Here is a 118,732-nt window from a genome sequence, read left to right as displayed (position 1 = left end):
TAACTTATATGTCGTAGATTCGATCGGTAGAAACAGTTTCTAATATTTGTATTAGTGTAAAATGTCTACATCAATTCCCTTAGGATGAGATCCATTCTCATACCCTGCTTGAATGTGAAAAGCTTTGTGAATCAAATTACCCTTTAAATTGACTTAAGCCTTTCATTTGTCTATTAGAGATTAAACTAATTATAAAAATTAACTTTCATGAAAAAGTATAACATATTTAAATTGTTTATACGAGTCAATATTATATGTATATATAAGAGGTACATGGATTGGATTTTAACTCATTATTTATCCAATTTTAATCCAGTTAATCTCAATTCAAATAATTTTTGGACAGATTATTTGTCAATTTCAAACCTCTATACGATAATATCAAGTAAAATCAAACCTCCTTAATAACATCATTGTTTATCCTGATATTTTTTCATGTTACAATGGAATATTGTTATATAGAGAGTATATAATATAAGATTATATGAAAAACCAATTCCACAAAAAATATAAATTTCATAATGAGATATAATAAAAGATAATTGTTATAAAAAAATCTGACTATATACTACTAAAATGGTCATACTAATCAACTTTAATTTTAATCAAAAACCAAGAAACATAATCTCAACTTGAAAAACAATTTAGCACCAAAATTCTCAAATAACTAACAAAGTGGACAACAAAAAGAAGGGGACAATGTCAACGGATTCTAGAAAGAAAATAAACGCAGGCCCCTCGCAATTGAGCTCTTATTAATGAAAAGAAGAAGAATAGGAGGATTTCCATCTCTCTTACATTTAAAAAAGAAATGGGAGAAGGAGATTATAAGGTGTAGAGTTGAACTTTTATAAACAAATTAAAAATTCAGATGGTCAAACAAGAGCTTCTACAATTTCCCGTCATATTTCCTACATAATTTCAAGCAAAATACAATTGCTTTTTCATTTATTTTTTTTTGGTAACTATCCACATTTTATTACCAAAAGTGTTATGTACAGCTCAAAGAATATAAAAAAACATGCATTCCCAACTGGACATGCCCAACCTGGGAGTTACTACTCTCTTCATTTGTTTATATTTGACTCATTTTTAAAGTTAATATTCTGGGTTTTGAGTTGTTGGCATTAGTTGATGCCATATTCGTGGTTAATAAATGCAAGAAAGAGCAATTGAAAGAAACTGATTTTGATTCTCTCTATGGGTAGAAGTAAAAAACACTGATTTCGGATTTTTCAGTTTTCGTATTAAAATATAGCTTTTTCCTAATATTTTTAAAAAGTTCACATAAAATAATATTTTTAATAGTAAATTAATAGGAATAAATGTGTAATGTAATTTATTATTTTAATACATGTATAACTAATACCCACATAACTTATTCCACCTTCTATCCCACATAAATTATACATAGATTCCCTCATAAGTTATGTAAGTATTAATAAGGCGGAACTTATCGACAATTTCCTAAAGTTAGTACCATTTTTCAGTTAGGCACCTCAAGTAAGCCCTGTATATTTTGAACACCTAAGGTAAGGTTGGACTGTGTCATTTTGACACTTTTTGTTGACTTGACAACTTGTATGATTTTCACTCCAAATAAGTGCGCGAAGAGCCTAAGAAATCATTTTTTTTTTAATTTCCTCCTCCTTCTTCATCTTTCTTTTCTTTATTTTTTCTCTATTTAATATTCTAGTATTAATGAATCTTTCACAATTATTATCTTGTTCTCTTCAAGATTTTATCCCAATATATTACTATATCAATGTAATTATAGATCTAACATATTAATCAAAATTGACAGAAAGAAGAAGAAGAAGTTCATCAAGAGAAGAAATAAGATTTGAGTTTTAAAATTTTTTGACTAACACTCCATTTTCTTCGTCAACGATTATACAAATTTGTTAATCTAATACTCCGTTCATTTCATTTGCAAAAATAAAATTAAAAGCTACCATTTTAGTCCATTAATTTTAAATTTTACCTATTCATTTTGTATTTCTTTTCATTGCAATTCTTTTGGTTAACAACTATTAGCATTTTGATATATAATGTGATGTGTAACTTCTTGTTCTTGAATTCTATCCATGAACCTTATATGAATTAAAAAAAAGAAGAGTGGAGTTGAGTTCTAATGCTTATGGGGAAATTCTTGGGGAAGGAGGGGTAAGGCAGGTTAGTAGGGTGGGGGTTTAGATAATAGCTTTTTTTTTTTTATGAAAAATAGTTTTTCTTTTAACATTTTTATAATTTATCTTTTAATTATTATTTTATATCCAAATGTCACATGTCATCTTTTAATTAGTCATCATGCCAGGTCATCAGCGAGTGTAATACATACATTTTCTAATTTTAGTTGATTGTCAAAAAAGTGTCAAAATGACACAACAGAGCCTAACATGAAGTGTCTAAAATGAACAAAGCCTAGTTGAGGTGTGTGTAAGTGAAAATTAGTGTCAACTTTAAGGGGCCACCAATGTATTCCTATTAATAATATAGGATTACAAAAAGCACAACTAAACACAATATAAAATTAATACATGAATAACTTTATCCTATTTGCAAACCAAATCACTTAAATATAAAGACCTACCAAAGACTTGCTTCTATAAATGAGATACGCTGGAGGAACAAAGTAGATATGTGAGTAATATCATTGATACATGTACAGATCTGTATTCAGGACTAAGTGAGTCTATATCCTTTTGCGATTAACAGTAGTACATTTTTATTAATAAAAAGAAATGTGATTGCAATATAAACTCCATAAAAGCACTAATGTATGGAATCTCTACACCAAGTTACTAAAATAGCTACAGATGGGCAATAAATCAGAAAGTATTCCAGCACCAGACCTAGAGCAGTTTTCGCTCCTTTTATTCAATGTTAGAGAATGCTGAGGATTTCTTCATACATGTACAAAGCATCCATATTACATTCAACCCAAAGAGGACATGCTATGTCAACCAACTTAAACAATAACATAATAAATGAATTCAAGTGAGGGAAGGTACATTCATTTCAACACAGAAGAATATAATGGTCATGAATTCAATATAGTGATTAAAATTAAAACAGAGAAGGAACAATATTATTTCTTGAACCTCAACATTCATCACTACAAAACACTAATATTTATCAATAAAACTAAGAAAGGTAAAGACCATCATCAATGTTTCTTTTTCTAGAAAGAAACTAAATCCTTTTAAACTTCTAATGAAAAGCATAGTTACTGCTAGCTTTTAATAAAGCAAATTGCATCTAAGCTCGCAAACTTCCAAAAACTCTTGAATTTAAACCAAACAGACACATATCTATCAACTTTCAACATCATAAATCACCTTGTTCGTCCGTTTTATCTTTATACATACATTTTTGTAAAGATTACTTCAATTTGAACAATGAAGTTATCTTTTTGGTCAGAAACAATTGTAGGAACTTCCTATTACGTTATAAGAATTAGAAAATAGAAAAGTAATGTAAACAATTCACCTTTTTGGATTACGCGAACAACACCAGTCCATCTCGTGCAACACCAGATCCTTCAAGAGAAAGTACAACTTCAGATGATGAAGTAAAATAATAAATTGAGCAGAACTTACTTTCTGCACATCAAAATGCATTAAGATCAATGTCAGAGAAACTAATACTTACCATTGAGCATAACTTACTTTCTTCACCATGAGAATGCATGTGCCAAATCATCTCCGTCATAATAGAATTCAGAAGGACCTGAACTATAAACATCACACGGATCAAGTGCCCCTATACTAAGATATTATGGCAGGGACCAAGATATTATGTTCCAAGTTTCCAAAATTGTATGCGACAACAACTTCATGTCTAACAGAAGTTTCAATCCCATTTTCAGCGATGTAAGGATTAAAATCTTGAACCCTGGTCCTGAGCAAAGGATCTGGTGGCCGAGGAGACAGATCTGGACTAAAAGGTAGCAGGCCAGAACCATGATTTTCAGTCTGTTTATTGAAATCCATAAGATGATCATCGTCATCCACAATGTCCTTGGATAATGAAGATTTTTCTGAATCTCCTGACAAATTTTGACTCTGCAATACCTTGCTCTGAGTTTTGCACCTGGAAAAGTTCTCATAATATATTTCCTTGGCCTTGCCTCAAGGAGACCTTTGATTTAAGACCTGGTTAACATAATCAGCTACTTCAAATTCAAAACTACAATCATCGTCAAGGAGATTTTGTTTACTTCTGTGGTTACTTTTTTCAAACTTAACATTCATCACTAGCAAAAGATGATCCATCATGTATCAGGCTACTGTGCAATGAACAGCTCCACATAAATGATTTCCTTCTCTCATGCATTACATTTGAACTGTCATCAAGTTCAAGAGACTCCCTAGATGAGGAATCCTCCATTGATCTGCCAGCTACAATAGAGCTAGCTGAAGCACTGAATTTGTTATCCAGGAAATCATCCTCTATAGGAAAAACATTAGATGAAAGGGGTTGAGCAGAGTTTCTGGATTTCCAGTTAACACTGACTGTGCAATGAGCAAGAGAGCCATCAATTTACCGACTTGAACTTTTGATCTGACAGAGGAATCTGGACTCGGCATCATGCTTTTCAGAAGCACTTCTCCACAGAATATTCTGTGAAATTGAGTCTCTCTCTTGACAGTGCTCTCCACTTAGTTTTCTTGGCTGCGGGGAAGGAAGTTCCAGTGTCGCTTTGCAACTCTGGGCCCCATACCTTTTTTTCCGGACCTCATAATTCACAGGTATAGCTGAAAAGAGGAGCAAGGAATGGGATAGCAATAGATGAGGAGGATACTTCTACAACTACTAGATAAGTGGCGCCCGTGCAACAACCACCGAAAAGTACAATGCAGCAAAATGAAGGTATCATTGACATCTTTGTAGGAGTTGGCGTGTTCATTTGAATAGCTTCATCACGGCCTGGAGAAGACAGAGTGAAATGAGTTTAGATTACATATAGGTGATAAGTAGAGCTGAAGGAAATGTTTGTATAGAAAACAGAGGAATTCAAAGCCAAAACTTATGCACTCTAATGGAATGGACGTAATGATTTGTATATGTAAATATGCAGTGAACTTAGTTGATATTGCATAACTAAGGCAGAGAGATAGAATAGTTTCTATTCTAAGCATTTCCTTCCGCTCTTTCATTTAGCAATTTAAATGGTGCCAGATGTTGCTGCTACAGCAAATATATGTGGAAGAGAGATGTTTTGAACAGAATTCAGGTGTGAAGATCTGAGGGGAGAACTTACGAAATTCAACATCTGGATGTTGGTGTTCCACATCCAAAAAAAGGAAGTGCCTTGCCTCCTCGTGATCGGCTTTTGGAACAGACCCAACAATTGTGAACCTATCGTCAACGCATTCAAACCTGTTGGCTTGTATTGAGGGTCACTACTCTTGCCACTGTGAAAACATGTTATTCCGGCAATTAAGTAAAACAGAAAATATCTTAAATATTTATGGATATATCTTAGGTGTAGTAAGACCGGGAGTGGTAGCAAACTTCGATTTTTGTCATGCATATTTGTTTTTTGGAAATTTTGAAGTTTGGATGTTGATTTTGTAATTAGCGGTGTGAGTGCATCAATAATAAGACTCCGTTAAGTTAATAGAATTATAAGAACAAAGCATGTAGTATTAATAAAGTAAGTTGTAGCCAAAGAGCTGTAAGGGAAAGAATGGTACATAAGAAGGTTGATGAGCTCTAAAAAGAGCAAACTTTGATCTGCAACTTGAAGTAATGAAACTTGATAACCCAGAGTGTCATTTGTATCGAGCTATAGAGTACTAACTATGGTACACATCAGTCATGTTCACATATCACAGGAAGCCTCTCTTTCATCACACTTGAATTGGACCTCTATTATAGGAAAATTAGTCAACAAACAATTTTTTTTTTACCTGCAATCAAGGTGTTGATGATAGTTTTGCCAAAAGCGGGTCTATTTCATAAATCTTCTGACCAAGTCCAGATGGAGGAATGCCCCTCTCTGATTCGACCAGATTCATCTTCAGAAGTATTTAATGTTTTTCACTCCTCCATTTTACCACTCTCCTGTGATTGTAGTGATGAAGAAAAATCTTGCTCTTCAACACTTGCTGTAAGATCACTTGCTGGCTCATCATTCTCAGTTTTAGTCTGGCTAGCATCATTGGGAAGTTGTTTAATATCGCAAAAACATATACTTCTTAACCTATTACCTGTATAAATATAATAAGCTTGAGGAAGAGCTAATGAATGAGTATGATTGCAAGTTTACACGAGCTGAACCTTTATTTTTGCCAGCCATTGCCTTCGGATGATGCTGTTGAGGGGACAGTGACGATGAACCTAGTGTAAACATGATTTCTATTAATATAAAGAAGATTTCACAGAAGAGTAGAATTCTGTACAAATGGGGAAAAATAGTTGTCAAACATTTGAGAGCTATAGTTCTTGCGTTTGGGTTATGTTGTATAGCAGGTGTAGCTAACGTTGAGCCTGATATAGAGACAGTTTTAATTAATACACTCTACCCTCCCCAGACCCCACGTTGTGGGATTTCACTGGGTTGTTGTTGTTATAGTAATTTGTTTTTTGGAAAGAGTAAATATCAACAATACATGCATGTGACGTACCTGGTTCAAAAATGTAGAAACATAACTATATTCTTTCCTTTGCCTTGCACAGCTGTAGAAGTATCATCGCCGGAGGTGCTGACTATAGTAAGAGTTACGGTGTATTTAACATCAACAGATCATAACTATGGCTAGTCCAAAACAAAACGTCGTGTAGTCATGCATTATATTTAGCAAACCTGTTTGAGCCTGACATGGTAACTCTCTAATAGTAATACCCCTCTATCCAATTAGTCAAAATTGAGTATTAGGCAGCAGTGTAAGACATCCGATCAGAAGGTTTTGGTTGTTCGATTCCTGTCGTCTCGTCCGACGTTGTAGACGAAGCGCTTCTTTTTTATCTGTTGACTGTTGTTTATAACTATCACGTCGCCTACTTTAACAGCGCTGGCTTTATCTGCTGAGTATTGGGGTGCTTTTCCCTGCAAGGGGGAAGCTGGATCGATGACCTTTTTATGCAGAAGCATATGTATTGGCAAGAGTATATACAATTAGTATTGCGAATTTGCACAGAAAAATGAGAGGAAGTTTGGATTAGATAATCAAACAATACCTAGCAAGCATTTTAAGCAGACAAGAAGTCAAGAAAGTCGTGTAAGCAACATAACGGAAGGATAGTAAAAATATATATTTGCAAGATCAAATATCCAACTACAATATTTTTTCGATAATGTAACAGCCTTTGAAATTTTTAACCACATGAAGGTATATACTTCATACTAAGTTGGTTGAAGTGTATTATTGAACTGATGATGGATGACTGATGTGGAGAGAAAAAGTTGTCATAAGTTGGAATTAAGTGAAGACACAAAGCAAATAGAGAGTTTGGAGGTTGAATCCAAGAACAGAAATTTAAGTAGCCGCTGGAACCTTTTTCCTCAGATAATAGCTAAGTAAAAATGTGTATATCTGAGAAAGCTATCCATTGGTTTAAAATTTCAGTCGGCATGTTCAAATTCTGGTTTTTGACATCCTATACAGAGGGTTTTTGCCTCAATTCTGAAGTTTTTTGCTGTCCCGTTTCAGTGGTTTCATTGGCCCGTTTTTTCATATAAGTTGCTCTTTTTATTGCAGCCTAAGTACATGTTTTTCCTGCTATTTCTTCAGTATATAATTAAGATGAAGTGGCTACTTGAACAAGTATCATAAGATTGAGGAATAAGAATTAGAAGGATTATGGAAAGCAAAGCACAGGGTACAAATCGTTGGAGCAGCTAAACAAACAAACAGGAAGAATACAAAACATTGTTCATGGTTATTCTATAAACAAAAATATGAGTGCAGATCCAAAAAGATATCCTTTTAGGAATTGTGGATGAAAAGAAGCAATGTCAGACCAAAAAATAGAAACAGAACAGGTTCCAATAAATTCAATGAAGAACTGAAGCCACAACTAATTCCGAGAAAAGGAAATACAAGCCATGAAGCTTTGGCTCCTATAAAAGCTTGAATTATTTTTTTTGAAATATTTAGAGTTAAATCCTAATTATGTATACAAGCTTGGACATGACGCAGATGTTCAAGTCAGAAATTCTACTTCAAATATAGGACATATTTAGAATTGTTTCCCCATAATGCTATGACGACATTAAATATACAACATTGATTTCGAAAGTGACCTCATAGATTCCTTATTTAAGCCAGGGATTCACACGGAAGAAGTATGTCATAAAAATATTTCAGCACAACAGACTAAGCAACTCACATAATAAACCTCACTATTATGACAAGACGCCAACTCGCACAAAGGAGAGATCATTAATAACCCAATTCGAGCAACAACCAACATAAGAAGGTTGATGGGGTCTAAAAAAAGCAAACCTTGATCTGCAACTTGAAGCAATGAAACTTGAAGGAATAAAGAAAGTAGCTTAGTCAGGACTTTCATAAAACACTTGATCTGCAAGTTGAAGTCCTTCCTCTCCTTCACCTTATAATCCCCAAAATCGTAAGGAGCTAATCAAGGCGAACTATCATCATTGAATTCATAGGAGAATACCAATATAAATTCTAATTTCAAATAGATAACTGAAGATGTAAAATAAAAGCAAGAGTGAAGGCACCACAAATCTATAGATAACTGAAAATGTAAAATAAAAGCAAGAGTGAAGGCACCACAAATCAAAAACTCACCAGTTCATGGGTATGGCTACGTTTTTTTGGGTTAAATTTTGGTATTTTATTGATGAAGTAATGAGTATAAACACCACCTTACACCTCCTCGGGCAATGTCCATTCCCTACATGGCCCAATCGACTAGAAAAGAAAGAAACAAACAACCAAAAATAAAACACCCAACACTTTGAACCTCCCTGTCTCCTCTATTCTTTAGCTGGAGTACTCTCAAATAGAGACATTTTAGTTTATCACTGTTAATGATCTTTCTTTCTGCTACTTCCAAACTGCTGAAATCTTGGTAGTTGCACCCTTCTTTATCGATTGCAATATTTGCCAAGTAGTCTACTAGTTGATTTCCTTCCCTGAGAATGTGCTGGAATGTATGTTGTTTGTCCTGTAAGGATGTTTTGATTTCTGTCACCATCTGTGTGATTATCCAGGGGCCTGATCATTTCCTTCTAGAATCTTGTACAATAGCATAGAGTTTGTTGGAATGATTATACTATTGTGTTGTTCCTGCCTGCTATGTTTACATGCTTCTAGAATCTTCTTCGCCTCTGCTACAGTGTTAGTAGTGTTTTCAACAGTAGCTCCCTCTGCATACAGTAAATCCCCTCTTTCATTCCTCAAACAAAAGGCATAGGAGCTTATACCTGGATTTTCCCTCGAAGCTCCATCTGTATTGTATTTTAGCTAGTCTACTGGTGGGAAATCCCATAATACTCTTGTTACCTTCATCTTGGGACTATAAACTTCCAATTCTTTAATCATATCTGGCTAATTCCTAGGACATTTCATATTAGAATTCCTCATTTGTATCATCATGAAAATGTTCCTAGTAATATTATGAAAACTCTCTGAATTGATGTCTTCTTTCCCTCATGCTTCATTCTATTCCTCCTTCTCCAAAGTTTCCATATTATAAAGCTAGGGATAACTCTATAGTATGGTCTCATTCCTTTTTTAACATCTATCTCCCACCATAGCATTATCACTTCCATCAAGTGCAGTTCTTCAATGTTAAAACCTGCAAATGAACAAAAATAGGACCAAGTCCTGTTAGCGAAAAAAGATCTCAGGAACACATGTCATTTACAGGTAGTTTGAATTTTCATAATATCCACATTGCAAATGCCACTTTAAAAGGGATGCCTTTTGTCCAGATCCACTTGTAAATTCTGTTTTCTCCTTCTTTATGCCTTATATATTGCCAAGCTGATTTCACAGAAAAGGTTCCTTTATTGTCCATCATCCATACTGGCTTATCTGACTCAATCATTTGTCCAGGAGGTTGAATATTATGACTGATATACTCTACTATCTCCTGTGGCAGTATATCATTCAAAATTTGTATGTCCCATTTTCCCATCTTTACTAATTCATCAACTCTTTTGTAGTTGTCTTCCCATTCATAGTCTTCTCCTGTAATGGTGTACAAGTTCCCCATTCCCGTCCAGTTAACTAATGTTGATCCCTTTCTTAGTAGCCAAATCTGTGGCCTGTAGCATTTTCTTTCACACTTGTGATCCTCCATTTCCTATTCTCCACACCACTTCATTTGCATGTTCCTTTCGACAATACTTTTTCCTCATATAGTCACTCCATGTTAATGGCTTTGTTCGAAAATTCCACCAAAGTTTGCAAAATACAGTCATTGATACATCTTTCATTAGTCTGAATCCTAGTCCTTCTTCCTTCTCTGGCAAGCATAAATTGCTCCACTTTGTCCAATGTCTTCCTCTCCCTCTAACATAACTGCTCAAAAAAAATTGTGCCATCATTTTTTGAGCTTGATTCAGTACATTCATGGGAGGGCTCATGACTGACAGGCAATGGATGGGAGTGCTTTGGAGCACATGTTTTATTAGAATAATTCTTCCTTCATAGAATAGTAATTTTCCTATCCATGCTTGAATTTTTGAACCAATCCTTTGTAAAATCTGCTGATAATATGCTTTCTGTTTCTTTTTATAGAACATAAGGCATCCCAAGTAAGTGAAAGGGAATTCCTTTCTTAGGATTCCTGTTGCTACCTCAGCTATCACTGTTTCTCCTCCTGCTACAGAATGATGCATATAAATGGCACTCTTCTCCTTCTGTCCAGACGTATCTTCATATCTCTTCATAGTATCTGTAATCATCTACATTGTTCTCACTTCTTCCTTGCACATTATAATCATATAATCTGCAAATGCTAAATTATTCACTTTGAGATTACCTCTTGGCATTCCGAACCTCTTAAAGTCCTTCTTCTCCATAAGAGCATTTAGGGATCTAGACATAACTTCTGCTGTCAATATAAACAGGGTAGGTGAGAGAGGATCACCCTGTTTAAGTCCTCTAGATGATTTAAAGAATCCCTTTGGTTTTCCATTTAGTAGAATCGAGTACCGGTTGTTACTGATTAGTCTGAACACATATCAATAACCCTTTCCCCAAAACCTATTCTTCTTAATACCTTAGTCATGAATATCCATTCTACCCTGTCATAAGCTTTCATCATATCCAGTTTTATAACTAGATTTAGTGGCTTTCCTCTCTTTCTGATTTTCAGCAATGATTTCTTGCACTAATAGCACATTCTCTACTATACTCCTTCCTTGCACAAATCCTGCTTGTTCCGAAGAAATAATCTTAGGTAACACTACCTTAAGTCGTTCATGAATAATTCTTGAAAAGATTTTAGTCACGAAATTACTTAAAGAGATATGTCTAAGATTTGAGAAAGTATTCACATTAACTTTCTTAGGAATAAGCACTAAATTCGTGTGGGTTATAAACCTCGGTAGCTCTGTCCCTCCAAAGAAAGCCCTGACCATACTGTAAATGTCCGTGATGTCCCATGTTTGCTGACAGAAAACTCCTGTCATTCCATCAGGCCCTCCTGCACTATCTTTATTTAGTCTCATGACTTCATCTTTGACTTCGTCTACTTAAGGCATTCCCTGAAGTTGCTCTTTTTCTTTCTTACTAATCACTACTGGTAGTTCATGGGTACGGCTACGAAGAAGCCAAAGATAGAAAGTTTCTAATTTCAGATTTCAGAAATACAGGATGGAGAATTTAGAGGCGGCAAAGAAGCTGCAGAAGACAGAACAATCCAAGAGGTAAGAGGGCGATGGTCTTTTGCAAACCACCACTTTGAGCCACAGCTCAAATCATAACACGAAAAATTGCACAAAAAAGGGAAAACACAGACACAAAATTCCAGATCTAACCATCAACTCCAAAGTAGAGCAAGACACATAAACAACAAAAGGAAGAAGATACTTACAGGTGAAGAGATAAGAGAAAAAGAATCGCAGCTGAGCAATTCCATGGAATTAATGAAAAGAGTTTACATCGTTTGTATGCGAGAAGAAGGGGTGTATCAAACACTGAGAAGAAGCGGTGTATCACCAACGAAGGGCACGTATAGTTGCACGGAGGAAGACAAAAATACCCCTGGCTAAAGCAGGCATGTTGACCAAGAGCAGCCTGCTTCTAGCCTCTTCTATATATTAGTAAAATATTCTAATCAATGCTTTCCAAAAGTAGCTTAAGAGAAAAAAAGGTGATAAAACTACACTATGGCATAACAGTGAAATGCTTTGCACCATCTGATGCATAAGTAACTCTCTCTTCCACTAACCAACCTTCCACAATTTGTTTCCCTGCCCCCCCAACCTTCTTTTAGGGAGGCGGGTGGGTGGCTACAACCTACAGGGAAAGGAATGTGAAGTGGACAAAGTCACATGTACAAATAACATCAAATACAATGAATCCTAAGTGATGTTGCATAAAAATGTCGAGTACATGCTCTCACCAATAAAATCACTTCCAGTCCAGAGATTTGCGACAGTATACTCAATAAAGAGAAGGATAGGGTGCCAATCCTAAAAGTACAATTAAGAAACAACTAGTCACCACAAGAGATTCTTGAAAAACACATCAAATAGCTTTACCAGATTAACACAATCAGTATCAATGGTGCCAACAAGTGGAGTTAAATGCTGCACATCATTTCTGGCAAGTTGATTGCACGCAAGTTGATTGCACATCTAACATGGATAGAGATTACAAATGCTCTCACTTACAGAGTTACTTCCTGCCCTGAGATTCACGACAATATCCTCAATAAAGAGAAGGACGGAGTGACAATCGTACAAGGACATTAAGAACCAACCAGTCACCATAAGAGATTCTTGAAAAACACAACAAAGTAACTTTATCAGATTAAGACAATCAGTATCAATTGAGCCAACAAAGGGATATGATGCTGCACATCATTTCTGGCAATTTGATTGCACATTAAACATGGAAAAAAAATGAACAAGTGACATGTTCTTAACTTTTTGAATGTATACTATGTGTGGGTGGGTGGAGGTAGCTCCAGATTCATAAATTAAACATTAACTTACTCCTGCAAGCCTTGTTTATTCAGGACCCAATTCACTGATGGGGTATCAGCAAGCAGTGGGTTGTAAATACATTATTCAGAGAACATGTCACGGCATTTACTCAAGAACCTAAGCAAGATTCCATGAGAAAGATTAGAGTTAAATAAAGGCAGTCCGGTGTACTAAAGCTCCCGCTATGGGTAGGGTCCGAGGAAGGAGTAAAATATGAGAGCTAGTTAGTGTTTATGGAATAACCTGATGAATAAATTCTAACAGATCCACATCAGTTAGATTAACGCACAAAATACACGGAACCTGTATTATAAAGAAAACAATTATTTTCTTATGAAACAAGTGCAAGAGAATCTTCTTAGCTAGTTGAGTATTTCCTAAAACATTTATGTCATGAATAGTTTCCAAATTAAGTTGGAAGCTATTCAAACTTCAAGGCCTTATAATTCAAAAAGAGAGAACCTCTAGCATTGTCTTGTTACTGATAGAATTAGAACAAAAAAGCTCTTCCCTTACAAGTTATAAGTTACAAATCATAACTCACTTGCTATAATCAAACCAATTAAAACATAAAATGGAACTTAAGAGACAATGCGCACAAATGACACTTGAAAACCTTAAACCCTTAAAATCATTCTTACTTTTAACAAAATGGAACACAGAACTGATATGAACTGTTATTGATACCTCAAAATGGAATAACTAGCCTGAGAAGAAGTTCTTGGCATGCTTTGTTTTCCATCTCTAGACAGGCATATATCCTCCAGAGGGAGAAATATAAATGTTGAAGAGAATAAGCTATAAAGTGTTGTAAAAGGTTTGAGAATGTAGGTTAGCAACTAATCCTATATTAACAACTACAATCAGTACTCCAATACCTTTCCCTTCTAAGACTGATTTGAAAATGGTTATGTAGTGGTCCATTGGAAACAAACCTTGAATTGATATCAACACGAAGGTCAAGGAAAAGAAAAACACCGTAAAAAAAAGCATCCGATGTAGTAAATATTAACCAAAGATTAGTTTTATGTTTCTTTTGTCAGGACAACATACTGAAATAAGGGGTCGTTTGGTAGTGTATTAAAATAATGCTAGACAGAGTGTATTAGTAATGTTTGTATTAGTTATGTTTGCATTAATTATACATAGCATATTTCTTATGCATTGTTTGGTTTAGTGTATTAAAAGATAACATGTATTGCATAAAAATATTTATTTACAAAAATATCCACAACGTTTATGATGGGAAACATGTAAAAGGGGTTGAGGGGTAATTGAGTCTTTAACCATAATAATGAAAGTATTAAATTCCCTTTCATTACTAATACCTAGAAATCCATGGTATTAGTAATGCAAGTCTTAATAAACAATAGAGTGTATAACTAATGCAAGCATTACTTATACATGCCACGAAAAAGTGTACTAAACAAGGTACTACTAATACACCTAATTAATGCATGCATTATTTTTGCTAACACACTCTACTAAACGACCCCTAAGTGGATACAGAAATACTGAAGGACTTGCAAATAAAACAGTGGTTGTTAGGGAAACAAATAGAAGAAAACATGACTTATCACATCTCTTTATCCATCAATTTGGGCCAGTATGCCTTCACTGTGAAAATATCAGGACCTGAGATGTATCCTTAAAGTTTGAATGCACCAACGCTTGCATTCAATTTGTTAAGGGAACTCAGATGAATCCCAAACCCACTGGACAACAGAGGCAAGGAAAAGTAGGTCATCCTCACTGCATGCAAATGAACAAAATCTAAGAAACCAGACAGAAAATATCCTTAAGTTAGCTAGTGCATCAAAGACGGACCTTTCAATATAAACAGTTTTGAAGGAGACACTGGGATGCACTGGGATGCGCAAGGGTGATTCTTACCAGAGACTTTCGGAGAATGCCAAAACCTCTTTGGACTTCAAGATTATCTATGAAAACCAAAAGAACAATCAGATCAGAGTACAGCTTTAGAAGTAAAGAATGTAATTCAATATTTTTTACTTGTTTGATTTTGAGAAAACTAGAAGTGCTTGGAATGCATTTGCTTCCTTCGAAAAAGGTTGGTTGCAAAATACATCACGAAAAAATGATGGCAAAAAGAAAAATCCCAACAAATTTCCTTATTAGCAAACAGCAGTCAACTCATGTATCAGGTAAGCTTATACAGAACTACTTGCTGTACCAACATCTTCTCTAAAGTCATCAATTCCAAGGTACAAACACTTGCCATCCTGTAAACAGTGGCAAGAACAAAGACAAGGTTAGTAGTTTTATACCTATCCTAATGGATACTACCAACTAAAACTCAAAAGAACTTTACCTTCAAAACCTTATGATATCCATTTGGCCTCCCATGAGTTTTGGAATTTCCAAAAATAAACGTCAGAAATAGAGCTCAGACCCTCTCCATTAAAGCCAAAGCTTGGAAAAAAATTATGATGCTAGAATGGAGCATCATACTGAGAATAGAAAAGTTAGTATCAATTTTCAAATAAAGATATGCCCACATCATCAGAAGTAGCAAACAAAGGAACATAAGAATTTATGGAAGAGCCTCACCGGTCTCTGACTTAGGTGCAAGCAACACAAAAGTTTGCAGGTGCAATTAGTCCAAACGATTAAAACTGCATGAAAGCGCAACTTGCCATCGTTAGTCACTTAACTATGATGTTTTCAGCAGCCTATCTTTACTGATCCTCAAAACATTAACAAAATCAGAAAGGATGAACCATAGTTCCCCATTCTCTTACATGGAAAAAATTTCCATTTTTAAGATACAATCAAAGTCAAAAAGTCTAGACCATGTAAAGGAAAATGGCCAATGAGAGCATTTACGAAAGTCTGTCCAATTGAGTGTCTTCATTCAAAATACTACAAATCACACCTTCATATAATTAAACTACTTAAATTTTTTTTAGAGTTGTGCGAAGTGGGCCCTTCAAGAACGGCTCCAGATCTTTCCATTCAACACCTAGTAAAGTCATAAAAAGTATTAAAACTTTGAAAGGGTAAATTAGTACACCTTGGTGGCACCAGCTTCGAGGTTGTTGAAAACCAACTCCTCAATAACAAGATAACCCCTGATCGAATTGAACTCAAAATAGCCCCAGGTATTCGCTTAATGCTCCCCATTTCCCTAAAAAGTAAAAACAAATTCTTGAACATAGGCTGCGAGACTGACAACATAATTTGTTTATTTTTAAAGACTTCTTGAATTTCTTTGATATGTTCCATGACAATAAATTCTTAAAACTACAATTTCTTCAAAAAGCAAACAAGTTCTTGAATTTTTCTTAAAGAGAATGCATGCCAACAACTTCTTGGTTTTTTTCTTTTTAGTATGCAAGAATTCCAAGATAATCGAATTTTCCTTCTTTCTTTTTAAACGAATGGAAGAAAACCAAGATAATGGGAAGAGCAGTAATATTTACTTGATCAGATAGAACGGCGAGAAAATTGATTTTGGGTTTTGATCGGACATAATCTAAGATACGCCGGTTGCGGTTGAAGTTGGAGGAAACAAATTCTTGAACATCCTTAACATACATTGCGAGGATGACAACATAACTTACATTTTTTATGAGAATACTAATGTAACTTCAAAAAGCCAACAAGTTCTTGAATTGAAGAATGTCAAGATAATGGCAAGCAGTAGAGTACCAATAAATAGATCGACGGGAAAATTGATTTAGGGATTAGGGTTTTGATCAGACATCGTCGCCAGAACAGTTAACAGCAGCAATCCGGTGGAAATAGGCGGTCGGTGCATATGATGGTGTTGAGTTCTAAAGTGCGCAGGTGGTGCCTCTTTTATAGTTTGTGAACTAAATACACGCGGAAAAAGATTAAAAAACTAGTTAATACACGCAGAAAAAAGAAGGCACTAGTTAATAAGAATAGTCATAATGTGAAATTTGTTATCATCATATATAATTTATTTAATTTGTGTAATTTTTATAGGTCGATACAAAATATGAAATTTATGGTTAAAAATTTTAATTTTAAGTTACGAGATTATAAATTAAATTATATATATATTAAATAGATTTTTTAAAAATTAAATAGCTAATTTAGGACAAAATAAGTGTATTTCAAATTCGTAGTTGAACTGTGTATCTACTTTTAACGATCATAATCTCATTTTAAACTTTTAAAATATTTAAAATTATTTTATTTAACTTAAATATTTATAATCTTATAATTTATTGCAAGACGTATCTTTTAACTAACGCTCAATCACAGAAGCAGACACTTCCTAATTGTCATTGTCGATTACTTTCTTTTTTATTAAGTGATTGCTAAAAAACAAACAAATGATTTAGATTGTTTTTCCATTGACTTTTGAACTTAACACCTAGAAATTAGGTATACAAATGATCTAGACCTCTATTCAGAGTTTTCATATAGATGATAAGGTAAAATGAGATCACCCTAACTTATTGAGAGCATGGACCATCTACATTAGGGGTGTCAATGATACGGTTCGGACGGTTATTCTATAATATCATATCGTTTTTTGTTTATTTTATTTTTTATAATAAAAAATAGACTTTTCAATATCGCCCCTTTATCTCGATTTCTCTTCGGTGTCTGTACGGTTCACTTAATCTTTTGAATTTTTTGAAAAAAATATGAAAGTTAGAACTCGCTATCATGTATACTTGAATACGACTTTGACAAAAAATCTCTAGACATTTTTTTGTTTTAAACTCTAGACATTTTGTTGTTTAAAAAGTGATGAATCAAGAAAACAAGAATAGAGATTCATCTCATTGTATTATAATAGTGTAAAATAATATTAAGCAAAGACATCAAATATCACGAGAGGAAAAAAATCAATCAACATGAAACTCAACAATTGAGTTTACTTAATTTATAAATCCAATAAGAGAAATTTAAATCATAAGAGAGGAAAAATATCTAAGAACTTATAGCTTGTTATCCAAAATTATTGAAATACCTTGTATTTTACTAGTTATTACTCGAGAGTTGAGATGTTAGAATTAATTTAGTTTCTATCGGAGTAGTATAAGAAGTTTTATTGTTATGACTTTGAGTGTTAATTATGTTGTCGCTTGTAGTCACTTTCATTATCTCGGGTTTAAAGCAAAAAAAAATATTATTTTATTATTTTTTAGTTTAAATTTGATATATAAAATATATTTTATACATATTATTGAGCACAATTTGATATTTTTTTGGTTAAGTTTTACAAAATAAGAAACATACCCAATTATTAAGTACAGTTACAAATTTATATAAAAAAACCATCAATTTTATTTTTAAAAAATCTAAAAATTAATTTGGTACGATTCGGATAACACAGTTAAGTCAATTTTTGCTGGAAATCATTGACACCTATAATCAACGTCATACAATATCCTAAAATAAATTTCACAAAAAATTATGTATTCTATTTAATCCAAAAAATTATGTATTATTTATTCGTCGATCTGTCTTTCTCCCTGTTAGTTATATTAGTTAATTATGAAATATATTACCATGCGACAATCTTTTATTTCCTTTTTAGTTTCATGAATGTTAATTGTTACACTCTCCTCTCAATTCATGTGACAATCTTTTATTTCTAATTAATCATAGAAAATAATATCTTTTTATATTCTAAAAAATGTCAAAAATGCTATTATTTACACAAAATTGAACCAAAATATCCTCAATTAATAATTTGATCAAAAAATGCTCCTGCCGTCAAATATTTGATCCAAAAATGCTCCTTCTATTATTTAATGAATAAAAAATGAAGAGAGTTAGAGAGTGAGACATACAGATTTAATCATCTCAGCCGTTGAATGATGTTACAATCAAATTACCTATGTCATTATTGTAGCATTTCTTTACATTCTGTACACGAGTTACTCTGGCTTTACATCAATACAAATGTGTGTGTTGAGAGGGAAAGAGAGAGAGAGTTGATGCCACCAAAAGCTAGTGTTACATTTAGTACATACATATATTTGTTGAATCTGTATAGATGTACCGTGCTACAGAAATATTAAAGGACTTTTCAATATCAATAATTTGAAGGAACATGATCGTTATGGAAAGGAAAAGATAACTTATCACATCTCTTATCCATCAAATTGGGCTTCTGTATACCTTCACAGTGTACACATCATGACCTGAAATGTATCCTAAGAGCTTGAATGAACCATCACATGCATTCAATTTATCAAGGGAACTCAGATGAATCCCAAACTCACTGGACAATAGCGGCAATGGAGAAGGAGAAGCACGTGTGCAATGCAGGTCATCCTCACTGCATGCAAATGAAGAAATTCTAAGAAACCAGACAGAAAATAACCTTACGTTAGTTGATGTAACAAAGACAGACCTTTCAATATTAATAATTTGAAGGAAAACGGTTGTTAGGGAAAGGAAAAGATAACTTATCACATCTCTTATCCATCAATTTGGGCTTGTATACCTTCACATACAGTGTACACATCAGAACCTGAAATGTATCGTGAGAGCTTGAATGAACCATCACTTGCATTCAAACTGGTTGGTTATAAAACACATCACTTGCATTCAAAATAGTTGGTTATAAAATACATCACTTGCATTCAAACTGAAAGTACTTGGAGTGCATTTGCTCATTTGCTTCCTTCGAACCGGTTGGTTCTAAAATACATCACGAACAATGACTGCAAAAGGAAAAATCCCAACAAATCTCCTTATTAGCAAACAACAGTCAATTCATGTATCAGGTAGACTTATACAGAATTACCTACTTATACAGAATTACCTATTGTACCAACATCTTGACTATAATCATCAACTCCAAGGTACAAACACTTGCCGTCTTGTAAACAATGGCAAGAACCAAGACCAAATTAGTAGTTTTATACCTATCATAATAGATACTATCAACTAAATCTCAAAAGAACCCTACTTTCAAAACCTTACAATTCCATGTGGCCTTCCGTGAGCTTTAGTAACAATTTCCAACAAAGAAACGTCAGAAATAGAGCTCAGGGCCTCTCCTGTAAAGCCAACTCTTGCTGCAAAAGCATGTATATCGTCTAAATGGCAGTATTTTGAGGTCGCTGGTGTAAAGGAAACATTAGAAACCATCGTTAAAATGACAGACAAAAAGGAAGCATAACTGAAGATGAAAGCAACAGGCACATATAAATAACAATTACAATAAAGAAAGTAATTGCAAATGAAGCACCAGGAAATCGATGTACATGAACATCTTACAATAAAAGCAAAACCAATATATAAGCATCAATATTTTGTGTTGTGTGCAGCCATACAAATACGCACAATTAAAATTAAAACCACAAAACCATAAATAAAAGAATATTTGTAAAAAGATACCAATGAACACAAACCATCAAACAGCGTATCAGTTGAGTAATGCATGCAATCCTTTAGACTACAACAATCATTCCAAGTTATGAACATCACAGTTGTCAGGCAAAAGAAATTATGTACATCATCATCAATACAATAGAAAAGATGATGTCGGTACAACATTTTGCAAAAAGATTACCATATATTTCTCCCATCAGCTCCAGTCCATCTCGTGAAACACCAGATCCTTCAAAAGAAAGTACAACTTCAGATGATTAAGTAAAATAATAAATTGAGCAGAACTTTCTGCACATCAAAATGCATTAGATCAATGTCAAAGAAACTAATAGTTACCATTGTCATCCACCTTAACATAGCAGGTCCCCCTGCCTATAGCAACATATACCCGGTGCAAACTGGTTTAAGTTCAAACTAGGACTACTCATAAGAATAACAAACATGAAAAGAATAGTCCTATGGTAGGTCAGAATCATAATTTGCAGCAGTCTGTTTAAAGAAGTCCATAAGATGATCGTATTAATCTAGAATGTCCTTGGTTAATAAAGACTTTTCTGAATCTCCCGACAGAAATTTTGACCTCTGCAGTGCCTTGCTCTGAGTTTTGCACATGGAGAACTTCTCCAAATATATTTCCTTGCCTCTAGGAGACCTATGATTTAAGACCTGATTAACATCATCAGCTACTTCAAATTCAACACTATAATCATGTTCAAGGCGATTTTGTTTAGTTCTGTATTTACTTTTTTCAAACTTAAATATCTTCATTACTATCAAAAGATGATCCATCATGTATCAGGCTTCTATGCAAAGAACAAACAACACAACAACAACAACATACCCAGTGAAATCCCACTAAGTGGGCTCTGGGGAGGGTAGAGTGTACACAAAACTTACCACTACCTCGAGGAGGTAGAAAGGCTGTTTCCGAAAGACCCCCGGCAAAGAACAGCTCCGCATAAATGGTTTCCTTCCCTCATGCATCACATTTGAACTGTTATCAAGTTCAAGAGACTCCCTAAATGAGGCCTCCTCTGTTGATCTGCCAGCTACAATTGTTTAAGACTTCTCCCATCCGGAACCTAACAGGCAGTCTGATTTATAACTGGAGCTAGCTGAAGCACTGAATTTGTTGTCCAGAAAATCATCCTCTGTAGGTAAAAACATTAGATGAAAGGGGGTGCGCGAGTTTCTGGATTTCTAGTTCACACCGACTGTGCAATGAGCAAGAAAGCAATCAATTGACTGACTTGAACTTTCGATCTGACAGAGGAATCTGGATTCAGGATCATGCTTTTCGAAAGCACTTCCCGGCAGAAATTCTGTGCATAGCAAATCTCTCTCCTGACAGTGCACTCTCCAGTCAGTTTCTTTGGCTACGGGGAAGGAAGTTCAAGTGTTGCTTTGCAACTCAGGGCCCTGTACTCTTTTTCCTGATCTCATAATTCACAGGTGTATCTGAAAAGAGGAGTAGGGAATGGGATAGCAATAGATGAGTTCTTAGCTAGGTTTTCCAAAAGTAGCTTAAGAGAAAAGAAAGTGATAGAACTACACGATGGCATAACACTGAAATGCTTTGCACCATCTGATGTATTAACTCTCTCTTCCACTAACCAACTTTCTATAATTTGTCCCCCCCCTCTTTTAGATAGTCAGGGAAGTGAAACACTGTAGAAAATCAAAATCCGATATAGTATATGTTAACCAAAGATTAATTTTCCGTTTTCTTTCATCAGAAAATATACAGAAATATAGAAGGACCTGCAAACTAACCAGTGATTGTAAAGGAATCGAAGTGTAGAAAAAATAACTTATCACATCTCTTATCCATCGATTTGGTCCTGCATACCTTCCACTGTGTAACATCAGGACCTGAAATATATCCTGAGAGCTTGAATGAACCATCACTTGCATTCAAGTTGTTAAGGGAACTCAGATGAATCCCAAACTCACTGGACAATAATGGCAATGGAGAAGGAGAAGCATGTGTGCAACACAGGTTATCCTCACTGCATGCAGACGAACAAATTTTAAGAAACCAGACAGAAAATATCCTTAAGTTAGCTGGTGTAACAAAGACGGACCTATCAATAATTTGAAGTAGAGGATGTACAAGAGCAGAGACTCTTTCAGAGAATGCAAGACATTCTCTGGGCTTCCAGATCATATATGCAAACCAAAAGATCAATAAGGTCAGAGTACTGCTTTAGAGGTTAAGTATGTAAATTAATACTTTTCATTTGTTTGAATTGTGAGAAAACGATAAATACTTGGGGTGCATTTGCTTCCTTCGAACTGCTTGATCGTAAAATACATCACGAACAATGACTGCAAAAATAAAAATCCCAAGAAATTTCCTTATTAGCAAACAGCAGTCAATTCATGTACCAGGTAGGCTTATACAAAATCACCTGTTGTACCAACATCTTGTCTACAATCATCAACTCCAAGGTACAAACACTTGCCGTCCTATAAATAATGGCAAGAACAAAGGCCAAGTTAGTAGTTTTACACCAATCCTAATGGATACTATCAACTAAATCTCAAAAGAACTTTACCTTCAAAACCTTACGATATCCATTTGGCCTCCCATGAGCTTTAGTAACATTTTTTCCAACACAGAAGCGTCAGAAATAGAGCTCAGAGCCTCTCCTTTAAAGCCAAAGCTTGCTGCGAAAGCATGCATATCGTTTGAATGGCTGTGTTTTGATATCATTGGTGTAAAAGAAGCATAAGAAACCATAGTTAAAATCGTGTCTAATGCATTTTGATGTGCACATATACTCTCTCTTTCTCTCTCTCTCTCTCTCTCTCTCTTCTTTTTTTTGGGACACGGTACAGATAAAGAAAGTATTTTACTGCAAATTGAGCACCAGGAATGCGATATAAATGAACATCTTACAATAAAAGCAAAAAAATATTTTGTGTTGTGTACAACCATACAAAGTTTTCCCAATTACAAGTAAAACCACAAAATTATAAATAAAAGAACATCTGTAAAAAATATAATGAACACAAACAGTCAAACAACCTACCATTTGATCAATATCTTAGACTAAAACAACCATTCCAAGTTATGAACATCATAGTTGTCAGGCAAAAGAAATTAGGTACAACAGCATCAATACAATAAAAAGACGATGCCAGTCTAAGATTTTACAAAGAATTACCATATCTTTCTCCAATCAACACCAGTCCATCTCGTGAGGCACCAGATCCTTTAAAAAAAGTACAACTTCAGATGATGAAGTAAAATAATAAATTGAGCATAACTTTCTGCACATCAAAATGCATCAGATCAATATAAAAAAAACTAAACTTACCACTGTCATCCACCTTAACTTAGCAAGTTCCAGTGCCTATAGCAACAAATAGCTGGTGGAAATTGGGTTAAGTTAAAACTAGGAGTACACTAATTATAAGAATAACAAACATAAAAAGGAGAGTCCTATAAGGAAATAAACCTCACGTAAAAAAGTGATAGCGATGTGATATAAGAATATTCATTTGGAAAAGAGAAAATACATAGAGTCCCCCCTAAACTTGTACTTGTTTTTTAAGTAGACACCTAAAGTTTGCAAGGGTCCTATTACCCCATGGAACCATTATAAATACACCATTTTGACAACAATGCTAATCTCAAAGCCAGCGCATGTGTTCACTCTCAAATAAAATAATATAATTTTATTTTTTGTTACCTTTTGATAAAGGATCAAGTAAAACCCCAATTTGTTCACATTTTGACCCTCAAACCAACCGGATAACTCATTTCACTCTCCCCTCTCTCCTTTCCTCTCAAACTACTGTGGAACTCTTTTCTCTCTCTTTTTTTTAACTAATGCCACTATAAACAAGAAAAGATCAATTGCAAATTATAACAAAACAAAGAATAAATCTGATGTTTGGATTATCAATTGGTCCTTCGGTGTTGATTCAAAATGCCTACTCGGCACATTTTGTATCTTTATCATATACTGCGAAAATTGGTCACTCTTTAATGGCTTCAATTTAATTTATTTTTTAGAAATTTTGAAGTCGTAAATCGATCAAATTTCACTATTTAAATTATGGGTATTTGTTTCAGATTGAATTTTGACGAAGAAATTCAATTATAACTGGTTGCACAGTGTTCGCTGCTGGTGAAGAATTTCATTGACGGCTAGCTGTATCCCCTTTGATTGTTTTAGCATCTGATTTTACTGTTTTAGCCTTTGATTTCTTCTCCTCCTGCTTGGTCAGCGGGGGTGGCGGTGGAGCAGTAAGAGCATCTTCAACAACTACTTCAACTTCGCTAAAGTCTTTTGCTCAGGATTTGGGAGTTCTTCACATTTGTCGCTCTCTTCCTTAGACGAAGAAGATGTAGTAATTGGGGGTTCAAATTGGCAATACTACGTGGCATTTATGCATTGGTCTGGAGCTGAATTTTATTCATTCACGCGCTTCTCAAATGTGATATAACAGTTGCTGTGAAAATGGGTTAAAATGGTGTCTTTATAATGGTTGGAAATGGTTCTGTGGGGTAATAGGACCCCCGCGAACTTTAAGTGTCTACTTAAAAAACATGTATAAGTTTAGGGGGACTTTATGTATTTTCTCTTTGGAAAAAAAAATAATGATGCTAGAATGGAGCATCATACTAAGAGGAGAAAAAATAGTATCAATTTTCATATAAAGCATATGCCCTCGTCATCAGAAGTAGCAAACAAAGGAACATAAGAATTCATTGAAGAGCCTCACCGGTCACTGCCTTTTGTGCAAGCAACACACAAATTCGCAGGAGCAATCAGTCTAAAACATTAAAACTGCACGAAAGCACAACTTGCCATCATTAGTCACTTGACTATGATGTTTTCAGCAGCCCACCTCTACTGATCCCCTCAAATGAAAACATTGACAAAATAAGAAAAGATGAACCTCTTACATGGCACAATTTTCCATTTTTAAGAAACAATAAAGTCTAGACCATGTAAAGGAAAATAGCCAGTGAAGGCGTTTACGAAAGTCTGTCCATTTGAGTGTCTTCATTCAAAATACTACAAAAGAAAGTACAACTTCATATGATGAAGTAAAATAATAAACTGAGCAGAACTTTCTGCACATCAAAATGTATTAGATCAATGTCAGAGAAACTAATACTTACCATTGTCATCCACCTTAACATAGCAGGTCCCACTGCCTATAGCAACATATACCTGATGGAAACTGAGATAATTTCAAACTAGGAATACACTACTTATAAGATAACAAACATAAAAAGAAGAGTCCTATAAGGAAGTAAATCTCATGGAAAAAAGAAATAGAGTTGCGACATAAGAATATTCATTTGGAAAAAATTACTTATGATTCTAGAATGGAGCATCATACTAAGAGGAGAAAAGGTATAACAATTTTTATATAAAGTATATGCCCTCATCATCAGATGTAGCAAACAAAGGAACATAAGAATTCATTGAAGAGCCTCACCGATCACTGCCTTTTGTGCAACTAGTCTAAGAGATTAAAATTGCATAAAAGCATGACTTGCCATATTCTCAGCAGCCCACCTCTATTGATCCTCAAAACATAAACAAAATTAGAAATAAAAATATAATTCCCCATTCTCTTACATGGCACAATTTTCAACTTTTAAGAAACAATAAAGGGCAGCCCGGTGCACTAAAGCTCCCGCTATGCGCAGGGTCCGGGGAAAGGCCCGACCACAAGGGTCTATTGTACGCTGCCTTACCTTGCATTTCTGTCGAAGGCTGTTTCCAAGGCTTGAACCCGTGACCTCCTGGTCACATGACAACAACTTTACCAGTTACTCCAAGACTCCCCTTTAACTTTTAAGAAACAATAAAAATCAAAAAGTTTAGACCATGTAAAAGAAACTAACCAGTGAGGGTGTTTACGAAAGTCGTTCAAATCGAGTGTCTTTATTCATATACTACAAATCACAACTTCTTTTAATCAACTACTTATTTTTTTTAGAGTTGTACGAGTGGGGGACTTTAAGAATAACTCCACATCTTTCCATTCAATACCTAGTAAAGTCATAAAGAATATTGATACTTTGAAAGGGTAAATTGGTACACCTTGGTGGCACCAGCATCGAGGTTGTTGAAACCAACACCTCAACGCGAAATCGTACAAGATAACCCCTGACTGAATTGAACTCCAAATAGCCTCAGGCATTCGCTTAATGCTCCCCAAACTCCAAATAGCCTTGGGCATTCGCTTATTGCTCCCCATCTCCCTAAAAAGTAAAAACAAATTCTTGAACATCCTTAACATACAACATGTTTTTTTAAAAGACTCCGTGAATTTCCTTGATATGTTATTGAACTTTTCTTTTAAAAGCTTGCATGAAAGAATTCCAAGAAAATTTAACAATAACTTCAAAAAGCCAACAAGTTCTCGAATTTTCCTTTATTCTTTTTTAATGCATGGAAGAATACCAAGATATTGGGAATAGCAGTAGTATTACTTGAGCAGATAGAACGGTGGGAAAATTGATTTAAGAAAATTGATCGGACAACATAATTCTTGAACATCTTTAAGATATGCTTTTAAGAATACCAATGTAGTAATATTCTTAATGCATTTAAGAATACCAATAGCTTAATGTTTTTGATTTTTTCTAAAAAAGAATGCATGCAAGCATTCCAAGATTTCTTAAATTTCCTTTATATTAGCATTACTTGAGCAGATTGATCACAGGGAAAATATGTGCAATGCCAATATATTCTTGAAAACTACAATTTCTTTGATTTCCTTAAAATATGCATGCAAGAATTCCAAGATAATGAGTTTTCGAATTTTCCTTCTTTCTTTTTTAATGGATGGAAGAATGTCGAGATAATAGGAAGAGCAGTAGTATTACTTGAGAAGATCACTGTTCCTTTATAAACTGTAGGGTATATTTTTGGTCATCAACTGCTGGCCCTTTTCTTATACAAATCCGATCTGCGTACTTTGCTCTGTTTTCAGCATCAAGTCCTTTTGCCTGTAAATCAATGTAACTTCAAAAAGCCAACAAGTTCTTGTTTTTTTTTTTCTTAACAAAGAATGCATGCAAGAATTCCAAGAAAATCTGACAATATCAAGTTCTCGAATTTTCCTTCTACCGATAGATAGATCGGCCGGAATATTGATTCACGGTTTTCATCGGACATCGTCCCCGGGACAGAGTTGTACCTTGGTGGCACCAGCATCGAGGCTGTTGAAAACCAACTCCTCAACAACCCTTGTGGAATCATACAATATACCCCCCGACAGAATTGATCCCCAAATCTCCCTAACAATATAATTTTTCTTTAAAAGATTTCTTGACATCATCCAATATATTCTTGAAAACTAAAATTTCTTTGACTTCTTTAAAATATGCATGCAAGGATTCCAAGATAATCTGATTTAGGGTTCCAAGATAATGATTCTCGAATTTTAATGGACGGAAGAATACCAAGATAATAGGAAGAGCAGTAGCATTACTTGAGCAGATTGATTGCCGGGTAAATTGATTTAGGCTTTTGATCGGACATCGTCAAAAGAACAATATGATGGGCATACTCTAAGATGCCGGTAGCGTACCGTTTGCATTGGCTTTAAGTTGGTCAAAATCAACTTAAAGTCTCTTTTTAGATTTTGAACGTGTTTGACTAATGCTAACTTTTTAAACCATAAAGTTCTTAAACTCAGTTAAAAATGAAAAGTTAGGATTCCTAATTTTTTTTAAGTGCTTAAAATCATTTTTTTGACCATGGAAATTACTTTTATATCCTTTATATTTTAATTAAATTTCCAAACTACCCTTTTTATTCTTTTAACCCTAAAATTCACATAATTTTCCTCATTTAAGCACTTTTATCCAAACACTCAACTGCTTATTTATAAAAATAACTTTCAACACTTCAAAGTTCTAAAAACACTTCATACATAAAAGTTATTTTTTTTTAAGCCCATCCAAACGGGCTCTTTATAGCTTTCGAACTAGTTAATACACGCGGATTACTCTAACATGAGCCGGTAGCGTATATGATAAACGGAGTAGTTTTCTAGTTAATACACGCGGAAAAGAAGGAAAAAATTAGTTGATTAGAAAAATATTATTTCTTGTAAATTTTATTCTAGTACTTATTTATTAAAAATAAAAAGAGGTTATTGTATTAATAATGTGAATTTTTTTATTATCATATATAACTTAAAATTATTTAACTTTGTGCAATTATTTTAGTTTGATTCAGAATATAAAATTGATTCGAAATTTTAATAATTTTAATCCTAAGTATTAAGTTTATAAGTTAATTTTTTATACATATTAAATGAATTTCTTAATTAAATATTTTTTTTATACATATTAAATAAATTCCTTATGATGAAATGTTTTGTAGTATGTCATTAATGTCTACCCTACCTAGATTTTATACTACTCTAATAGAATGTCATTTACTTAACCTATTAAGAACGTACTTTTGAAGGCAATCAAGAAAATCAAACCCACAACCTGTGAAGTTATAAATCTTTACTACTGGGAAGGGAGATAACTAACGTTACCAAATAAATAGAGGAACCTGTTCATTTTATTTGGATTTTCAAGCAACTATTTCCACAGAGAAAGAGAAACTAATCCAAGCGATGTGTTCACAAAATACCAACCAAAGACTTGCTTCTATAAAGAGAGATGCTGAAGGAACAAGGTAGAAACGTGAGTAATCTAAATGATACATGTACAAATCTGTATTCACGATTAAGTGAGTCTATATCCTTTTGCAATTATCAATAGTAAATTATTAATTAATCAAAAGAAATGTGATTGCAATATAAACTCCATAAAGCACTAATGTATGGAGTCTCGACACTAAGCTACTAAAATAGCTACCGATTGGCAGTAAATTAGAAAGTATTCCACCACCTAATCCAGAGCGGTTTTCGCTCCTTTCTTTCAAGCTATAGAGTCGATTACTAATAGTACTAGTTTGAAAGGCTCGTTGAATTGATCCACTACGGTGTTAACATTATACGCACCATAAGCACCTGAAATACTAAATGGAATAGGTATTAGTTTGATATAGTTTGAAAGGATCGTTGAATTGATCCACTACGGTGTTAACATTATACACACCATAAGCACCTGAAATACTAAATGGAATAGATATTAGTTTGATAATAGTTGGAGCAACAAACTCGAATTGGCAAGAATCTCATTCGTACGAAGTCGGGTGCCGGCGGCAGACTCAAGTGGCCCCCGAACCAATCGCCTATTACATAATTCACTAACTCTGCAGACAATTGAAAGGAGTCTCCCTTTCTCCTTTTTCGAGGAGTTGGAGAATGCTGAGGATTTCTCCATACAGTACAAATCATCCATATTACATTCAACACAGATAGGACATGCTATGTCAAACAATAACATAATAAATGAATTCAGTGAAGGGAGGTAGATTCATTTCAACACAGAAGAATATAATGATCAAAACTGCAATACAATGATTTAAATACGGTATAAACAGAGAAGGAACAACATTATTTCTTGAACCTCAAGATTCATCACTACAAAACACTAATATTTTTCAATAAACAATTGTAGGAACCAGTGGCGGAACCAATATCTATGTGAAGGAGGTTCAAAGTATAAAGAAGTAAGAACGAGTTGTAAGGTTCATTTTAAGCTTGGAAGTTGACATCCATTCCTACAAACAAAATACTGTCTCATTTGCAGTTGACCTACCTCCATTCATGAAAATTTAGTTCCACAAAGGAATGAATATAAACAAATGGCTAAGCACCGAGGAAACAATCTGATTAAATCAGCGGCTACACAATACCATTTCACCCCTTTTTCTTCCGTCAAAATAGATGCAGACTCAACTGTTTGGCCATAGACTTACGCTCAATGATTTGAAATAATATTGGAGAATATTTCAAGTGTGTGTGTGTTTATCAAACTGGCCCATTATTTCAACTTCAGACTCCATGTCAAAACTGACTCCTAAAAGAAGTTGTTGGCTTTTCATCAATTGTTGCGCACTAGCCTTTTCCCAGCAAACTAACGGGGCTGCCAGCGCACAATGCACTAGTGAATAGAAAAAGCGAATTGAGATTGCTAATGACGGATGGAGGTTAGGGTAGAACATGTTTGGTTCCTCACCGTTATCTACATCACCGTATAATGAAAATGATGAGAATTACATCAATAAAGAAGAGACATAAGCATTGCCTCTCAATCAAACTTGAAATAAAGAATTTGAAAAACAGGTTTTAGGAGTTTTTTCACGTTCTTTCAAATTTTCACTCATAGTACTTATTAGACTGTTTTCTTATATCCAAACACAACTTCAACTTTCACATACCCTTTTATAGTTTCAACATTAAATACCACTACTCTTTTTCTTCAATCTCAACTAACTCATCTCAAAACTCCTAATTAACTATATACTTCTTGAAATTTTCAACCATGTGAGTACGTATACATCGTTCAAACTTCAAACTAAAAGCAGTGCACGTGCTTGCATTCGTTGTTAACAAGCTATATCCGCTCCTTCAAGATTGGATAGACAAAACATTGGACATGTTATCCTTCCAGCTTCAATTATACCCACAATGTATTAAGCAATTTACGATATGTTTCTTTGACCACTTACCCTTTTCACCAAGTTACTCTTACTCTTAACCCGTGGGGTTCATTTTAATAGATATACTCATATAATTAGAATTTAACCTTACATATACAGTATAATTTTTCGACGAAGGGGGTTCACCTCCACATAGCTCTGCTCCTGGTAGGAACTTCCTATTACATTATCAGAATTAGAAAATAGAGAAATAACGTAAACCATCGAACTCTAAGTTAGAAAAGTCATTTTTTAGAATGGTAAACAAATGTCACCTAAGTAGTTTACCTTAACTTGGCGCTGAATGGATTCCACATAGTAATGATCTCATAGAGTGGCTTGAAGTATAAACAACTATACATTTGTCTTCATCTTTGAGTAAGCTGTTGATGTAAGAGGAAGTTGAAATGGAAAACTAATAGAAGTGAAAACAACTATACATTTGTCTTCATCTTTGAGTAAGCTGTTGATGTAAGGGGAAGTTGAAATGGAAAACTAATAGAAGTGAATAACAAAATTTGTCTAAAAATGACGTATAAAGGAAAAAAACATATAAAAGCACTATCATTCAGAATTTCATTGGTAGCCTTCGGCTTCATCTCCTCCGGTTCTTGTTGATGTATAATCAAAAGAAAATAAGAGAGGTGGAATAAATTAAAGGGAGATGTTAATTGGAGGAAGGGAGTAACGTTAAAACAGGGGACTTTGTTAAGTGGGTTGCAAATACATTATTCAGAGGACATGACACTGCATTTAAGCAAAAACATAATCAAGATTCCATATGAGAAAGATTAGGGTTGATTAAATGAAGGAGTGAAATACAAGAGCTAGTTAGTGTCAATGGACTAACCTGTTGAAGAAATTCTAACAGATCCACATCAGTTAAACTAACGCCCAAAATACATGGAACCTGTATTATCACGAAAACAACCATTTTCTTATGAAACACATGCAAAAGAATCTTGTTAGCTAGTGGAGTGTTTCCTAAACATGAATGATGTCATGAATAGTTTTCTAAAATAAGTTGGAAGCTATTCAATTTTCAAGGCAACATAATTCAAAAGGAGAGAACCTCTAGAATTGTCTTGTTATTGATGGTATTAGAACAAAAAAATTCTCTTAAAAGTAACAATTCATAATTCACTTCCTATAATCAACCCAATTAAAACATAAAATGGACCTTAAGGGACAATGTGCACAAATGACACTTGAAAGCCTTAAACCCTCAAAAAAACTATGGTATTGATACCTCAGAATCGAATAAGTAGACTAAAAAGAAGTGCTTGTCATGCTTTGTTTTCACACTTAAACAGGCACATATCCTTCAGAGGGAGGAACAGGATCAGGATCGCTAGAGAGAATAATATCTAAAGTGTAGTAAAAGGTTCGAGAATGTAGGTGAGCAATCTCTCCCAGCCCTTGTGTATTTACTATACAGTGTAGCTTTGTTCCCAATAATTCCTACTCCCAGTTCTTATTACCTATTAGTTGATGTCACTTTCTAATCCTGTATTAACAACTACAACCAGTACTATATTACCTTTCCCTTATAAAACTGATTTGCAAATGGTTTACATGAACTTAACTTTTTGAATGTATAATATGACAGAGACAAGTATTAGAGAATGTTACCGCAAGAAGTGTGACTGATGTTGGTTGCTTGTGAATCAGATTTAAGTTCCTGCTTTAACGAAAACATATAACTTCATGCTAGAGTTAGGTTCAACTTCAATGAATGTTGCAAAATTTATCGGAATGGAATTTCAGGTAAATGGCAATTTTATCAAGTTCCATAGACTGGTTGTGTAATGAAACTCTAAACAAAGATCATAATTTACCTGGTAAATGATCTTGAAGCTTGAGAATGAATGTTCCAGATCCAACCCCAGTTTTGAATTTGGTCAGCATAGTATGGTCCAAAGACTCAAAAATCAATGTTACCTATTATAAGGAGTTTCCAAGTCTTCCCCGCAAGCCAAGCGGCACAAGGCAAATCTATTTCAGATTAGATGACCATAAACGTACCAATTCTTACTCAGAAACAAGATAGGTTGTTGTCCTCTTTTGTCCGGATAGGACCTAATAATTCACTAAGCTACAAACTCCACGTTGAAATGACACATCAAATTGTTTTTAGGCAATCATTACCTTCTCACACAGTTCTTCCAAACGAATTCACTCATCTGCAGCATGCTGTAGAACATGACAAGGAGTGTAATGCTCAACGAAGATAAATGCTAGAATCAAACAAAAGATCATAATCCTTGACTATGTAAAAAGGGGTGCACATTTATTTTGACACGGGCCTCAGTTTCTACATAAGAATATACTCCACCAGACGGCCACAAAGTGATGGAACAAAAGATAAAGCACCCTATATCACTCTCCTTCTGTTCAGTAATATCACAAAATTGAACTACAAAAGAGTAAGACATTATTTGGTTAAAGTATTAGTCATACAAGGAATGCTTATGCAGTGATAATAATGTAAACACTATTATGCAGTAAATAATAATGTAGGGATCCTAACGCAGTAAATAATAAATGAGTTACGCTATGCAGGGACTATCTACATTAAATGGAATTTTTGCCTGTAAATACTCATATCCATGCATTGTTGACAAATACTTTTTTATTCCATAATCTATCCTGCAAAAAGTAATACACAGATTCTTGCATAAGTCAAAGGATATTACTAATGAACAATTACATACCGCCAACCAAATGCTGCATTAGTTATGTTGAGCTTATTTTTTCTTATGCAGATAACTGAGTGCTACATAGTTATGCGGATATTACTTTTTCTTACGCGGTCAACAATGTTATACTATTTATGCGGAAGTTTATGCTGAGATTTCTATTTGCTAATGAGTCCAACCAATGATCCATAAGAGAAATAATAGTTTAAAGTAAATGCATTATAAGGAAATTCATGAAAAACCAAGAATGGCCATAATGGACTATGCAAAGGCCAGAACAGACCTGATCAATTATAGCAAGTGTTGTGTTCGCCACAATCAGAATAAACTTCATATTAACCTGTTGGAGAACTTTGGCACTCTCCAGCCAGTTTTAATCTATGGTATCAGGAACCAATGAATCACCAACAAAATGCAGGCGCCATAAGTGACATTGAGTATAGCATCCCAATTCTTAAGATTCTCTATTCCAGTACCGCTCCTGCATCTCATATCGGAAAAGGTAAAAGTTCATCATCTTAACAAAATAGAGATCATCGGAGATATAGCTAAGGTACTCAAGTGTAATCTCTGGATGGAAGTCCCTCCATTTTGTCCCAAAATATAAGAAACTTTGAGTTTGTGTGTGCAAATTCTGAAAATTTGATTAAAAAATGTCAGGAGGCACGATAATTTTGTTACAAGATCAAAACATAAGCAAAATGGAATTTGAAAGAGACTATGTGGCTTAGGAGACTTGGAAAGAGACATTGTAATCTCTAATGCTTTCATGATTTACAAGAATGCAGTCTAAGATAATCTTGAAAAGTGGATGAAAGAAATGAAGCTAATTAACTGAACCATGCACTGGGAAAATTTAGCTCTTATTCATGTCATGAACAAATGGAAGGAATGTTTTACCTTCTTTTGACTCTCCATCGCGTGTATTTCTTTTGACTCCCCATCTCGTGTACATCTTTGGACTCCCCATGCTCTTATTCAGGTCAGGAATGATTGGGTAAGCAAAAATTAGGAGACTAAATCAGGAGTATAAGTTCAAACTGGAAAAATTGTCAGCCTTAGAAGAAACAAACACATTGTAATAAAGAAATACAACACTCCAATCAGTATAACAAATATGTATTACATTTCCTTGTTAACATCCTTAAGAGAAACATTTGTTTAAAGTAAATCCATAATACGGAAATTCATGAGAAACCAAAAATGGCCATAATGGACTACGCAAAGGCCAGAATAGACCTGCTCAATAGCAAGTGCTGTGTTCGCCACAATCGGAATAAACTTCTTATCAACCTTGGAGACCTTTGGCACCCTCCAGGCAGTTTTTATCAATGGTATCAGGAACTAATGAATCACCAACAAAATGCAAGACGCCAGAAGTAACATTGAGTATTCCTGATTCTAAAGATTCTTTGTTCCAGTACCGCTCTACATCTCATATTGGAAAAGGTAAAAGTCCATTATCTTAACATAATAGAGAAGAAGTCACAAAAACATCCGACACATAGCTAAGGTACTCAACTGTAATCTCTGGACGGAAGTCCCTCCATTTTGTCCCAGAATCTAAGAAACTTGTTTTTGTTGGTGCAAATTCTGAAAATTTGAATAAAAAATGTCAGGCGTGCCAATTCTATTACAAGATCAAAACATAAGCAAGATGGAATTTGAAAGATACTATGTGGCCTTGGAGACTAAGAAAGAGACATTGTAATCTCTAATGCTTTCAGGATTAATAAGAATGCAGTCTAAGATAATCTTGAAAAGTGGGTGAAAGAAATGAACCTAATTAACTAAAACATGCAGTAGAAAAATGCAGATCTTATTCATGTCAGGAACAAATGGCAGGAATGGTGTACCTTCTTTTGACTCCCCATCGTGATTACTTGTGCACTCCCCAGAGCTTGTAACTTGCTATTCCAGATGTTAACGAGTTTCATTTTCACACTTTACCTGAAGAGAGAAACATCAGGTCGTGTGAGTTACTAACATATTTGATTGAGATAACATCGGAAAGTGACCTAATCCTCCTAAGAAATTTGATAACTTTACCTTTCATCAGAGAATACACCGTCACCAAAACTTGAGGTGGAAGATTGATCAAACTGATGGGACGACTGCTGTGGAAGCTCTGAGCAGATAGCTTTTGCAGAATGCTGCAGTCTCCTTACAGCTCTAGTATCCGCACGGTGGAAAAGAACATTAATTAGTTGCACACATTTTCTGACATTGTTGATTATTAATACAAACAAGCAGCCAGGACAAATTACCTGGCATTGGATGAAAGGGGTGCGCAGAGCTTCTGGATTTCCAGTTTACACCAACTGTGCAATGAGCAAGAGATCGATCAATTGACCGACTTGAACTTTCAATCTGACAGAGGAATCCGGAATCAAGATCACGTTATTCGGAAGCACTTCCCCACAGAATATTCTTTGAAGATCAAATCTCTCTCCTGAGAGTGCACTCTCCAGTCAGTTTCTTTGGCTGCAGGGAAGGAAGCTGAAGTGTAGCTTTGCAACACCGGGCGCTGCACCTCTTTTTCTTGACCTCATAATTCACAGGTATATCTGAAAAGAGGAGCAGGGAATGGGATAACAATAGATGAGGAGGATACTTCAACAACTATATTCTTAAGAGAAAAGAAAGCGATAAAACTACACGATGTCATAACACTGAAATGCTTTACACCATCTGATGCATAAGTAACTTTCTTCTACTAACGAAACCTTTCACAGTTTGTTCCCCCCCCCCCCCCTTCTTCTTTTAGGGAGGTAGTGGGGAACTACAGCATACAGGGAAGGGAATGTGGAGAGGACAAAGCCACATGTATAAATAACATCAAACAAAATGTATCCTAAGTGATGTTGCATAAAATAGTTGAGTACAATTGCTCTCACCGAGAGTTACTTCCAGTCCAGAGATTCGCAACAGTATCCTCAATAAAGAAAAGGGTGGGACCCCAATCATACAAATAACATTAAGAACAAACTAGTCACCATAAGCTTATACATCCCATGACAAATATTCTTCTCGTGGTGCAGTGACAAAAATATCACAAACTTATTAACAAGCATTAAAAATGTATGCAATAAATTCTGCAAGGAATTTCAAGAAATCAGAGAGAAACAATAAAACAACCATATCATTTCAAAAACTACTGTCAGAAATAAACAAGTCAATATACAGCAGGGTGTCACCATCTCCTAAAGATAGCAAGACTCCAAGAAGATTGATGCAGCAAATTTCTGGATCTATGAAAATTGACGTAAATTTAGAGAAAAACTGCAAAATCACATATATAGGGAAGCAGAAATGATTAGGTAAGCAAAAATTAGGAGACTAAGTTCAAAATGGTAGATTTGTCAGTCTTAGAAAGCAGCAAATACATTGTAATGAGAAATACAACACTACAATCAGTAAAACATATATGTATGACATGTCCTTGTTAACATTAACCTCTTTGATTTTGCAACCAAAAGAAGCTAGAAACGTGGTTTTGTATTGTTCTCCCATAAAAAAACAGAGATTATTTTGTTCTACGGGAACAGCGTGATGCAAGGGCCTTGCCTGTTAAGGGCTCCTTTTTAATATATTGAAATACTATACGATTAGTAATCAATAGTCATGTTTAGCCAGTTTTAACCTATTAATTTCACCCACATTAAAGTTTCAAACAATAATTAGGTGTTTTAGCCTATTACTTCTAAAATTCATAGCTATGTTATTAAGTAATTTATGTATTGGTCCTTTGGAAACAAATCTTGAATTTATATCTGCATTATGAAGGTCAAGGAAAACAAAAACACTATAAAAAACAAGCATTCGATATAAGCAAATGTTAACCAATGATTACTTTCTTGTTCCTTTTGTCAAGACAACATACTGAAATAAGTGGATACAGAAATACTGAAGGACCTGCAAGTTAAACAGTGGTTGTTAGAGATACAAATTGTAGAAAAGATGACTTATCGCATCTCTTTATCCATCAATTTGGACCTTATACCTTCACCGTGTAAACATCAGGACCTGAGATAGGACCTGAGATGTATCCTGAAAGCTTGAATGCGCCAACGCTTGCATTCAATTTGTTAAGGGAATTCAGATGAATTCCAAACCCACTGGACAACAGCGGCAAGGAGAAGGAGAAGCCCGTGTGCAAAGCAGGTCATCCTCACTGCATGTAAATGAACAAAATCTAAGAAACTAGCCAGGAAATATCCTTAAGTTAGCTAGTGTATCAAAGACGACCTTTCAATATAAACAGTTTGAAGGAAGGAGACACTGGGATGTGCAAGGGCGATTCTTAGCAGAGACTCTTCGGAGAATGAAAAACCCTCTTTGAACTTCAAGATTATATATACAAACCAAAAGAACAATGAGATCAGAGTACATCTTTACAAGTAAAGTATGTAAATCAATATTTTTTACTTGTTTGATTTTGAGAAAACTAGAAGTACTTGGAGTGCAATTGCTTCCTTCAAATTGGTTGGTGGTAAAATACATCACAAACAATGACTGCAAAAAGAAAAATCCCAACAAATATCCTTATTAGCAAACAACAGTCAACTTATGTATCAGGTAGGTTAATACAGAATTACCTATTGTACCAACATTTTGTCTACAGTCATCAATTCCAAGGTACAACCACTTTTCGTCCTGTAAACAGCGGCAAGAACAAAGACCAGGTGAGTATTTTGGTACTTATCCTAATGGATACTACCAACTAAAACTCAAAAGAACTTTACCTTCAAAACCCTACGATATCCATTTGGCCTCCCATGAGTTTTGGTAACAATTTCAAAAAAGAAACGTTAGAAATAGAGCTCAGAGCCTCTCCTTTAAAGCCAAAGCTTTCTGAGAAAGCATGCATATCATCTGAATGGCTGTATTTTGATGTCGCTGGTGTAAAGCAATCATACAAAACCATAGTCAAAATGGCTAGACAAAAAGGAAGCACAACAGAAGAAGCACCAAAAAAAAAAAGGGGGGGGGGGGTGTTTGTGGAGGGAGATACATATAAATATATTGCAAATGAAGCACCAGGATTGAGATGTACATGAACATCATACAATAAAAGCAAAAACAAAATGTAAGCATCAATATTTTGTATTGATAGAGCCATACCAGTTTTCCCAGTTACAAGTAAAACCACATAATAATAAATAAAAGAACATCTGTAAAAAGATACTAATGAACACAAACAGTCAAACAGCCTATCAGTTGAGTAATGCATGCAATCCCATTCCAAATTATGAACATCATAGTTGTCAGGCAAAATAAATTATGTACAGCAGCATCAATACAATAAAAAGATGATGTCAGTCCAACATTTTGCAAAAAGATTACCACATTTTTTTTCCATCAACACCAGTCCATCTAGTGAGACACCAGATCCTTCCAAAGAAAGTACAACTTCAGGTGATGGAAGTAAAATAATAAAATTGAGCAGAACTTTCTGCACATCAAAATGCATTAGATCAATGTCAGAGAAACTAATACTTACCATTGTCATCCACCTTAACATAGCAGGTCCAAATGCCTATAGCAACAGATACCTGGTGGAAGGTGGAAAGTGGAAACTGGATTAAAGTTCAAACTAGGAGCACACAACTTATAAGAATAACAAACATATAAGGAAGTAAATCTCATTGAAAAAAGAAATAAGAGTTGTGTCATAAGAATATTCCTTTGGAGAAAAATTTTTAAGATACTGGAATGGAGCATCATACTAAGAGGAGAAAAAATAACATCAAATTTCATATAAAGCATATACCCTCGTCATCAGAAGTAGCAAATAAAGGAACATAAGAATTCATTGAAGAGCCTCACCGGTCACTACCGTTTGTGAGGAGGGGGGTAATATCTTGGAGGAAAAGTATGGGAGGAATATGTAGCTAAGCACAAGTTGTTAATTCTTGACATCATCTGTATTGACAAGGTAACCGTGAACGATGATAAGCTAAACTCAAGTGCAGAATGTATGTGGATAAAGGTCACTGATATAAAAGCCAAATTAGATCTTCAGCTTATCAATAACTCCTATTACTATGAAATCATTTATGAGAATAGAACCACTAAACCACAAAAGAGACCAGTACTGTTATACAAGGCAACGGAGGATAGTTCAGCACCTGCTGAGAAGAATGGTTCAACATCTGATTCTACTACCCATACTGGCAAAAGTAACAACAAAGGTAAAGGTGTAGCCATTCAAGAATATGATAGTGATGACGACAACCGGCTCTCATACTAAGATTGATTGTAATACATTCTCACTCATCAAACAAAGCAGCAGCTTCATACTCATGCTCATGTATTTTACATCTTAATCAGCTGTAGTCTCATTTTTTTCATGTTCTTGTACCATATCCTCTAAATCGTTTCTGCATTATCGGGGAACACACAATTAACATGTATTATATTTTCTCCATTCTTTTTGATAGATCACCAGAGTTTGGCTAGGGAGAAAGTTCCATATGTAGCTAAAACCCTTTGCTCTCTTGAACTGTTTATTGTTAGTGTTTAATGAGGCAAATTCAACAAAATTGTATGAGACATTGGGATGCACAAGGGCGATTCTTAGCAGAGACTCTTTCACAGAATGCAAGACCCTCTTTGGGCTTCCAGATTATATATGTAAACCAAAAGATCAATCAGCACAGAGTACAACTTTAGAAGTATATTTGTTTGAACTGTTTATTGTTAGCGTTTAATGAGGCGAATTAAACAAAATTGTATGAGACATTGGGATGTACAAGGACGATTCGTAGCAGAGACTCTTTCACAGAATGTAAGACCCTCTTTGGGCTTCCAGATTATATATGCAAACCAAAAGATCAATCAGCACAGAGTACAACTTTAGAAACATATTTGTTTGAATTGTGAGAAAATTAAAAGTACTTGGAGTGCATTTGCTTCCTTCGAACTGGTTGGTTGTAAAATAAATCACTAACAGTGACTGCAAAAAGAAAAATCCCAACAAATTTCCTTATTAGCAAACAGCAGTCAACTCTTGTATCAGTTAGGCTTATACAGAATTACCTATTTACCAAGATCTTGTCTACAATAATCAATTCCAAGGTCCAAACACTTACCCCGTAAACAATGGCAAGAACAAAGACCAAGTTAGTAGTTTTATACCTATCCTAATGGATACTACCAACTAAACCTCAAAAGAACTTTACCTTCAAAACCTTACGATATTCATTTGGCCTCCCGTAAGTTTGTAACAATTTCCAACAAAGAAACATCAGAAGTAGAGATCAGAGTCTCACATTTAAGGCCAAAGCTTGCTGGGAAAGCATGCATACCATCTGAATGGCAGTATTTTGATGTCGCTGGTGTAAAGCAAGCATTCGAAACCATAGTTAAAATGGCCAGATGAAAAGAAAGCATAACAGAGGATGAAAGAAACAGACACATATACTGTCTCCTAAGCACCTATATATATGTTCCAACTCAACTTCAGCTAGAATAGATAATCAAAATAACTCAACATACAGTAGTTTTTTTGATAAAGGTAAAGTAACAACATACAGTAGCGATCAACAAAAAATATATATTTGGGACGCGGTACAGGAAAAAAAAGTATCTTATTACAAATGAAGCACCAGGAATACGATGTACATGAACATTTTACAATAAAAGCAAAACAGATATAAGCATCAATATTTTGTATTGTGTACAGTCATACCAATTTACCTAATAACAAGTAAAACCACAAAATAATAAATAAAAGAACATCTGTAAAAAGATAGTAATGAACACAAATGGTCAAACAACCTATTAGTTGAGTAATGCATGCAATCTTATAGAAGACAACAACCATTCCAAGTTATGAACATCCTATTTGTCAGGCAAAATAAATTATGTACAGCAGCATCAAGACAATAGAAAAGATTATGTCAGTCCAACATTTTGCAAAAAAGATTACCATATCTTTCTCCCATCAGCACCAGTCCATCTCGTGAGACACCAGATCCTTCAAAAGAAAGTACAACTTCAGGTGATGAAGTAAAATAATAAATTGAGCACGTTGCAAAGCAGTTCATCCTCACTGCATGCAAATGAAAAAAATCCAAGAAACCAGAAAGGAAATATCCTAAGTCAGTTGGTATAACAGAGATGGACCTTTCAATATCAACAATTTTGAAGGAGACACTAGGATGCACAAGGGCGATTCTTACTGTCAGAGATTATGAGACCCTCTTTGGGCTTCCAGATTATATATGCAAACCAAAAGATCAAACAGGACAGAGCACAAATTTAGAAGTAAAGTATGTCAATCAATATTTTTCATTTGTTTGAATTGTGGGAAAACTAGAAGTACTTGGAATGCATTTGCTTCCTTCGAGCTGGTTGGTTGTAAAATACATCACGAACAATGAATGCAAAAAGAAAAATCCCAACAAATTTCCTTATTAGCAAACAACAGTCAACTCATGCGTCATGCGTCAGGTAGGCTTGTACAGAATTACCTGTTATACCAACATCTTGTCTACAATCATCAATTCCAAGGTACAAACACTTGTCGTCCTGTATACAATGGCAAGAACAAAGACCAAGTCAGTAGTTTTATACCTATTCTAATGGATACTACCAACTGAATCTCAAAAGAACTTTACCTTCAAAACCTTAAGATATTCATTTGGCCTCCAGTGAGCTTTAGTAACAACTTCCAACAAAGAAACGTCAGAAATGTAGATCCGAGCCTCTCCTTTGAAGCCCAAGGTTTCTGGGAAAGCATGCATATCATCTGATGGTTGTATTTTGATCTCACTGGTGTAAAGGAAGCATGCCACACCAAAGTTAGAGTGGCCAGACAAAAAGGAAACATAACAGAAGATGAAAGAAACAGGCGCATATACCGTCTCCATAAACTGGGCTAGAAGTCCTATGAGGCAATGTGTATGTTGCATCTCAACTTCAGCAACAAAAAATATATATTTCATCTCTATCCTCCCCCCCCCCCTTCTCTTTTGGGGAGGCGGTACAAGTAAAGAAAGTATTTTATTGCAAATGAAGCACCTGGAAATCGATATACATGAACATCTTACAATAAAAGCAAAATGTAAGCATCAATATTGTGTTGTGTACAGCCATACAAGTTTGCCCAATTACAAGTAAAACCACAAAACCGTAAATAAAAGAACATTCGTAAAAAGATACTAAAAGATACTGATGAACACAAACCGTCAAACAGCCTATCAGTTGAGTAATGCATGCAATAATCCTATAGACTGCAACAATCATTCCAAGTTATGAACATCATAGTGTCAGGCAAAAAAAATTATGTACAGCAGCATCAATACAATAGAAAAGATGATGTCAGTACAACACTTTGCAAAAAGATTACCATATATTTCTCCCATCAGCACCAGTCCATCTCGTGAAACACAAGATCCTTCAAAAGAAAGTACAACTTCAGATGATGAAGTAAAATAATAAATTGAGCAGGACTTTCTGCACATCAAAATGCATAGATTAATGTCAAAGAAACTAATACTCAGCGTTGTCATCCACCTTAACATAGCAGGTCCCACTGCCTATAGCAACATATACCTGGTGAGAACTGGGTTAAGTTCAAACTAGGAGTACATTACTTATAAGATAACAAACATAAGAAGTAAATCTCATGGAAAAAAGAAATAGAGTTGCGACATAAGAATATTCATTTGGAAAAAAAATTACTTATGATACTAGAATGGAGCATCATACTAAGAGAAGAAAAGGTATATCAATTTTCATATAAAGTATATGCCCTCATCATCAAAAGTAGCAAACAAAGGAACATAAGAATTCATTGAAGAGCCTCACCGATCCACTGCCTTTTGTGCAACTAGTCTAAGAGATTAAAATTGCATAAAAGCACGACTTGCCATATTCTCAGCAGCCCACCTCTATGGATCCTCAAAACATTAACAAAATCAGAAATAAAAATATAATTCCCCATTTTCTTACATGGCACAATTTTCAACTTTTAAGAAACAATAAAAATCAAAAAGTCTAGACCATGTAAAAGAAACTAACCAGTGAGGGTGTTTACGAAAGTCTGTCCAATTGAGTGTCTTCATTCATATACTACAAATCATAATTTCTTTTAATTAAACTACTTAATTTTTTTAGAGTTGTGCGAGTGGGGCCTTCAAGAACAACTCCACATCTTACCATTCAATACCTAGTAGGCTAGTAAAGTCATAAAGAACATTGAAACTTTGAAAGGGTAAATTAGTACACCTTGGTGGCACCAGCATTGAGACTGTTGAAACCAACTCCTCAACAATCCTTGGGAAATGGTACAAGATAACCCCTGACTGAATTGAACTCCAAATAGCCTCAGGCATTCGCTTAATGCTCCCCGAACTCCAATTAGCCTTAGGCATTCACTTAATGCTGTCCATCTCCCTAAAAAAGTAAAAAACAAATTACTGAACATCATTAACATACAACGTAATTTTTTTTAAAAAAGACTTCTTGAATTTCCTGGACATGTTCCATGACAACAAATATGTAACTTCAAAAAGCCATAAGTTCTTGAACTTTTCTTTTAAAAGCTTGCATGCAAGAATTCCAAGACAATCTGACAAATATCGAGTTCTCGAATTTTCCTTCTTTCTTTTTAATGGATGGAAGAAAATCAAGATAATGGGAAGAGCAGTAGTATTACTTGAGCAGATAGAACGGCTCGGAAAATTCATTTAGGGTTTAGGGTATTGACTGGACACCGTCAATGGGACACTGCGAGGATGACAACATAACTTACTTTTTTAAAAAAGACTTCTTGATTTTTTGTTTATAAGAATGTATGCAAGAATTCCAAGATAATCTGACAATATCGAGTTCTTGAATTTCGTCCTTTCTTTTCTAATGGATGGAAGAAAACCAAGAGAATGGGAAGAGCAGTAAGAATACCAATAGATAGATCGGCGGGAAAATTGATTTAGACTTTAGGGTTTTGATCGGACGTCGTCACCGGAACAGATAAGAGCAGCAATCCAAGGTTATGAAGCTCCGGTTCTTCTGTAATTTGAAATCAGGGGAAGATAGGCGGTCGGTGTATACACCCGGCCCTCGGGCTCTTAATGCTCTAAGAAGCGCCGGTAGCGTATGAAGTTGCGGTTTGCAGTTGAGTTCTAAAATGCGCAGGTGGTGTCGCTTTTATAGTTTTTCGAAACTATGTAGTTAATACACGCGGAAAAACAAAAAACACTATACTTGTTTATTTTTTTAATTTAATAAAAAGAATCTATTTTTTTTGATAATGTGAAATTTATTATCACCGTATATAACTTAAATTATTAATTTGTACAATTTTCGGGGGCAATTCAAAATATGAAATTTATGATTTGAAATCTCATCCTAAATTATGAGATTATAAATTAATATTTTATACATATAAAATAGATTTCTAGAAAATTAAATATCTATTTTAGCCTAAATTAATTGTCAAATTCGTAGTTGAACTGTATATCTATCTCTGACGACCATAAACTCATTTTAAACTTTTAAAATATTTAATATTGCTATTTAACTTAAATTTTATAATTTTACAACTTTTACAAGATATATTTTTTTAACTAACGTTCAACCATGAAAGCATACACTTCCTAATTGTCATATTTCAATCACCTTCTTTTTTTATTAAGTGATTGCTTAGACACTTATACTCAAAAAATTTCTATAGACTTTTGATCTTAGCACCTACAAAAAATTATGTCTAATACAAATGATCTAGACCTCTATTCAAAGTTTTCCACCCCAACCTATTTAGTACTTAGGCCATCAACACCATACAATCTCCTGAAATAAATTTCACAAAGGAAATATGTATTATATTTAATCATAAATGGGTCTTTCACTCACGTTAGTTAATTATAAAATCTATCGCCACGTGACAACTTTTTATTTCCTTTTTCGCTTCATTAAAGTTAACTGCTACACTCTCCTCTTAATTCATGTGACAATCTTTTATTTCTAATCAGTCAAATAAAATAATATCTTTTCATTTCAGAAAAATGTCAAAAATGCTCTTAACTGTGCAACAATTAAACAAAAATATTTTCAATCAATAATTTGGTCTAAAAATGCCTCTGTTATCAATAATTTGATTCAAAAATACCCCTCCTATTATTTTTATGGATAAAAATAAAGAGGGTTAAAAAATGGAGCATACAAATTTAATCATCTCAACAGTTAAATGATGTTACAATCTAGTTACCCATTTCACTATCTACACAGCGAGTTACTGGAAACTGTACCAGCCATTCCCTATTCCTATTTTTGTGTGTATGTATGTGCATGTGTAGTGTTGAGAGATTTTGAGGGGGGGGGGGGGTACATGCACCAACTCTGTGTGTGTGAGATTGAGAGAGAGATAGGGAGATGATGCCACCAAAAGCTAGTGTAATATTTAGCACATACCTTACATGCGCCAACTTTGTGCCTTTCAATGTTCTTTTTCATTTATATCCAACAGATTGAAACATGTATATGTTGCACTTTATTGAGAGATTGATAAATGAAAGACAATACTATTGTATATAACATTAATACCATCAGTCGTACAATGTTCGCAAATATCAAGTTCAAATAATTGCATTGTGCACTTCCTTGACAGAAGATGTAGTTGATGTATGCTAGCATAAGATTGACTATTGTATTTGTTTATACCACTGCAACAATGAAACAAAGAGACAGAAATAAATATGTTAATCCAAATGATGCATTCTAACATACTCAAAGAAATACAGAGTAGATAAGATCGTGAGGGCATGTACAATAACAAAATAACGAAACAGAAGAGATGTAATGTTCAAGAGAATGTATACATGAAGTTCAAAACTTAACTTTTCATTTGCATATTCATACTATGCAAGTGATACATTTAAACACCATTAGAGAATCAACATACCTTTTATCATAAAATCTATTTTTTTGCAAAAATAGATGAATGCATGAAGGTTATTCAAGAAAATACATCAAAATAATCTTCAGTTGCAATGAGAAATCACATACTTGAAAGTAAACATAGAAATGGTGCAGCTTGATGGCATCACAAACACACCAGAGGTATGAAATACTGATTCCTCTGATTTTATTGAAGTCGTCAACATCAAAAATAAAATAAAAATGTCAAAAGCCTAAGATGTTATTTGTTCGTGTTCACAAATTTCGAGAGGCAGTGGATGAAAGTTTAGGCATTCAAATTCCCTTTTCAATTTCCATCACCCTCCATTGAAGTCATGTTATCAAAGAGTTAAAGTCGGAGTGATACTCTGTTGCTCGCAACAATTATAACCATGACCAAAAAAATCATTCAAAGACTTTAGATGATAAAAATATCTTTCTGACATTTTATCATGCTTATGAATAGTTTGGGACTAACAAAGGAAATACAAAAGTTCAATTGGCAAACAAAATATAGGGCAGCAAATAAAAGATTTAATGGACACTATATTTTTGGATAGCCACCATGCTGATGACTCATAAGTTACTTGGAAGTGGAACTAATTGTATTTCTTAACTACGACTACTAACAATTAGATTGCAAAGAAGATTCCCTTGAACCTAAAACATTTTAGTTTTTACTTGAAAAAATAATGTACACCCAAACTATCTAGTGACGAATAAGAGGAAGCAAAAGACGGCAGCTAATATCCTAGAAACCTCGGAATATGTTGCTTCTGTAATAGAAGACACACAAGTTTGCATGTGCAGTTACATATCCTCTTTTTGAGAATTAACCACCACTGATCTAAATTAATCCTGCAGTATTGACTCAAAGATATTATTGGCTAATAAACAGAGCCGCATCCAAATATAAAAAGGTTTATACTATTTCATGATATCAAGTACCAAAATATGGTTCATTCCTACCAAAAAAGGTATTAAGTCGCACACTTCTATGAGCATAAATCATATCATATGAGTGTGACATGTCATGTCAATTTTTTAAAGACTTAATTACACATACTAAATGACCTTCATTAAAATGTTGAGACATCCATCTGGTGTATCAAACATGTCCAGTCAACCTGCATATTTACATTTAACAGTGCAAAATTTAATGCTTGTTCATGTAGTGGTGATATATCAAGCATTGGTATCTAACATCTGTATGTAGAGCGATAATTTTTGATGTCAAACCACACTTAGCATTACTAAACATTCAAAAAATAATTAAACACTCAAACAATTTACACTCTTATTATAATTATTGACGATAATTTTCTCAATGATTATATTAGAATTCTGTAGCTCTTCACAGTTTATAGTATCTACCAAAAGTGCTTGTTCTCTGAAATTATAACCACCAACAAATTTATTGTCAACATAGCTTTTTTTCTTTTACAAATTTAAGCATGTAATTTCTTTTGTAAATCACACATACCCAATTTACTTGTTCCTCGCCTATCAATTCACTTTTTACCACTACTCATGATGTAATCGTTAATTGAAAGTCTCCCATTGTTGAACAATGGTGAAATTGGCTGGACAATATATTTGAAAACACATGTGATATTCGAAGTAAAAGTCAATTTGAACAACAAGAGAAAGTTGACAGTAAATATGAGATCACTATCAACATATGAGAATAAAAATGTTAAAGAAGAATCGTCAAATGTTACCTTGCCTAAAATTGAAACTTCAGCCTAGGATGCGCATTTCTATGCCCAACAAATCAAGCTTCTATAAGCATGAGTAATTTGTACCTGCAAATCAACTAAAATGGAAGATAACTCAATTTTTACTTCTTAGCCACGGAGGGAATTGAAAAAAATCACAAACATGCAACTATAAGTAAATTGAAAGCAACGACCATCTACAAAAAAAATCAGAAACAGCAAAATCAGAAATAGTAGAAAAAGAAAACAGAACGAAAACAATACCTAATAAAAATTAACACAAAACACTGGAGAAAGCACTATATCAAACTGATGATTGAGTCTAATATGATAAGACCTGATGAAAATTGATTTAGAAGGCAACTGAACATCGATATTTAGAACTCCATCAAGTGAAAAGTTAGTTTAGCATACTACTCTGCAAAGAAAATGAAAAATCTGAAGGAAACTAGAAAAGAAATGAAGAAAACCAACACGAAAGGAAAAAAGAAACGAAAAATTCAGGCAAGAACTTAAAAAACATACATGAACTTGTAAGTACTTTGTGGTAGTTGGCAGGAAACAGGAAGAGATGGGTTAGGGTTTGTTCAAGTAACAGAGAAAGAGAAGAGTTTCCATAGAAAACTGTTGCGGTGGCAGTCTCCTTTTAGGACTAATAGACACGTTTCATTATTTAATAGAAGACTAAAATATACTTGGACAAATATAAAAAGACACTTAACAGACATGTTGATACCACTCTTTTAACTCACACTTCTATATAGTAGAATTTATTTGTTGAATCTTTATAGGTGTACTGTGCTCCAGATCCAGATTATCCTTCAATGTGGAGATCACAGATGGGATATCTTCAGCGCGAAATTATTGCTTGGTAGGTAGCAAGCAGAGCCAAATTAGGTATACTCACGAGTCACGAGAGCTTCTTAACACTAGGATACGACTGATCTTAGTCGCTTTGCTGCACAATGAAGTCTGCTTCAACTCCTCAACAATGTTAGAACATTCTGAAGGCAACAATGCATCTCCAAACATAATTGCACCTAGGAAACTACATAAATAGAATAGAACCACCAGGAAACAATCCATCAATTATGCTTCACCTCCAAAATTAGTTGGCCTGCTATATTGATCCTCATTCCTCTGTATCTGTTCCACTCTATCCATATCAGAGTAATTGTTCCAACATAAATGAACACAAAGGCAACAGGAATAAAGAACCTAACCCTTCCAAGAGAGTTGATAACATGACCTTTCATCAGAGAATACACCGTCACAACAACCTGGGGTGGAAGCCTGATCACATTGATGGGATGACTGCTGTGGAAGCTCCAAGCCGATAGCTTCTGCAGAATGCTGCAGTCTGCTTACAGCTCTAGTTTCAACACGATGGAAAAGAACATTAATTAGTTACACACGCTTTCTGTCATCATTGATTATTAATACAAACAAGAACTCGAGGACAAATTACCTGGCATGAGTGGCACATCATGAACAGTCTTAATATTGATATTTTCTGCTGCCGTTCTTAGAAGACTCCGCCGTGGCAAAGAACTTCTTGTTGTCTTGGTAAAATGGAGGAGCTGAATGACTTCTTTCACTCTTCTTCCGTATAAGCTCATCTGTTTTACCTCGATTCCGTATAAGCTCATCTGCTTCTTCTGTATACCCTAGAGGAGAGCATAGCTCGTGGTTTCATATAATTATTAAGATTTTCTTCACCATGAGAATGTAAATGTGAAAAATTATCTCCGTCATAATAGAATTCAGAAGGACCTGAACTATAAATGTCCCACGCATCAAGTGCCCCTATACTGCCTATATCCTCTTTAGAACAAGCATAAAAATCGAGATCAAACTTCGCAGGATTTGGGAACAAGCAGTCCTCTTTTCCCATAATATTAATGGAAGGAACCAAGAGATTGTAAAAAGATACTAATGAACACAAACCATCAAACAACGTATCAATTGAGTAATGCATGCAATCCTTTAGACTACAACAATCATTCCAAGTTATGAACATCACAGTTGTCAGGCAAAAGAAATTATGTACATCATCATCAATACAATAGAAAAGATGATGTCGGTACAACATTTTGCAAAAAGATTACCATATATTTCTCCCATCAGCTCCAGTCCATCTCGTGAAACACCAGATCCTTCAAAAGAAAGTACAACTTCAGATGATGAAGTAAAATAATAAACTGAGCAGAACTTTCTGCACATCAAAATGCATTAGATCAATCTCAAAGAAACTAATACTTACCATTGTCATCCACCTTAACATAGCAGGTCCCCCTGCCTATAGCAACATATACTTGGTGGAAACTGGTTTAAGTTCAAACTAGGACTACACTACTCATAAGAATAACAAACATGAAAAGAATAGTCCTATAAGGAAGTAAATCTCAAGGGAAAAAAATAGAGTTGTGATATAAGAATATTCATTTGGAAAAAAAATACTTATGATACTAGAATGGAGCATCATACTAATAGGAGAAAAGGTATATCAATTTTCATATAAAACATATGACCTCGTCATCAGAAGTTAGGAACATAAGAATTCATTGAAGAGATTTATTCCCAATAATTCCTAATCCCAATTCTTATTTACTAATACTTAACGTGACTTCCTAAATCCTATATTAACAACTACAATCAATACTATAATACTAAGACTGATTTGCAAAGGGTTTACATGTACTTAACCATTTGAATGAAAAATATGACAGAGACAAGTATTAGAGAATGTTACCGCAAGAAGTGTGACAGATGTTGGTTGCTTGTGAATCAGATTTACGTTCCTGCTTTAACCAAAACATATAACTTCATGCTCAGAGTTGGGTTCAACTTTAATGAACATTGCAAAGTTTAGTTCAAGGATTCTGGTAAATGGCAATTTTATTATGTTCCACGGACTGGTTGTGTAATGAAAACCTAAACAAAGATAGTAACGTACCCGGTAAATGATCTTGAAGCTTGTGAATGAATGTTGCAGATCCAACCCCAGTTCCGAATTTGATCAGCATAGTTGTGTAGTAATTAGTAACCAATTTCAGGCATGGCCTTCACAAACATAGTCAAAGACTCAAAATCAATGTTACCTATTATAAGAGCCCCACAAGACTCAAATTCAATGTTACCTATTACCAAAATCAACGTACCAATTCTTTGCTCGGAATCAATATAGGTTGTTGTCATCATTTGTCCAGATAGGACCTGATAGTTCAATAAGTTCCAGACTCCAAGTACTTGTGGGATTTCATTGGTATGTTGTTGTTGATGTTGTTACTGACTCCAAGTTGAAATAACACGTCAATGAGTTTTTAGACAATCATTACCTTCTCAAGCAGTTCTTCCGAACAAATTCACTCATCTGCAGCACGCTGTAGAACATTACAATTAGCATAATGTCCAATGAAGATAAATGCTAGAATCAAACAAAAGATCATAATCCTTGACTATATAATGCAGATAAGTGAGTGCTACATAGTTACACGGAAATTACTTTTTCTAACGCGGCCAATAAATATTATACTATTTATGCGGAAGTTTATGCTGACTTATATTTGCTAATGAGTCCAACCATACCATCCCTAAGAGAAACAATTGTTTAAAATAAATGCATTATAAGGAATTCATGAGAAACCAAGAATGGCCATAATGGACTATGAAGAGGCCAGAATAGTCCTGATCAATTATAGCAAGTGTTGTGCCCGCCAAAATCGGAATAAACTTCTTATCAACCTGTTGGAGAACTTTGGCACCCACCAGACAGTTTTTGTCAATGGTGTCAGCAATCAGTGAATCACCAATAAAATGCAAGACCCAAGAAGTGACATTGAGTATAGTATCCTGATTCTTAAGATTCTCTGTTCCAATTCTGCTCTGCATCTCATACTGGAAGGGGTAAAAGTTCATCCTCTTAACAAGATAGAGAAGTCGTAAAAACATCCGAGGTATAGCTAAGGTACTCAACTGTGATCTCTGGACGGAAGTCCTTACATTCTGTCCCAGAATTGAGGAACTTTGAGTTTTTGTTGGAGCAAATTCTGAAATTTTGAATAAAAAATGTCAGGCATGACAATTCTATTACAAGATGGAATTTGAAAGAGATTGGCCTTGGAAACTTAGGAAGAGACATGGTAATCTCTAATACTTTCATGATTAATTACAATGCAGTCTAAGATAATCTTGAAAAGTGGGTGAAAGAAATGAAGCTAATTAATTGAAACATGCACTAGAAAAATTCAGCTTTCAGGTTTAGGAACAAATGGCAGGAATGGTTTACCTTCTTTGGACTCCCCATCGCGTGTACTTGTGCACTCCCTTTTAGCTTGTAATCTGTTATTCCAGATGTTAACTAGTTTCATTTTCACAGTTGGCCTGAAGAGAGAAACATCAGGTTGTGAGTTACTAACATATTTGATTGAGATAATATCAGAAAGAGACCTAACCCTTCCAAGAAAGTTGATAACATGACCTTTAATCAGAGAATAAACCGTCACCACAACTTAGGGTGGAGCCTGATCACATTGATGGGATGACTGCCGTGGAAGCTCCGAGCAGATAGCTTCTGCAGAATGCTTCAGTCTCCTTACAGCTCTAGTTTCTGCGCGATGGAAAAGAACATTAATTTGTTGCACACATTTTCTGTCATCATTGATTATTAATACAAACAAGCACTTGTGGAAAGATTACATGGTAGAGTGGCACATTGTGAACAGTCTTAATATGGTTATTTCCTGCTGCCGTTCTTGAAGACCCCCCGTGGCAAAGAGCTTCTTATTGCCTTGGTAAAATGGAGGAGGTGAATGACTTCTTCTACTCTTCTTCCTTATAATCTCACCTGTTTTACCTCGATTTCCAGCATCAATCCATTTACCCGAGTTCCCATCCACCCTAGAGGAGAGCATAGCTCGTGGTGTCATATAATTATTAAGATTTTCTTCACCATGAGAATGTAAATGTGACAAATCATATCCTTCATAATAGAATTCAGAAGGACCTGAACTATAAATGTCCCACGCATCAAGTGTCCCTATACTGCCCATATCCTCTTTAGAACAAGCATAAAAATCGAGATCAAACTTTGCAGGATTTGTGAACCAGCAGTCCTCTTTTCCCATATTATTTATGGCAGGAACCAAGAGATTGTGTTCCATGTTTCCAAAATTATACATGACACCAACTTCATGTTTAACAGAAGTTTCAATCCCACTTTCAGCAATGTAAGGATTAACATCTTGAAACCTGGTCCCGAGCAAAGGATCTGGTGGCAGAGGAGACGGTTCTGGACTAAAAGATGGTAGGCCAGAAACATATTTTTTAGCAGTCTGTTTAAAGAAGTCCATAAGATGATCGCATTCATCTAGAATGTCCTTGGTTAATGAAGACTTTTCTGAATCTCCTGACAGAAATTTTGACCTCTGCAATGCCTTGCTCTGAGTTTTGCACCTGGAGAACTTCTCAAAATATATTTCCTGGCCTCTAGGAGACATATGATAAGACCTGATTAACATCATCAGCTACGACAAATTCAACGCTATAATGATCTTCATGGCGATTTTGTTTAGTTCTGCATTTACTCTTTTTATACTTTTTATTTTTTTTTTTTTATTTTTTTTATTTTATCGCCAAATATAATGTGAATACTTTTGAAACATATTATTCAACGATTCTATTCAAACCACTAATATAGGTTTGTTATACACTGTTCCAATTACTTAAATGAGAAGAAAAATAAAACTAGAAACCAAGTGTAGGCTGTAGCACAACTGCGATTGGGCTTCTTACTAGTCCATTTCAAGAATCCTTGAGCAATGCCACTGTTTGTGCTATTATCTATTCTCATAAACGTCACTTGGTGTTTCAACTTCTGGTTCAACTTGAAGAATTTCAGCGTAGAGGGCTTAACAATCACAGTGACTCCGGGTGGGGAATCTATTTCTACACTGTAAGACAATTTAGCTTCCCCGACGTTAGTCACTGTTCTTGTATATGTCTGAGAAATCTCCCCCAGTTTGATGGAGAATGAAGGATAGTTTAATTGAGCTTCAGGAATGTGTTTCACTTCCTTACAATCCACTTTGTTTGCAGGATGCTTCCCACCTGTCGTACTCTTTTTATACTTAATATCTTCATCACTATCAAAAGATGATCCATCATGTATCAGGCTTCTATGCAAAGAACAGCTCCGCATAAATGGTTTCCTTCTCTCATGCATCACATTTGAATGGAGACTTCCCTAAATGAGGCATCCTCTGTTGATCTGCCAGCGACAAATGTTTAAGACTCCTCCCATCCAGAACCTAACAAGCAGTCTGATTTATAACTGGAGCTAGATGAAGCACTGAATTTGTTATCCAGGAAATCATCCTCTGTAGGTAAAACATTACATGAAAGGAGGTGCCCAGAGTTTCTGGATTTTCAGTTCACGCCGACTGCAATGAGCAAGAGAACAATCAATTTACCGACTTGAACTTTCGATCTGACAGAGGAATCTGGACTCAGGATCATGCTTTTCAGAAGAACTTCCCCACAGAATATTCTGTGCAGAATGCAGATCGAATCTCTCTCCTGACAGTTTCTTTGGCTGCGGGGAAGGAAGTTCAAGTGGCCCTTTGCAACTCAAGGCCCTGCAGCTCATTTTCCTGATCTCATAATTCACAGGTATATCTGAAAAGAGCAGCAGGGAATGGGATAGCAATAGATGAGGAGGATACTTCAACAACTATATTCTTATCTAGGTTTTCCAAAAGTAGCTTAAGAGAAAAAAAAACGTGATAGAACTATACGATGGCATAACACTGAAATGCTTTGCACCATCTGATATATTAACTCTCTCTTGCACTAACCAACTTTCCACAATTTGTCCCCCCCCCCCCCCTCTTTTAGAGAGTCAGTTGGGAGGCTACAGCCTACAGGGAAGGGAAGGGAATGTGGAGTGGACAAAGACACATGTACAAATAACATCAAATACAATGAACCCTAAGTGATGTTGCATAAAAATGTTGAGTACAATTGCTCTCACCGATAGAGTTACTTCCGGTCCTGAGATTCGCGACAGTATCCTCAATAAAGAGAAGGTCGGGGCGCCAATCCTAAAAGTAACATTAAGAACCAACCAGTCACCATAAGAGATTCTTGAAAAACACAACAAAATAACTTTATCAGATTAAGACAATCAGTATCAATGGAGCCAACAAAGGGATATAATGCTGCACATCATTTCTAGCAATTTGATTGCACATTAAACATGGGAAAAAATAATCAGGTAACATGTTCTAATAGACAAACAAGAACCACACCTATCCCGCACCCACCCCACCCACCCTTCTTTTATTTTCTTTGTGGTGATATAAGTCAAACAAAGTGGAAATTGAGAGCTGGTGATGAGCAGCATTTCTAACAAATAGCATGGCATTGAAGTCAATAGGTTCCTTTCCAGTTCATAGCAAAATGTCTACATAATCAGACAATGTAATCAGTTGAAAGAAAATTCTGTAATCCTAAAAAGTGCAATAGTTCTCAAGTTTGATCTAGTACATGGTCTGCAGTCAAAAACTAAGAGGAACCAAACGCAGTCCTCTGATTACATGTGCTCCCACTACCTAAACTTATCAAAGAAAAATAAGAAAATTTTGTCACTTCCTCAGAGCCTATTCTAGCTTTTCCTTAATCCCCTCATTCTAATTAATAAATTTTTAGTATTTATAAAAACTGTTAGAATGTTAGAGTAGTGTTAAAGTGTTCAAATGAAGCTTGTTCCTCTAAGATGTGGATTGTATCTCATATAGGTTAGACCTGCTGGTAGACAGCCTTAGCCAAAGGCCGGCACCATTTACAATCAGTCCTTCTCTCTACAGTATCTTATCTCTCTCCGGTGGTCGTTCCGGAGTGAACATGCCTCTTTTAAGCAACTGGTCAAGAAGACCTCTTTCCTATAACTTTCTGATAGAGTCATGACTACTTTTAGATGATTGTCTTGTCATGTCGTGCCTCTTTCTGAGGAGAGTTCCCACTACATTGAGCCTCTTATCGGTGATTATTCCTTTACTTGCACCTCTATCTGATCATTTTTCTGACAGCAACATTTACTTTCCTGGTAAGCTCACTTCTCTAGCCAGATCTTCCAGTGATATTCAGTTTCTTATGTTTTCACTATAAGCAAATTAAGGTGGCTTCCCCACTTTGTGCTTGACTGGTTTCCAATATTAGATTATGCTAGATGTTAGTAAAAAGTTAGTCCCTCACCCATTAATAAGAGATGTGAATTATTTTTTCAGAAAACAACCCAAACCAATTCTGACGAGACAAGCCCTAACATAAACTCAATTCTACAAAAGTAAATCCAAAGACCCACACACAACCCAACCCAAAAACAATTAAAAAATAAATGCCAACAAAAAATCTCACCTTAAATTCCACAGAGGTCTTTGAAGGATCCAAACTCAAATCATATAAAGATCTTAGGCAGTCTAGGTTCAACAAAAACAATGGATATATCTGAGATCTACTTCGCTGGTCAATCTCAGAAGCACTGTCAAAACTAGTCGCTATGTTATTAGGTAATTTATGTATTATGTATTGGTCCTTTGGAAGCAAATCTTGAATTGATATCTGCATTATGAAGGTCAAGAAAAACAAAACACCATAAAAAACAAGCATTCGATATAGAAAATGTTAACTTAAGTTTAGTTTTCCATTTTTCTTTGTTCAGGATATACTGAAATAAGTAGATATAGAAATATTGAAGGACCTGCAAATTAAACATTGGTTGTTAGGGAAACAGAGGGTAGAAAAGATAATTAATCACATCTCTTATCCATCAATTTTGGCCACTGTGTAAATATCAGGACCTGAAACGTATACTGAGAGCTTGAATGAACCATCACTTGCACTCAATTTGTTAAGGGAACTCAGATGAATCCCAAACTCACTGGACTAGTAGACAATAGAGGCAACAGAGAAGGAGAAGCACATGTACAAAGCAAGTCATCCTAACTGCATGCATTGAACAAAATCTAAGAAACCAGACAGAAAATATGTGTAACAAAGACGCACCGGACCTTTCAATATCAACAATTTTGAAGGAGACAGTGATGCACAAGGGCGATTCTTAGCAGAGACTCTTTCAGAGAATGCAAGACCTTCTTTGGGCTTCCAGTTTATACGCAAACCAAATGATCAATCAGGTCAGAGTACAGCATTAGAAGTAAAGTACGTAAATCAGTATTTTTCATTTGTTTGAATTGTGAGAAAACTAGAAGTACTTGGAGTGCATTTGCTTCCTTCAAACTGGTTGTTGTAAAATACATCACGAACAATGACTGTAAAAAGAAAAATCCTAACAAATTTCCTTGTATCAGGCAGGCTTATACAGAATCACCTGTTGTACCAACATCTTGTCTACAATCATCAATTCAAAGGTACAAACATTTGCCCTCCTGCAAAAAACGGCAAGAACAAAGACCAAGTTAGTAGTTTTATACCTCTCCTAATGGATGCTACCAAGTAAATAAAGTACCTTACCTTCAAAACATTACGATGTCCATTTGGCTAGCCGTGAGTTTTAGTAACAATTTCTAATAAAGAAATGTCAGAAATAGAGCTCAGAGCCTCTCCTTTGAAACAAAGCTTGCTGGGAAAGCATGCATATCATCTGAATGGTTGTATTTTGATGTCGCTAGTGTAAATGAAGCATGCGAAACCATAGTTAAAATGGCCAGACAAAAAGGGAAGCATAACAGAAGATGAAAGAAACAGGCACATATACTGTCTCCATAACCTGGGCTAAAAGTACCTAAGAACCAATATGTATGTTCCAGCTCAACTTCAGCTAGAATAAATAATCAAAACATCTCTACATACAGTAGTGATAAATAAAAAATATATTTCATCTCCCCCCCCAAAGCTGCCCCTTTTCTTTTGGGTAGGCGGTACAGGTAAATAAAGTATTTTATTGAAAATGAAGCACCAGGAAAGAGATGTACATGAACATCTTACAATAAAAGCAAAACAAAAATGTAAGCATCAATATTTTGTGTTGTGTACAGCCATACAAGTTTTGCCCAATTACAAGTAAAACCACAAAACTATACATAAAAGAACATCTGTAAAAAAAAAATTAATGAACACAAACCATCAAGCAGCTTATCAGTTGAGTAATGCATGCAATCCTATAGACTACAAGAATCAGTCCAAGTTATGAACATCATAGTTGTCAGCAAAAGAAATTATGTACAACAGCATCAATACAATAGAAAAGTTGATGGAAGTCCAACATTTTGCAGAAAGATTACTACATTTTTCTCCCATCAGCACCAGTCTATCTCGTGAAACATCAGATCCTTCAAAAGAAAGTACAACTTCAGATGATTAATTAATTAATAAATTGAGCAGAACTTTCTGCACATAAAATGTATGAGATCAATGTCAAAGAAACTAAAACTTACCATTGTCATCCACCTTCACATAGCAGGTCCCCAATGCCTATAGCAACAGATACCTAATGGAAAGTGGGTTAAGTTCAAACTAGGAGTACACTACTTATAAGAATAACAAACATAAAAAGAACAGTCCTATAAATCTCATGGAAAAAAGAAATAGAGTTGTGATATACGAATGGAACAGCATACTACGAGGAGAAAAGGTATATCAATTTTTATATAAAGGATATGACCTCGTCATCAGAAGTAGCAAACAAAGGAACATAAGAATTCATTGAAGAGCCTCACCGTTCACTGCCTTTTGTGCGACTAGTCTAAGCGATTAAATCTGCATATAAGCCCGACTTGCCATATTCTCAGCCGCCCACCTCTATCGATCCTCAAAACATTAACAAAATCAGAAAACATATAATTCCCCATTCTCTTACATGGCACAATTTTCAACTTTTAAGAAACAATCATCAAAAAGTCTAGATCATGTTAAAAAATAAAGAAGTCTAGACCATATAAAGGAAAGTGGCCACTGAGGGCATTTATGAAAGCCTGTCCAGTGGAGTGTCTTCATTCAAAATACAATAAATCACAACTTTTTATAATTGAACTACCAAAAAAATTTAAATTATTCGAGTGGGACCTTCAAGAACAACTCCACAACTTTCCATTCATTACCTAGTAATATCAAAAAGAGTATTGAAAGGGTAAATTAGTACACCTTGGTGGCAGCAGCATCGAGGCTGTTGAAAACCAACTCCTCAACAACCCTTGTGATACCCTCACCAAATTGACCCCCATCTCCCTAAAAAAGTAAAAACAACTTCTTGAACATCCTTGACACACACTGCGAGAATAACAACATAATTTTCTTCAAAAGATTTCTTGATATGTGCAATGCCAACATATTCTTGAAAATTACAATTTCTTTGATTTCCTTAAAATATGCATTTAAGAATAACTACAAGTTCTTGATTTTTTTTCTTAAAAAGAATGCATGCAAGAATTCCAAGTTGATCTGACAATATCAAGGTCTCGAATTCCAAGATAAGCTGATTTAGGGCTCAACGAGTTCCAAGAATACCTATGTAACTTCAAGGCGTTCTTGAATTTTCCTTCTTTCTTTTTAATAGATTGGAAGAACAGTAGCATTACTTGATCGCCGGGAAAAATGATTTAGGGAAGAATACCAATGTATGTGACTTCAAAAAGCCAACAAGTTCTTTCTGGAAAACTGCAGACTTTAGCAGGGTTTTGGGTTTTCATTGGACATCGTCACCGAGGCCGTTAAGATTAGCATTCCGGTGGCGTACTCTGAAGATGTGTCGGTAGCGTATATGATAAGCGGGCTTCCGTCATATGATTCTAAAATACGCAGGTGGTTCTCTTTTATAGTTGTCGAACTAGTTAATACACGCGGAAAAGAAACTCGTTAACACAAAATATATTTTTTTTAATATTTTTTTTATTGTAGTACTTATTTATTTATTTTTAAAATGAGAGGAATTTATTCTATTGAAAATGTGAAATTTGATATCATTGTATATAACTCAAATTATTTAATTTATTCGATTTTTGTAGGCCGATTTAGATTATGATTTAAAATGTCAATTCTAAGTTATGATTTTATAAATTAATTTATACATATAAAATAGATTTTTTTAAAATTATACATTTATCTCTAACAATCAAAATCTTATTTTAAACTTCCAAAATATTTAATACTATTTTATTTAACTTAAATATTAATAATTTTACAATTTTTGTATGACATCTATTTTAACTAACGTTCAATCACGAAAGCACACACTTCCTAATTGTCATTGTTCGGTCAGTTTTTTTTTATTAAGTGATTGCTTAAAAATCTTAACGTAAATTATTTTCCAATTGACTTTTGATCTTAACACCTACAAATGAAGTTATCCAACCTATTGAGTGCTTAGGCCATCAAATATCATACAATCTATTTGAAATAAATTTCACAAAAAAAAAATATTATATTTGAATAGATGATTTTTTTCATCCCATGAGTTAATTATGAAACTTATTACCAAGATAACAAGGTAATGTAGGTATTTGGCACATGAAATGAAAAACAAATCTTTTCCTTTTTAGTTAATTGTCTTCTCTCAATTCATGTGACAATTTTTTTTCCACTCCTCTCAATTGACAATCTTATATTTCTAATTAGTCAAATAAAATAATGTCTTTTACATTCAAAAATTGAACAAAAATACTCTTAAATAATAATGTGATTTAAAAATGTCGCGTTCGTAAAAAATTTGGTCCCAAAAATGATGCTATTGTTACTTAATGGATAAAAAAAGAGAGGGTTAAAAGGTGGGACCTACAAAGTTTAAAAGGTAGTACTTTTTTACATTTTATATATAGTTACTATAACTTCACATGAAAATTGTACAATCCGTTTCCTTTTCTTATTTTTCGCGTGTATGTATGTGTGTGTGTGTATGTATTAAGAGTATTGCTGCCACTAAGATCCAGTGTTACATTTAGTACATACATTTATTTGTCGAATCTATATAAATGTACGAGGTCCATATCCAGATTATTCTTTAATGTGATGATTGCAGACCGGATATCTTCAGAGTGAAATTAGTAGGTAGCAAGCAGACCCAAATTAGGTATACTCACGAGAACTTTTAGACACTAAGATATGGCTAATCTTAGTCGCTTTGCTACACGTGCTAGGTTGATTTCATGCTGATGTAATCCATGTCATGCTGTTACGCCCCGAGAGGGTACCCTAGACGTGATCGGCACTCGAAAACCATTTCTGGTCTTCAAGCGAACCACTTGGTCCAATCACACTTTCATTCAGTTACATTCTATCAGCGGAAGACTCAAATCATAAGAATACTATTCATAATAAGGTCAAAGGCCAACCACATCTCCATTCAACAACTAGAAAAAAATAAAACTAGTCACAACGAAACAATTCAGCATCATCCACACTCTAATCTATGAAGCCTCTATCAACAATATAAGAGGTGCTCATGATAGGTTCATGGCTACCACAAATCAAAATAAAGGAAAATTAACTCGAAGCTGAAAAGATGACTACGGTATCCTCCGGAAATAAGGAGGACTCACCAACTAGATGGAAGTGAATGGATCTTCAACGGTGCGCCTGTTGATGACCTCTAGTACCTGTCCCTGCATCATGAAACGATGCAGGCCAAATAGCGTCAGTACATGGAATGTACGAGTATGTAAAATGGCCGAATGAAACATGCATCAAGGTGGGATCAAATCAACTCAGAATCTCAACTCAGAAGAAGGTACAACTCAATCAAGATGTTCTGAGTCTAAACAAAATATGATTTAGACAAGACCAATCATATACAATCCAACCCAATCCATCCCAATCCGACTCAAAGTACTGTCAAGACTTATATGGGAGTTTCTCTTATCCAACAACCATCACTTATGAGACAGTAATAATACAACAAGTCGACGTTGTTGCCACGTCCGTTCATACCTTGCCAGGATAAGAACGAATCAACAAATCATGGATCTATAACCAACCAAGTCCTAGTATATCAGGACAGTAATTTGGGAAACATCCGACTTTAACGGTCCAATCCCTTCCTACGTTTGGTGACGTAGTTATTGGATTCGAGTTATTACTTACTCTTACCCAATTCGTTGCTCGATACTCCTCCCAAGACTCAATGCTCATAAAACTCTATCCAATCAATTCAATCTAATCATATCGACCAGTCTCATTTGGACCCTTGTCAATTCGTATGTCGAGTGCTTGCTTACTTTACTTTCTATCATCATTTTTGACTAGAAAGAAGGTCTTTTCATAATGTTCTTTTGCCAAACATTATTATTTAATAACTATCCAAGTTTGTCCCAGACCAAACCAAACACTTCACGTGAAATTAGAAATTTAATAATGATAGAGTTTAGCTTTTTCTATATTATTAGAATATATCAAAGTGGAAGTATTATATGAATATACTAATAGGAATATAACTTTTTCTTAAATATAATTTAATTTCATAATGCTAATAGAATTCCATTGAGGCAACAACTTACAGAGATTGAGTTCATATTGTATAACTAAAAGGTTAAATTAAATATTATCCCCATCTTGTTTCTAGCAATTTGGATCTGTGAAGGTGTTAAATTAATGAAAACATCCTAACCAACATTTCAGTATTCTTTCTATGCTCCATCATTTGTTAATTGAATTAAACTGTAACGTACCAACGGATTCCAAGTTAATGCAGCTCAACAATTTAGGATACTCAAATATTTAAGTTTATAACAAAAATATATTTAACAACTCATATCAATCAACTCATATCAAACATGAAGCATTTATCAATTTCTCAACTTATCAATATCAACGTAACAAAATCAAGTTAATAGATGTATGAACTCATTATGACGTAAATCTATCAAGAAAACCCAATTTCTATGAAAATTAAATCTCAAAGAAGATGTAGGGCACATGGTGAATTCAATCCATATTTTTAGTAGCCTTACATACCTTAGTGTAGATTTTGAAGAAACCTTGATGTTAGATTTTCAATGGGAAACTTGAATCCTTGAGTTTGAGAGGATTTTATTGGGGATAATTTGAGAGAGAAAGGGATGAAGATTAGGGTTGTTTGAAGAGGCAAAAGACTGAAATTATGATCCAAAACGCGTCCAGTTGTGTATATAGATATTAGGTAATTTTACCAAAATATCCCTACAAAATCTGGAAAATCGGCCAAAGTTCGTTGCAGGTCCTCTCTGTTCGACCAAGCATAACTTTTGACTCCGAACTCAGAAAAATACAATCTTGGTGGCGTTGGAAAGAAGACTCAAAGACCTTTAATTTGATAGGTCATGGGCCACCGAATTCGTTATATTTTAGGAGATATGATCGTTTGAAGTTGACCCTTATACGAACTCATTCGAAAACTCAGCCGAGAGAAATTCTTTGGACTTGGCTTGATTTTTGGGATCCCTTATGACCCTAAATCACATCTAATATACTTTAAATACTTATGAATCAATCATAGATCATATATAAAATTTGAAGCCTTCGAGTTCAAGCCTATACGCATATGAAGAACGGTCTGAATCTTAGCATAGAAATTTTTGAGGTGTCACACATGCATCGGAGGAACTCCTACTCCACGAACCTAACTTGGAAATCTGCTCATACAAAGCACCCAAGTTGACAAAAGTGGGACAATGGTTGATCGCCCATGAGCACACTATTTTTTGGAACCCCCGAATAATCCGCAACCGCTACAACCTCTACCACAGCCTCTGTCTTTCGAGTGAGTACTTTGTGCGCTCTGGGTAAACCCTCCACTGTGTAATAGCCTGCAAACCACTCAAGGGATGTAAACAGCACTAGGCAAACCCTATGCGACAGGCTTAACTCAAAAGGCATTGAGGAGGGATCGATTCTGAGTCATCAGTGTAGATAACCACCCTCCAAACCAACTGAGCCATCCCGAAGGACGCCCATGAGCACACTTGCAAATGAAAAGATATTGCAGTCATTAATAATATAGAGTTCCTCTCTTAAAACATACCATCAAATGCAGTTCGAATGCAGATATTTCCTGAAATGCAATTTTCCATTCACTTCAAAACACAATGTGTTATATCGAAAAAAGACGGTTTAAAATTAATTTCATCTTTATAAGAAAAAATCAATTTTAGTAAAAAAAGAGTCGCCACTTAATTTTTTAAAGAAATTAAGAAAACTTAATTTAAAAGACTCTAACAGATTTAAGTCTTAAAAATTTAGAGAAAAAGGGTACGAGGTTCATATTACTATTTTAAGAAGGTTTTAGCACTTAAAATAGCCGCTAACATGCGGTTATCCAACGATTTGAAATTTATTTGACTAATTTTGGGAAATATTAATTTAAAAGAAAACGAAGACTTTGAAATTATTTTTATATAAAAAAATAAAAAAATAAAAAATAACAAAATTGATAAAACTTAAATATTTGATTATAATATACATGTATATATATATATATATATATATATATATAAAGAAGTAAAAGTTTATCAATGACTAAGTAAATATAGAAAATTATTTTAAGAATAAATTAACATGAATTGGTTTATCTTTAGGGGAATCTAATTAGGTTAAAACAAATTAAAATTAATAGCTAAGAAAATCATGAACGACATGAATTAATTAATTATTACAAACCGAATCAATAAAATAATAAATAAAAATAAGTAATGAACATATAAAAATATGGCCCGACACTTAGTTTCTGTACGTCTGGACTAAGTTGTTGGGCCACCTGCGTTTTGGGCTTTGGGGCCAATTCTGATGTATATCACAACTGTATATACACTGTATATTAGTGCATACAACCAACAGTTTTCTTGTATATCAGATATACATAAAATTGCATATCAGTCAATTTTGCTCCAGCGCCTGTAGAAATACTTAGTAAACATGTTAATAATAAATAATATAAATAGTAATAATATAAATAAAAATAATAACAATAATAATAATAATACTAATACAAAAATAAAAAACCGTCTTATGAACATGGGAGGCCTTGGAAAGCAACGGTAATTTCTTCATCGGCCATTTCAACTTGTAATATATAATATATAATGTAAACTTAAATTAAAATTTCCGTCTTTAAAATGGAGAGGCCTCGAAACCCGACGGAGAGATTTTTCATTGGCCCAAATAAAGTCTGTTACATAAGTAGTAGGCATGTAATCATCCCTCCAAATAATAAAAAAAACTATTTAAAACTTATTTTAAAGAAGTGGGTACTAACTTTATTTAAAGTAGTAGTAAAATAACTTTATTTAAAGTAGTAGGGTAATGACTTTATTTAAAGTAATAGAGTAATGACTTTATTTAAAGTAGTGGTGAAATAACTTTATTTAAAGTAGTAGGGTAATAACTTTATTTAAAGTAGTAGGGTAACAACTTTATTTAAAGTAGTAGGGTAATAACTTTATTTAAAGTAGTAGGGTAACAACTTTATTTAAAGTAGTAGGGTAATAGCTTTATTTAAAGTAGTGGGGTAATAACTTTATTTAAAGTAGTAGGGTAATAATTTTATTTAAAGTAGTGGTGAAATAACTTTATTTAAAGTAATAGGGTAATAACTTTATTTAAAGTAGTAGGATAACAACTTTATTTCAAATTCAATAAAGGGAGACAAAATTAATTGTGATAAATGCCAAAATACTTACTACATGCTAGCAAATTTTGTAAAAAAAATACTATAATTATTTCCTAACAGTCAAATATTTCAATCAACAAATTATGCCTGATTAGCAAAATATTAAACATTTCCCAAATCTAAATCAAGAAAATAAAATATCGGTTATCAATTAGCTAATCAAATAGATACCCAAATTAAAAGATATGCATTTAGACAATAACAAATAATAACAATCTCACTGTAAAAAAAAACTTAATTAAATACAAGAATATAAACATGAAAATAATTAAAATGTAAGAACATGAATATGAACACGAAACCTTAATTAAATACAAGAATATAAACATGAACATAATTAAAATGTAAGAACATGAAACCTTAATTAAATACAAGAATATAAACATGAATATAATTAAAATGTAAGAACATAAATATGAACATAAACATAAACATGAAATAAACATGAACATGAACATGAACATGAACATGAACATGAACATGAACATGAACATGAACATGAACATGAACATGAACATGAACATGAACATGAACATGAACATGAACATGAACATGAACATGAACATGAACATGAACATGAACATGAACATGAACATGAACATGAACATGAACATGAACATAAACAACAACAACAACAAAAATAATATAAATATGCTTTGCAATCTTAATCAATTATGAATGAACAAAAAATCTTTGAATCTCGAGTTTAGCAAATCATTTGGAGCAAAAAATAAAGAATTAAAGTGATGTAGTAACATGTGAACAATATGAATCTTATAAGCAAGAAAATAACAATAATGGTTAGAGTAATTAATCAGCCCAACATTTGTTATGAAAACAAAATCAGTAAAAAGAGTCTAACATGAGAAAGATCTAAATCTTCCAAGCAAGAAAACTTATCAAGAACACCAAACACAAGATGTAATCAACCCAACATATACACAATAATCATAAAAAAAAATGAACTTTTAGATCTAAAAGAACACAACATATATAGAAAAATAAAGTTAAACGAAACCATACCAAGACGGATTTGTAAAGATCCGTCTTAAACCTCTCGTCTTGTTAGTCTAGCGGCGGCTTGGTGGCTTTTCCTGCGTGTTTCGTCGGAGCTCTCGCCGGAGACGAGTGGAAGAGAAGTATTCGGTGGTATGTAAGAGGAGAGAGATTGAGAGATAATGGGAGAGCATGGTGAGGAGGATAACTTGTCTTGTTTTCTCTTTTTTTTTTTTTTTTGAGAAGATGAAGAGAGTGTAGAGAGAGAGAGATAGTGAAGAAGTGAGTTTTTGAGATAGAGAGAGAGATAGTCAAGAAGTGAGTTTTTTGAGAGAGAGAGAGATAGTGAAGAAGTGAGTTTAGAGAGATGGATAGTTGTTTGATAATGGAAAAAGAAAAGAAAGGATATTTTTTATTTATTTATTTATTTTTTTAGAAAAAACTAAAATTTTCAAAAATACAAACCATAATTAAACTAACCTAACTAAAATTTATTTAGTAGTAAAAAAAAACCTTTTGAGATAATTTTCGAATAATAACATAAATAGTAATCAAAGATATAGTTGTATAGAAATATGTATGTTATACTAAAATTTATATAAAGATAAAAATAGTTAAGAATAATATGAAAAAATATATATATATACATATATTATTATTTTTTTTATTATTTTTTTTTTATAAAAGCTAATTATTTCAAAATGTTCGAATTCAAAAAAAACTCGATAGCTAATTTGCGTTGTGGATGGTCAAAATTGGGTGTCAACACAATGAAGTCTGCTTCAACTCCTCAACAATGGGAGAATATTCTGAAGGCAACAATGCATCTACAAACTTAATTAAATAAATAAATACAATAGCAACATCAGGAAATAATCCATCAATTATACTTCAACCCCAAAATTACTTGGCCTACTTTATTGATCCTTATTCATCTATATTTGTTCCACTCTATGAAACAAATAAATAAGGGGTCCAACCCTCCTCACCTACTTTATTGATCCTTATTCATATATATTTCTTCCACTATCAATATTGGAGTTATTGTTCCAACACAAATGAAAACAAAGACACCAGGAGTAAAGAAAAATATCTTAAATCACTTTTGGTTGGTTCTAATTTCCTATTCTTTTTTTTCTTCTTATGTGGGGGTGGGTGAAGGCGAGAGAGCATCAATGTAGCTCCAAATTCATGAATTACATATTAACTTACTCCCAGTTCACTTATGGAGGTACTCTATTGATGATCCTTTTGTATCAGCAGCAAGTTGTGGGTTGCAAATACATTGCTCAGAAAACATGACACAACGTTTAAGCAAGAACTTAAGCAAGAAACCATGAGAATGATTAGAGTTAAATGGAGTAAAATATGAGAGCTAGTTAGTGTCGATGGACTAACCTGTTAAATAAATTCTAATAGATCCACATCAGTTAGATTAACACACAAAATGCATGAAAATAATCATTTTCTTATGAAACATGTTCAAGAGAATCTTGTTAGCTAATGGAGTATTTCCTAAAACATGAATGATGCCATGAATAGTTTTCAAATTAAGTTGGAGGCTATTCAAGTTTCAAGGCCTTGTTAATTCAAAAGAGATAACATCTAGCATTGTTTTGTTACTAATGGTATTAGAACGAAAATGCTCTTCCCTTAGAGGTTACAACTCATAATTCACTAGCTATAATCAACCCAATTAAAACACAAAATGGACCTTAAGAGACAATGCGCAGAAATGACACTTAAAAGACTTAAACCCTCAAAAATCCTTCTTGCTCTCAACAAGATGGAGAACAGAAATGGTATCAACGGTTATTGATACCACAGAATGGAATAACTAGCCAGAGAAGAAGTGCTTGTCATGCTTTGTTTTCCACATTTAGACAGGTATATATCCTTCATAGGGAGGAATACGAATGTTGAAGAGAATAAGCTATAAAGTGTAGTTAAAGGTTTGAGAATGTAGGTGAGCAACTAATCCTGTATTAACACGTTTCACTTCTAAGACTGATTTGCAAATGGTTTACATGTACTTAACTTTTTGAATGTATAATATGACAGAGACAAGTATTAGAGAATGTTACGCCAGAAGTGTAACAGATGTTGGCTGCTTGCGAATCAAATTCAAGTTCCGGCTTTAACCAAAAACATATAACTTCATGCTCAGAGTTAGATTTAACTTTAATGCATGTTGCAAAATTTAGTGCAATGGAATTTCAGGTAAATGTCAATTTATCAAGTTCCATAGACTGGTTGTGTGATGAAACTGTAAACAAAGATCGTAATTGACCTAATAAATGATCTTGAAGTTTGAGAATGATTGTTGCAGATCCAACCCCAGTTTTGAATTTGGTCAGCATAAACATGGTCAAATACTCAAAAATCAATGTTACCTATTATGAAGAGTTTCAAGACATCCCCACAAGACTTAAAATCAATGTTACCTATTATCAAAATAATTGTACCAATTCTTGCTCATTGTTGTCCTCATTCTTTCCAATAGGACCTGATAATTCAATAAGTTACAGACTCCAAGTTGAAATGACACTTCAATGAATTTTTAGACAATCATTTCCTTCTCACGCAGTTCTTCCAAACGAATTCGCTCATCTGCAGCATGCTATAGAACATACTATAAGGCAAAATGATCAATTCCAAGGTACAAACACTTGCCATCCTGTAAACAATGGCAAGACCAAATACCAGGTTAGTAGTTTTACACCAATCCTAATGGATACCAACTAAATCTCAAACGAACTGTACCTTCAAAACCTTACGATATCCAATTGGCTTCCTGTGAGTATTAGTAACAATTTCCAACAAAGAAACGTCAGAGATAGAGCTCAGAGTCTCTCCTTTAAAGCCAAAGATTGCTGGGAAAGCATGCATATCATCTGAATGGCTGTATTTTGATGTTGCTGGTTTACAGGAAGCATACGACACCATAGTTAGAATGGCCAGACAAAAAGAAAACATGACAAAAGATGGAAAAAGAAAAAACATGCAGCTCTCTCCATAAGTTGGGCCAAAGTAACTAAGAACCAATATGTATGCTTCAGCTCAACTTCAGCTAGAATAAATAATCAAACATCTCTACATACAGCAGTGATCAACAACAAAAAATAATAATATATATATGCCAATTTCTGGAAGCGTGTGTTGGACGTTGATCTCTTATTTTTTTAGTTTAAGTTTGTATCACAAAATAGTGAATCGAAAGATACTTTAAGTGATAGCTATATCACTTGAGAAAAATTTAAGTGAAAATTTACACAAATATATTCATTGCATTATATAAGGAATTACAAGAAGCAACAAATTTTCTCTACTACAAAATTAAAGAAGCAACTTGCTGAAGAAAGAACTAATCTATTACTGGGAATTAAGAAACCCACCTTAGTGTAGTCTAGAGAAATCTAATAGCATCGTCTTCCCTTTCTCAACGCATTTCTTTAAACAAAGACTTCATTTTTTCCTCTTTTCGGATGATAAATCTTTCTCAAAACATGGAGTGTGAATCAGTGATCATGCTTTAATCCTCGTGACTCCCTCAAGTTGCAACACTACATGGTCTACCTATATAACTATTTCAACAAAACATGACTCTTGCTCGCCTCTCATAATCCAAACTATACATTATCTCTGGCTCTTTTCTCATATACATTTTCAAGCATATATTTATTTCTCACTTTGGGTTCTTCACCGTTACAAAGATGATAAGTATACATTAAGAACACTTAATTCCTAATTAGTGCTAATAAGTTGAATCACGTAATTCTAATGCCAAGGAGAAGGTACATGTTACTTTACTTTATTTTGGCTAATTCATTATATAATTTAATTAATGATCTTTTGATTGTCTTACTAATAAATAACTTACAATTCAAAAGATAATTAAAATATTATTATATAATATTTAATTAATTAGATTTTTAATATTTAGATTTTAAAAAGGAGCAAAATCGTAATCCAACTTTGAAGATTGGAGATTCTCACTTTTAATATAATATGATATACATACTCTTAAACATACCATCAAATGCAGTTCCAACACAGATATTTCCTGAAATGCAATCTTCCACACACTCGAAAACACAATGAAGTCTGCTTCAACTCCTAACAATGAGAGAACATTCTGAAGAAACAATGCATCTCCCAACATAATTGCACCTACGAAAGTAAACAAATAAAAAGAACAGCAACATCAGGAATCAATCCATCAATTATGCTTCACCCCCAAAATGAAATGGCTGCTATATTGATCCCCATTCCTCTGTATCTGTTCCACTCTATCCATATCGAAGTTATTGTTCCAACACAAATGAAAACAAAGATATCAGGAATAAAGAAAAATATCTTAAATCACTTTTGGTTCTAATTCCCTAATCTTTCTCTTTTTCTTATGTGGGGGTGGGTGGAGGCGAGAGAGCATCAAGGTAGCTCCAAATTGAAAAATTAAATATTAACTTACTCCTGCAAGTCTTGTTTATTCAGGACCCAAGTCTTGATAGGGGTACTATTGATGATCCATCTGTATCAGCAAGTTGTGGGTTGCAAATATATTATTCAGAAAACATGACACGACATTTAAGCAAGATTCCACGAGAAAAATTAGAGCTAAATGAAAGAGAAAAATATGAGAGTTAGTTAGAGTCTATGGACTAACCTGTTAAATAAATTCTAACAGAACCACATCAATTAGATTAATGCACAACATATACGGAACCTGTATTATCAAGAAAACAATCATTTTCTTATGAAACACGTGCAAGAGAATCTTGTTAGCCACTAGAATATTTCCTAAAACATGAATCATGTCATGAATAGTTTTCCAAATTAAGTAGGAAGCTATTCAAGCTTTCAAGGCCTTATAATCAAAAAGAGAGAACCGCTAGCACTGATGGTATTAGAACAAAAAAGCTCCTCCCTTATAAGTTACAATTCATGATTCTCTTGCTTTGATCAACCCAATTAAAACATAAAATGGAACTTAAGAAACAATGCGCACAAATGACACTTGAAAGGCTTAAACCCTCAAAAATCATTCTTTCTTTCAACAAGATGGAGCACAAAACTGTTATTGATACCTCAGAATGGAATAACTTACCTGAGAAGAATTGCCTGTCCTGCTTTGTTTTCCACATTTAGACAGGCATATATCCTTCAGAGGGAGAATATGAATTGAACAGAATAAGCTATGAAGTGTAGAAAGGTTTGAGAATGTAGGTGAGCAACTAATATTGTATTAACAACTACAATCAGTACTACAATACCTTTCCATTCTAAGACTGATTTGCAAATGGTTTACATGTACTTAACTTTTTGAGTGTATAATATGACAGAGACAAGTATTAGAGAATGTTACCAAAAGAAGCGTGACATATGTTGGCTGCTTGTGAATCAGATTTAAGTTCCTATTTTAACCAAAACATATAACTTCATGCTCAGAGTTGAGTTTATCTTTAATGAATGTTGCAAAATTTAGTGCAATGGAATTTCTGGTAAATGGCAATTTTATCAAGTTCCATAGACTCATTGTGTGATAAAAATCTAAACAAAGATCGTAACTTACCTGGTAAATGATCCTGAAGCTTGAGAATGAATGTTGCAGATCCAACCCCAATTTTGAATTTGGTCAGCATAGTTGTGTAGTAATAGGTAACCAATTCCAGGCATGATCTGCAAAAGCATGGTCAAAGACTCAAAATCAATGCTACTTAGTATCAAAATAAACGTACCAATTCTTGCTCAGAATCAGGATAGGTTGTTGTCCTCATTTTTTCCAATAGGACCTGAAAATTCAAGAAGTTACAGACTCCAAGTCGAAATGACACTTCAATGAATTTTTAGACAATCATTACCTTCTCACGCAGTTCTTCCAAACGAATCCGCAGCATGCTGTAGGACATGACAATGACTGTAATGTTGAACGAAGATAAATATAATTGATCAAAACAACAAACATAATCCTTGACTATGTAAAAATGGACACACATTTATAATGACATGGACCTAAGTTTCTATACAAGAATATACTCCACCAGACGCTCACAAAGTGATGAAGCAAAAGATAAAGCACCCTATATCACTCTTCTTTTCTTCAGTAATATAACTAAATTGCAATACAAGAGAGGAAGACATTATTTGTTAAAATATTATTTGTGCGGTTATAATAATGTAAAAACTGTTATGTAGTGAATAATAATGTGGGGATTATTACACGTTGAATAATAAAATGAGTAATGCTATGCAGGGACTATCTACATTAAAGAGAATTTTTGCCTGTAAATACTCATAGCCATGCATTGTTGACAAATGTGTTTTGATTCCATAACCCATCCCCCATAAAATAATACTTGCATAAGTCATGAAGATATTAAGAGTGAACAGTTAAATACTGCCAACCAAATGCTACATTAGTTATGTCGAGCTTATTTTTTCTTATGCGGATAACTGAGTGCTACATAGTTATGCGGATATAACTTTCCCTTACACAGCCAACAAATGTTATACTATTTATGGGGAGATTTATATTTGCTAACGAGTACAACCAAATGACCCCTAAGAGAAATAATGGTTTAAAGTAAATGCATTATTAGGAAATTCATGAGAAACCAAGAAAGGCCATAATGGACTATGCAAAGGCCTGAATAGACCTGATCAATTATAGCAAGTGTTGTGTTTGCCACAATCAGAATAAACTTCTTATCAACATGTTGGGAACTTTGGCACCCTTCATGCAGTTTTTAACAATGGTATCATGAACCAATGAATCACCAACAAAATGCAAGATGACAGAAGTGTTATTGAGTATACCATCCTGATTCTTAAGATTCTCTATTCCAGTAGCGCTTTGCATCTCACATTGGAAAAGAAAAAATTCCATCATCTTAACAAAATAGAGAATAAGTCGCAAAACATCCAAGATATAGCTAAGGTATGAAATTGTAATCTCTGGATGGAAATCTCTCCATTTTGTCCCAGAATCTAAGAAACTTTTGAGTTTTTGTTGGAGCAAATTCTGAAAATTTGAATAAAAAATGTTAGGCATGACAATTCTATTACAAGATCAGAACAGAAGCAAGATGGAATTTGAAAGAGACTATGTGTCCTAGGAGACTTAGAGACATTGTAATCTCTAATGGTTTCATGATTAATAAGGATGCAATCTAAGATAATCTTGAAAAGTGGGTGAAGGAAATGAAACTAATTAACTGAAACATGCATATTCAGCTGTCATTCAGGTCAGGAACAAATGGCAGGAATGGTTTACCTTCTTTTGACTCCCCATCGCGTGTACTTCTTTTGACTCTCCATTGCATGTACTTCTTTCGACTCCCCATGCTCTTATTCAGGTCAGGAATGATTGGGTAAGCAAAAATCAGGAGACTAAGTTCAAAATGGAAAAATTGTCAGCCTTAGATGCAGCAAACACATTGTAATAAAGAAATACAACACTCCAATCAGTAAAACAAATATGTATGACATGTCCTTGTTAACAAACCTAAGAGAAACATTTGTTTAAAGTAAATCCATTATAAGGAAATTCATGAGAAACCAAGAATGGCCATAATGGACTACGCAAAGGCCAAAATAGACCTAATCAATTATAGCTAGTGTTGTGTTCGCCACAATCGGAATAAACTTCTTAGCAACCTGTTGGAGACCTTTGGAACCCTCCAGGCAGTTTTTATCAATGGTATCAGGAACTAATGAAACACCAACAAAATGCAAGACACCAGAAGTGACATTGAGTACTCCTGATTCTTAAGATTCTCTGTTCCAGTACCGCTCTACATCTCATATTGGAAAAGGTAAAAGTTGCGTCATCTTAACATAATAGAGAAGAAGTCACAAAAACATCCGAGACATAGCTGAGGTACTCAATTGTAATCACTGAACGGAAGTCCCTCCATTTTGTCCCAGAATCAAAGAAACTTGTTTTTGTTGGTGCAAATCGTGAAAATTTGAATAAAAAATGTCAGGCATGACAAATTCTATTACAAGATCAGAACATAAGCAAGATGGAATTTGAAAGAGACTATGTGGCCTAGGAGACTTAGAAAGAGACATTGTAATATCTAAATGCTTTCAAGATTAATAAGAATGCAGTCTAAGATAATCTTGAAAAGTGGGTGAAAGAAATGAAGCTAATTAACTGAAACATGAGTAGAAATTCAGCTCTTATTCACGTCAGGAACAAATGGCATGAATGGTTTACCTTCTTTTGACTCCCCATCGTGTGTACTTGTGGACTCCCCTAGAGCTTGTAACTTGCTATTCGAGATGTCAAAAAGTTTCAATTTCACACTTGACCTAAAGAGAGAAACATTAAGCCGTGTGAGTTACTAACATATTTGATTGAGATAACATCGGAAAGTGACCTAATCCTCCCAAGAAATTTGATAACTTTACCTTTCATCAGAGAATACACTGTCACCACAACTTGGGGTGGAAGGTTGATCACACTGATGGGACGACTGCTGTGGAAGCTCTGAGAAGATAGCTTTCGCAGAATGCTGCAGTCTCCTTACAGCTCTAGTTTATGCATGGTGGAAAAGAACATTAATTAGTTGCACACATTTCTGACATCGTTAATTATTAATACAAACAAGCACTCAAGGACAAATTACCTGGCATTGGATGAAAGGGGTTGCGCAGAGCTTTTGGATTTCTGGTTTACACCAACTGTGCAATGAGCAAGAGATCAATCAATTGACCAGCTTGAACTTTCAATCTGACAGAGGAATCCGGACTCAGGATCACGCTATTCGGAAGCACTTCCCCACAGAATATTCTGTGAAAAGGTAAAAGTCCATCATCTTAACAAAATAGAGAAGAAGTCACAAAAACATCTGACGTATAGCTAAGGTACTCAACTGTAATCTGGACGGAAGTCCCTCAATTTTCTCATAGAATCTAAGAAATTTAGAGTTTTGTTAGTGCAAATTCTGAAAATTTGAATAAAAAATGTAAGGCATGACAATTCTAGTACAAGATCAGAACATGCATATCATCAGAATGGTTGTATTTTGATGTCACTGCCGTAAAGCAAGCATACAAAACCAAAGTTAAAATGGCCAGACAAAAAGGAAGCACGACAGATTCAGAGGTACATGAACATCTTACGATAAAACCAAAAACAAAATATAAGCATCAATATTTTCTGTATCTAATGACCAGCATCTCATTTTAATATTTCATAAAATTTGTAATTTTACAATTTTTGCATGACGTCTTTTACAACGAATGTTCATCACAGAAGCACACACATATTTCCTGAAATGCAATTTTACACTCACTTGAAAACACAAAGAAGCAACTCCTCAACAATGAGAGAACATTCTGAAGGAAACAATGCATCTCCAAACATAATTGCACCTACGAAAATAAATAGAATGGAAACATTATAACTGCAGATTAATCAATACATCAATTATGCTTCACCCCCAAAATTAGTTGGCCTGCTATATTGATCCGCATTCCACTGTATCTGTTCCACCCTATCCATATCAGAGTTATTGTTCCAACACAAATAAAAACAAAGACATCAGTAATGGAGGTGAGAGAGCATCAAGGTAGTTCCAAATTCATAAATTAAATATGAACTTCCACTGCAAGCCGTGTTATTCAGGATCCAATTCACTGATGGGGGTACTCTATCGATGATCCATCAGAGAACATGACAGGGCATTTAAGAAAGATTCCATGAGTAAGATTAAGAGTTAAATGAAGGAGTAATATATGAGAGCTAGTTAGTGTCAATGGACTAACCTGTTGAATAAATTCTACCAGATCCACATCAGTTAGAGATTAACGCACAAAATACACAGAACTTGTATTATCCATAAAAGAATCATTTTCTTATGAAACACGCACAAGAGAATCTTGTTAGCTAATGGAGTATTTCCTAAAACATGAATGATGTCATGACTAGTTTTCCAAATTAAGTTGGAAGCTACTCAAGCTTCAAGGCCTTATAAATCAAAAAGAGAGAACCTCTATAGCATTATCTTGTTACTGATGGTAAAAAAAAGGGCAGCCCGGTGCACTTAAGCTCCCGCTATGCGCAGGGTCCGGGGAAGGGCCCGACCACAAGGGTCTATTGTACGCAGCCTTACCTTGCATTTCTGCCAGAGGCTGTTTCCAAGGCTTGAACCCGTGACCTCCTGGTCACATATCTTGTTACTGATGGTATTAGAACAAAAAAGATCTTCCCTTAGAAGTTACAATCATAATTAACTTGCTATAATAAACCCAATTAAAGAATAAAATGGACCTCTTAAGAGACAATGCGCACAAATGACACTTGAAAGGCTTAAACCCTAAAAAATCCTTCTTGCTTTCAACAAGATGGAGCACGAAACTGATATAAACTATGCTATTGATGCCTCAGAATGGAATAACTAGCCTGAGAAGAAGGGCTTGTCATGCTTTATTTTCCACATTTAGACAGGCATATATCCTTCAGAGGGAGGAATATGAATGCTGAAGAGAATAAGATATAAATTGTAGTAAAAGGTTTGAGAATGTAGGTGAGCAATCTCTCCCAGCCCTTGTGTATTTATACTACTCAGCGTAGCTTTATTCCCACTAATTCCTAATCCCAATCCTTATTTCCTAATAGTTAACGTGACTTCCTAAATCCTATATTAACAACTACAATCAATACTATAATACTAAGACTGATTTGCAAATGTTTACATGTACTTAACCATTTGAATGAATAATATGACAGAGACAAGTATTAGAGAATGTTACCGCAATAAGTGTGACAGATGTTGGTTGCTTGTGAATCAGATTTAAGTTCCTACTTTAACCAAAACATATAACTTCATGCTCAAGTCAGGTTCAACTTTAATGAATGTTGCAAAATTTAGTGCAATGGATTCTGGTAAATGGCAATTTTATTAAGTTCCACAAACTGGTTGTGTAATAAAAATCTAAAGAAAGATAGTAACTCACCTGGTAAATGATCTTGAAGCTTGTGAATGAATGTTGCAGATCCAACCCCAGTTTTGAATTTGGTCGGCATAGTTGTGTAGTAATTGGTAACCAATTTCAGGCATGACCTGCAAAAGCATAGTCAAAGACTCAAAGTCAATGTTACCTATTATAAAGAGCCCCACAAGACTCAAATTCAATGTTACTTATTAGTTATTACCAAAATGAATGTACCAATTCTTGCTCGGAATCAAGATAGGTTGTTGTCGTCATTTGTCCAGATAGGACCTAATAGATACAGACTAAAAGTACTTGTGGGATTTCATTGGTATGTTGTTGTTGATGTTGTTACTGACTCCAAGTTGAAATAACACGTCAATGAGTTTTTAGACAATCATTACCTTCTCACGCAGTTCTTCCAAACAAATTTGCTCATCTACAGCATGCTGTAGAACATTACAATTAGCGTAATGTCCAATGAAGATCAATGCTAGAATCAAACAAAAGATATAATCCTTCACTATATAATGCAAATAACTGAGTGCTACATAGTTATTCGGAAATTACTTTATACGCGGCCAAAAAATATTATTTATACTATTTATGCGGAAGTTTATGCTGATTTATATTTGCTAATGAGTCCAACCAAACCATCCCTTAGAGAAACAATTGTTTAAAATAAATGCATTATAAGGAATTCATGAGAAACCAAGAATGGCCATAATGGACTATGCAGAGGCCAGAATAGAATCATTTATGATGATCTCTCCAAACAAGCGCAAGCTTATCGCCAAATGTCTCGAAAAAAAACCCAAGCGGTCTAACCTAACCCCCAGGGCTGAATCATTTCTTCGGACAGAAGAAGATTATGTAAACACTTACTCGAGGGCTGCTTGTCGTGATTGGTTGGACACTCTCTTCGTCTAAGGTCTTAGCTTGGTCACTCTATTAAGCTTTCCCTACTCTCCTTTGAAGGTGAAGCCCGTTTGAAGGCTGATTCGGAAACATACGCCAGGGCGGTTGGGTGGGGAGTCAGATCAGAAGGATTTCTCCCCAAAAAAGATTGATTCAGATGGCGAGGACCCACGGAAAAATCCACCTTATTCCTAGTTTTTGATAGGGTCTATCTTAGCTCGAAGGAAAGAACAACCAGAAAAAGAACCGCGCTAGTCGGAATTTGGGGAAAGATAGAGAGCTCCCCTTCTTTCACTACGCCCTTTCACTCTTGAACTACTTGAACAAGGAGGGCAGAGGGGGTGCTATCGTATATAAGAAAAACTGCTGCATTTTGGCAGCGGTTAGCTCTCTCTCTAACTAGAAATTTTTTCAGAGAAGTGCGAAAGGATTGCAGGCTAGATTCAAGGTATGCCAGTTGTCCACATCCGGATAAAGTGACCCGTACTGGTGGAATAATTGCAATGCGACTATACCGCCTGCTGATAAAGGGAAGACAGTATACCAAGCTTGTCCCAGCAGCCAGGTTTGGTCCTCCGGGCAGCAACCCGGCCGGTATACACCCCACTGATCAATCATAGCAAGTGCTGTGCCCGCCACAATCCGAATAAACTTCTTATCATCCGGTTGGAGAACTCTGGCACCCTCCACTCCAGGCAGTTTTTATCAATGGTATCAGGAACCAGTGAATCACCAACAAAATGCAAGACGCAAGAAGTGACATTGAGTATAGTATATCCTGATTCTTAAGATTCTCTGATCCAGTTCTGTTCTTCATCTCATACTAGAAGGGGTAAAAGTCCATCATATTAACAAGATAGAGAAGTAGCAAAAGCATCCGAGATAAAGCTAAGGTACTCAACTGTGATCTCTGGACGGAAGACCCTACATTCTGTCCGAGAATTAAGAAACTTAGTTTTTGTTGGTGCAAATTCTCAAATTTTGAATAAAAAAATATCTGGCATGACAATTCTATTACAAGATGGAATTTGCAAGAGACTGTGGCCTCGGAAACTTAGAAAGAGACATGGTAATCTCTAATGCTTTCATGATTAATAAGAATACAGTCTAAGATAATCTTGAAAAGTGGGTGAAAGAAATGAAGCTAATTAACTGAAACATACGCTAGAAAATTCAGCTTTCAGGTTAGGAACAAATAGCAGGAATGGTTTACCTTCTTTTGACTCCCCATCGCGTGTACTTGTGCACTCCCCTTTAGCTTGTAATTCGTTATTCCAGATGTTAACTAGTTTTATTTTCACACTTGGCCTGAAGAGACATCAAGTCGTGTGAGTTACTAACATATTTGATTGAGATAATATCAGAAAGAACCTAACCCTTCCAAGAAAGTTGATAACATGACCTTTCATCAGAGAATACACTGTCACCACAACTTGGGGTGGAAGCCTGATCACATTGATGGGATGACTGCTGCAGAAGCTCCAAGCAGATAGCTTCTGCAGAATGCTGCAATCTCCTTACAGCTCTAATTTTTGCTGTGGAAGCTGTGTAATGAGCAAGAGAGTAATCAATTGACCAACTTGAACTTTTGATCTAACAGAGGAATCTGGACTCAGGATCATGCTTTTCAGAAGCACTTCCCTACAGAATATTCTATGCAGATCGAATCTCTCTCCTGACAGTGGGGAAGGAAGTTCAAGTGTCGCTCTGTAACTCAGGGCCCTGCACCTCTTTTTCCTGATCTCATAATTCACAGGTATATCTGAAAAGAGGAGCAGGGAATGGGATAGCAATAGATGAGGAGGATACTTCAACAGCTATATTCTTATCAGATGGCATAACCCTGAAATGCTTAAGAGAAAAGAAAGTGATAGAACTACATGATGGCATAACCCTGAAATGCTTAAGAGAAAAGAAAGTGATAGAACTACATGATGGCATAACCCTGAAATGCTTTGCACCATCAGATGCATTAACTCTCTCTTCCACTAACCAACTTTCCACAATTTGTCCCCCCACCCCTCTTTTAGAGAGTCAGGTGGGAGGCTACAGCCTACAGGGAAGGGAAGGGAATGTGGAGTGGACAAAGCCACATGTACAAATAACATCAAATACAACGAATCCTAAGTGATGTTGAATGTCGAGAGCAATTGCTCTCACTGACAGAATTACTATCAGTCCAGAGATCAATAAAGAGAAGGACGAGGCGCTAATCCTACAAAAAAAGCCTTGGGCATTCACTTAGTGCTCCCCATCTCCCTAAAAAAAGTAAAAGCAAATCCTTGAACATCCTGAACATACAACATAATTTTTTTTCTAAAAGACTTCTTGAATTTCCTTGATATGTTCCATGACAGTAAATATGTAACTTCAAAAAGCCAACAAGTTCTTGAATTTGCACGCAAATTTTCCTTCATTCTTTTTTAATGGATGGAAGAATACAAATATATGGGAAGAGCAGTAGTATTACTTGAGCAGAGAGAACGGACATCGTCAATTCAAGATAACTAGAAAACAAATCCTTAACATACGCTGCGGGAATTTCTTGAATTTTCTTAATATGTGCAATGCCAATACATTCTTGAAAACTACAATTTCTTTGATTTCCTTAACATATGCATTTAAGAATAACAATGTAACTACAAGTTGTTGATTTTTTTTCTTAAAAAGAATGCATGCAAGAATTCCAAATTAATCTGGCAATATCAAGTTCTCGACTTCCGAGAATTCCAAGATAATCTGATTTAGGGTTCCAAGAATACTCATGTAACTTCAACGAGTTCTCCAATTTCCCTTCTTTCTTTTTTAATGGATGGGAAGAACAGTAGCATTACTTGATCGCCGGGAAAATTGATTTTGGGTGTTGACTATGATATCGTCACCGGGACAGCAATCCAGTGGAGTAGTCTAAGTTGCGCCGGTAGTACATGATGATGGTGGTGAGTTCTAAAATAACCGGGTCGGTGTTACTTTTATAGTTTTCAAACACGCGGAAGAAAAATTACACGCGGAAGATATAAAACTAGTTAAAACAAAATATATTATTTTAGTAAATATCTCTATTGTAGTACTTACTGTATTTATACTTTTAACAAATAAGAAGACTCTATTCTTATTTAATTTTTTGACTCATTTGTTTTTAGTGCAAATCTAGAAAGGTAAATTACAAGAGATATATTTAAATAGGTATATGAAATTTATAATTCAAAATTTTAATCTTAAATTATGAGATAATAAAATATATTTTTATATATATTAAATAAAAATTTTAAAACAAAATATATAATTTTGACGTAATCAAATTATACAACTATTTTGAATGTCCATAATCTCGTTTTAAACTTTCAAAATATTTGATATTGCTTTGATTAACTTAAATAACTGTAACTTTACAACTTTTGCATAACGTCTTTTTTAACTAACGTTCAATCACAAAAGCAAAAACTTTCTAATTGTCATCATTCAATCACTTTCTTTTTTATTAAGTGAATGCTTATAGACCTTAGAAGAAAATCAAGATTGTTTTCCTGTTGATTTTTTATATCTTAGCACTTACAAATTAAATTTGTCTAATACAAATAATTTAGACATCCATTTAATGTTAAACTAGAGTCGATAAGGCGAAATAAGACCACCCCAACCTATTGAGTGTTAAGAATATCAAAATCATACAATTTAATAAAATAAATTTCACAAAAAAATTATGTAATTATATTTGATCTTAGATGGATCTTTCAGCCCCCACCCCACATTAGTTAATTATGAAACCTATTACCAAGGCAACTAGGTAATGTATAATTTAAATTGATATTTAAATATATAACATGGGTATTTGGCACATGATATGAAACCAAACTGGGGAAAAGTTTGTTTCTCTTTCCATGTTAAATATTGCTCTGAAATCATATGACAATACATTATTTCTAGTCAATCATGTAAAATAATATCTTTTTATACTAAAAATGGGTCAAAATATCGTTGAACTATACGAAATTGAACAATTATGCCCTCGATTAATATTTTAGTCCAAAAGTTTATTACTTAATGGTTCAAAATGAGGATTAGAAAGTGGGACACACATATATAATCATCTTAACAGTTGAATGACGTTAAAATCAAATTACCTATTTCAATATCGTTACATCCCTTTACACAGTGAGTTACTCTAAATTTACATGAAAACCATATAATCCGTTATCTATCCCTAGTTTTCGTGTGTGTATGTATAATGTATGTTGCTTGTGTGCTTAGTTGCATGCTCTAGGTCATTTCATGCCGATGTAATCCATGCCATACCTCGGAGAAACCTAACTTTTCCTTTCTCCTTTTTCAAGGAGAATTTAAAGGGAATGTGATCCCCTCTATTGTAATGAAATAATTGAAGTTCATTTATTCTTTTCAGGAGAGAGCAATCTGCTTATGCAGAGCACCCAAGTTGACAAAAAGGGACAGTAGTCAGTCGACCATGAGCACACTAACAAATGAAAAGATACAGTCATTAATAATATAGAATTATATTCCTCTCTTAAACATATCATTAAATGCAGTTTCAACACAAATATTTCTTGAAATGCAATTTTTCACTCACTTGAAAACACAATGAAGTCTGCTTCAACTCCTCAACAATGAGAGAACATTCTGAAGAAACAATGCATCTCCAAACATAATTGCACCTACGAACATAAACAAATAAACAGAATAGCAGCATCAGGAATCAATCCATCAATTATGCTTCACTCCCAAAATGAGATGGCTGCTATTGATCCTCATTCCTCCGTATTTGTTCCACTCTATCCATATCGAAGTTATTGTTTCAACACAAATGAAAAAAAAAGACATCAGGAATAAAGAAAAATATCTTAAATTTGGTTCTAATTCCCTGATCTTTCTCTTTTTCTTATGTGGGGGTGGGTGGAGGCGAGAGAGCATCAAGGTAGCACCAAATTGATAAATTAAATATTAACTTATTCCTGCAAGTCTTTTATTCAAAACCCAAGTCTCGACGGGGGTACTATTGATGATCCATCTGTATCAGCAAGCTGTGGGTTGCAAATACATTATTCAGAGAACATGACACGGCATTTAACCAAGAACTTAAGCAAGATTCCACGAGAAAAATTAGAGCTAAATGAAGGAGAAAAATATGAGAGTTAGTTAGAGTCTATGGACTAACCTGTTAAATAAATTCTAACAGAACCACATCAATTAGATTAATGCACAACATATACGGAACCTGTATTATCAAGAAAACAATCATTTTCTTATGAAACACGTGCAAGAGAATCTTGTTAGCCACTAGAGTATTTCCTAAAACATGAATCATGTCATGAATAGTTTTCCAAATTAAGTAGGAAGCTATTCAAGCTTTCAAGGCCTTATAATTCAAAAAGAGAGAACCGCTAGCACTGATGGTAATAGAACAAAAAAGCTCCTCCCTTATAAGTTACAATTCATGATTCTCTTGCTTTGATCAACCCAATTAAAACATAAAATGGAACTTAAGAAACAATGCGCACAAATGACACTTGAAAGGCTTAAACCCTCAAAAATCATTCTTGCTTTCAACAAGATGGAGCACAGAACTGTTATTGATACCTCAGAATGGAATAACTTACCTGAGAAGAATTGCCTGTCCTGCTTTGTTTTCCACATTTAGACAGGCATATATCCTTCAGAGGGAGGAATATGAATTGAACAGAATAAGCTATGAAGTGTAGAAAGGTTTGAGAATGTAGGTGAGCAACTAATATTGTATTAACAACTACAATCAGTACTACAATACCTTTCCATTCTAAGACTGATTTGCAAATGGTTTACATGTACTTAACTTTTTGAGTGTATAATATGACAGAGACAAGTATTAGAGAATGTTACCAAAAGAAGCGTGACAGATGTTGGCTGCTTGTGAATCAGATTTAAGTTCCTATTTTAACCAAAACATATAACTTCATGCTCAGAGTTGAGTTTATCTTTAATGAATGTTGCAAAATTTAGTGCAATGGAATTTCTGGTAAATGGCAATTTTATCAAGTTCCATAGACTCATTGTGTGATAAAAATCTAAACAAAGATCGTAACTTACCTGGTAAATGATCCTGAAGCTTGAGAATGAATGTTGTAGATCCAACCCCAATTTTGAATTTGGTCAGCATAGTTGTGTAGTAATAGGTAACCAATTCCAGGCATGATCTGCAAAAGCATGGTCAAAGACTCAAAATCAATGTTACTTATTATCAAAATAAACGTACCAATTCTTGCTCAGAATCAGGATAGGTGGTTGTCCTCATTTTTTCCAATAGGACCTGAAAATTCAAGAAGTTACAGACTCCAAGTCGAAATGACACTTCAATGAATTTTTAGACAATCATTACCTTCTCACGCAGTTCTTCCAAACGAATCCGCAGCATGCTGTAGGACATGACAATGACTGTAATGTTGAACGAAGATAAATATAATTGATCAAAACAACAAACATAATCCTTGACTATGTAAAAATGGACACACATTTATAATGACATGGACCTAAGTTTCTATACAAGAATATACTCCACCAGACGCTCACAAAGTGATGAAGCAAAAGATAAAGCACCCTATATCAGCCTTGCAATACAAGAGAGGAAGACATCAATTGTTAAAAGTATTATTTGTGCGGTTATAATAATGAGAGAATATTCTGAAGGCAACACTTAGTTGGCTGCTATATTGATCTCATTCCCCTGTACCTGTTCCACTCTATCCCTATCGAAGTTATTGTTCCAACACAAATGAAAACAAAGACTCAGGAGTAAAGAAAAATATCTTAAATCACTTTTGGTTCTAAATCCCCATTCTTTCTCTTTTTTCTTTCTTATGTGGGGGCATCATGATAGCTCAGAATACAATAATTAAATTCAGGACCCGATTCACTGATGGGGGCATACTATTGATTATCCATCTGTCCCAGCAAGTTGTGGGTTGCAAATACATTATCCAGAGAACATGACACGGCATCTAAGCAAGAACATAAGCAAGATTCCATGAGAAAGATTAGAGTTAATGAAGGAGTAAAATATCAGAGCTAGTTAGTGTCAATGGACTAACCTGTTGAAGAAATTCTAACTGATCCATATCAGTTAAATTCACACTTGGCCTGAAGAGAGAAACATCAGGTCGTGTGAGTTACTAACATATTTGATTGAGATATCAGAAAGAGACCTAACCCTCCCAAGAAATTTGATAACATTACCGTTCATCAGAGAATACACCGTCACCGCAACTTGGGGTGGAAGTTTGATCATATTGATGGGATGACTGCTGTGGAAGCTCCGAACAGATAGCTTCTGCAGAATGATGCAGTCTCCTTACCGCTCTAATTTCTGCACGATGGAAAAGAACATTAATTAGTTGCACACATTTTCGGTGATCATTGATTATTAACACAAACAAGAACTCAAGGACAAGTCTTTATATTGTTATTTCCTGGTGCCTTTCTTGAAGACTCACTCTTGGCAAAGAACTTCTTCTTGCCTTGGTAAAATGGAGGAGCTGAATGGCTTCTTCTACACTTCTTCTACCTTATAAGCTCATCTGTTTTCCTCGATTTCCAGCATCAATCCATTTATGCAGTCCCCATTCACCCTAGAGGAGAGCATAGCTCATGGTATCAAATAATTCTTAAGATTCTCATCACCATGAGAATGTATATGTGTCCAATCATCTCCATCATAATAGAATTCAGAAGGACCTGAACTATAAACATCACATGCATCAAGTCCCCCTATACTGGCCATATCTCCTCTCTAGAAAGAGCATAAAAATTGAGATCAAACTTTGCAGGATTTGGGAACAAGCAGTCCTCTTTTTCCAAATTATTTATGGCAGGGAACAAGAGATTATGTCCCATGTTTCCAAAATTGTATGCGACAACAACTTCATGTTTAACAGAAGTTTCAATCCCATTTTTAGAGATGTAAGGATTAAATTCTTGAAAACTGGTCCCGAGAAAAGGATCTGGTGGCAGAGGAGACAGTTCTGGACTTAAAGATTGCAGGCCAGAACCATAATTTTCTGTCTGTTTATTTAAATCCATAAGCTGATCGTCTTCATCCAGAATGTCCTTGGATAATGAAGATTTTTCTGTATTTCCTGTCAAATTTTGACTCCGCAATGCCTTGCTCTGAGTTTGGCACCAGGAGACGTTCTCAAAAGATATTTCCTTGGCCTTGCCTCTAGGACACCTTTGATTTAAGACCTGGTTAACATCATCAGCTACTTCAAATTCAAAACTATAATCATCTTCAAGGCAATTTGGTTTATTTCTGTAGTTACTTTTTTCAAACTCAATATCTTCATCACTAGCAAAAGATGATCCATCATGTATCAGGCATCTGTGCTCCACATAAATGGTTTTCTTCTCTCATGCATCACATTTGAACTGTCATCATCATGTTCAAGACTCCCTAAGTGAGGCATCCTCCATTGATCTGCCAGCTACAATAGACTCATCCTCCCATCCTGAACCTAACAGGCAGTCTGATTTATAACTGAAGCACTGAATTTGTTAACACGTTTCATTTTCACACTTGGCCTGAAGAGAGAAACATCAGGTTGTGTAAGTTACTAACATATTTGAGATGATATTAGAAAGAGACCTAACCCTCCCAAGAAATTTGATAACATTAGCTTGCATCAAAGAATACACCGTAACCACAACTTTTGGTGGAAGATTGATCACACTGATGGGACGACTGCTGTGGAAGCTCTGAGCATACTTTTGCAGAATGCTGCAGTCTCCTTAAAGCTCTAGTTTCTGCAAGGTGGAAAAGAACATTAATTAGTTGCACACATTTTCTGACATTGTTGATTATTAACACAAACAAGCACTCAAGGACAAATTACCTGGCATTGGATGAAAGGGGTTGCACAGAGCTTCTGGATTTCCAGTTTACACCAACTGTGCAATGAGCAAGAGATCCATCAATTGACCGACTTGAACTTTCAATCTGACAAGAGGAATCTAGACTCAGGACCATGCTTTTCAGAAGCACTTCCCCACAAATTGTTCTGTGAAGATCGAATCTCTCTCCGGATAGTGCACGCTCCAGTCAGTTTCTTTGGCTGCGGGGAAGGAAGCTCAAGTGTAGCTTTGCAACTCTGGGCCCTGCACCTCCTTTTCTTGATCTCATAATTCACAGGTATATCTGCAAAGAGGAGCAGGGAATGTGATAGCAATAGATGAGAGGCAACTTCAACAACTATATCTTAAGAGAAAAGAAAGCGATAAAACTACACAATGTCATTGCACTGAAATGCTTTGCACCATCTGATGCATAAGTAACTCTCTTCCGCTAACGAAACCTTCCACAATTTGTTTCCTCCCCACCCACCCACCCCGTCCCTTCATTTAGGGAGGTAGGTGGGGAACTACAGCCTACAGAGAAGGGAATGTGGAGTGGACAAAACCACATGTACATATAACATCAAACAAAATGAATCCTAAGTGATGTTGCATAAAAATGCTGATATCTCAATTTCTCTCACCTGCAAGTTACTGTCAATCCAGAGATTCATGACAGTTTCCTCAATAAAGAGAAAAACCACACACACACACACACCGCCTGCTTTTGTGGCGATAAGTCAAACCACTCCTCTCTTAACCTACATATGGTACACAAAGTAGGAATTCTGAGAAGGTGATGACCAGCACTTTTAACAAATAACATGGCATTGAAGTCAATAGCTTCCTATCTAATTCATAGCAAAATGTCCACAGAATCAAACAATGTAATCAGTTGAAACAAAATTCAGTAATCCTAAAAGTGCAACACTTCTCAGTTTGATGTAGTCCATGGTCTGCAGTCGAAAACTAAGAGGAACCAAACACAGTCCTCTGGTTACATGTCCTCCTATTTCCTCCACTCATCAAAGAAAAATAAGATTTTATCACTTCCTCAGAGCCTATTCTAGCTTTTCCTTGATCCCCTCATTCTAGTTAACGATTTATACTATTTATTGGAACTGTTAGAACATTAGAGTAGTGTTAACTGTTTAAATGAAGTTACCTCCTCTAAGATCCAAGGCACTAATATATATTTCTTGCTTTTATTTCTTCAAAGAAGAGAAAAGATACTAACTCAGTAACTCTAACCTGAAGGAGGTAAGTTGATACATTTTGAAACAAAGGATACCTAAAAAAGTATCCTCGAAAGCTCTTGAGTCTCTAGAATAACAGTTTTAGCATATTTAAGAGGTCAAAGCTGTGTTTCCAACCCCCAGAGCTGAAGATCAACCTAAATTTTTTGGTAGGGCTCAATTTTTTATGAATAACAGAAAATTTTATTGTGAATTAGATGGCCCAGATTGACCTACAAGTTTGAAACTCCTGAGAATATAAGCCACTCCTCTACCCTGATCCCACTCAAAAATCAAAATACACCTGGATGTCACAATCTCCTAAAGATAGCAAGGCCCCAAGAAGATTGATTTAGCAAATATCTAGATTTATGAAAATTGGTGTAAATTTGAAAAAAAAAAGACTGCAAAAATCCATTTAAAGGGAAGCAGAAATGATCGGGTAAGCAAAAACCAGGAGTCTAAATTCAAACATGAAGAGTTGTCAGTCTTAGAAGCAGCAAACACATTGTAATGAGAAATACAACACTACAATCAGTACAACAAATATGTATGACATGTCCTTGTTAACATTGGTCTGTTTGGTTTTGCAACCAAAAGAAGCTAGAAACGTGGTTTTGCATTGTTCTCCCATAATCTATAGGAGAGAGTATTTTGTTCTCCGGGAACAGTTGTGGCGCAAGGGCCCTATAACTGTTAGGGGGTCCTTTTAAATATATTGAAATCCTATACGATTAGTAATAAATAGTAATGTTTAGCCAGTTTTAACCTATTAATTTCACCCACATTGAAGTTTCAAAAAAATGATTAGGTGTCTTGAAATATATTTTTACAGAGAACAACCCAAACCAATTATCACAAAACAAAACCTAACACAAACTCAATTCTACAAAAGTACAACCAAAGACTCGCATTCGTTTCCCAACCCCCAAAAAAATTAAATCATAAATGCCAACAAAAAATCACACCTTAAATTCCATAGAGGTCTTTAAAGGCTCCAAAGTCAAATCATATAAAGATATCTTGGGCAGTTTAGGTTTAACAAGAACAGTGGATATAATATCTGAGATCTACTTCGCTGCTCAATGTCAGAAGCGCTGTCAAAACTCATAGCTATGTTATTAAGTAATTTATGTAGTGGTCCATTGGAAACAAAAATTGAATTGATAACTGCATTACGAAGGTCAAGGAAAACAAAAACACCGTAAAAAACAAGCATCCGACATAGTAAATGTTAACCAAAGATTAGTTTTCTGTTTCTTTTGTCAGGACAACATAATGATCTAAGTGAATACAGAAATACTGAAGGACCTGCAAATTAAACAGTGGTTGTTAGGGAAACAGAGAAAAGAACAGATGACTTATCACATCTCTTTATCCATCAATTTGGGAAAGTATACCTCCACCATGTAAACATCAGGACCTGAGATGTATCCTTAAAGCTTGAAAGCACCAACGCTTGCATTCAATTTGTTAAGGGAATTCAGATGAATTCCAAACCCACTGGACAACAGCGGCAAGGAGAAGGAGAAGCCCGTGTGCAAAGCAGGTCATCCTCACTGCATGTAAATGAACAAAATCTAAGAAACTAGCCAAGAAATATCCTTAAGTTAGCTAGTGTATCAAAGACGGACCTTTCAATATAAACAATTTTGAAGGAGACAATGGGATGTGCAAGGGCGATTCTTAGCAGAGACTCTTCGGAGAATGCAAAACCCTCTTTGGACTTCAAGATTATATATACAAACCAAAAGAACAATGAGATCAGAGTACATCTTTAGAAGTAAAGTATGTAAATCAATATTTTTACTTGTTTGATTTTGAGAAAACTAGAAGTGCTTGGAATGCATTTGATTCCTTCGAAAAAGGTTGGTTGTAAAATACATCACGAAGAAATGACTGCAAAAAGAAAATACCAACAAATTTCCTTATTAGCAAACAGCAGTCAACTCATGTATCAAGGTAGGCTTATACAGAATTACCTGTTGTACCAACATCTTCTCTACAGTCATCAATTCCAAGGTACAATCACTTGCTATCCTGTAAACAGTGGCAAGAACAAAGACCAGGTTAGTAGTTTTATACCTATCCTAATGGATACTACCAACTAAAACTCAAAAGAATTTTACCTTCAAAACCTTATGATATCCATTTGGCCTCCCATGAGTTTTGGAATTTCCAAAAAGAAACATCAGAAATAGAGCTCAGAACCTCTCCTTTAAAGCCAAAGCTTGCTAGGAAAGCATGCATATCATATGAATGGCTGTATTTTGATGTCGCTGGTGTAAAGCAAGCATACAAAACCATAGTTAAAATGACCGGACAAAAAGGAAGCACAACAGAAGATGAAGCACCAAAACAAAAAAGTGGGAGGGGGATACATATAAATATATTGCAAATGAAACATCATGATTGAGATGTACATGAACATCTTACAGTAAAAGCAAAAAGAAAATGTAAGCATCAATATTTTGTGTTGTATACAGCCATACCAGTTTTCCCAATTACAAGTAAACCACAAACTAATAAACAAAAGAACATCTGTAAGAAGATATTAATGAACACAAACCGTCGAACAGCCTATCAATTGAGGTAATGCATGCAATCCTATAGACAATAACAACCATTCCAAGTTATGAACATCATAGTTGTCGGGCATAATAAATTATGTACAGCAGCATCAATACAATAAAAAAGATGGTGTCAGTCCAACATTTTGCAAAAAGATTACCATATCTTTCTGCCATCAACACCAGTCCATCTCGTGAGACATCAGAATCATAATTTTCAGTCTGTTTATTGAAATCCATAAGATGATCGTCTTCATCCAGAATGTCCTTGGATACTGAAGATTTTTCTGAATCTCCTGTCAAATTTTGACTCCGCAATGCCTTGCTCTGAGTTTTGCACCAGGAAAAGTTCTCAAAATATATTTCCTTGGCCTTGCCTCTGGGACACCTTTGTCTGAAGACCTGGTTAACATCATCAGCTACTTCAAATTCAAAACTATAACCATCTTCAAGGCGATTTCGTTTATTCTTGTAGTTACTTTTTTCAAACTTGATATCTTCATCACTAGCAAAATCCATCATGTATCAGGCTTCTGTGCTCCGCATAAATAGTTTTTCCTTCTCTCATGCATCACATTTGAACTGTCATCAAGTTCAAGAGACTCCCTAAAATAAGGCATCCTCCATTGATCTGCCAGCTACAATAGACTCATCCTCCCATCCTGAACCTAACAGGCAGTCTGATCTATAACTGAAGCAAGCTGAAGCACTGAATTTGTTATCCAGGAAATCATCCTCTATAGGAAAAACACTATATGAAAGGGGATGCGCAGAGTTTCTGGATTTCCAGTTGACACTGACTGTGCGATGAGCAAGAGAGCCATCAATTTACTGACTTGAACTTTCGATCTGGCAGAGGAATCTGGACTCAGCATCATGCTTTTCAGAAGCACTTCCCCACAGAATATTCTGTGAAGATCGAGTCTCTCTCCTGGCAGTGCACTCTCCACTTAGTTTTTTTGGCTGCGGGGAAGGAAGTTCAAGTGTCGCTTTGCAACTCTAGGCCCTGTACCTCTTTTTCGGGATCTCATAATTCACAGGTATATCTGAAAAGAGGAGCAAGGAATGGGATAGCAATAGATGAGGACGATACTTCAACAACTAAATTCTTAGCAACGTTTTCCAAAAGTAGCTTAAGAGAAAAGAAGGTGATAAAACTACACGACGGCATAACAGTGAAATGCTTTGCACCATCTGATGCATAAGTAACTCTTTTCCACTAACCAACCTTCCACAATTTGTCACCCCCCCCCCCCCGAAACCACACACACTTCTTTTAGGGAGGCAGGTGGGTGGCTACAGCCTACAGGGAAGGGAATGTGAAGTGGACAAAGCCACATGTACAAATAACATCGAATACAATGAATCCTAAGTGATGTTGCATAAAAATGTTGAGTACAATTGCTCTCACCGACAGAGTGTTACTTCCAGTCCTGAGATTCCGGAAGTATCCTCAATAAAGAGAAGGACGGGCCAATCCTACAAGTAACATTAAGAAACAACCAGTCAGTATAAGATATTCTAGAAAAACACAACAAAATAACATTATCAGATTAAGACAACCAGTATCAATGAAGCCAACAAAGGGATATAATGCTGCACATCATTTCTAGCAATTTGATTGCACATTAAACATGGGAAAAAAATAATCAGGTAACATGTTCTAATAGACAAACAAGAACCACACCTATCCCGCACCCACCCCACCCACCCTTCTTTTATTTTCTTTGTGGTGATATAAGTCAAACAAAGTGGAAATTGAGAGCTGGTGATAAGCAGCATTTCTAACGAATAGCTTGGCATTGAAGTCAATAGGTTCCTTTCCAGTTCATAGCAAAATGTCTACATAATCAGACAATGTAATCAGTTGAAAGAAAATTCAGTAATCCTAAAAAGTGCAATAGTTCTCAAGTTTGATCTAGTACATGGTCTGCAGTCGAAAACTAAGAGGAACCAAAAGCAGTCCTCTGATTACATGTGCTCCCACTTCCTCCACTCATCAAAGAAAAATAAGAAAATTTTGTCACTTCCTCAGAGCCTATTCTAGCTTTTCCTTAATCCCCTCATTCTAATTAATAATTTCTAGTATTTATTAAAACTATTAGAACGTTAGTGTTAAATGAAGCTAGTTCCTCTAAGATGTAGATTGTATCTCATACAGGTTAGACCTGCTGGCAGGCAGCCTTAGCCAAAGACCGGCACCATTTACAATCGATCCTTCTCTCTCTTATCTCTCTCCGGTGGTCGTTCCGGAGTGAACATGTCTCTTGTGGCAACTGGTCAAGAAGACCTCTTTCCAATGATAGTTCCAGCGATGTCATGCCTCTCTCCGACAACCATTCTAATATAGTCACACCTCTTTCCTATAACTTTCAGACAGAGTCGTGACTATTTTTAGATGATTGTCTGGTTATGTCGCACCTCTATCTGAGGAGCGTTCCCACAACATCGAGCCTCTTATCGATGATTATTCCTGTACTTGCACCTCTTTCTGGTCATTTTTCTGACAGCAACATTCACTTTCCTGGTAAGCTTCCATCTACTGGAACTTCTCTAGCCAGATCTTCCAGTAATATTCAATTTCTTATGTTTTCACTATAAGAAAACTAAGGTGGCTTCCCCTCTTTGTGCTTGACTGGTGTCCAATATTAGATTATGCTAGGTGTTAGTAAAAAGGTAGTACCCCACCTATTAAATAAGAGACGTGAATAATTTTTTTCGGAAAACAACCCAAACCAATTCTCGCGAGACAAGCCCTAACACAAACTCAATTCTACAAAAGTAAATCCAAATACTCACACTCGTTTCTCAACCCCAAAACAATTAGAAAATAAATGCCAACAAAAAATCTCACCTTAAATTCCACAGAGGTCATTGAAGGCTCCAAAATCAAATCATATAAAGATCTTGGGCAGTTTAGGTTCAACAAAAACAGTGGATATATCTTAGATCTACTTCGCTGGTCAATGTCAGAAGACTGTCAAAACTCATCGTTATGTTATTAAGTAATTTATGTATTGGTCCTTTGGAAGCAAATCTTGAATGAATATCTGTTTAAAAACAAGCATACGATATAGTAAATGCTAACCAAAGATTAGGTTTCCGTTTTCTTTGTTCAGGAAAATATACTGAAATAAGTGGATGCAGATCTAGGACCTGCAAATTAAACAGTGGTTTTTTGGGAAACAAAGTGTAGAAAAGATAACTTATCACATCACTTATCCATCAATTTGGGCCTGTATACCTTCATTGTGTAAACATCACGACCTGAGATGTATCCAGAGAGCTTGAATGAACCATCGATTGCATTCAATTGATTAAAGGAACTCAGATGAATCCCAAACCCATTGGACAATAGAGGCAATGGGGAAGGAGAAGCACGTGTGCAAAGCAGGTCATCCTCACTGCATACAAATGAACAAAATCTAAGAAACCAGACAGGAAATATCCTAAGTTAGCTGGTGTAACAGAGACGGACCTTTCAATATCAACAATTTTGAAGGAGACACTGGGATGCACAAGGGCGATTCTTAGTAGAGACTCTTTCAGAGAATGTGAGACCCTCTTTGGACTTCCAGATTATATATACAAACCAAAAGATCAAACAGAACAGAGTACAGATCTAGAAGTAAAGTACGTAAATCAATATTTTTCATTTGTTTGAATTGTGAGAAAACTAGAAGTACTTGGAATGCATTTGCTTCCTTCGAACTGGTTGGTTGTAAAATACATCACGAACAATGAATGCAAAAAGAAAAATCCCAAAAATTTTCATTAGCAAACAGCAGTAAACTCATGTGTTAGGTAGGCTTACACATAATTACCTGTTGTACCAACATCTTGTCTACAATCATCAATCCCAAGGTACAAACAATTGCTGTCCCGTAAACAATGGCAAGAGCAAAGACCAAGTTAGTAGTTTTACACCTATCCTAATGGATACTACCAACTGAATCTCAAAAGAACTTTACCTTCAAAACCTTACGAATTCATTTGGCCTCCAGTGAGTTTAGTAACAATTTCCAACAAGGAAAAGTCAGAAATATAGTTTAGAGCCTCTCCTTTGAAGCCAAGAAGCCAAAGCTTGCTGGAAAAGCATGCATATCATCTAAATGGCTGTATTTTAATGTCGCTGGTGTAAAGGAAGCATACGATACCATAGTTAGAATGGCCAGACAAAAAGGAAACAGAACAGAAGATGAAAGAAACAGGCGCATACACTATCTCCACGAACTGGGATAAAAGTCCTATGCGCCAATGTGTATGTTCCATCTCAACTTCAGTACAACACTTCGAAAAAAGATTACCATATATTTCTCCCATCAGCACCGGTCCATCTCGTGAAACACCAGATCCTTCAAAAGAAAGTACAACTTCAGATGATGAAGTAAAATAATAAACTGAGCAGAACTTTCTGCACATCAAAATGCATTAGATCAATGTCAGAGAAACTAATACTTACCATTGTCATCCACCTCAACATAGCAGGTCCCACTGCCTATAGCAACATATACCTGGTGGAAACTGGGTAAAGTTCAACTAGGACTACACTACTTATAAGATAACAAACATACAAACGAAGAGTCCTATAAGGAAGTAAATCTCATGGAAAAAAGAAACAGAGTTGCGATATAAGAATATTCATTTGGAAAAAAAAAATACTTATGATACTAGAATGGCGCATCATAATAAGAGGAGAAAAGGTGTATCAATTTTCATATAAAGCATATGCCCTCGTCATTAGAAGTAGCAAACAAAGGAACATAAAATTCATTGAAGAGCCTCACCAATCACTGCCTTTTGTGCAACTAGTCTAAGCGATTAAAATTGCATAACAGCACGACTTGCAATATTCTCAGCAGCCCACTTCTATTGATCCTCAAAACATTAACAAAATCAGAAATAAAAATATAATTCCCCATCCTCTTACATGGCACAATTTTCAACTTTTATGAAACAATAAAAATCAAAAAGTCTAGACCATGTAAAAGAAACTAACCAGTGAGGGTGTTTACGAAAGTCTGTCCAATGTGCCAATGTGTATGTTCCAGCTCAACTTCAGTTCAACACTTTGAAAAAAGATTACCATATATTTCTCTCATCAGCACCGGTCTATCTCGTGAAACACTAGATCCTTCAAAAGAAAGTACAACTTCAGATGATGAAGTAAATTAATAAACTGAGCAGAACTTTCTGCACATCAAAATGCATTAGATCAATGTCAGAGAAACTAATACTTACCATTGTCATCCACCTCAACATAGCAGGTCCCACTGCCTATAGCAACATATACCTGGTGGAAACTGGGTAAAGTTCAAACTAGGACTACACTACTTATAAGATAACAAACATACAAAAGAAGAGTCCTATAAGGAAGTAAATCTCATGGAAAAAAGAAACAGAGTTGCGATATAAGAATATTCATTTGGAAAAAAAAATACTTATGATACTAGTTAATATACGCCGAAAAAACCTCGCTAATACAAAATATATTATTTATTTTTAAATTTGTTTTATACTAGTATTTATTTATTTATTTTAGTTTTCGAACTAATTAATACAAGCAGAAAAAAAGAAAAACTAGTCGAAACAAAATATATTATTTTTTGTAAATTTTTATTCTAGTAAATATTTATTTTTAAATAAGAAGAGTCTATTTCATTGATAATGTGAAATTTATTATCATGATATATAACTCAAATTAATTAATTTGTGCAATTTTCATAGATTGATTATGGTTTGAAATTTTAATCCTAAGTTATAAGATTATAAATTAATATTTAATACATACTACATAGATTTCTTAAAACTCAAAGAAAGAACTTAGTCTAAAGTAACTACATTTTAAATTAGCAATCGAATTGTACATATAACTCTAGTGACAATATTCTTCATTCAAAATATTTAATATTGTTTTATTTAACTTAAACCAGTAAAATAGTCAATGCTTCGCATAACAACAAATTAAATATTTTTTGTATTCTTGAGTATTACAATCATTTTAAATGCTATGTGTTATATATTATAATTAGTCACTTTTTAAATCGCAATTGTTCATAATTCTAAACATACAGAGTCATAAAATACAAAAAAGGAAACACTATGTTCATAAATCATATATGAAAAACTAAAAAAAGGCACTATGTTCATAGAAACAAACTTCTTACAATGTGAATAGAATTAAAAGTTTTGTACTCACATGTTTTGATTCCAAATTTTATACTCCAATGACTTTATTGAAGGGAATCTGTTTAATATTTTAGAAGTTGAAATTTATAAAATTGTAGCTCAATTTCTTTTGATTTTTTTTATATATTTTAAAACAGATCGATTTTATTATTCTGTTTTTTTATTTTATGTTGAGAAATTTGAGTAATAAAATCTCTTATTTTTCTTTTGTATGAAAAAAATTTTAAAAAAATTCACGCTAATTACTATTAAACGCTAAAGAAGAAAATATAATCTTTAAGCACTAGCAATAATAATATGCTTCATTTTATCCTCCATTACATAAAATCAATATTTATATCTTCTTTTCTTATTAATTTTATTTTGAATCGTTGAGGTTAGAGTTTTTTTTCACGAGAGTAATTTGAAGAAAAAATAACGGGGGAGAGATAAAACCTAAATTATTTGTATAAAAAATAGACAGTAATCAAATTTGATAAATTTGTGAATACTTAAAGAACTAAAATAGATAACTATATAATTAAGAGATTAAAAATAATAATTATATAATTAAGAATTTAAATTTAATAATGTTTTGAATAATTAAAAGACTAAATTCAATAAATATATAATTAAGGGGCATATTTTAGACATACTCCGAATAGGTGAGCACCATTTATGACGTTTTTCTCAAAAAGAATCTTTATATGATTTGTGTCTTGGCCTCTTTGCTGTCAAAGCGCTTTGCTTTCTTCCAAGAAAACAAGAATCACTGCTAAACCCCTATTTGGACGCAGCAGTTATCGATCGTGCTTCACAGTTAACTACTTCATCTCTATTTGTCTATTTTACAACACTGCTACTTTGTTTCATATATTATGATCATACAATGGGGTCTTACAAGAAAAAGAAAAAACAACAACTGAAATTGCGTTTTGCAAGAAAAAGAAAGAAAAAACTGAATTGGGTTTTGTAAGAAAAATAAGAAAAAAATTTGAAATTGGGTCTTGCAAGAAAAAGAAAAAAATTGAAATGGGGTTATGCAGAATGTGAAATAAAAATGGTTTGATATGCTTAGAATGTTTCTTGTTTGATTTATATGCTGTGATCATGCAATGGGGTTTTGCAGAATATGACAGAAATGGAAACTGATGACGATGGTGAAGCCATTCTTCTTGAAAAGGGACTTATAGACGTCATCTTTTCTTGGTCTTTTAAGGATGCCCTTAATAAAGACCTTTACAAGGACAAGGTTTGTTTTACTGCTGTTTTTTCCTTTGTGTAATTTTGTCGGTGTTTGGTTTTTGTAGTTATTAATTATATGGTCTATCCCTTGCCTGTTTCATTTGGTGGCATTTGTTACCTGGGATTTAATCTTTACTTAGAATCCAGATTTTAAGTAGGTGTGGATTACCATTGCATCCACTATGCTTTGTGGCAGTGAATGTATTTATGTATCTTGTATGTATATATATTTCGTAAATGCAACATGATACTTGTTGTAATTTGGTTGTTTGTAAGACTGGATCCAGTGTGTCCTTTTATTTTCTCACAAGTTGGGTTGTGTGTGCATTTTTTTATGATTGAGGTTGATGCATAGGGAAGCTGTGGGAATAGGCATATGAAATGTGGATCATCAATATTTTTGTACTTATAGTAATTGTTAGTCATAAATGTGGGGGTTGCATTTGATGAAGTTAAAAACTTTCTATCAATACATGGTTGAGGTAGCATTGCCAATATAACTGATGTTATTAATTTTGCACATCAAAGGTAGACAATGAAGATTTCCTAATACTTATGACAAGGCAAAAGCGAAAAGTCCATTAGCTTCCATGATGTTTGGGCATATTTGTTTTGGATCTCTATCTTAAGTATACTCTAGTAGTATGATCTTGAGTAATTGTGTAGGTGAAGAACATCCCTTCGACATTTCAGTCCATCGCTTTGTACATGAAGTCATTCGTCTTTCCTCTTATAGAGGAAACACATGCTGATTTGTCTTCTAGCTTTGATAAAGTGGCAAGTGCATCTATACACAAAATATTGTCTATTGAGGAAGTGGAGAGTAAAAAGCCATCTGATAAATGCTTATACATTATTGAGATGGAAAGGAAAGAGATTAATGGTGATGACAGAGCATTTGAACCTGAGACGGGAGATCTCTTTGCCATTACAGATGTAAGACCAACATGTGTCGATGATCTAAACAGACCCACAATGTCCTACACAATTGCTCTTGTTCAACGAGTGACAAATGAGAAAGATTATATCAAGATTCAGGTCTTCTCATCGAAATCCTTCTTGGTGGAACAGGACATTAGGGAAAGTTATATGGACTCTTTGTTCTTAGTCTCTCTTATAAATACGATGACAAATACACGCATTTGGAATTCTTTGAGCTTGGGGCTGGAAAGGCATAACTCCAAAGTTATTCAGAAAATACTGGAACCTGATTTTTATGTAACTGTAAGCTTCATACTTTTCTCATTTGTTATTCTGCTCAAACAGTCTTACCAGAATGATACATCTTCACATTTCCTTATGAATTTTCACGTCACTACTAGATCACCTTCTATCACCAAATTCATCAAGTTGTTACCTGTATATCATAACATGAAATATTTGACTTCTTCTATTGCTTTTGTAGGGTAAAGAAAAGTGTAATGTCTGTTTGCAAGGGGAGGTGTACAGAGTTTGCAGATCAAAGATCCTTGCATCTAATTGGTTAATCAATCTTAATGATTCCCAACAAGAAGCAGTTCTGAATTGTCTCGCGACAAAGTATTGCCATCATGAGAACATGACTAAGCTAATCTGGGGTCCTCCTGGAACGGGGAAAACAAAGACAGTTAGTGCATTGTTGTTTTTACTTCAGAGTTTCAATTGTAGAACAGTAACTTGTGCTCCAACTAATATCGCAGTCTTAGAAGTATCTAGACGAGCCTTGAAGCTTGTGCTGGAATCATGTGAATTTTTGACTTATGGTGTAGGAGATATAGTTTTGTTTGGAAACAGAAAACGAATGAATATTGACAGCCAAGATGAGCTACTTCATATTTTTCTAGATTATCGTGCTGAAGTTCTAGCAAGGTGCTTTACTCCTGCATCTGGCTGGAAATACTCGTTGCAGTATATGATAGCATTACTTGAAGACACTGAACTGTTGTACCAGCTCTATTCCATAAATGGTCAAGAGGAAGATGCTGATGCAGAACTTTATCAGAAATACGATAATAATGCTAATTATGATAGTGATTCAGGAAATGCAGTTCTTCGCAAAGAAAGCCTGAAAAACAAGGGGGACAAAACGCAGAGGTTGTATGCTCAAGGCGTCAAAGACGAGTGGAACAAGAGACTTGGGCAAGTAATTGCCAAAACAATAAAATTGAATGATGAAAGTCAACTTGGCAGAGGGTTTTGTCGGAACAAGAAACATTCAAGGTCTGTTTCGAGAAAGAGGAGTAATGATCCTCATCAAACTAAAGCAAGGTTAACTTTTGAGGACTTTGTGACAAGCAGATTAAATTGCGAACTGGAGGCTTTTACTTTCTATGTTGTTAACTTTGTCATGCATGTGCCAACTTCACTCCTGTCTGTGGTGGTGGCAAGAGACATGATCAAAGCTGTAAACTTACTTCATTCACTTAGTAGTTTATTGCAAAGTGTTACCTTTAATGGTAGAAGTTTAAAAGAAGTCTTTGTTAGAAACAAAGAAGTAGAGAGACGAATGACTGGCAGCTCTTCTGATGTAGAATTGGTCAAGCAAGAGTGCCTGAAGATACTCAAATCCCTTCCTAACAGTTTTTTTGAACCTGAAGACAAGTTTTCAATTAAAAATCAAATTTTGAAAAATGCATGCCTGCTTTTCTGCACTGCTTCAAGCTCCTTCAAATTGCATGAGACAGAGGCTGAATTGCTGGTTATTGATGAAGCTGCTCAGCTTAAAGAATGCGAGTCAGCTATTCCCTTACAGATTCCTGGTCTCCGTCATGCCATACTCATAGGGGACGAGTGGCAACTGCCTGCCATGGTTAAAAGCAAGGTTGTCATGTGCTACTTTAAATGATACCTAATTTTAAAATTCTGCACAGTTAGAAAGTAAGTTGTCCTTTTCTAATTAGGTTTGCGAGGAGGCCAAGTTTGGGCGGAGCTTGTTTGAGAGGCTGGCACTGCTGCGATTCAAGAAATACCTTCTTAATCTTCAGTATAGGATGCACCCGTCAATAAGCTCATTTCCAAACAGGGAATTCTACCAGAAACAGATTATAGATGCCCCAAATGTCAGAAGTATAGGATATCTGAAGCATTTCCTCCAAGGTGAAATATATGGTGCTTATTCTTTTATCAATGTAGCATGTGGAAATGAGGAACTCATTGATGGGCACAGCATCCGGAACATGGTAGAGGTAGCGGTGGTTTGTGAGGTAGTTGCCAACCTCTTCAAAGGTACGCTAAGATTGATTTAATGGCATTATCAAGTGAAGATGCACATTTTTGCTAAATAACGGATTTTCTGATTTTATTTCCTGTTACAGGATTCATTTCCTCGGGAGAAAAGATCAGTATTGGTATTATATCACCCTACAATGCTCAAATTGCTGCAATCAAAGAGAACCTCGGAACTAAGTATAGTACTGATGATGAGAGTGACTTCTCTGTGGATGTCCGATCTATCGATGGTTTTCAAGGAGGTGAGAAGGATGTAATAATATTCTCAGCGGTACGCTCCAATGCTAACAGATCAATTGGTTTCCTTTTGAACAGTCAAAGGGTTAATGTAGCACTAACTAGAGCAAGGTATTGCTGTTTTTTCATGATACTGTCGATTCTCTAGGGGATTGTCTGTGGTTCTGTAAGAAAGCTTGCTTCTTGCAGGCACTGTCTCTGGATATTTGGCAATGAAGCAACATTAAAAAGCAGTGGTTCCGTTTGGAAGATACTTGTACATGATGCCAGGGTTAGGGGCTGCTTCCATGATGCTCAGAATGACAAGGACTTGGTGAAAGCTATGACAGCTGCTTTGGTAGATATTGACCTCCTTGACATTAAAATACACCTTTATTCAGTACTTTTTCAAGGAACAAGGTGGAAGGTATGCTCTTTGAGTTTCTAAAGCAAATTCTCCTAAATCTACTGGCAAGGCCTTTCTACTTATTTTATATTCATTAAAAAGTGTATTTTTACTCGTGTCTTTGGATATGTTAAAGCAAGTTTTCCTATCAGTGCCACTTTCCTGATCTCACTTTATAAGGAATTTCGCACAGGGCATGAGTATATCTAAGTCCCATTTGATGTCCCATCATTCGATGGGGCATGAAGTTTTTTTCTTTTAAATATGATTTTCCAGCATGGGTAGGCCCGTGAAGACTGAATAGTGGGGCAGGAAAAGCAGAAGGAAGCCTTGAATGGGAGGAGAACCCTAAACCCGAGTAATGGAGAGTGAAGTTGCAACTATTAGGCTGGACTCTCCCATGTGACAAAATTTAAGATGTTATTGACTCCTGTTCATAAATTCATAAATAAGAGTAGAAGAAATGTTAAGTAATGCTTGAAAATTTAATGGAGAAGCATCTCAATGGAAGTTAGTTTATTAGAGGAAAAACTGAATCAATTTTAGACGTGATTAGTAAAATAGATTTACATTCTTAGAACTTTGTGGAAACTGTATAAAATAAGTTATCACTGGAATAGCGTCCAACATTTTTGGATGTAAATTATCACTGGGATAATGGGAACTGTTAAACAATGCAATATAAATTGTGGTGGAGGTAGTAGGCCTTTTACTTTTTTGTAAATTCTTTTAACAAAATGTGTCATTCCATAGGGACTAGAGATTAGGCACGGGTAGGTTGGTTGTCGGTGTGTTTAATTTATGGTTAAAATGTTGTGGGAAAGCAACGCAGATTCTTCAAGAACTTTCATAAAAATTAAATTGATCCAAGGTTGTGTTTATGTAAGTTTTGAATTCTTGGAGTCGAGATTTTTTATTTTTTTTGGTTGAGGAAATGGGTCTAGGAAACAGAGACAGGGAGTTGTTTGATCTCTGTCGGTTGTTCTTTCTCCCAGTTGTGTTAATTGAAGCTCATCTGTTTCATTACAGATACGTGTTGATGATAAATTTTGGAAAGCAATGGAGAAAATTAAAAGCATAGAAATTCGTAAGAAAGTAATTTCCGTATTGATGAAGCTTTCTAGTGATTGGCTATGGTCTCGCACTGAACATATTACTGTGCCAAGTGGGGTGTCTAATCAACTCATTGATCTCTGCCCTGTCGATGGGCTACTTCATATTGTTCTGACTCTTGAGACTATTATGGAGACCTCAAGCTATGTAGATGTCATACGGGTTTGCGATATTCGGTCACTGACAGAGATACCAAACCTAGATCCTATGTTTATCTTGTGCAGGCAGCTTGATGCTTTTCATTTGAAGGATGAGTCATAGCCATCTGCTGAAAGTTCACATCAGGTAGGTTTATCTTGAAGAGTGCATGTATTCGCATGTGTTTATGAGAACCCAAATCTATGTTAATGTACATACAGTTTGTTTATGATTGAATATATCAAATCTTTTGATTCTGGAACACTCTAAACTGCTAATTGTAACATAAGAATAGCTTAAGAATGCAGTTGTTGAGGAAATTTATCTAAACATCGCAAACTCGATCCTGGCGTTTGATCACTAAAGACAGAGCATATGACGCTCTAAGCATATTGAATCCAGAATTCCAAACTGATTGTTTGATTGCCTAAAAGCTGAATTAGCTGCTTAATGACCTTTCGATGCAGAACAATCTTGGGGTTTGAGCATCTGATGGCTTGGAGTTCTTGAACTGTGCATACATGATACTACATACAAGATTGGAATGACATTTTCTTGTAGAGATGTGGAAATGCTACAACTTTTCGAGACTTTGTTTTCTTAATGTGCATAGATAGGATTAGAGCCTGTTTGGGTTGGCTTTTGGCTTATGACTTATAAGCCAAAAGCCATAAATTAGAATTTCTAACTTATGACTTTTGTCTTATTTTTGTTATTTTGGCTTAAAAATAAGTGCTCATAAGCACTTTTTAACTTTACCCAAACACTTCAAAATTGCTTAAAAGTTGCTTTGGCTTAAAAGCACCTAAAATAAGTCAATCCAAACAAGCACTTAGTTACATGCAGATGCAGTTATAGAATGGGGAAAAGTTCTTTTCATGTGCATAGACTGGATTAGTTTCATGCAATTTTAGAACGGGGAAATCTTTTTGAGGGGATAGAATATTCTGTAGTATACTTTCAGTTTGCAGTCATCCTATTAATGGAGTTAACAGAGCTTTTGGTTTGCAGTTGTCATTTGTTAAAGATCTCACAATTTGTACTCATTTATATTTCCCCTTTTAGCCAAAATAGGTCGAGCTTCTGGTAGTTTGTGTTGTCATATACTTGAACATACTCTTGAAGCAAAGTTGTGTAGAAGAAACAAAGCACATGAGATTTAAACCCAAATATTTAGGCCATGGGTACATTATAATCTCTTTGGAGACATTTATACATTCACAACTGATGAGAAATCTGAAAAGCTGATGAAATAAGAATGCATTCTTACTTAATTGGTTCAAATATGTTCTTATTAACCAGTCTTTAGTCTGTTAACGTTCATTCTAGTGTATCATTTTAAGACAGATTGAACATTTTAGTTTTTAGAGTCTGGGTATACATGACATTTTGAAGCTTTTTCTTGCATATATATACATATGGCCGAGGCGGACATGATGAAAACCATTGTTACAAAATGAACTTTAACTAGTTTTAAGCTCTATATTTAGTTGAATCAAATTTGTATTTGATCTTTGTTTGGTATAATTTAGATTATTTTTTTGGGCCAAATTTATCCCTTTGAATTGAATATTTTCAAAGAGTTGCATATCTACCATGTAGTACCAGAGTATTGTAATATATATCAGTCTCTATGTAAAAATCAAACGGGTATGAAGGAGAATGTTCTTCACCAAGAAATCAGAACCCAAATCTGGTTTGACATTGCATTTCAATTGCAATCATCAACCCATAGTTCTTAAGCTTCATTCACGTCTGCTCTTTTAAATGAAGTTTGAGTTAGTAAAATTAGCAACAATCAGCTCATGATGGAAATGAGCATTTTGAAATAGTCATTCACCACTAAGCAAAGCTCACTCACCATGAACAAAAAGTTAACCAAAACTGTAGGCATTTCCAAAAGAGAATAGCATAACCATCGACAGTTACAGTTCTTTCACATAGCATGTAGACATGCTCCACAAAGCACTAGACTTACACTGTAAAACTACTAAATTAAAGTATTGCAAATTACACTGAATTGCATTTAGTACCAACAGATTTTCAGTCAAAAATGTCAACCCTCGATAACAGGTGGTAGCTCTGAGCTCTTACACATTACATCAACGAATACAGTGACATGACCAACCGTGGACAAATCTTAATACACATTTCAAATAGCCAGAGTTTACACAGGATTCTAAGGATATAACCTGTGTTTTTTCTAAAACTGTATTATGATCAAAAGGACGATATGAACCTATGAATCTTTGATTGTCCCCTCTCCTTCTCTTCTGGCCCTTCCAGATCCCCTATGTTGTCATGATATTCCTGCAGCACAAGTATAACTTCAACAACATAACAGACTTTTATCTAAGTTTTCTTCAGAATAAAGGAAAGACTAGGCCTGATGATGAAAAAATGAACTGCGTTATAGGAAAGAAAACAGCTCCACATAAAACTAGTATGAATTTCATTAAAGAGATCAACACAGGCTATTCCTGAAGATGGACAAGGGAGGTCCTCAAGGAGTTATTCCTTCAAGATCTATCTTTAGAAATTACCACAACACAACACCAAAGTTATATTCCAATAATACAAGCATGACAAGAAACAATTTGCACTTGTCGAACTAAAAAAGTGAAAGATAAAAAAATCAATGAGAATAACATGTTGCAAAAACTGGATTATGCACTGATTTGCTACAAGACCAGGAAAATTTGCTGTATAATATTATTAACTTGAAAGCAAACAAACACAAGAAAATTAAAAAGAGGGAATGGCGCTGGAGAAAAAGGAAGTCATGAGCAGACACCTGGAGTATATCTTTTACATCTTGCTTAGTCATCTTTTGTTGCTTCAGCAAAAGCTCAATCCTTGCTCTGATTCGAGGATGTCTGCATTTTAAAAAAAACAATTAAGCGGGAGGAACTCAGATCTATCCAACCTGAAGAGAAAAGTATGTCAGGGTCCAGAACTTACTCAGAGCTCCAAAGATGACCCAGAATAACAGCTATCAACTGCAGGATCAGGGAGAAAAAGAGACGACTATAAGAATGCCAGAGATCTGAAGTGGTAATATGCCCGTAGAAGAGATGATAAGTAAAAAAATAAAAAAATGCAACAGAGCTTTGACCTGAAGAGTGTAAAGACCAGCTTCTAACTTCCTATTGTACTTCTCGTCTTCATCCATCTACAATCATGTTAAACATAATGGAAATATAAAATAAAAAGTTTAAGTGAAAGACATTATGATGAGCGAAGTCTAAGAAGTAAACAGACCTCCAAATCATCAAGTTCAAGTAGGTCAAACCGTTCAGTCTCAAGTTTTATTCTATTGGAATATCTGCAATAGTCCCAAGGATAAAAAATTAAAACCAGCACAAAGTAACAAAATAGAACTATCAGCCTCAAGAGAACCATTCTTTTTTTTGAATCGCAGAAGGAAATGGAGCAGGGTACTTGGATAGATGTCACATGAACAATCACCTCATGTAGAGCTCCATAAGCCTGTCAATTTTTTCGCACTCATTCTCCACGAACTTACTTAACAATCTATCCCTTCTAGAACCTCTTAAGATTCCTCCTGTAACAGCAAACTGAAATTTAGGGAGTCACATCCAAGGTATACGGGAGATTATCCCATTATTAATAAAATGCAGTCACATGCAAATATAAGGGTAACCCCCCCCCCCCCCAAAGAACCACCACAGATGCTAATTCTTATGAAAGAGAAACATGAGATGATAGTACTGTGTTCCATACAACTTAGGGATGCATCAACTAAACTAATGTTTCATTCCCCTCCCAATCCCATTCTTTTCTATTTCTTTTTTTTCCCTCGTTGAGGATGTGGATTTTTCATTTCTAGGCAAAGTCCACATTTGTTCCTTTGACAGAAATGAAGTGTTGTCACCAAAATAAGAAGCATACAAGACAACCATAAAGTGAAGAAGATTTGGTCTTGCAAATTCCATGCCCATCAAAGAGGGTTTTGTGCCGTTAAAAGTGGTATTATCAGGGCACCTCAAGAAACTTGAGTTCAAAAATGCTAAAATTACCTAGTGAACTATATAATGTTAAAAGCATTGACATTAATGTAAATAATATGATATCAAACCCACTCTCAAGTTCTGAAAAGTTTAGAAGGATCTTAAGGATGAAAAATGCTTGGAAACACACAGTAATCAGTAAAATCTAAGCTTGAGAGAGCATGAAGTTTTGAGCAAAGGTTATTGTGTTGTTGGCGTAAGTGGGAATCGAGTGGAGGTAAACCACAAATTATATATACTGATGACTCCTTGGTGTCATGTGAAGCTGACAAGACACAAATGCTGCATTTGAGAATCATTTGCCAGCGTTTGGAGCTGTCTCTGGATTCCAATAAGAACAGCATTTTCCCAGTATGTCCATGCTAACATTAAAGAATTTGCTGCAATTTTGGGCAGTAATGTAGAAAAGTTCCTACCACATACCGTGGACTTCCCTAAGGTGCTAAAAAAAGAAATGATGTTGGACCATGGCAGGGGGGTTGAAAGAAATTTGAAAGGAAATTGGTATCAAGGAGGAAAGAATATCTCTCTTTTACCACAAATGCCAGGCACATAAATTCCATATTCAGTACATGAACAGCAAAATATTTGTGTCTTCTCAGATAGATTGTTCTCGGTTAACTAGCCTCCTTACCAAATAAGGAAGCAACAAGTGATACAAGACGCTCTTCCAGTTCTTCTTTGTAGCGTTTCTTGTTCTTTTTGCTCAGAGGTAGCTGATAATAAAACATTTAAGCATATAAGTTATATGAGTCAATAATAGAAGAAAGTATAGAAACACCAAATCATCCTAAAGAGCTCATTGAAAATTTGAAATCAGCAATGGAAACTCTTCCATTTGGGGAGAACTAGTGATGTAGTTATGTTTTAACTGCTACATCTCATTGAAGAAACTGCTATTTTTACAATAAAAATGATACTAAAGTTGTTGTCATGCAACAAATAGCCAAGTTATTAGCTAAGTAACAACTTGATAGGGGAAGAATACAAACAACGACATATCTTTATCTCAACATCAAACAATTTTAACATCATACCTGTAAAAAAGAAAAATTAACATCCTACTCCATTCATCAACAAATTTAATCCTACCATAAGAGTTGTTTCTCAGAACAATCTTTGAGAAATTAACAAATTAGTCAATCAACCAACTATATTTCAGTTCCAAATTAGTTGGGATCCACTGAATGAAACATTTATATCCGTTATGCTCAGAAAATTTTGTAAATTAGCCATCAATCGAAACGCAATCAACTATATCTCAATCATAAACCAGCTGCTGTCTACTATATGAGTCCTCTATATCCATTCAACTTAGAAAATTAACACATTAATCAACAAATCAACTATGTCTCGGCCCTAAATCAAAATCAATTGCAGGTGACTACATGAATATTCTACATCATTCTTTTCAATGTCAAATGTAACAAAAATGAGTAAAAGGGAACTTGACTTGCCTTACCCATGAAAGCAGGAAAAGCAGTCTTTAACCCCATTACATCCACAAACCTCTCACATGCAGGAGGATAATTAGTCATTGCAAAATCCAACGCCCTTATAGCTGATCCATAGCACATTTTCTTCTGATTCATTATAATGATCATCAATTCTACTCCTTCAGATTTCACAAACTTCTCTTTATTCTCCAAAGGCATTAACAAACAGCACAACGCATCAAACAAGTTCTCAACCATCTCCTCCTCATCTGGCGTCTTAGGGTCCTTCGATTTATACATTGCTACAGCTTGTAACAATGCGTCCATGCCGTTCAATTGCCCTAATCTCTTCTGATTCACCGTGCTACTCTGCAACAAAATAGCCAAAATCTCCGATGCATACTGCTTGTTTCCATCAAATTCTCTAACTTTTATTCTTGTTAGCAACCACTTCATTAACTTCGTCCTTTCACATACAAGTTCCGCCACCGAGGGTTTCACTTCGATGAAATTCTCAACAGTCGCGAGTATACTATAAATGGCAGCGGACTCGTCCGGATCCGAATCGGACATTTTACCTAGAAGCTGGACGAGTAATTCTAACGCATTGTTCTCAACCAGTGCATCAACTAAAACTTGCGCCGGCTCGTCGTTGTCCTCGAGAACATCCTCGTCGGTCAGGTCTTGTAATAAGCCGACCACGTCAATAGCGATGTCAGTGTTTTCGTGATTGAGGAGGCTGGTGATAGAGGCAATGGTGCCTAGATTGACGAGTTCCGGGTAAAATTCGGGGCCTCCGGCGAGTAGTTTGAGCTTTTCGATTTCTTCATGGAGCTCGACTTCGGAATCTGCGAACTTTTCGGGTTGGTCTGGGTACTTGAGACGTGCAGCAATGTTTTCCTTAAGACGGCGTTCGAATGCAAGGACGAGTTTTTTCACTGTTTTAATATCGAGAACTTCCACAGGGTTTTGTTGTGATTTTTCTAAGGCTTCGAGCAGTGAAAGGTCTATGCCGCCGTTTGTGGTGACTGAGGAAGGCGGCGGTGGTGGTGGTTTGAATGTGTCGTACTCGTCGTCTTCGTACTCTGCAGAGTTTCGCTTGCGTTTTGCTGCTTCCATAGCTTCTGGCCAAAACCCTTAGCTCCCCCAGTAGCAGCAGAAGAGCTTCTCACACGCAAATCATTTTTGGCTTTTCACCCCTTCATTTTCCCTGCCTGACACTTCTATACCTCTAATCCGTGGAATTTGCTCGGGGAGTCCCCAGAGTCTAGGGGAGACTACTGTTTAGATTTTGATACATAGATAACTGCTTAAACTTGTTAATAAATTTAATTTAAATACTCAAATTGAGACTTGTTCTGATTGATCATTTAAACATAAAATAAAATGATTTTATTAGACACTTTTAATTTAAAATTTTTAAAAATAAATTGCGCGTCTTTTCAAACGTTTAATATATAGATAAGTTAAATACTTAAAATATGTTATGATATAAATACTCAAGCCTATTTCAATTGAGGTTAATGTTTATTTCATGGAGTTCACATATTTTATATAATTAACTACTTATAGTTTATTTTTAATTATTAATTCAAACCCAAATATTACTTATCTCCATTTAATTTGTCATTTTCTCCTCAGTGAATGTTTACTCTTTTTATATATTTGACCCAATGAACAAAAAATTATTATTATTAATCTACAATTAACATAGTAATAAGTGCACAACTATATGAACATAAAGAATTCAAAAAAAAAATGTCATTTTCTCCAGAGGCGAATATTTACTCTTTTTATATATTTGACTGAATGAACAAAAAAATTATTATTATTAATCTACAATTAACATAGTATACGAACATAAAGAATTGAAAAAGAATAGAGATAAAATATAAAAAAGAAGCGTGGACGGCAGAATATTTAAAAAGTGCACAACTATATGAACATAAAGAATTCAAAAAGAAAATGTCATTTTCTCCAGAGGCGAATATTTACTCTTTTTATATATTTGACTGAATGAACAAAAAAATTATTATTATTAATCTACAATTAACATAGTATACGAACATAAAGAATTGAAAAAGAATAGAGATAAAATATAAAAAAGAAGCGTGGACGGCAGGATTCGAACCTGCGCGGGCAAAGCCCACATGATTTCTAGTCATGCCCGATAACCACTCCGGCACGTCCACCTTGTTTGTAATAAAACCTTTCTTTATAAAAATTAATCTATAATTATTTCTGTGGAGAACCTTCTACACTTCTCCTCCTTGTTTCGAGAGCAACATTTCGTCAGCTTCTTCTGCTGTTATATGCGGATCAATTCCTCAACCTCTTCCACACACACAGAGATAGATAGGTCAACTCTAACTGATTGAAAAATGGCGAATCAGAAAAGGGTTCTCTTACTATGTGGAGATTACGTTGAGGATTATGAGGTTTTTTTTTTTTTTTATACATTCTTGATTTATAGTCATTGTTTATATGTTAAGAATGATTAATGGGTAGCTGATTTTGTTATTTTTCAGGTGATGGTACCATTTCAAGCTCTGCTAGCCTATGGAGTAGCCGTTGATTCAGTTTGTCCTGGAAAGAAATCCGGTGACGTTTGCCGCACTTCTGTCCATCAGCTTTCTGGTCACCAGGTCCTTTCTTTTTTCTATCTTACCTGTTAATTTGAATCTGCATAGTTCTTCTAAGCGGTATGAAATGTGATTATTTACTAGTGGTTTGGAGTAGATTCTTGGTGAATGAATAGCTTTAACCTGTACGGAAGCTCTGATAAAGAGAAGGGTTGAACTTTGAAGTAGATCAACGGTCGTCTAAAAAGTAATTAGAGCGTGATACTGAGGATTCATATAGTGGATCTCACCTTGTTTGGGATTTAGGTGGAGTTGAATCAAGTTGAAAAAATGATTATAATTTACCATTCTACACATACCTCATTGACTCATGCTGGATTGCATTGGATCATAATGTTTCCGTTCATAGCGCGGAGCTTTACTCTATGTTTTCTGTTTGAAGATTGGATACCCATTTATCCAAAAGTTAAAAGGTTCAGGCTTTATGAGTTACTGGAGTATGATTTTGAATCTGCAGAGTTCTTACCCATGGTATATTTCTGTAATAGTCTTTGGGTGGACTTTTAGATTTTTAATGATTAGAATACTTACCCTTCTATGTGTCCCTCATTGACTAGTACTGGATTGTGGTTAAGGAATGAAACTTGCTGTGTAACTGTGTTCTTTTGTTTTTCTGAGCTTTACTTGGTGTTTTCTGTTCAAGGAGTGGATGTCCATTAATCAAAATTTCAAAAGGTTTGTGTTTTATGGAATTATGAGTTTGAATTCAAGGAAACAAAGGAACTATCATTGCTGATGGGCGTAGAACTTATGATACTGGGATCTTCGAGTTCAGTTTTTAGCTTTAAGCAACCGGATTCTGCATCTCTATATGCAGACCACTTAACTCAGGATAATTTACAGCTGAGGGAAAGAGATGTAGTGGATGAGTTCTCAGTCAAGGAGAGTCATCCTTAAACAATTTGGCTAGATATAGGCAGGTCAATTGGAGGTTTATACAATTTCAACAATTCCTTAACCGAATTATATGTTTATTCTCACTTGTGCACATGTCTTTAAGCAATGCACTAGTATTTTCCTGTTGTTTTATCATAGAATTTGAATTTGTGATAGTATTAATGTTATTGTTGTAGCAAAGTTTTATTTAGTTTCAAAATTGTTTCAGACATATTCAGAGTCCCGCGGACACAATTTTGCTCTTAATGCAACCTTCGATGAAATCGAGGCTACAAAGTATGATGGCTTGTTCATACCAGGAGGACGTGCTCCAGAATATCTGGCCATAAATGAATCTGTGTTGGACTTGGTGAAAAGTTTTGCCAATGCTAAAAAGCCAATTGCCTCTATTTGTCATGGACAATTGATCCTGGCAGCTGCAGATGTGGTCAGAGGTCGAAAGTGCACAGCTTTTCCTGCTGTGAAGCCGGTGCTTCTTGCTGCTGGTGCCCATTGGGAAGAACCAGAAACGATGGCCTCATGTACCGTCGACGGCAATCTCATCACTTTGCCCACTTATGAAGGACATCCTGAATTCATCCGACTCTTTGTCAAGGCACTTGGTGGCAGCATAGTTGGTTCTGGTAAAAGAATCCTATTTCTATGTGGGGTAAGTTAATGATCATGTAGCATTTTCTTTTTTAGCATAGAGAATTTGAAATGCTGAGTTTCAAACTGCAGTTTACTGGTAAATTAGTGTATGAATTAGTTGTACAGATTGTGGTAGGACTCATGACCTTTGAAACAACTTTCATCCCACTCCTAAATTTAGCTGGTTCTGTTGATATATAGGTTGCAGAAATCTTTCTCCCTATTGAACTTCCAATATGTGCCATAAAAAGATTCTCTCGTTATGTTTTTTCGCTTAGTTTGTGTCATATTTTGCTCTCCACATGCTGGTGAGGCATCAGATAGTCACCTGATATTATTTGGAATGCCACGCCTGCATAGATAAGAAAGAGCTTCCAGTTTAACCTGTCATCTGAAGTTTGACAGTATAAATTGATTATTATCAAGCTGTTACTTAGTTCTGGTAGTGTGTGCTTCTATGTCTCAAGGAGGATTTGTTGAAGAAGATGAGATGTGGACTGTCATAGATGCTAAAGATTCAATAAGAGCTTTTCATGATGTATGGCTGTGTAAGCGATATATGTAGTTGTCAGAGTATTGTAAAAGTGGAATGTACCACATTTCTGGTGTAATCAGACATTTCAGGATTGTGAGAATGAAGGTAAGTAGGTGCACCTAATGGTCTGATCAATGAGTTGGAATGTACCATGTGAGACTAGGTTCAAATATCAGTAGAGACAAGAAGGTAGCTAATTTCTTCCCACATGCATAACCTTGGTGGACAAAGTTACACGTCTACCCCATACATGTGTTGGTGGGAAGTATTAGGTATGCACAATCTGACCTGATTGGTACTGCTATGGCCTATGTGTGTGTGTGCATGAAGGGTGAAGGTAGGTAGGATGATACAGCCAATGGCTCCCTTCATTTCCTGGTTAGACTGTGTGTATTACTTCTCCACCATTTACTTAATCTTAAGCCCTAAGAATTAGATGTTCTTGGTTTGGTTACTTACCCAAAAAGAAGAAGAAGATGTTCTCGCTTTGGTCAGTTAAGGTGTACTCGTGATGTAGGGAGGGAGAATGGTAGAGGCTGTGCTTGTACTCTTTGTTGTAGTGGTTCCACCAGAAGCAACTTATCGAATTTCCTAGGAATTATATTTTGTTTTATGTCCCTGTTCTGGTCCACGTTAACCTATGATTGAGATGAAGGGGCTAGCAAAGGTAAAGACAAATGGCTCTTGTTCCCAACTCTTTGCTCTTTCAAAGTGCTACACACTCAATATTAGGAAGTGGTGGATCTCTTTGTTGTTAAAGCAAAAACAGTATTGCAACTTAAAAGTTCACCCAGGGAGCTTGTAGTAACTTTCACAGCACATTTTTTGGGATAAGGTCTTTGCTGCCATATGCTAGTGTATATTTCTCTTTTCAAGCCATTGCAGAGCGCCTTTTACCCATATAAATAAACGTTTAACCATTTGTACTGCTTATCGTATAGGATTACCTAACTCATTCTTTTAAGGAACATGGTATCAAAGTTGTCTCTTGAATATGATATCTGACTATTCTATCCTCCATCTTCTGCATGGTCATAGGTGGCAGTTCTTGTCATTCTCTCGGAGGATTGTATTTTTGGATCATGAGCTTTGTCATTAGCACATTTTAGTAAATGCTTCCTCCAAATAGAAAAGAAAAAGAAAGGAAAGCGTTGACTCTTCCACACTCTTTCCCCACCTATGTGAATCTACACAAATCACTGATGGTTGGGCCCTTGACTCCTTGATTTATTTATTTGAAATGCAAATTCCATACAGAATTTGGGAGGTTCACCGTTCACCTTGAACAGGATTTAGTGATTTTTCAACTCATGATTCATGAATTCCCTTGTCTTACCTATACTCCTCTGCCAAACTATCTACACAATCAGATTAGATGTACTTCTTGCTTGATTTCTATTTTCTTCTCCCTTGAGTCACTCTTTTCCACTTCGCTAACCATGTTTTCATGCTTCCTGTTACTTTATCTAATTGAATCCATTGGTCTGGGGTCTGGGGTCTGGGGATTGGATGTCCTGAAAGATGTTCCACAAAGTAGAGGCTTTATTCTTTCATTTGAATCGGCTGGCTAGTATCACGGATGTGTGCGGATTTCATATTTGGAGTTCTTTTCTCTTTTGGTCTCAGGTTGTTAAACTTGTATTTAATGCATCTTATTTAGTGACTAATTTGTGCGGTGTAGGATTTCATGGAAGACTATGAAGTGATGGTACCTTTTCAGTCCCTCCAAGCTCTTGAATGCCATGTTGATGCTGTTTGCCCCAAGAAGAAAGCCGGTGAGAAATGCCCCACGGCTGTGCATGACTTTGAAGGTGACCAGACTTATAGTGAGAAGCCAGGTCATGATTTTACCTTAAATGCCAATTTTGATGGTGTGGATGCTTCTAGCTATGATGGACTTGTAATTCCCGGTGGCCGAGCTCCAGAATATCTTGCCCTGGATGATGATGTTATTAAGTTGGTCAAGGAATTTATGGAGTCCAAAAAACCAGTTGCATCAATATGCCATGGCCAACAGATTCTATCTGCTGCTGGTGTTCTCAAGGTAACTCTCTTAACATCATTTAGAATGGAAGTTAAAAAGCTAGGTGCTTGCATGATGTTATGATAAAGTTGATCTCAACCATCTTATGCAATAATTAAAACATGTTAAATGGGAATATCACCTGCCATATTCTTAAGAAATGACACAAAATGAGAACATGTGGTGTTCACGGGCGTATGCATACTCTAATATGTGTTCTCGTTAAACAACTACAGGGTAAGAAGTGTACTGCATACCCTGCTGTGAAACTTAACGTGGTACTAGGAGGGGCGACATGGCTAGAACCAGAACCAATAGACCGTTGCTTCACAGACGGACATCTTGTGACAGGAGCAGCTTGGCCAGGTCATCCTGAGTTTATTTCTCAGTTTATGGCATTGCTTGGAGTGCATGTAAAATTTTAGGCTACATGTTTCTTTGATACGTTTAGCATGTCATGTTTTGTGAGTTCAGAATAGATGTATCCAAATGTAACAGAATAAGAAGTATTTTTTCTAATTTACCTCGACGTTTGTCTGTAAGAAAATCAATAAAACTACATATGTTCTCTGCTTTGAAGCTCGAACTTATTTTCAATAGATTTCCTTCTTTTTTTTAACATATGGTGCAAGCCAAATTACGTGTGATAAATTGAAACGTAAGGAGTACATAATAGAGGAATATTTACACCTAAAGAAAGTTGCTAATGGAAAAAACGTGAGCTTCTTAGGTCAAGGACTTAACAACACTTTGTCCACGTACTTCCTCCGGAAATCTAAATTTGACTATTTCACACCTAATGATAAATGTAGTATTAAAAGAAAATGATAAATTTCTCTTGATTTGTTAAAATAGACAAGTAAAATGAATTGTTTTTTTTTTAATGAAATGGACGGAGCAATAGAATTCGGAAGTTGGCCAAATGATTAAATCAGATTTTGAAGTAAATGAATCGATACATCACCTCCGAAAGAAAAGGAAAAGGCATTTGTAAGTTGGTAACATTCCAAGCTAACTAGACAACTAATTAGAGTAGTTAATGAGAAGGTTCTTTGCGATTTCCAAGCAAATATTCATTCCACGCACTTAATTAATTGATAAGTGGATTATTAGGTACTCCTTAATTCTATATTGCCAAAACATTTTATATGCCAAAACTCATGAGCAATTATATTCTATGGTCTGCATTCTTGTCCTACCTTAATAAAGGCACCTAAAATTGAATACCTTTTAGCACTTTCCACTCAAGTTTATATCTATTCAGACTGCATTTTCTAAGGTTTAGAATCATATTTGAATTTCAAATGTGCCTTCTTTTTTTTCGTTTAGAACTTTTGGCAATATAAAAATCATGTTTACTTATCCTTGAGAAATTACGTTTCATTTTAAAACAAATAAGATTCAGAATATTTCAAAATTTACCGAATGAGTTTGCTCACTCACATTAATATATCAGTGTTAGAAAATAATTTGGCCATGCATAGTTTTCTCTGAAGTGTTCGGTTGGTTTTCTAATATTTTCTTTTGTTTTTTTAAAAGCTCTTTCGAGACAATTTCTCTAGAGAACTTTTTAAGTAACATGCACAAGACTTCAGAAAACCAACTATCAATATAATTACTTTTTTTTTTGGCAGAAAAACTTTCCAAAAATACTTTTTAGAAAACAATTGCAAGAAAATTGTCTAAACCCCAAGAATATGAGATCTTAAAAGAAATAATGGAGGAATATTCAAAAGAAACAGATTATTTAATTAATGGAGAACGTGAGCCTGTTAGGTCAAGGAGTCAGCACAAGTTTGTCCACACGTAACTACAAGTTGCCCTATAGTTTTTTGGGCCATGTTAGGTCTGGTTTTGTTCTGGACAATTTAGCATCAACTCTTTGTCTTCTCTTCAAAAGTGCGTCAATTTGGCAAGTTGATGATGACTTTTTCCTTTTTTTTATTTTCACTCGATATTAAATATTTATTTTGATATTTGATTAAATTTAAATTTGTGATTCTCGCATTGTCGGATCATTTCTAGAAGCATTGATTCCAATATGATATTTTCATTTCCAAAAATCGAACATGAGACTCAATCTTCCCATCACAATTTATATAGATCTAAGAATAAGATTTATTGTCTATTTGGCTTAGCTTATTTAAAGAAAAAAAATGGGATAACCTAACTTATTTTTTTTAGCTTATAGGCTATTTTAGATAAACTAATCCAAACAGACACAATTATTCTTTTGAATTTATTTTAAGCACAAAATGACTTTAAGTTGATCAGTCAAACACTAAAAAAAACTGAAAATAACTTAACTTATAAGTCAATACAAATGGGCTCTAAATTAACCCTTATTCTATTAATTTGGTAATAGCTGCCAAGATTATTTTTAACACCTATCAAAGAATTTCGATATACTGATCCACGAATTATGATATGAAATATTTGTTTTTGGAAACTTTTT

General features: G+C 34.9%; 4 protein-coding genes, 10 long non-coding RNA genes, 1 other non-coding gene and 2 pseudogenes across 23 annotated transcripts; 2 read left to right on the top strand and 15 right to left on the bottom strand.

Moving 5' to 3' along the window:
* Positions 1–3,094: 3,094 nt before the first annotated feature.
* LOC129874685 (uncharacterized) lies at positions 3,095–12,397 on the bottom strand. 2 transcript variants are annotated; one of them, XR_008762940.1, is made up of 8 exons: positions 12,028–12,397; positions 6,815–7,057; positions 6,636–6,717; positions 6,289–6,348; positions 5,919–6,218; positions 5,267–5,420; positions 3,655–4,932; positions 3,095–3,542 (listed from the first exon to the last, which is right to left on the bottom strand). It is a non-coding gene; the product is annotated as an uncharacterized LOC129874685 (long non-coding RNA). The 2 variants fall into 2 exon arrangements; XR_008762941.1 differs by lacking the exon at positions 12,028–12,397 and adding an exon at positions 8,457–8,570.
* Positions 12,398–18,967: 6,570 nt separating this feature from the next.
* Positions 18,968–19,698, bottom strand: LOC129875051 (uncharacterized). Of its 2 annotated transcripts, none has more exons than XR_008763056.1 (2): positions 19,509–19,698; positions 18,968–19,433 (listed from the first exon to the last, which is right to left on the bottom strand). It is a non-coding gene; the product is annotated as an uncharacterized LOC129875051 (long non-coding RNA). The 2 variants fall into 2 exon arrangements; XR_008763057.1 differs by having other exon boundaries at positions 19,564–19,698.
* Positions 19,699–19,743: 45 nt separating this feature from the next.
* LOC129875052 (uncharacterized) lies at positions 19,744–32,992 on the bottom strand. Its single transcript, XR_008763058.1, has 5 exons — positions 32,922–32,992; positions 32,716–32,764; positions 20,676–20,723; positions 19,923–20,223; positions 19,744–19,821 (listed from the first exon to the last, which is right to left on the bottom strand). It is a non-coding gene; the product is annotated as an uncharacterized LOC129875052 (long non-coding RNA).
* On the bottom strand, positions 20,959–22,499 carry LOC129875048 (uncharacterized). Its single transcript, XR_008763052.1, has 3 exons — positions 22,344–22,499; positions 21,392–21,952; positions 20,959–21,160 (listed from the first exon to the last, which is right to left on the bottom strand). It is a non-coding gene; the product is annotated as an uncharacterized LOC129875048 (long non-coding RNA).
* On the bottom strand, positions 22,580–23,909 carry LOC129875050 (uncharacterized). 2 transcript variants are annotated; one of them, XR_008763055.1, is made up of 5 exons: positions 23,818–23,909; positions 23,053–23,193; positions 22,906–22,963; positions 22,765–22,822; positions 22,580–22,649 (listed from the first exon to the last, which is right to left on the bottom strand). It is a non-coding gene; the product is annotated as an uncharacterized LOC129875050 (long non-coding RNA). The 2 variants fall into 2 exon arrangements; XR_008763054.1 differs by lacking the exon at positions 23,818–23,909 and adding an exon at positions 23,665–23,742.
* A 1,961-nt stretch (positions 32,993–34,953) lies between the features above and the next one.
* Positions 34,954–52,376, bottom strand: LOC129875049 (uncharacterized). The gene is made up of 14 exons (XR_008763053.1): positions 51,568–52,376; positions 51,363–51,469; positions 51,159–51,207; positions 50,670–50,753; positions 41,716–41,763; positions 40,967–41,119; positions 39,286–39,337; positions 39,129–39,176; positions 38,528–38,681; positions 38,381–38,438; positions 36,050–36,349; positions 35,832–35,954; positions 35,639–35,732; positions 34,954–35,375 (listed from the first exon to the last, which is right to left on the bottom strand). It is a non-coding gene; the product is annotated as an uncharacterized LOC129875049 (long non-coding RNA).
* Positions 42,272–44,943, bottom strand: LOC129875055 (uncharacterized). 3 transcript variants are annotated; one of them, XR_008763064.1, is made up of 4 exons: positions 44,694–44,943; positions 43,812–44,186; positions 43,138–43,343; positions 42,272–42,317 (listed from the first exon to the last, which is right to left on the bottom strand). It is a non-coding gene; the product is annotated as an uncharacterized LOC129875055 (long non-coding RNA). The 3 variants fall into 3 exon arrangements; XR_008763062.1 differs by lacking the exon at positions 42,272–42,317 and having other exon boundaries at positions 42,979–43,343; XR_008763063.1 differs by lacking the exons at positions 42,272–42,317; positions 43,138–43,343 and having other exon boundaries at positions 43,354–43,862; positions 44,019–44,186.
* Positions 52,377–52,653: 277 nt separating the features above from the next.
* Positions 52,654–60,313, bottom strand: LOC129872699 (uncharacterized; annotated as a pseudogene).
* Positions 60,314–69,349: 9,036 nt separating this feature from the next.
* On the bottom strand, positions 69,350–71,756 carry LOC129875053 (uncharacterized). Of its 2 annotated transcripts, XR_008763060.1 has the most exons (5): positions 71,719–71,756; positions 71,524–71,583; positions 71,086–71,222; positions 69,816–69,970; positions 69,350–69,729 (listed from the first exon to the last, which is right to left on the bottom strand). It is a non-coding gene; the product is annotated as an uncharacterized LOC129875053 (long non-coding RNA). The 2 variants fall into 2 exon arrangements; XR_008763059.1 differs by lacking the exon at positions 71,719–71,756 and having other exon boundaries at positions 71,524–71,706.
* A 471-nt stretch (positions 71,757–72,227) lies between these two features.
* LOC129875047 (uncharacterized) lies at positions 72,228–78,190 on the bottom strand. The gene is made up of 12 exons (XM_055950480.1): positions 78,018–78,190; positions 76,355–76,433; positions 75,933–75,971; positions 75,686–75,849; positions 75,468–75,590; positions 75,274–75,368; positions 74,326–74,441; positions 73,869–74,073; positions 72,914–72,969; positions 72,791–72,844; positions 72,625–72,731; positions 72,228–72,466 (listed from the first exon to the last, which is right to left on the bottom strand). The coding sequence occupies exons 7-12, from the start codon at positions 74,341–74,343 to the stop codon at positions 72,367–72,369; spliced, it is 540 nt and encodes a 179-aa protein (XP_055806455.1). The 5' UTR covers positions 74,344–74,441; positions 75,274–75,368; positions 75,468–75,590; positions 75,686–75,849; positions 75,933–75,971; positions 76,355–76,433; positions 78,018–78,190; the 3' UTR covers positions 72,228–72,366.
* LOC129872698 (uncharacterized) lies at positions 76,351–95,365 on the bottom strand (annotated as a pseudogene).
* LOC129875056 (uncharacterized) lies at positions 88,443–91,067 on the bottom strand. Its single transcript, XR_008763065.1, has 5 exons — positions 91,003–91,067; positions 90,831–90,919; positions 90,655–90,746; positions 90,421–90,579; positions 88,443–88,546 (listed from the first exon to the last, which is right to left on the bottom strand). It is a non-coding gene; the product is annotated as an uncharacterized LOC129875056 (long non-coding RNA).
* A 55-nt stretch (positions 95,366–95,420) lies between the features above and the next one.
* On the bottom strand, positions 95,421–96,970 carry LOC129875054 (uncharacterized). Its single transcript, XR_008763061.1, has 6 exons — positions 96,832–96,970; positions 96,378–96,724; positions 96,053–96,114; positions 95,810–95,945; positions 95,562–95,722; positions 95,421–95,434 (listed from the first exon to the last, which is right to left on the bottom strand). It is a non-coding gene; the product is annotated as an uncharacterized LOC129875054 (long non-coding RNA).
* Positions 96,971–98,440: 1,470 nt separating this feature from the next.
* LOC129873500 (uncharacterized) lies at positions 98,441–105,235 on the top strand. 3 transcript variants are annotated; one of them, XM_055948608.1, is made up of 9 exons: positions 98,441–98,577; positions 98,888–99,010; positions 99,670–100,227; positions 100,409–101,803; positions 101,883–102,207; positions 102,297–102,558; positions 102,637–102,853; positions 103,862–104,230; positions 104,551–105,235. In XM_055948608.1, the coding sequence occupies exons 2-8, from the start codon at positions 98,891–98,893 to the stop codon at positions 104,204–104,206; spliced, it is 3,222 nt and encodes a 1,073-aa protein (XP_055804583.1). In that variant the 5' UTR covers positions 98,441–98,577; positions 98,888–98,890; the 3' UTR covers positions 104,207–104,230; positions 104,551–105,235. The 3 variants fall into 3 exon arrangements, with proteins under 3 accessions (XP_055804583.1, XP_055804584.1, XP_055804582.1); XM_055948609.1 differs by lacking the exon at positions 104,551–105,235 and adding an exon at positions 104,392–104,536; XM_055948607.1 differs by lacking the exon at positions 104,551–105,235 and having other exon boundaries at positions 103,862–104,320.
* Positions 105,236–106,078: 843 nt separating this feature from the next.
* On the bottom strand, positions 106,079–110,780 carry LOC129873635 (uncharacterized). Its single transcript, XM_055948765.1, has 8 exons — positions 109,572–110,780; positions 108,749–108,830; positions 107,552–107,648; positions 107,345–107,408; positions 107,199–107,255; positions 107,045–107,082; positions 106,878–106,959; positions 106,079–106,393 (listed from the first exon to the last, which is right to left on the bottom strand). The coding sequence occupies exons 1-8, from the start codon at positions 110,667–110,669 to the stop codon at positions 106,304–106,306; spliced, it is 1,608 nt and encodes a 535-aa protein (XP_055804740.1). The 5' UTR covers positions 110,670–110,780; the 3' UTR covers positions 106,079–106,303.
* An 880-nt stretch (positions 110,781–111,660) lies between these two features.
* On the bottom strand, positions 111,661–111,742 carry TRNAS-AGA (transfer RNA serine (anticodon AGA)). The gene has a single exon. It is a non-coding gene; the product is annotated as a tRNA-Ser (tRNA).
* A 79-nt stretch (positions 111,743–111,821) lies between these two features.
* Positions 111,822–116,896, top strand: LOC129873154 (protein DJ-1 homolog D). Its single transcript, XM_055948188.1, has 5 exons — positions 111,822–111,988; positions 112,079–112,195; positions 113,298–113,738; positions 115,936–116,298; positions 116,514–116,896. Exons 1-5 carry the CDS (start codon positions 111,932–111,934, stop codon positions 116,700–116,702), a joined length of 1,167 nt encoding a protein of 388 aa, XP_055804163.1. The 5' UTR covers positions 111,822–111,931; the 3' UTR covers positions 116,703–116,896.
* Positions 116,897–118,732: the final 1,836 nt, after the last annotated feature.

The sequence above is a fragment of the Solanum dulcamara genome, chromosome 11 (genome assembly GCF_947179165.1).
Source record: "Solanum dulcamara chromosome 11, daSolDulc1.2, whole genome shotgun sequence".
Taxonomy (NCBI): domain Eukaryota; kingdom Viridiplantae; phylum Streptophyta; class Magnoliopsida; order Solanales; family Solanaceae; genus Solanum; species Solanum dulcamara.
Note: the sequence above shows the minus strand (reverse complement) of the source record. Positions and strands in the feature narration are given on the sequence as shown.

Excerpts from the sequence above, each read along its gene's own strand:
- LOC129873500 (XM_055948608.1), top strand. The coding sequence starts at position 98,891 with ATGACAGAAATGGAAACTGATGACGATGGTGAAGCCATTCTTCTTGAA. Across the intron at positions 102,208-102,296 it reads AGTTGCCAACCTCTTCAAAG|GATTCATTTCCTCGGGAGAA; the intron begins GTACGCTAAGAT and ends TTCCTGTTACAG. Across the intron at positions 102,559-102,636 it reads GTAGCACTAACTAGAGCAAG|GCACTGTCTCTGGATATTTG; the intron begins GTATTGCTGTTT and ends TGCTTCTTGCAG.
- LOC129875047 (XM_055950480.1), bottom strand. Across the intron at positions 72,845-72,913 it reads TGGAAGAACTGCGTGAGAAG|GTCCTATTGGAAAAAATGAG; the intron begins GTAATGATTGTC and ends TTGAATTTTCAG. Across the intron at positions 72,467-72,624 it reads GCTTCAGGATCATTTACCAG|GAACTTAAATCTGATTCACA; the intron begins GTAAGTTACGAT and ends TGGTTAAAATAG.
- LOC129873635 (XM_055948765.1), bottom strand. The coding sequence starts at position 110,669 with ATGGAAGCAGCAAAACGCAAGCGAAACTCTGCAGAGTACGAAGACGAC. Across the intron at positions 107,409-107,551 it reads CTTATGGAGCTCTACATGAG|ATATTCCAATAGAATAAAAC; the intron begins GTGATTGTTCAT and ends GGACTATTGCAG. Across the intron at positions 107,256-107,344 it reads TTGAACTTGATGATTTGGAG|ATGGATGAAGACGAGAAGTA; the intron begins GTCTGTTTACTT and ends ACATGATTGTAG.
- LOC129873154 (XM_055948188.1), top strand. The coding sequence starts at position 111,932 with ATGGCGAATCAGAAAAGGGTTCTCTTACTATGTGGAGATTACGTTGAG. Across the intron at positions 111,989-112,078 it reads ATTACGTTGAGGATTATGAG|GTGATGGTACCATTTCAAGC; the intron begins GTTTTTTTTTTT and ends GTTATTTTTCAG. Across the intron at positions 112,196-113,297 it reads ATCAGCTTTCTGGTCACCAG|ACATATTCAGAGTCCCGCGG; the intron begins GTCCTTTCTTTT and ends AAATTGTTTCAG.